At 36.4% G+C, this 144,179-nt stretch overlaps 1 protein-coding gene across 1 annotated transcript; it reads right to left on the bottom strand.

Moving 5' to 3' along the window:
- Positions 1–53,271: 53,271 nt before the first annotated feature.
- LOC144251730 (broad substrate specificity ATP-binding cassette transporter ABCG2-like) lies at positions 53,272–114,853 on the bottom strand. Its single transcript, XM_077794493.1, has 14 exons — positions 114,679–114,853; positions 100,890–101,115; positions 89,340–89,399; positions 88,064–88,178; positions 87,351–87,503; positions 85,960–85,979; positions 85,485–85,499; positions 77,911–78,036; positions 74,657–74,697; positions 73,184–73,285; positions 62,734–62,888; positions 60,779–60,868; positions 59,903–59,988; positions 53,272–53,470 (listed from the first exon to the last, which is right to left on the bottom strand). The coding sequence occupies exons 1-14, from the start codon at positions 114,851–114,853 to the stop codon at positions 53,272–53,274; spliced, it is 1,563 nt and encodes a 520-aa protein (XP_077650619.1).
- Positions 114,854–144,179: the final 29,326 nt, after the last annotated feature.

Raw genomic sequence — 144,179 nt, 5'->3', positions numbered from 1 at the left:
CTTTCACAGTGAAGGGACAATCCCTAGCAAGGAAGTAATCATCCAGTGACAAAACAATCCCTGGGAAGGAGATACCCATCAAGACTAGAATGGCAGTCTCTGGGAGAAAGCCAAAGCATTGATCCTTCCCCAAATAAATCCTTTCCCAGTGACAGTACAATGGGACCCTAAAGGGAAAGAGATAAGCACGGAACACTGACCCCAGACTTTCCATCTTCCCCAAGTAAAAATATTGCCCAGTAAAAACAAATTTCAAATTCTCACAAACCTGTTTTCTGAGTGCTCAAACTGACACATCTGTCAATAATTAAGTCATTCTCATTGTAGCATATGTAAGCACAGACTCACCCTTTGGCCAGTGGATGATTTTCCATCAGGAAAGTGAGTCCACCAGAGGCATGACTCCCCTGCTGATTAAAGGTTGTGCTGATCCATGATCCACTATTAGCACAAAATTACTGATCCTTCAGTAATTTTGTGCTAACAGTATAAGCACTAGTCTAAGGAACCAGCAAAGAGGCCAGAGTGTCTGAAGTGTGAGAGAGGGCAAGAAGACAGGGCATAAGGTCAAAGGAAGGACACCTCAGGCAGATCCTACCATGGACCACAATAAGGAATTTGTTGTGGACTGGGAATGAGACTGAAAGGTACCAGAAAGTTCGGAGTGAAGAAATGACACGATTTAACTATATTTACAAGAACCACCCTGAGTTTTATCAGGGGTGGAGATGGAGCAAGGAGATCACATAAGAGGCTAATGTAACAATCCAAGAGTCAGCATGGGTACACTCTTCTGAACTCTCCTTTGTTGGAAGATCTTGGAAGACTTCTTTATCTCTGTATGTGCTGCCCCTGTGCAACACCACTCAGGTACTCCAAGAACAGAAACAGCACCAGGTTTATCAGACACAACACACCAAGAGCACATCACCTGTAGCACTCTCTCCTGTTCTACAAGAAAATGGGGGTGCAGGTGGGAAAGGCATAGAACTTTAAGAGGAGAACTTCATTTCCTCATCAAGGACATAACCAACAGAGGATTTGTGAGGGTTTTTTATGATCTTAACTTGATCCAAACCATCCCAGTACCCTGCCTCACCCAGCCCATGATCAATTTGGGGAATAAAAAGAGTACATACATAATATGTTTGACTTTTGGTCCCATGGAATCTAGAGAAAGACTCATGTATTCACTCCTTTGAATCCAAACAAGAGAAGTAGGTATTAAGACTTGGGGGAGTGTGTGTCTGAGGGGTAGTCAGGAGGACACCCTGGGAAGTCCTCACCCTTTGTCTCCTCTCATCACCAAATTGACCCCACCCTACTGGCACCCTGTTTAGACCTTCTGTGAGAGGGTAAATAAAGTTGGCACTTCTCAGTCATTTCCTCCTCTTTCTTTCTAAGTCTCTTACCTCCCTTGGCTTCAATGGGAGATCATAAGACACGTTCCTTTCTAGAATCTACTTTTTCATCCTTTGGAAAAATTGAAATGAATTACCAAATGCAAGCTGGGCCTAAGATTTAAATTCCAGCTATATATGTCTTTAACAGCAGCAAGGTTTTTCAGTCAGAAACCTAACAGATGGAACTATGAGCAACAAAGAGCAGGAACTCTGGTTCAGCAGGGTCTCTGACCAAGCCAAGATTGTATTCCCATCTTGTGAAAACAAATTTATTTAGAGTCCAGGATGGAAGCATCAGGTAGAATAGCAATTCTTCTCTGTATTTATCACCTATTCCTGACTTAAACAACTAGTACACTACTAATTTTGAATATTATTCACTGAATATTTTATTTCTGTATGTCAGATAACTGTGTAGCTCAGAATTAGATATCCACTCTTATCAGTCTCCTATCCCTTGTGGAGAATGTTTACTCATCAGTATGGGTTTTTTGGGATCATAATGCATGAATGACTTTGACTATATAATAATATTAATGTTAACATATGTTAATAATCACAGAAGTGTACTTTAAGTAGGAGAGATGGGTGGTACATGAATAAAATCAGACATTACTGAAAAGGAAAATGTTATGAGACCAAAAGCATCTAGATTATCAATCTTCCCATTCTGAGTTGAAGTCAGCATTGATTATTTTCAAGAACAGATGAGGTTTTGTAGGTCTATATAACCCACAGATACAGATAGGGAGGCCATTCAGGCTCTTTAATTTTACTAAAAAATTCAATCCTAACTTCTCATTTTATAGTATGTGGTTTATACTAACACAATGTAAAGCTTCCTCATTGATGCTGTCTTTATCTGCTACCAAATCCATATCAAAAACAGCACAATGTCTGAGTTGACAGATAAAACAATTACCCTCTCCTGATCATTACCCTCTCCTGATCATTACACAGGGCAGATGTGGAAGGAAATGTCACAACATATACTACTATACATATGTTCAATTTCTATGGGTCAATCTTATATTTATACACAAACACACATGTTTTGAAAATTAATGACATTTACAGAGTATTTAAGAAACAGGAAGTTTTATTAGAGGGAATCAAAAACTTGGGACACATTAGTGAAATTTACAAGGTCAAAGGCCAACGAGAAGGCTGTTAACCAATCATAGAATTATAGAACTGTTGTACTAATGTCTGAATATTTGTGTCCCTTGAAAGTTTATATATTGAAATCTAATGCCTAGTGCAAGCATTAAAACATTGTGATTTTTGGAGGTGGTCAGGCCATCAGGTTGCTCTCCTAGTGAATGACAATAGTGCCATCAAAAAACATTCCAAGGGACTTTCTTATCCCTTCCAGTTTGTGAAAAACACATAAGAGGGGCTCTCTGTAAAGAGACCTCAGTGTACATGGAAACTGCTGGCTCTTTTTCTTGGACTTAAAACTTTCTCTCCCCTCACGCTGTACCCCCACATTACTAAAAGCATTTTGTGCTAGAAAAGAAATTTTAAAACTTTTCTAAATGGTGAAAAACATTTTGAAGTAACAAGGTGGTTATCAGAAACAAAGATGGCAAGGATGTTAGAATTATCATAGGGAGTTTTAAAAGTCTGATTAATATGCTAAGATTTCTAATAGATAAATTAAATAGATACACACAAGTACAAAAAGACCAAACTATAAACTGCCCACATGAAATTTACTTTAAATATAAAGATGCACATGGCCATGTGGTGGTGCATGCCTGTATTCACAGAGACTTGGGAGGCTAAGGTAGAAAAAAATCACAATTTCAAGGGCAGTCTCTGAAAGTTAAAATAAAAAGAACTGGAGGTGTAGTTCAATGGCAAAAGTAACCCTGGGTCCATTACTGGCACTAAAAAAAAAAAAAAAAAAAAAACCTGTTTAGAGGTTAAAAGTAAATACATATACATACAGAAAAAAAATATGCCATGCCTACACTAATAATACCAAAGAAGAAATAGCTATATTTAACATAGACAGAGCATACTTCAATGTAAAGTTATCAGGACAAAAAGACTATCACATAAAGACAAATGGTCAGTTTTCAAGAAGATGAAACATCCCTTTACATGAATATGTCTAACAACAGATTATTAAACTATATGCGGCAAAAATTAGTAGAAATGCATGGAGAAAAAGATGAATCCATGGTGGAAGACTTTAATATTCCTTTGTTAGAAATGGACAGATCTAGTGGCATAAAATCAGCACAACCTAGTTCAACTCAGCATTGCACCTGTGTGAACTGAACATAAAAACCACTGACTTGTGTTGCATAAAGACAGTTTGCAATCTATACATGTAGAAAAATGAGAATTCATACCCTATTTGAATCAAATATATTATATGTCAAAATCATTGTATTGTCTTGAGCAACTAATAAAAACAAACAAACAAACAAAAAACAAATTAAAACAGCCAAATAGTAAGGAAAGGTTTGTGATCTTATGAGAACAAAAAATTTAAGAGAACTAGAAAAAGCAGTAGGTCACATCTTTAAATTTCTTTAAAAAGAAATGGAAAACTACTCTTTGTAATCAATTATAACATTATTACATGTATGTTATATATCAGAGTTTTAGTGGTGATAGTTTTGATAAAATTGTAGGTGAGAATAATTTTCCATTGGTTTAGGGACTTAAATACTTTTGATGTAATAAAAAATCCTTTGAAATAGATTAAATAATTAATATTAAATATAAAAAATTGGACTATTGAAGAAAACCCCCATAGTTTTATGTGATCAAAATCAGTGGAATAAATTTTAAAAAATAATAAAGACAGTTTGGTCAAATGGACTGCATCTATAATTATCCCAAAAGATTATAAGTAGCTGAAAAATCCCTGCGCCCAGTGACATGGAAGCTGTCATCTTGTTCTGTCAAATGCACTACTCATATGTTTGGGGTGATATTAGTATAAACAACCTATATTGCTGCTAGTCAAAAAAGTATAGCATATGAAGTTCTGTATAGTACATAACACTCTATAGCAATGGTAAGTGATGATGTTGTTGGTTAGATATTTACTATACTTTTATTATTACAGAGTCTACTCCTACTTAAAAAAATAAAGCAAACAATAAAATATTTTTTAAAAAAATAAAGAGAGAGAGAGATAGAGAGAAAGAAAGAAACAGGAGGCCCACCAATCCCTCTATAAAATCTAGGTTTATCTCCAAATAAGGCCTAGCCATTAAACAGTACCATATGTGACCAGAGTCTTAGTGTCCAAGTGTGTGCTGTTACACTTAGGGTAAGGACAGTTACAATTGCAACAAGCCATCTCACAACGTGCACTTAGAACATGTACTACTGCATGAGTTATAGATAGTACTGAGGGTGTTCTCCATTGCCATTCCCAAGTCCCCTCTACACCCCCATGTGACACACACACACACACACAAAACATTTCCCTAAAAAATAATTGCCATAAAAACAGGCAAATGGAACAATGGTAGAAATAGAAGACACATAGATAAACCCACTCAGATACAGTAACCTGATCCTTTTCGGGGGAAACAAAAAAAAAAAAAACATTCCTGGGAGAAAAGACAGCCTTTAAAACAAACAATGCTAGGGAAAAAAGGTTACCTGCATATAGAAGAATGAAACTAGACTCCTTTCTCTCACCCCATATGGAAATGAACTCAACATGGATCAAAGGTCTAGGAATTAGATCAGAAACTATTCAACTCCTAGGAAAAAATGTTGGTGAACACTCTACCAATATAAATATAATTACTTTCTCAATAGGACTCTTAAAGCTCAGGAAATAATGCCAAGTGTTAAAAAATAGGATGGCATCATTTAAAGATTTTCTGTACAGCAAAGGAAACAAGTATGTGAAGATAGAACCTAGAAAATGGGAGAAATTCTTTGCTAGCTATGCTTCTGACAGAGGAATAATATCCATAAGATGTAAAGAACTTCATAAGCTTAACGCCAACAAAAAGAACAAAAGCAAATAACCTAATCAATAAATGGGCAAATGAACTAAACAGACGCTTCTAGAAAGAAGTCATAGAAATAGACAACAGATATACGAAAAACTGTTCAACATTATTAGCAATTAGAGAAATGAAAATTCAACCTATTCTGAGATTTCATCTGATCCTAGTCAGAATGGTTGTTATTTAGGATACAAACAATAATAAATGTTGAAAAAGAGGATGTAGAGAAAACAGAGCACTTCTACACTATTGATAGGATTGTACAAAAGTACCACCACTATGGAGGCTGCTGAAAAGACTAGAAATGGAACCCTCATATTTCTAAGCTGAACAACTCTTTAGTATTTATCTTAAAGAATTAAAGTCAACATAATACAGTGAAACACACACAATACGTGTTTTTAGCAGCCCAGTTCACAATAGCCAAGATAGAGATTCAGGCTAGGTATCCATCAACAGATGAATGAATAAAGAAAACATGGTATATATACAAAATAGTTTTATTCAACAATAAAATAAAACTCTTTTTTTCTGCCATGTGCAGAAAAAAGGATGAAATTTGAAGGTATTATATTAAACAAAATAGGAAAAAGTTAGAGGGTCACATGTTTTATCTCATCTGTGGAAAGTAAAGAGGAGAATGAAAAAGAAAGGTGATGGGTGGGGTAGTCTTCCGAAAATGGATGGAAGATCAGTAGAGCAGAGGAAAGAGACCAGTGGGAGGGAGGAGGGGAGGGAAAGGGATATACTAGACAACTATGTTGACCAAATTATATTGTTATATTGTATACATGTATGAACATGTAACAGTGAATCCCACCATTATGTCTGAATATAATACACCAAAAATATAGAAAAAAAATTAAATTAGAAAAAAAAGTAAATACCAGGTAAAGCTTCTTTAAAGTGTCAGCCTCAGAGGAAATGAATGATCATTCCCTTTCTATTATGTCCTCCAAGATGCAACTTTTTTAAGTGCTGGGGGCCTTTCAGTTCGCCTGTATCCATTCCAATGTTCAGGGTTAGGACAATGTTCCTCTCTGAGTGGTGTTTTATTTTCCATTTACCTTTCTTACGCTCACTTCAAATGTTTCATGGATGCCTAATGACAATAAATGCAGGAACAGGTTTTGCATATATGTGTGTGTGTGTGTGTGTGTGTGTGTTTTGATACACCTTATGGGAAAAAAAAAGTGTTCCCTAAAGGAACCCCCTGAATAATGTCCAGGGCCCTGGAACAAATACACTCAATTAACATTTGTTGCTATGAAACTCTGTTTATTGAAAAAGAAGTGAACATTTTTTGAAAACGGAGTGAACATTCACAATTCTAATATTATATATATATATATATATAATATAAATATATAATATAAATATATAGTATAAATATGTATTATTATATATAAATATATAAATTATATTATATATATTTATATATATATAATTAATATATATATCATTGTTATACATATGCTTTTTTAAACTGATAGATATAAAATTTAGATTTTTGGTTTGTATTTTTGCAATATTTGAATGTTTTCAGTATTATTTTTAATAAATGTTTTAAATAGTTGGCTAAATTTTAAAATTAGCTACTAAAATTAAAGTAGCCACAGAAAAATTCTGAAACAGAACTCAAGAACTCTGTAGTAAGTTACCTAAACTTGTGAGCAAACTTTATGTCCTAGGGATGAGAAAAAGAGTCGTTTGGACAATTCCTTCAAAACACTAATGCTAACAAGTATTTCTTCCACCAGCAGTAGCTCTCATTTCATTTATCATTATTAACTTTCCTTCTCATCACACATTTGGGGACAATGTTTGTAAAATAAAAGAGTTTTATCTTAACAGACCTGTGCAGGACTCCCCACCAGACCCAGGATCACTTGCATTGCCACATTATTTTCTGAAGAAACATTCTGAACGGGCAATTTTTATTTCCTACTTTCAAATCAAACTGCCAAGGGTACATCTCAGTCATGTCATTTGAGCAGTGTGCTCTTTTCTAACACTCATCCACCTTTCCTGTCACACAAATTTGCTCACTTAATAATAGTCCAACTGACCAAGGACACCAGTCTCAGGACGCCTGCGCTCAGAGGCAGAACATTGAAGCACATGGATATAAAGCAGGGATAGGGAGGTCCAAAGGCTTCAGCTTGATCTTCTAACATGCCCTGAAGCATGTTAGTTTGAAGCATGAAGTTTGCACTTCTCAAGGACACCAAGCATCAGTGCTGCCCTGGGAATCCTCAAGCACTTTCTCCAGGTCTCTGCCTGCTCCTTCCTGATCCTCCCTTTTCACTGGAGGAGCAGAGTCCGCCTGGGAAGGTGCAAGCAGCCCTGCTCAGGATTGTGGGCAGCGAGCTGGACAGCAAGCAGGCATGTGAACCTGACTTCGCACCGTGGTGCTCAGGCTTTGGGCTCCTTGGGTCAGGGATGGGGCAGAAGGCAAAAGGCGTGGTGCAGCCTGACCGACCTTGATAAACTAGCTCTGGGATCACAAGTAGTGGACCTTCACCTTCCTTTGGAATCCATGACGACTGTACCTAACCACACAGGGACAAACCAAAACCCCAGCCTCTGGTACTTTTTCCAAGTGAACAGAAGAAATTCTTTCTGGTATCAGTGGATACTTGCTGGACAGATGATACCACATGTGGCTGGATGGGTTTGGCACTGTTGCTATCCTTGCCCCTGAGCACTGGGGACTCTGACACCTAGGCTTTTCCTCTTGCACTTCACAACAGGCGATTTCTGGTCAATGAGTTAGGGACAAAACAGACAGTTGTGCCCCGGGGCCAAATAAATAAGGAACTGAATCTATGGGGATGGACTGTTTGAGTGAAAGTATTCCTGTGGCCAGTTTAAATGTCTTCACACTGCTGAAATAATTACTTCTCTGAAATATTTTGATCCCATGGAAACCCTAGAAAGTGACAGTGTGGGTTCAGGAGAAGGGGTTGCTTATCAGGCTCTGTGAGTGAGTGCTGCCATCCCAGTATTGAACTTCCTACCTCTACCCTCAGAAAGTAGCACCTGCATTAGAAATTCTTCTATCTGTGGTTTACAAACAAAATTCACAATATCACATTGTTGATCCTGAGAATTATTTATTCTTTGTCTCATTCAGCAAAGTTTCAGGCAAGAAGGGAAGATAACAAATGTCAGAGTACATTCTTCAGAATATTGAAAATACTATATTGTAGACTTTTAAATAAACTTAAGTATATATCCATCATGCACCCAAACATTATCATGAAGTTATTCTTTTGGATTCATTCTGTCAGTTTAAAGATTCTTGAAGACCTATGTAGAAATCCATTTTATTCATGTCCCATTTTAAACCAAAGTTAGGATAAATTGTTCATAGCTGGTTTTAATGACTATTATGGTATCAGATGTCTCTGAAAACAGTTCAAAGAAAGTATCTATTTATTAAAAAAGGAGAAAGGCTATGTAAAATTGAGATAAAGCATAAATAACAGAAACAGGATATTAGATTGTATATAGCTTTAGGAATGATATAAATAAAAGAAATTGGAGTGCTGGGAATGAAGATAAATGATAGAGGGATTGCACCCTAGATTTATCCCCTGTACACAAAGAAGTAAATAATTAAATCCAAACCATATACCAAAAACTTCTGTGTAGAAAGTGGTTGGATGAAAATAATGAAATATTTGTCATAGGTAATAAGATGAATATCTATTTTTCTTCTATTTTAGTGTAATTATTTATAATTGATTTAATGCAAATATGCAACTTTTATAATAAAAAAATCATTATTTTTAAAGGTAAAATCAATTGATAAAATGAACATATAAGGAGACACAATGCTTAGAATCAGACCCTCACCAAAATAGGGCCAAAGCAAGAGAATCAAAAAAGTTTTCATCTTGTTTTTCATCTAATTTATAAAATATTTTTTTTCTCTGTGTGTGTGTTTAATATTTCAGTTCTTAAATAGCCAGATGAAGGGGACTTGGTGAGAGCCAAATGCTCTTACTCTGTGTGTGAAGATCCTGAATGGAAGGACTTCTGTTTCTTGTGCTTCTTCTGGGCACCACCCTATAACCAGCTCTGTGCTGTTCTTGTTTTATGGTATGGATCTTTAGTGTCCTTGGAAAAGCTCATGTATTGATGCAGGAATGTTCAGAAGTGAAATTATTAGATTTTGAGAGCTGTAACCTAGTTAGTAGACTATTCCATTTGAAGGTTTAATAATTTGAATGGGTTACTGGGTGATAACAGTAGACTGATGGGACATGGCTGGAAAAAATAGTTCATTGTTTATGTGCCCTTGGGGATTGTATCTTGCCCTGGCTAGACCCTTCCCTCTCATCCTCTTCTCTTCTCTCTCTTCTGTTTTTTTTTTTTTTTTTTTTTTTTTGTTGTTGTTGTTGTTCCTGCCTGTGGAGTGTGTACAGTGATAGGCTGGCTGGGGTTTAACTTCTGGGCTCCTTGTGGCAAAACAAAAAGGGTCCTACCACACTCAGGCATATGGGCATCCTTAGTGATTATATCAGCTCTTTTGAGAAATAGGCAACTGTCTTCTATTCCCTAAATTTCTTGTTTAGAAATGGCTCAGATGTTTCATCAATATTCAACATAACAAAACTTTAAGACTTAAGTTCCAGGGGACCATTTACAAACATTTATCTCATTTTTATTCACCTAATCTGTCTTTGACAGTTACATGTACATAAGGCATCAGACAAGTATTGCAATCTATTTCTTTGTCAAAGAAAACCCCTATAAATTAAACTGCTGTACCTGACACACAGGATACACAGGAGAGATACATCAAAATTAATTTACCAATTTTTAAAGGACAATTCAATCCAAACTATATTTATGATAGAATGGAAGAAGTTAAGATCACCTGTTTATATGACTAAACTTTAAGATAATCCTTTTCAGTCTTATGAGGGTTGAGGACCAATTTTTTTTAGGGAAAGCAGTTCTCATAGCAGCCTGATTTCTTAAAAAGATTCTTGACATTTTTTTCTTTTATTCCTTTTCCTCCTCCTTCTTTTTCCTTCTTTTCAGTCTTCAGTGAATTTAGGAGTTAACTCTTATATGTTTGCATTCCACATATGACTGGGAAATAAACCTATAAGTGACCTTGAATAATACTTATTCTTAGTATAATAAGAAGAAAAAAATAGAAAGCTACACTTTTACATGTTCATCCTATTATTTCAGTTTAAGATTTATTTTACAGATACTCCACCCACATTTTAAAATATTTATGTCATGCTGATAAAACAAAATATTTAAAGTAGGCATTTAGAACCCAAAGTGAATTCATCAGAAAAAGCCACAAGATATTACTGTTAGTTAATTACATTAAAAAGTGTAGGAGAAGCCCCTACCAAAAGAGAAGAGTGGCCCCAGTAACCCCTGATAAAGCTATTCTTCTGATATGAGGGGACAGGTTAACTTGACAGGTTTAAGTTAAATTCTTCCCAATGCTGACATCAGGGCCCATTTTGAGGCCTTACTCTCCTGAGGATCAGGCACTATTACAAAAGTAATTACATTAATAAATAAGAAAAAAAGAAAGAAAGAAAGAAAGAAAGAAAAAAAGCCCTTTCTTTCTCATGGGTTTATAGCTGCAAGTTATCCAATTTTGGAGAATACCAATGAATGGGCTGCATGTGAATATGTAATTAATATTTTCGATTTTTTAAATTGTGACAAAATAGGTCAACATCATATTTTTCATTACTTGTGCTGCAATTGGAACCAGATCTGAGGACCCTTATAGTGAAGGCCAAACCAAACCAGACCAGGCTTCTACAATCAAATATAAGCCATCCTCAACCAGAACCAAAACAAACCAGAGAGGAAAAAGAGAACTTCTGTGGACAGACAATCTTTAATCCCTCTGTGACCCGAAACCACATTTCCCCCAGTGAAGGTCAAACCAGAGTTTCCTTTCAGATGTCAAATATTATCCATCCCAAATCCAGAACCCTCACAAGAAAAGTAAAACTAGAGGGACAGAAATAAGAATCTGATTGCTTGTACCAAAGTGACTCACAGGGTAGGATGTCTTCACACCCACAGAGCCTTTCTACAGTGGAAAAGTGAACCAGGGGCAAGCCCTGTGAATGGTCCCTGCAACAAGTGGCCTAGACAATTGTTTTAACTTGTGCACAGGTCTCCATAGCAGCAAGTGATGGAGAAACCATGGCAAAGGTCCTTATGGACTTTGTTCTTGGCTGTCTCACCAAGTTGTTACCAAACCAGGCCCATTTTGAACAACACGCAATATGCCATTCACCACAATGACAAGTATAAAAGAGAAAGAGAGGATTTGTGAGTTGACAAAGCATGAAGGGACTGGAGACCACACTAAGGTAAAGTTTATGGGTTTTTCTGGGATAAAGGTACAGGGTAATTTAAGGCACAAGGAAAGGTGACTGGAGGTGAAGTAAGCAGTAGTTTACACGTGTGCAATACAATGCCATGGCTCTTCTCAGGATGCATGTTCAGAAGCTATTGGTGTTAGCAGATATGAGTGAGGAATTTATGGCCCTAAAAAATATCAAAATGTCACCCATTTGACATTTGCTCAGGCCCAAGCAGAGTCATTGGCTTCAACAAAAATGGGCTTCAAATTCCTGCAAAGAAACCTAGGCAAATGATTTCACTATGCCCACACACGAGGACATGGCGAAATCATTTGTCTGGTTTTATCTACAGCAAAGCTACTGGGAGGTTAATAATATATTGCTCAGCTCCATGACTTCCAAATTTAGTCATTTTAAAGTCAACTAAAAGTATGAAAAGAACAACAAGTGAAGCTGGAATTTAAGCTGTGTTTCGATTGAGACTGAATGCCCAAAGTAGAGGAGAGTCTTTGTGCACAGTTATTTACTCCCTTGGTTCTTCTCACTACTACTGTGGACCTTTGAAGAACTTGAGGAAAGTCCTATATAATGGTTCAAGCAATGATGAGTAAGTAAAGGAATGGAAACAGCTGAAACAATTCATCTTCTTGCTTTCACTAGTACTAGATAGAGATAAAGTATGGCTGGAGGCTGTCTTGGGGCTCAGAGAAAATAATAATTTGGAGTGAATGTGTGCATGCCAAGAGGAAAAGCCATAGTGACATCTCCTAGGAAACAGAATCCAAGGGTGAAAGGAAGATCAGTAAAGTAAGGGAAGGAGAAAAGGAGGAAGACCAAGGGAAGGGAAAGTGGGTAGGGAAGGAGGGAACTGGAATTGAAATCAAATTCCAAATATATATGATTTTGTAAAAATGAACCCAACCACTATGTATAACTAATAGTTATGTATAACTATTATGTTCTAATACAAAAAAAAGAAACAGTTTCAAAAAAAGTTGATAGAACCAAAAAGATTGTTTCTTAGTTCAGATCTATTATACAGACCTGATTGCTTTGTTGTTGTTGATATTTTTGTATTTTTCTGGCTTAAGACACATCTTTTCAAAACCCTCTATTGCTTAATATTGGCTAAAATGAGGTATTTTGGCAGTAAATCAAAGTGTCACTTCTCCACTGAATTGAGACCAGTAAGATCAAAGAATGGAACAAAGCTTCTGTGGCATGGGACAAATATGCTTGACTAATAATCCAATGTCCTTAGAGGACATAGTTCAGAGACTGGGGAATATTATATGGAGAAACCTGTCCAACATCACCAAAATAACTAGCTGTCAAGGCATGGATGGAGTGATTACACAAACTAACAGTAAAGCCCTTCCCCTAGCTGAAGCTATTAAACAACTCAGAACTTGCTTCCCTTAGGAAAATGCATCTGAGTCTTTAATATTCAAGTTCTGCACACTGATGCTATGATGGACAGCCAGCCAGAGGACATGAAGCCTCAACACTGAAGGCTGACTAAACAGGAGAATTTGAAACTGACTCTCTCTAAAATTAAGGGAATGTATTTAAAATTAAGGGTAATTAAAACTCCAACTGTTATAACTTCTGAACTTCCTCATGCTGAGAACAGAAACTACCCTTGCACTGGCCAGGCATCACTGACATGATGATCTCTAACACAGACTAGCTAAACCTTCAGATGTATTTTTCCTGTCTCTTGCCCACTTCATCACCTTCTTCTCTTGTAGAAAGCTTTCTTGGCCCTTGAGTTTTCTGAGGATGGAAATTTGAAACAAAAAGGTTTCTTTTATCTTTCTTCAAAGCTGGCTTTGAATAATACCCTTTTTTTCCTGCCCATTTGACTCTGAGTATTTGTAGAGCATTATAAGCACTAAATTCTAGATTCTTACCCCTCCAGAATAATACTTCTTCAGGGTAATAATTTGGTAGTTAAGGTTGAGAAAGTATCCCTTATCCAAAATAACTTATAACCAGGAGTGTTTGTTGAGATATATCTCAACACCTGAAAAAAATCCATATATATATATATATATATATATATATATATATATATATATATATATATATTATTTATATTTATATAAGAAATTTCTTGGGGATGGACCCAAGATATTTGCACATTGTACACATAACCTGAAGGTTATTTTATATGATATTTTTAGCAATTTTGTGCATGATACAAAGTTTCATGGTGTGGAATTTTCCAGTTGTGGTGTCATAGTGACCAATCAAACATTCTCAGATTTTCAAGCAATTTCAGATTTTGGGGTTAAGGGTGCTCAACCTGCATAAAGTTTGATGCACCTATAGTCAAAATATTCAATTCAAACCTCTTTTGTCTACTTTCTCCATCAAAGATTGAGAGAGGTACGGTTAACTTTCCAGTTGCAATGTGATTTTGCTAATTCTCCTCATATTAGTAGTAGGTATTATTCTCTGTGTTAAAGCTCTTCTATTCAATCCATATGATTCATGGTAATCAAATCTTTGAGTATGGTTTCATTTATCGATATTAAATAATCTTTCAACAAGCCCCAGGTTCATCTTATACTATCATTTATCAAATGACACTTTTATCAAAATTTATCAAATAACACATTTTTAAGGCATTTTGTCTTTCATACATCTTTCTTTGTAGATTTATTTTTTAACATTATTTTGAACATGTTTTCAAATTTCTACAGATTTCTTTTTCATTTTGTACCATTTATTGGATCTTGTCATTAATAAGAGCTTAATCCTTTTACATTTCTTGCTTTTGTAAAATATCTACCATCTTATTTTTTCTCTTTTCAACACTCTCCTATTATTTTCTCTATTTCTCTTCTTAGAGATTTTTTATTTGCTCTTATTCTAGTGATAATAATTTATATAATAGATATGATTCTAAATATTTTGTATTTGAATTTAATATTTGTATGCACATCTTCTCAATAATAAGACTAAAAGAATATCATTAACTATTTTTAAATGATAGACCATGTTTTACAGGCAGCATTTGATAGTTTACATACTGTTTGGCTGCTTGTGTTTTGATGTTTTGTTATAGTGTAGTTTACGGAAAATTGGAAATTTAGCATTAGGACATTAGCCAAATGGCAGAATGATTATGTGCTCATAGATACATACATGTTCTTGACCTGATGTATGTTATATTCTCTCCTTTCCAGCACTCATTTCAGATTGTCTGTTTTTTTTTTTTTTTTGATAGCTGTGTTGTTCATAATTTTTTTCATTTAGGGACTGTGGATGCCACCTTCTAAGTGGCGCTTTGAGGAGTGAAAGAAGAAGTGATGGAACCTTCACATTTTCATTACATTTTACAGTGTGCAAATGTCTTCGAATTCCTTTAGTTGGGCTTCAAAAAAGTCCTAAATATTGTCGGAGGCCATCCTAACAGGAGCTATGCACACATCTTTTGAGTCTTGAGTAAAGAGGTACTGAACTGGCATTGCACCCACTGTGATACATGTGGACTTACCTCTGCTCAGCCACGTGAGGTCCAGCTCTGGGATTGGGCATCACCCTATGAGGCTGATTTACACCCACCTGTTTGTTGTAATACTACCCTTTTCCTTTTTTGGATGGAACATTCCATCAAATGCTCCCACCCCCCCCCAATAAATTGGGCTTTAGAACATGCTCCCGCACATTCTCCCACCTGCCTCCCGTGATTTTCTTTGCCTGCCTCGTGGAAGCTTACATCTGAAGTGGAGAAGTCTTCTTGAACGGCCCATGAAAAAGGTACCTTTTGTGTGTGTCACCGAACTGACCCCGGTTCAGTAGCCCGTGCTGGATGGGGGCTACACAGTTGGCACCTGAACAGGGACAGCTCGGTGAGAATTTGGAGGGTTTGGCTTTGGTTAAGCATGCTTAGAATTTCAGAGTAGTGGGTTGGTTTGCAAAAGAAAAAGAGTTTGCAGCCAGAAAGTAAGGGGACAATAATCAGTAACATGGGGAATCCTTTGTCTTTGGAAAAGGCACTCTATTTCTCAATCCTGTAAACCATAATGAGAGGTAGAGGAAAAGAAATTAGAAGAGCTCAGCTCAAAACAAGCTTGGGCTTGCATTTATGTGAAAAAAAGGGCCAAAACAAGGACTTGTTACAGGTAATTTACTCTGAAGCCCATGTTAGAAACCTGTATTAGAAAATGAGATAGGAAAGGAGGAGAGGCTGCCTAAGTTGCCTTTGCAGGCAACCACCTAGATTCCTCCTCTGACCACATGAAGGAAAGCATTCCATAATTTCCTATCTGAAAAATATTGTGCTGGGACATTTCTGCTTGGCCTTATTACTGCTGGTTATGAGTTCTCATGGGATGTTACCCTTGAAATTCCCCAACACATTTGCTTGCAAGTTGGGGACATTAACCACATAGAAACAGGACTAAGAGCAGAAACGTGGAGAGAGGTGTGGTGCAGGGTGGAGAAAGGATGCTGTTGGAATGAGCTCAGCTCAACCACAGCTTCAACCAAAAGTGGACGTGCACAGAGATGTGACACCTACTTCAGCCCACCACTCACACAATGCAGATCCACTTAAGCTCACTTTAAGTCCACTCTGGACAGCTTGAGGGAGAGGCCACTTGTGGTTTCTGGAAAACACAACATGGAGAAGTGTAGAGATTCAGTAGACCTAGCTTGTTCCCATTGTTGATCATGATCACATTTTTCTACATGTGTCTTCCGCCATCCTTTCTAGAACTTCCTCATTCTTGGCCATTTCTTCAGCTGTACTCTAAGCTGCTTTCTGGTAAACTTATCCACACCTTCACTCTGGAAGCCTCAGAGACTTGATTGCAGAGAGAACTGAGTTACTTTTGTGAATTCTCTGCCTATTATATGGCAGTAACCCCAGCCTTCAGGATTACAGGGATGACCAATATTATAACTCCTTTCTCTGCTGCTGTGACAGCACTGTGGAAATCCCAAAGTGCCTAAGTGGCATACACTGTTAGATATCATAGAAAATTTCCTGTATGTCCATGTGCCCCTGTCTACCTACTTTTCAGGATTCAGGACCTCTAATACATCAGGTCCTAAAGGTGCAGAGACTTAAAGCATAAATTCTGCAAATGAGTTCATGAAAATGATGCTGAGAGAGGCTGGTATTTCTTTGTTCATGGACCTAAGTATTCCGACTTTTGGGAACAGTTCCTATAGGTTTAATGGAGGTTTTTGCAAACTTATATAAAGTATCAGTAAATACTTTGGACTTTGCAGGTGACAGTGGTCTTTGTTTCAATGGCTTTGCTCTCAAAGGGCAAAAACAGCCACAGCCAATATAAAAACATCACTCCATGAGGACCTATATCCCAGTGCAGTGGTCCCCAAAGGCATTAGAAATAATCATTCAATTATTGCATGTCCTCATTTTGCCACCAAGTTGCTAGCTGACCCAGTCTCCTGGAAGGACATTACCATACTGAAAGCTCAATATCAGCACCTGCTGCTGCCAGCTCAAGCAAAAGGAGTTGCCCTCAGTAGATCTACCTTGGCACCAATCCCAGGCATTGTAGGATTCATTGACAACCTCCAGCCTCCATTCCTGCCCCCTTGACAATTCTCTTCTAAAGCCCATTGAACATACACTGGAGTCAGCAAAAGACATTTAAAAAATCAGCATTACTACTTTCAAATGTATATAAATGCAATAGATTCTAATAAATTTGAGATCTAAGGTGCATGAGAATGGCTTCAAAGACAGAGAAAGTGGTACATGTACTTCCTCTTTAACATCTCTCCAAATTACCCACTTTTTCTTCCCTTCCTCCCAACATATTGACGAACCTTTCATAGCAGCAGTCTTCTTGCAATCTTAAGCGGTATCCCAAGGAAAATAACTGGAGAATAAATATCAACTGACATTTCATTTATTCCCACATAATAGATTGGTTCCTTCTATTATATATTAGTTCTGACATCCAAGGAAATAAAAATAAATTACATATGTATACATACATGTTATTAAGTAAATTTCTATAAACTAATATTTTATCTTTCAGCTTATGAAAAATAATTCACATTTTGTTAAAGTTCCTTCACTTAGAAGGCAACAAAATTATAATTATATTGTGTGTTTGTTGCCACAATAAAAAGTACGTTAAAAGGCAATTATAGTGCAAAGAATAAATAAAATATGATCTACTTTATTATTAATTTTAAAAGAAGATATTGATAATTTGGGTTGTTTTTAATCTGGCAGGTGTATATTGTGTATAAATATGGATATATATTTCTCTCTGTGTATTGAAATGTGTATGTAGAGAACTGTAACATACAGATACAGAAAAATTCCACCAAAAATTAAAAAAAATTAATTGACTTTAATATCTACATAATAACCTGGTAAAACAGATGTTATAAGATGCATTAGTCAAGTGTTATAAAAAGAAATAATATTATTTAAAGTAAAGATAAACATCAACAGCCATGTCCCTATATTGACATTGCAGCAACGTGGCAAGGTTTCCAGTGATGGCTAAATGATGTTCCAAAACACCACAGTTGCAGGGGTCTACATCTGGCAATTTCTTAGATCCCTTCATTCCTGTATTTCCTTCTGAAAAGGGGAGCTAGACACATTGTGATGTCCTGAATTGGATCCCAGAACAATAAAAGAATATTAATAAAAAATGGTGGAATCTGAAACAATTATGCAGTCTGACCAACAAGGATGTTTCAAGGTTCATTTCTGACCTTTGGTGAAGCTTGGAATATGAAATGTTAACATTATGGGAATCTGGGAAAAGGACACATGTGGAAATTTCCACACTATCTTTGCAGCTTTTCTGCAAATATAAAATTATTTAAATTTTAAAAGCTTATTAAAAGTGGAAGAGAGACTTAAGAATGTACCTGTGCACAAAAAAAGAGTCAAACAAACTAGTAACTCACAAACCTGAGCAGCAGTGATGTTCTGCTAACAAGAGAGGGAACATAGGAAGAGGATGCAGTGATTGGGAAGGTGCATGTGGGGTCTTCTGTGGTGGTCACATTCTAATTCTTGGCCTGAACTAGTGGCTGCCACATGTGCCTTATTTTGATGCTAACTCAATGAACTGTACTTTTTGTTACATTGCCCTTCAATAAAAGAGACGTTTTAAAGACAAACTTACAGTACTGGTAAATAGTTTTCTACTACAGGTAAAGAATTAAGGGAGAATACAGAAATAAATAAGTGCACAAATGTTGGGGGGGGGTCTTGTATAGGCACAGATATCCAAGTTATTAAACCATAAGCGTAACATTTTCAGAACTGAAAGAACATTGGAAAAGGTCACAATCAGCCCTGACAATTCTTCATGGAGGCACCTCTGCAGGTGCTCCTCTAGTGGGAGAGGCAGGACCTGACATCTGTGTCTTAGAAAAGCTCTCAGGAGATTCTGATGCAGCCAGATTATATACCACTGAGACATGCAAGGTGATAAAGAGAATTTTCAGAGCCAGAATGTCCCAGAAATGGCACAAGAGCCTCATCTCCAGACCCTGGCCCTCAATTAGACCTGAAGCCCAAGGGTTCCAGTTAAGATCCCTAAACCTTTACAATTCCACTAGAGAATATCTGTAAGTTCAACACCTTCAATTACCTTATCCAAGAAGTGATTTTTTATAATCATGGATTTTTTTTCATTCCAGAAAAAGCACTGATTTTCTAGAGTAATTCAGGTTTCACACTTCTCATACAACATTTACACATTTTATTTATTTAGTGGTAAATCATATTTAATGGTAGTTTTACAGATTATTAAAACTGGAGGGCTACTAACCTGCCTACTCATTTTGTGCATGGGGAACCTGATGCCAGAGATAATGGAAAGTTGTTATGAGTTTCTAGAGACAAGTTCTCTTTTTTTCAGGTCAAAAAATTAGCCTGAATTCTTCCTAATGCTTATATTCTGGTGAGATAAATTAATACAATATGAAATATCATTAGATTTTGGGCTTTGTTCTTTGATGCATAATTCAGTTTGTTGTGGTTTTTTGATTTTCTGTTGAAAATAATTGTTCCTGATGAACAGCGTGATGGAACTGAACAAAAGACAAAAAAAAATACTTAAAGTAAATTAGGGTGCTTTTTAAATGTGAAAGTAATTCGCAGTAAATGAAAGTGAAATTTAAGAATTTCTTTTAAGGTATAACATTCTTAGGTAGGCAATTATGAGAAAGACAAATATCAGAATATCCAAAGCCGGATGATTCCTCCACAAGCCCCAAGGTGAGAGAACCATGTCCTGCATTCACAAGAATTCTTCACCAGAACATCTGAAATTAAGCAGAAAATATAACTTTATTCCTAGCATCTGTGAAGTTTTGCTCAATTTATTTGCTTTTCCTTAAAGAAAACTATGGGCTAAAAATATCTTCAAAATTATCTCTTCACATACAATAGCTATCAGTCATTGAATTCAGACATGTAACTTGATACTATGCTAAGCAACTTGCATATAATATCTTACTTAATCCTTAAAATGTATAGCTATTATATTCATTTAAGGGGAAGGGAAGTAGGCTTAATGAGCTCAGCCAAGTTTACAGTCACAGCCCAAGGGACTTGCTGAATCTCACTGCAGAAAAAGGAAAATCCTTATGACACTGGATACACACTTACATTACATAGCCAGGACAGTGATTGCCGTTTGTTATATTGAGTGTTGGACAGAAGTTTCTTCCCCAAAACTCATTATGCTGCAAAGCCTATATAACACAAAAAGCAAGGCATGATGGTTTTAAATTTCAAAAACTTTTCGAAGAATTGTCACAATTGAATCCTCAAGTGTAGTCTTTATAGTAATTTTTTATTTGTTCTTTTTAGATATACATGACAGTAGAGTGCATTTTGGCATATTATACATACACAGAGTACAGCTTATTCTAATTAGGAGCCTATTCTTATGGTTGTACATGTTCAGAGTTACCCTGGTCATATATTCAAATACAAAGCTAGGAAAGTTATGTCCAATTAATTCTACTGTCCTTTCTATTACCGTCTTCTGTCTCTTCTCTTCATTTCCATTTGTCTATTCCAATTGACTTCTATTCTTTACCCCTATTGTCCCTAATAGTGGTTTAGTATCTGCATATTGAACAGAACATTTGGCCTCTGCTTTTATGGGGTTAGTTTATTAAACTTACTATGATATTTAAAGACAAACCAAGTTTCATTTTTCAGTCTGTCACAACAAAGTGACTGAAGTTGTTAATCAAGATGTCCAGGGTTGGGATGTTGTTTCCAATTAGCCAAGAAGGAAGAACTCTTGCTAGATAACCTCATAGCCCCTCCCTCCTGCTCTCTCTGTGTCATCCTACAACCTTATAATTCTAATGATAAATTGTTGTTCATTAAACACTGAAGACTTACTATAATGACATTTCCTGTTCTTTTCATTAAAACCACTTATAATGATAAGTAATAGAATCTTGGTTACACTGTATTAAGGCACCATTTTTTTAGTTGATTAACTTGCTAAACAGGGTAGAGTGTTACATAGCCTTTGTTTCTTTTATAATTTCCTTTTCAACATGATCTATGTATTCTAGTCTCCATCTTCTCATATCCTTATTGAATAGAAACAATGTTTTGCATCAGTCAATCTTTCTGCTTTCCTATGAGATTTATCCTCCCCACCCTTTCTCATCCTCAAAAAACAGGATGACAGAAGGAAAACCCCAGATGACTCCCTGACCTTGTGGTAATGAAGGCTATTAGAGATTCCCCATCCATTTCTCTTGAAAAAAAATTCTTGGGTGGGAGATGGTCCTAAGTCAAACCAGGGAAGGTAAAATGTGTAGGTTTTATTTTCTCTGTTCCCATCTTGGAGACACACTCATAAGGGCAGAAAAGGACAGCTTACCATAAAGCCATAATAAGGAATGCTGAAGAAGTGAACCCATGAGAATTGAGTTATCCTTGTTCCAAATTCAATGACAGACCCAAAAGAATCTACACAGAGAAAAAGTATGAATTAGAACAGTCCAAGTATTTCAAGAAGAATTGTAAGAAGATGCTTTCCAAGAACTCTACAATCTTCTAAACATTTCTGCTAGGAACAACTCTTGAAATTTTTGCACTTATTCTACACATTAACCTTCCTTTGCATGTTCAAACCTCTGCATGGCTAAGGCTCTTTATGGTTTTAAGTTAAGGAAAATATACTATAAATATACTATAAACTATACTATAAACAAACTATATAATAGGATTCTTAAGTTTCTTTTTTTCTTTAATTTTTATTGTTGGTTGTTCAAAACATTACATAGTTCTTGACATATCATATTTCACACTTTGATTCAAGTGGGTTATGAACTCCCATTTTTACCCCGTATACAGATTGCAGCATCACATCGGTTACACATCCACTGATTTACATATTGCTATACTAGTGTCTGTTGTATTCTGCTGCCTTTCCTATCCTCTACTATCCCCCCATCCCCTCCCCTCCCATCTTCTCTCTCTACCCCATCTACTGTAATTCATTTCTCCCCCTTATTTTTCCCCCTTTCCCCTCACTTCCTCTTGTATGTAATTTTGTATAACCATGAGGGTCTCCTTCTATTTCCATGCAATTTCCCTTCTCTTTCCTTTTCCCTCCCACCTCTCACCCCTGTTTAATGTTAATCTTCTTTTCATGCTCTTCCTCCCAACTCTGTTCTTAGTTACTCTCCTTATATCAAAGAAAACATTTGGCATTTGTTTTTAGGGATTGGCTAGCTTCACTTAGCATAATCTGTTCTAATGCCATCCATTCCCTGAAAATTCTATGATTTTGTCATTTTTTAATGTAGAGTAATACTCCATTGTGTATAAATGCCACATTTTTTTTATCCATTCGACTATTGAAGGGCATCTAGGTTGGTTCCACAGTCTTGCTATTGTGCACTGTGCTGCTATGAACATTGATGTAGCAGTGTCCCTATAGCATGCTCTTTTTAGGTCTTTAGGGAATAGACCGAGAAGGGGAATAGCTGGGTCAAATGGTGGTTCCATTCCCAGCTTTCCAAGAAATCTCCATACTGCTTTCCAAATTGGCCGAACCAATTTGCAGTCCCACCAGCAATGTACAAGTGTACCCTTTTCCCCACATCCTTGCCAGCACTTGTTGTTGTTTGACTTCATAATGGCTGCCAATCTTACTGTAGTGAGATGGTATCTTAGGGTGGTTTTGATTTGCATTTCTCTGACTGCTAGAGATGGTGAGCATTTTTTCATGTACTTATTGATTGATTTTATGTCCTCCTCTGAGAAGTGTCTGTTCAAGTCCTTGGCCCATTTGTTGATTGGGATATTCATTTTCTTATTGTTTATTTATTTTATTTTTTTTAGTTCTTTGTATACTCTGGATATTAGGGCTCTATCTGAAGTGTGAGGAGTAAAGATTTTGTTCCCATGATGTAGGCTCCCTATTTACCTCTCTTATTGTTTCTTTTGCTGAGAAAAAACTTTTTAGTTTGAGTAAGTCCCATTTGTTGATTCTTGTTATTAACTTTTGTGCTATGGGTATCCTATTGAGGAATTTGGAGCCCGACCCCACAGTATTTGATCCATTTTGAGTTCACTTTTGTGCATGGTGAGAGAAAGGGTTTCAGTTTCATTTTGTTGCATATGGATTTCCAGTTTTCCCAGCACCATTTGTTGAAGATGCTATCCTTCCTCCATTTCATGCTTTTAGTTCCTTTATCAAATATAAGACAGTTGTAGCTTTGTGGGTTGGTTTCTGTGTCCTCTATTCTGTACCATTGGTCCACCCGCCTGTTTTGGTACCAGTACCATGCTGTTTTTGTTACTATTGCTCTGTAGTATAGTTGGAGGTCTGGTATTGCTATACCACCTGATTCACACTTCCTGCTTAGAGTTGTTTTTGCCATTCTGGGTCTTTTATTTTTCCATGTGAATTTCATAATTGCTTTATCTATTTCTACAAGAAATGCTGTTGGGATTTTGATTGGCATTGCATTAAACCTATAGAGAACTTTTGGTAATATCGCCATTTTGATGATGTTAGTTCTGCCTATCCATGAACAGGGTATATTTTTCCATCTTCTAAGATCTTCTTCTATTTCTCTCTTTAGGGTTCTGTAGTTTTCATTGTATAAGTCTTCCACCTCTTTTGTTAGGTTGATTCCCAGGTTTTTTTTTTTTTTTTTTTTTTTTGAGGATATTGTGAATGGAGTGGTTGTCCTCATTTCCATTTCAGAGGATTTGTCGCTGATATACAGGAATGCCTTTGATTTATGCGTGTTGATTTTATATCCTGTCACTTTGCTGAATTCATTTATTAGCTCTAATAGTTTCTTTGTAGACCCTTTTGGGTCTGGGCTATGTATAGAATCATGTCATCTGCAAATAGTGATAATTTAAGTTCTTCTTTTCCTATTTTTATGCCTTTAATTTCTTTCATCTGTCTAATTGCTCTGGCCAGTATTTCAAGAAATAAATTGAATAGAAGTGGTGAGAGAGGGCATCCCTATCTTGTTTCATATTTTAGAGGGAATGCCTTCAATTTTACTCCATTCAGAATGATGCTAGCCTGAGGCTTAGCATAGATTGCTTTTACAATATTGAGGTATGTTCCTGTTATCCCTAGTTTTTCTAGTGTTTTGAACATAAAGGGATGCTGTACTTTGTCGAATGTTTTTTCTGCATCTATCCAGATGATCATATGGTTCTTATCTTTATGTCTATTGATATGGTGAATAACATTTATTGATTTCTGTATATTGAACTAGCCTTGCATCCCAGGGATGAATCCTACTTGATCATGGTGCCCAATTTTTTTGATATGTTTTCGTATCCAAATCGCCAGAATTTTATTGAGGACTTTTGCATCTAGGTTCATTAGAGATATTGGTCTGTAGTTTTCTTTCTTTGAAGTGTCTTTGTCTGGTTTAGGAATCAGGGTGATATTGGCCTCATAGAATAAATTTGGAAGTTCTCCCTCTTTTTCTATTTCCTGAAATAGCTTGAAAAGTATTGGTATTAGTTCCTCTTTAAAGGCTTTGTAAAACTCTGCTGTATACCCATCTGGTCCTGGGCTTTTCTTAGTTGGTAGTCTTTTGATGGTTTCTTCTATTTCCTCAATTGATATTGGTCTGTTTTTTATGCTATGTCAATTCTTTGTCCTCAGCTTCCTCTGCAACTGTATATAATGAAAGATTAAGAAGTATCTAAAGAGCCCAGGTTCAGGACCCATGCACACAGATATCCAAATCTATAAATGCTCAAGTCCCTTTATTTTTAAATAGCATAATGCTTGCACGTAATCTCAAGTAAATTGTTTATACTTTAAATATATGTATCCTTCATATTTTAAATCACCTCCACATTTATCATAATATGTAATAGCATAGAAATGCTATGTGTGTAGATTTTACCTATACATATAGCCATATATACTAAGTAGCTTAGGGATTAATGAGTAAAAAATAGAAAAAATTGTACATATTTAGTACACACACAATTCTTGTTTTGTAAGTTTTCTGTTTGTGGTTGATTGCATCTTAGAATGCAGAATGCATGTACTATGGGCCTTATTGTGCTCACTATTCTAATTATATTCCTACATTGTGTTGCCCCTAGTAATCCTGAAAATCTAGAAACATATACAAGAACATTCCTGAGCATCACATACCCCTCTCTACTCCCATATGTTAATAAGTGTTGTTATTTACAGTGTTTGCATTTTGTATTCATGATGTTAATATTAAATTGGGCTTCAGAATTGCAGGCTTTCAGGTTTCCCAAAGGCTAGAACTGATAAACTAAATAATGCAGTGTAGTGCAACAGAAAAATGTGGTAAATGTCTCCATTTAATGCTAGAAAAAAGAAGTATAACAATGCTGACTCAGGAAGGAATGTTGGAGATGAATGAGAGGAAAGGCTGAGTTCCACCTCACTCTTGTCCTAACTGGTGTGAGGTGTGTGGGGATATGCACACCAATGGGAGTGCTGGTGTGCCTGCAAACATCAGACATGACCTAACAAGTGCCTGATGGTCAATATGGACTCTCTGAATAAAATGCTATTTTATGACTGGCTTTTAAAATTCTACATGGAGACTTTTAAATAAAAAAATCAAAGTATCAATAAATCAAACAAAACATCTTTTTTTTTTTAGATTGAAGTACATATCCTTTACAGTAGATGAAATATAAACAACACTTATCACTTCTTATTAATTATTCATTGGTAGTTCTCAAATTCGGAAACAGAGAACTAAACTTTGGCAAGAGTATGTGCTAAGCCATGCTTGAATGGTTCTGCCAAAATGAACCCTAATATTATGAATAATTATAACTCAATAATAAGAAGTGTTTAATAAAGAGTATGTGCTTTGTGAGTGTCATTGGAAGACATCTCTTCCTACTGTAGTTTGAGCATGTCTCTATAGCTGATGTTGTAATGGATGGAATGTGGACATTTATTCTATTCATCTGTTGATTCATTTATGTTTGTGCTAATTTTGAGAGCATAAATTATAAAGACTTAGTAACCTATATTTTTATAAAAACAAGATGAAAGAAAAATATATTAATGTAAGAGGTCCTCAGGATCCAGGACAATGGGGACCTAAAACTATGGATTTTAGAATTTCCAATAATTTTAAAATATTTTCAAAATGCAAGAAGCATTGGAACTAGACTGTCATTACACTTCTCATGGAGCTTCACTTTCACTTTGGGGGGTAGTGAATCCAACCAAATCTTTGCTGCTTACACAGCCTGCAGTTCTCTAACACCAGCATGAAAGGCAGGCAGAGAGCTGTGTGTTTGTGAGGGAATCAGCTAATTTTTCTGTTTTTTGAAGTTCCAATTTATCAAGATTTCATAATATGTCACCAAAAAGTCTCTATTAAAAGATCATTAGTAAGAACATGGTGCCTAAGTTAAGTAACTAGAAACCAGCAAAAGAGACGAGATAACACTCCTTAGGAAAGTGTTATCTTCTCTAATGTAAACTATACTTCAGTCTGTGGCCTCCTGAAAGAATCCCATCTACCAAATCCCCAAATATGGATTTACATGACAGGAAGGTGAAGAAGAAACAAGGGTGAAAATGCATCCCAGAGAAGCACAGTACACACTCACCATCAGAAATGTAAAATAGGAGTCCATGATACGGTTTGCAGTATTTCCATCAGTGTGTCCTGATACTATGGCCAGGGTCATGGAAATGGATGAAAAAGCCACCGCCAAGAGGGTTAAGAACATGATGAAGAAAGTCTCTACTCCTGGCTTGGATACTTAAAAAAGAAGGGGTTAGTCCAGTGTAGCTCCCTGTGTATTAGGGAATATTTATTGTGCCAATATCAGTATAACATTGAGAAAATATTTATTGTGCCAATATCAGTATAACAGGACAGAAAAGTCACCCACTATTCCAAACAATTTTACTGTTTCTGTCCCATAACTGAGAGGATGTATTTTCAGATTTAAGTCCTTATAGACAAATTGCCACATGGTTCTATGGTTCAGAATAGGAATCTTAAGTTTCTTAAATTACTTTATAATTATCACGAGTTAATGTTCTGTGTCACATGATCTGAGGATTTGGGAACAGCTACAAGAACACTGATGAGGAATCTAGGGCTCTAGATCTTGTGCCTAATTCTTATGCCATAAGTATTATTTGTAAAACGGAAGGTTGTAAACTCCATTATTGGTTCAAATTCTATGATGTGTTGTCAAAAGAAATTTCTGATGTGTGTGAATGTGTGTGTGTGTGGGGGGGCGAGTATTTATCTGTAAAACATATATAAATGATAATTCAATAAGTCTGGGGTGAAGCCAGAGCATAATGCACAAATGATATTGTCTACTTCGTCAAACAAGTAATTTCATTAAATCAATAAACCCCCAAGTTACCATCTTCCTCTCATTTGAAAAGTGAGCAGGGAGAGAATATATGTGTATGAAGATTTTTTTTTGTGCATCTCTATGTGTCTCTATAGAAACTATAGATGTTACTGCCTATTTATATTTCATATCTATATTGAGATACATGTCAAGAGAGAAAAACAATAGAAAAAGACAATAAATATTCCAGCTCCTCTAACACAGTTTCAAATACTTTAAAAAAGTCAGTCTATGTTTGTGTAAGACAAACAGCATCTGTATTGTTTTATAGGTGGCAACAGGTAAATTATAGTTTTATAAGTAGTTTTAAAAAGTTCATTTAGAAAGTCTAGAAAAGCATGTACATTCTAACTCGCTATTTTAGAGAGGATACAGTAGATGTGTACTTTCTCCCTTATAGCTTGCGTTTTTACAGTTTTGGGATCCCAAAACATGTTTGCAAACAGAAGTCAACTTCTCCTCATATCCAAGAGTAAAGACATCCTCTTTGTCTTGTTACTTACCGACTGTGAAGTATAGTGTACAAATACATACAAAACTTGTCAACAACATGTCGAGTAGTAAATCAGACAAAAGACTTCCAAAGAAATAAGATGACACTCTGTAATACACACTGGAGGACTCATGTCTATAGAATATAAATATATACCAACACGCCAGGTTAGTTTACAAAGGAGAGCCCAGAGGAGATGCTGCTGTGCAGACTCTTGCTGCCACCAGGTCTAACCCTGCAGCTGCCCACAGGCCCTGGGCTGATTTCCCAGGCCCTTCCCCCCTCAGGTGCAGCTCCCATGGGGCATCAGCACCTCTCCTGCTGCTGCCCACTCTGGCCCCATATAACCCTTCCAGCAATGCAGAGTCTGCATCTCCTCACTCTCCTCAGAGACTCTGCTTTCCCTCTGAGACTGGCTCTGCCAGAAGAAAGGATTAATCTCAGTGGTACAAGGGACTATCTTTTCCTCACTTTGCAATGTGAAAGTGATGTTGTTACCCTCCAAGCCTCCAATGTAGCTGAAGATCTCTCAAACTCTTTTCAATTCCATTCTCATGTTAAAACATGAAAATGATTTCCTTCTTTAGTGACCATGCTTTCCAACAATACATCCTTATTAGATACCAAATCTTAATCTTTGCTATTCCAAACACTTCTCTTTCCAAATTCCAAACTGTCTCATCCGTGTCTTCATTCCTTTCCTTTCTGATGATTCCTATCCTGGGAATGTGGGCATGGGCAAGTCTTTAAACAGTACAAGGAATAAAACCATCCTGCTCTTTCCTGTAAGGCTGCCCTTTGGCTCTCTCCACTCTGTGACCCACTCAGGGCTGCAGTTGGCCATGTACTTTGTTAACTTCATATCTCATCTCCAATTTGCTGCTAACGCAACACTTAAATGCCTACCAAATCCCCTGAATTTTTCTTGAGAGGATCCTTATGATGTATTACTTTTCAAAAACAAAAGACACATCTTACTCTCATTACTCCTCACTTTCTCTGAAGAATTTGGATTAGTTGACCACACCTCATCCTTGACATTTCTTTTCCACGCCATTGAAGACTGCTTTTCTCAGTTAATATTGGTAATCCTTATATATACTTCAAAAGTTTGTGTTGTTCATGATAAATATATTCAATTTAAATTTCAATTTAAATAATAAGGAATGGAATAGTAATGAAAAGCAAAGAAATTTTTCAGTAATCTCCATTATCAAATCCCTGGCCCAATACAGGATGGAAACAGTTTGGCCACCAGCCAACAGTGCTCTTTCCCTGAATAGAGGCCAACTCACACAAAACGCTTCTTCTGGAGCACAAAGTGCTGCACCGTCCATTTGCTGAAGCCACACTGGTAGGCCATTAGGTAGAAGAGCATCAGTGCTCTGTCAGGAAAGAATGGGAATAAAAGCAGCTCAGTCAAGTCACACTGTTAGGTTGGTTTCTTCCCACAGAACTCCTTCCAGAGTAGAACTCTTCTGGTTTAAACAGACAGGAAAGCATCACCTCATCAGGTCTCTCCCTGTGTGTTCTCGGTGGGGCCCTAGTTATACCACATTATAGCACATATTGAAATTTCTGTGTGGTTTGCTGTGCACTGACTTGTATTCACTAATTTTTGTTTTTATTTATGTTAAAGAAATAACCCCGAAGGCCATGGTACTAGGAAGTATGTCCTTAGGGGAGTATAAGGTTTAGATGAAGTTATGAGGGTGGAGCCCCTGTGATGTGATTGGTGCCCTTGTAAGAGGAAGGAACCCCAGACACTCTGTGCTATGAGAGATGCAGAGGGAAGGAGCCCTCTACAGTTAGGGAGGGGACCCTCACAGAAGCCTGACCAGCTGGAAGAGGGCTCTGACCCCAGAATTACAGACTGTACAATTGAAACAAAATGAAGGTTTCTCATGTAAGTCACTGAGTCTATGATGTTTTGCTATTACAGCCTGAGCTAACATTTAGATCAGAAAAATACTCTCATCTTCAGTTTAACACACAAAAATGCTGAGTATAATTCCTAATATATGAAGAGAAACATTAAGTGAACTAAAGCTCCAATGGGTTAAGGTATTCAATTACCCAATTTGGTTTTAAAGTGAAGTGACAAGAGAATAGGGCATGTGGAGGAAAATGCCAGAGAGTGGAGGGCACACACCCAGGACCATCAGAAAGCCTGGACACCATCCTTGAGGTGGGATAGCCTATGGAGTTTCCAAAGTGATAAAAAGGACATCAAACTGATGTTTATTCATAATGAAAATGAATTCAATCACCTGTATGAAGAGTATTAATATATACATCTCAGTAAAATAATTGAGGGGTAGCAAGCAAAGTGTCCAGTTAATTTAAGCTTCAACAGAAATAAGGATTTCATGGGAACTTGACAACATCCTTGGAATAGGGATGAGGTTCCCTGCCTAAGCAGACAACTAAACTGACAGGGAAGATAATGGTGTAAACATGTAAAGAGAGGATGTGTGCATCATTCAAACGACTTAAAAACAAGGAAACTTTTTTTTTTTTTTTTTTTTTTGGTTACCAGGGGTTGAACTTCTAACTTTCAACATTTTTAGGCTGAAAATGTTTGAAATATGTGCTCACTAATTTTGAATTGTACATTATTATTTGCTGCATTCACCACCCTGCTGAATATATCTCAAAGGAAAGCAAAACCTATTCTTCTTACCTTACTGAGAGTAGTACTTTTGACCTTCATCACATCATTTCCTGCATATTTTAGTCTCTGGAACCCCCCATTCTACTGTTTTAAGAGTACAATAGTGTCAGAATTTACATATAAGAGATAAGATGTGGGTTTTTTTATCTCTTTGGATTATTTTACTTAAGCATAATGTTCTCTCCAATTTCATCCATGTTGTCAAAAATGGTAAAATTTTTTCCTGAGGCTGAACAGCATTCCCTTGGGCATACACCCATTTTCCTTATTCATTCCTCATCTGATGGACACTTGAATTGATTCCTGAATTGACTGTTGTGCACAGGGCTGCAATGAACCCGGTGCAGATTCCTCTTCAACTAACTGAATTAAAACATTTTGTGTAAATACACTGAAGTGGGATTACTAGATTTAAATATTTTTTAAAAATACATCTTTTTATTAATTTGTTTAGCTGTCATCACAACCCATTAAGGCTATGAATTCAAAGGAGCTCACAGTCTACACTGGATTCAAACCCAATTCCTTAGTTACACAGAAGACGTGCTATGACACCACTTGATTCCAAAGAAGAGTACTAAACCACTGGCCTTCACAGCAATTTTAAATGAAGGACTGATAATCATGTTCAGAGGAAGCTCTAACCACTTGGTTCCAGAGAGAAAACGGAGACATCATTTTCTAATCGAAACAATCAATCACTAATCATCTAATCATTAAAGGAGAGTTAGATGAACCACACACAGAGGCCACTTTCACATAGCCCAAAATCTTCTAAAAATGTAGCAAACAACTTTCAAAAATGCAAATTCAAAAAGGTTAGTGTCCAATTTCTCCAGAAAACATTTGAAAAAACAACTATACTCCTGTATGTCTATGGATTTTTCTATCAAAACATGTGATGGTCAGCTTTTCACTTTCTTAACACTGCAGTTGATGACAGATTTCTCACTACTTTTCCCACTGGCTTCCTGCTGCACAGTATACATGGTTCATGGCTTCAAGACCCTGTGATTATGCTTGGCTTGGTTAAGAAATGGCATCTATGCAGGGCATAAATACTAACAGAGTTGTAAAAAAAATCCAGAGATTTCTGACTTTAGAAGGTAAAAAAGTGACTTAACTCTGGAAAACAGATGTAATAATTGTCTCTTCATAGGTAAACACCATATACTTCAATAAATGGAAAATTCACTATACCTGAATACAGAATTGAATTTTATGGTTATTCTTTCATTCAAAAGCAAACAACAATAAGTGTTGGCATGGATGTGGGGAAAGAGAAACACTCATACATTGCTGGTGGGACTGCAAAAAGGTGTCACCAATATGGAAAGTAGTACGATGATTCCTTGGAAAACTGGGAATTAAACCACATTTTTACCCAGCTATCCAACTCCTCAGTCTATACCTAGAGGACTTAAAAACAGCATACTACAGGGACATAGCCACATCAATGTTTATAGTAGCACAATTCACAATAACCAAATTGTGGAACCAACCTAGATGCCCTTCAGTAGATGAATGGATAAAGAAACTGTGGTATATATACACAATGGAATATTACTCAGCAATAAAAGAGAATGAAATCTTGGCATTTGCAGGTAAAGAGATGGAGTTGGAGAATACAATGCTATGTGAAGTTAGTTAACCACCCCCCCAAACCAATTGTTGAATGTTTTTTCTGATATAAGGAAGCTGATTCATAGTGGGGTAGGGAGGGGGAGCATGGGAGGAATATACAAACTCTAGATACAGCAAAGGGGCTGGAGGGGAAGGGAGGAGACATGGGGGTAGAAATGATGATGCAATGAGATGGACATCATTATCCAAAATACCTGTATGAAGATACAAATGTAGTGAATATATTTTGTATAGAAGCAGAGATATGAAGAATTTGCCTATATATGTAATAGGAATTGTACTGCATTCTGCTGTCATATAACAAATCAGAATAAAAAATTAAAAAAAAAAAAAAACAATTGGCCTATATCTGGGGTTCATTTTAGGTTTTCATTATGCATCCTGCTACTCAAAAGCAGAGGGCTTACTTAAAAAATGACATTTTTTTTCTTTTCCTTCTTTCCTTCCTTATCTGTGGGGAATCAAGAATAACATTCTTCCTGTCTCAGGCATGGTTAATTAACAAGAAGAATAAGAAAATCAGTATCATTAAGACGTTCAGACCTGGGAACTGGTACCAACAGTTCTGACAAAAAGCTACCTCAAGCACTATGTGTACATTATGCATATTTTTAAGAGGCACATAATGAGTTTGTCCCAGAATTTTCCTTTAATAGCCCTTTGTTCTCCCTGTACAGAAGACAATAGCTCTGGAAATATTAGTCTACTATTTTCTAATATAATAACAAAATAATAAATTAATATTTTTCTTTTTCTCAAATCCTTCTCAGGAGGTGTAGTGGCCCATGCCAAAATCCCAGTGACTCTAAAGGCTGAGGAAGGAGGATCACAAGTTTGAGACTAGCCTCAGCAACTTAAAAAGGGTCTAAGCAACCTAGTGATCCTCTGTTTCAAAATTTTAAAGAAATAAAAAATGGGAAATGGCTAGGAATGTGACTCAGGGGTTAGGAGTCCCTGGGTTATATCCCCAGGACCGCCCCCCCCCCAAAAAAAAAACCCAACAACGAAACACCATCTCTTCATTATTTGAATTATCATCAGCTCCTCAGGCAAAAACCAAGCTCCACTGTTCTCAACAGTAAAATGGGGATGAGATCATTCACTACTCTGGCCTTTGGGCCTTGGGAGGTAACACAGCCATAATCATGAAGCATGGAGCCCAGTGCCTATCGAGGAATGGTTCTCCATACGTGAAGTATGATGAGAATCCTGAGGTCTGAGATGTTGAGAATTGTTTAGAACATGAGGCAGCTGTTGAAAATGTCATCAGGGGATGAGTTAAGGGCACATTAGGACCGAAATTAGAAAGGATCATAACACTGACTAGAGTGCTTTGCATAGGAGGGTCAGGAACAACTCATTCCCATCCACATATCCTATACTCTCAAGTCACATAAATACAAAAATTGAGGAAACTGCTTCATTACCACCAAAGAAAACATATCAACTGAATTATTTCAAAATTAGTAACATCTTTGCATAAAGGCATTATGAACTCAGTGAAAAGAAACCTACAGAATGGGATAAAATATGTCTAAATTATATATCTGAAAAGGGATAAAAAACTCCTAAATATAAAGAACTTCAATCATCATCAATAACAAAACACCCAAAACCAAACAAAACAATTTCAAAATTGGCAAAGAACTTAAACCAAACATTTCTTCCAAGAGTCTGTGGATCTCCGTTTTTTAAAAAGAAAAAATAGTAAGTATTGGTGAGAATGTAAAAAAATTGGAACTCTGTGTGCTGTTGGTAAGAATGATACATGTAGTACAAGAGATTTTGGCAGGTCTTGAAAAAATTAAAAAACTTACAACATGATCCAGAAATTCTACTGCTGGGTATCTGCTCCAAGATATGGTTGAAAGAAGGATTCAAGCAGGTGTGTGTATACCCATAGCAACATCATTCCAATAGCCAAAGGTGTAAGCAACCCAGATTTTCAGCAGTAGACGAATGGATAAATAAAATATAGTTTATACTTATATACAATTTGGTCTTAAAAGAGAAAGAAATTAAAACATGTTCTACAATTTAGATGAAACTTGAGGACTTTATGCTCAGGAAATAAGGAAGTCATGAAAAGACAAGTATTATATGACTTCACATTGGTGAGATTTCTAGAATGGCCACATTCAGAACAAGAAAGTTACAGATGGTTGCAGAGGTGACAATGAAGGGTGTGTATAGTTATTTTAAGGTGGGTTGAAGATTCCACCTGAGAAGATAAACAAATGGTCAAAGTTGGATGGTGTTGACCAGTGACAAGATGCATGTATTTTATGCCACTAACTGTGCACTCTAAAGTGGTTAGAATGTGCATGTAATGTGTGTAATTTACCACCACACACATATATAAATTTTTGAAACTGAAAATTAACTCTTCCATTCTGTTTTAAGTACACTAACTAATCTTACCCCATAATAAAACAGAAATGTTTACCCTGTAATGTCATAAATTTGAAATCTTAATGGATGTTCATGAGCTTAAACAAAATGATGGCATTTTCACAAAATGGAGATCTAAATTTACTTACCTATTGTAGATTTCAGAACAAATATCCCTCAGCAAAATGAACACCTGTATCCAGTCCCACAATAAATGTAGAAATTATCTATTCAAAAAGAAAAGTGAAAAATGAAAGGAAAGAGTTTCAATTACAAGTAAGGCTTTTTATTACCTAATCAAATCTCTCCACTGAAATATACATGTTAAATGGATTGACCATAGTCACTGAGAAATTATCAAACAGTGATTGTTATTAGACACTTTCTAAGTTAAAATTGAAAATGTAAGGATTCTGTTTTTTGGGTACTGACAGGACAAGGGAGCAGATGACCAGAAAAGCTAAGATTCTTCCCGGTATCCACCAGGCACTGTCCACAAATGTCATATAGGTTAATAGCATGAGAAAGTCATTTGAAGAAGATGTTTTGGGAACAATATAAGACTTTTGACTTGAACTGAATTCTCATGTTTCATGCCAGTGAATGTGCACAATTTTATATTTCAAGGAGTTCAAATTAAAACTGGATGACTTCACTCCAATTGTTAGAAATAAATGAAATTTCGGGGTTGGGTATGTAGCTAAGCTACAGAATGCTTGCCTAGCATTTGCCAGACTTAGGGTTTGCTCTCAATCACTGCAAAATGAAGACATAAGTAAAATTTTAATACCACTCAAAAATTTTATCAATGGAATTTTGAATGATAAGTAAGTAGTGATATACACCTATTCAAACTGTTTGGAATTCCCACCTGCACAGGAAAAAGAGCATTGTCATAGTCACCAAAGCACATTGGCCACCTGGGGGCATCCAAGTGCTTCAGTGACCATCTCCTCTGACATTGTTGTCTTTCAATACCAACCATTGAGGCCTACAGTTAACATGGCACACCTGACTTGCCAATTCTTTGTCTTTATCACCCATCTTCACTTATTTAGTCTGTGTGAATGTCTCCCAGAGAAAATGGACCAATACTACATTTGCTCTTAGAATAAAAATCTTTTAAGGATGCTTCAGTGGGCATAAGGTCAAAAGTTATATTAGAATACATGTGAGGAATTATTCTTATAATTATACACCCGTGTTCTAATAACGTCTTGCCCAGAACTACCATATGTTTCTTGGATAATACACTTAAAAATCAATTTTAGAGACAAGTAAGAAAAGCCTAATGAACAAATCACTCAGAAGAATCAAATTATTACAGTGTCTTCCTGTTGAACAGTGGGCTACCAAAGTTAATGCATATAATTGACCTGACATTGTTCCGAATTACCTCAAGTCTATTATCTAAGAATAAAATATTGCTCTTGAACAACAGGAAACAAAAGTGTTGGAAAGAAATGCTAAAACACAAGGACTAAAGAAGTTCTAAGCAATGAACATCATCCCTGAAATGCGGATGCAGACTCTCATGTACATGTGGAGAGCAACACTTAAATACGAAAACTGTGCTACTCATGCTGAGAAGTCAGTTCACTAAAGCCTGCAATATGTCATATCTTAATACTCCACAGAAATACAATGATTGATCATAAAAATAATAAACCAAAATAACCAGCTAAATTGAATTCTCTAAAAATATTGGACAAATTTACTAAGAGAACCAGTATTTAGTGTGACATAGGGGTTAACACTAACTAAAAAATGGGCTAAAGATGTAGCCCAATGGCAGAGCATTGACCTAGTGTGTGTGAAGTTCTGGGTTCAATCCCCAGTATTGCAAACAAAACAAAACAAAATGCAAACCTTGAGGAATTATGAAAATTACCACAGAGTTGATCAAAAGGAGAATAGAACATCATTGAATCTTATTTAAGGGAGTTAAACCCAATGTGAATATAACTTCAAGTATGGTTACTTTCTGTGCATAAAGTGCACATTCTTGGTTTATGCATTGTTTTGCCAAGATTAGAATCAATTAATGAGGAGGGTCAATTATAATGAAGAGCATTCTGCCCACTGTCTCTCAGACAGTGGACAGAACAAACTACCTTCAGGAAGAAAAAATGACACTAGGTTGCTTCAACACCTGATTTCAATGGCATATCAATTCTCTTCTCCTCACCTCCAGCCCTCTTTGTCCTTCATTTCCACCTTTTCACTCCCTAAACCTTATGCATAGTTCATTCTACCATCTCACATGCTCTGTATTTTCTTTATTAGGCTATCATTTGATTCCTTCATAAGGAAATAAGATTCACACAAGCAGAAATTTAAATTTTTAACCCATTGTTCACTACTGTTGTAGAGTATTCAAATGAAACACATGATATTGGAATGTATCTTTGGAATGAATCAATGAATGATAATGGACAGCTCCTAGTAAATACCACAATTGGTTGAAAATTGTTTGTCAGAACATTTTTTTAGAAATAAAATTTTGACTAATATTATCCATTAGAGTTTTTTTATATATCACCCACTTAAAAGATTTATATGAGTAGGAACTTCATTGTTTAGGAAGCCACTTAAAAGCTTTATATGAGTAGGAACTTCATTGTTTTTATCACTGTGGCAAAATAATTAAGAGAACTAAGAAAGATGATGTTATGATTTGGATATGAGGTAGCCACAAAAGCTCCTATGATAATGCAGAAACATTCAGAGGTGAAATGATTGAATTGTGAGAACTCTAACCTAATTAGTCATTCCTAGCTGGAATGGACTGACTGGGTTTTAGCTGTAGGCAGGTGGGATGTGGCTGGAGGAGATGAGTCACTGGGGGCAATGCAGGGGATGCCCTGAAAGCACTGTTCTTCCTGTGGTCCCTTCTCCCTCTCTTTCTGCTTCTGGACCCCACCATGAGCTGAGCAGCATTTTGTGCTGGACCCATCCTCCACGATGCACTGCATTGTTCCTGGGCCCAGAACAATGCAGTCACTTCTCTATGAAAGGAAATTTCTAAAGCCATGAATCCCAAATAAATAAACATTTCTTCCTCTGAGTTGTTCTTGTCAGGTAAACTGGTCACAACAACATGAAAACCAATTAAAACAAGAGATAAATTTTATTTTGGCTCACAGTTTTAGAGATGTCAGTTTGTAGTCTGCTGGCTAAATTAATTTTGGGAATAAGATGAAGCAGAACATCATGACATATGGAAAAGGAGGAGGAAAGCTGCTCACCTCATGGCAGCCAGGAAACAGAGAGAGCAAGGAAGGGGCAGGGACAAGATACATCCTTCCAAGGCATGCAACAGTGACCTACTTCCTCCCACTAGGCCCTGAGTGGTGCAGTTACATCACCTCCCAATAATGACATCAAATTGTGAATTCATCAATGGATTAATCTTTTGATGATGCCAAATGATACAGCCACTTCCAAAGAGCCCCACCTCTCAACATTGCTCCTTTAGAGACCAGCCTTCAACCATGAGCCTTTGGGGGACAATTCATACTCAAGACAATACACTAGATTGATTGGCTGTTTTCAAATTCTGAGTGGGAATGGCAAATAAATGAAAGTATGGGTAGAAGACAAAAGAATCCCACATAAGTCTGTATTAGAAACAAATTGCTACCACATGGATATTTCACAGCATAACTGGGAGAATATGTCACTTACCAAAGTTGCCCAGTACTGGGGATTAGCCGTAAAATTTTGGAATGAACATCTGATGAGGCCAATGATCTGATGGATGAAGGAGGTGACATAGGGAATCTCCTTCCTGACCAAGCATCTTTTATTCTCATCCCTTGAGCGTTCTTCCAGTTCAGTTTTTGTGTCATGGTAGAAAGTGGACTTGGAAAAATGAATAGCTAGTTCTTTTATCTCTGAATCATCTGTCCTTGAACACATTTCAGTCTTGTAAACTTCGGAATAAAAGTGGATAATAGGCCACAGATTACTGTACAGATTACTAACTCACTATTAACAGATTACTACTGATTTCACAAGTTTTTCTGTGATCTCTTATTTGTATAACTCCCAAATTCTAAAGCTGGAGTAGAAAAAGTAATTCACATGCTCATTCATAAGTTAAATAAAAATACACACAGCACTCACTCACTTTCAACAATATCTATTTGTTCATTGCAATGACATGCAAATTCACAAAGCCATGTTTTATTAAGTCACCACATTGCTAAACCTCAGCCAAATTAATTAGGCAGAATTATGTAAATGTGAAGATTTTACATACCTTCATAGTCTTCTGAATCTCTCTTTATTACACCATCAGTGATATCCAGGAACAATTCTGCAGGATTATTGTAGAATTTGTAGGGAAAACCTACAAAATAAGACACCCAAATAACTCAAGCTGATAGTCTTGGAAAGTATAGAAGATTCACCTCAGAGGATGCAGGATGTGAGGATGCTGGATGTGAGGGTAGGGAAGACAGACTGAAGAACTCTTTCCTCATCTTTTTGCTCTTTTCTGCCCTCACTAACTTATCCTTTCCTCTTTTTTATTCAATCACACAACATTTCAACAACTATCTGTCTCCCAGGCAAAACCCCAACTTATTCCAAACCATTTTTGGACTCTTCAGAACATTTTACATTATTTCTTAACTCTCATAAATCTTCAAACCCCAGGAAGCTATTAGTATGCTCTGGTGCTTATCAGTACTTCTTCAAAAATCTAAATGTAGCTCCAAAAATGATATTGCTCTCTGATTTCACCTAGAGAATGCTGGAATGTCAGTAGGCAGGTCAGCACATTGCTTTGCAACCTACTAAATTCAGAGATCCCAATGGTCACCTCTCAAGCTATCATAATTCCAAATAGACAACAAATTTTCAGAGCAGCGTTATGAAGAGAATGTGACCAGCACAGTACATGTGACATCTTACCTCAACTTCCTGTGGCACAATCATCTAAACTTACTCTGACCTCTGACTTAATTTAATTCCTTCTAGTTAGTTTTACATGACAATACAATGCATATTGGCACATCATACATAAATGGAGTATATCTTCTCCTTCTTCTGTTTGTACACGATGTAGAGTTGCACCAGGCATGTAATCAGATATGTAAATAAGGCTAATGTACAATTCATTCTAATCCTTAATCCAAAGTGCCTCTATTCTTTCCAAGTGCCCACTCCCTTATTGTGAATTAGTATCTTCATATCAGAGAAAATATTTGGCCTTTGGTTCTTTGAGTTTGGCTTATTTTGTTTAGCAGGATATTCTCCAGTTATACCATTTACTGCAAATGCCATAATTTCATTCTTCTCTAAGGCTAAGTAATACCACACTGTGCATATATACCACATTTTCTTTATCCATCAAGCTGTTGAAGGGCATCTAGGTTGGTTCCATAGTTTAGCTATTATGAATAGAGCTGCTACAGACATTGATGTGGCTGTGTCACTGTAACATGCTGATTTTAAGTCCTTTGGGTATAAAACAAGGAGTAGGATAACTGGGTCAAATGGTGGTTTCATTTCAAGTTTTCTAAGGAATCTCCATACTGCTTTCCAGCATGAATCACCAATTTGCAGTCCTACAAGCAATATATGAGTGTGCCTTTTACAGTACATCCTCACCAACATTTATTGTTGCTGTTGTTCTTGAAATTGCCATTTTGATGGATGTGAGATAATATCTTAGAGTAGCTTTGATTTGCATATCTCTAATTGCTAGAGATGTTGAACATTTGATTGCATTTCTTCTTCTGTAAAGTGTCTGTTCAATTCCTATGCCCATTTATTGATTAGGTGATTTGTGTTTGGGGTGTTTAAGATTTTTGAGTTCTTTATATATCCTAGAGCTTAATGCTTTATCTGAATTTCAGGCAGTAAAGGTTTTCTCTCATTCTTTAGGCTCTCTTTTCATATTATTGATTGTTTCCTTGGATGTAAAGAAGGTTTTAGTTTGATTTCATTCCATTTATTGGCTTTTGAATTTACTTACTGTGCTTTAAAAGTCTTGTTAATGAAGTCATTTCCTATGCTGACATGGTGGAGATTTGAGCCTTTTTCTTTAATTTTTAAACACTCTGTTTTAGTGCCTAAGTCCTTGATCCACTTTGAGTTGAGTTTTGTACAGGATGAGAGATAGGGGTTTAATTTCTTTTTGCAACCTATGGGTTTCCAGTTTTCCCAGAACCATTTGTATAGGAGGCTATCTTTTCTCCAGTGTATATTTTTGGTGCCTTTGTCTGCTATGAGATAACTGTATTTATGTGGGTTTGTCTCTGTGTCTTCTAGGCTATACCATTGGTCAACATGTCTGTTTGGTGCCAATATCATTCTATTTTTGTTACTATGGCTCTGAAGTATAACTTAAAGTCTAGTATTGTGATGCCTTCTCTTCACTTCTCTTGCTAAGAATTGCTTTGGCTATTCGGGTTTTCTTTTCTTTTTTTTTCCAAATAAATTTTGTGATTATTTTCTCTACTTCTATGAATAATAATTTTGGGATTTTAATGAAATTTGATCTGAGACTCAGTTATTTTTACTTTTCTATTGAATGGAATGCATTACAATTCTTATTACATGTATACAGCACAATTTTTCCATATCTCTGGTTGTATATAAAGTATGTTGACACCAATTCATGACTTCATACATGTACTTTGGATAATGATATCTTTTAGTTAATTGTCCCTGGACTTCCCAGACTCTCGTGTGTTTGATTTTTTTTTTTTAGTGACAGAGATTTAATAAAAATAAATTAAGAAAAAAAATGATTATTTACAACTATATTTGTGTTCATGGAGAAACATCTATAATCATATTCAAAAAGCTCTAAAATTAAGCAGATAGATAAGCTGTTAAAGAAATAATAGTATTCAATCTTAAATAAAAAGAACAAGGCAACTCAGAAATTTTGGCCCATTAAGTCTGATTCATGACCATCCATTCTATTGAGTAATAGTCACTTACACCACTCAAGACATAATCTTCAACCTAATGTTACTAGAAAATGCAGTAGTATCTCCATGAACCCTCACAAAGGCAGAGCAAGACCATGTATCAGGGGAAGTACTGGAAAAGCACAATGTGTTACATGGTCAAAAAGGCAATATTTTGACAAATAATAAATACATGGACTAAGGAACTGAACAGACACTTCACAGAAGAAATACAGTCAACAAATATATGAAAAAATGTTCAACATCTCTAGAAATTAGAGAAATGCAAATCAAAGCTACTCTGAGATTTTATCTGATTCCAGTCAGAATGGCAATTATCAAGAATACAAGCAATAACTGTTGGCAAGGATATGGGAGCAAAAGTACACTCATATATTGCTGTTTGGACTTCAAATTGATGCAACATGCTGGAAAGCAGTATGGAGATTCCTTAGAAAACTTGGAATGGAACCACAATTTGACCCAGCTAGCACACTCTTTGGTTTACACCCAAAGGACTTAAAATCAGCCTATTACAGTGACACAGCCACATCAATGTTTGTAGCAGCTCAATTCACAATAGCTAAGCTATGGAACCAATATAGTTGCCCTTCAGCAGATTAATGGATATATAAAATGTGATACATATACACAGTGGAGTATTATTCAGCCTTAAAGAATGAAATTATTGTATTTGCCAGTAAATGGATGGAGTTGGAGAATATCAAGCTAAGTGAAACAAGTCATTCCTAAAAAAACAAACTCCAAATATTTTTTTTTTCTGATATCTAGGTGCTGATCTGTAAGGGGTTGGGGCTAGGGAATAATGGAAGAACTTTGGTTTGGGCAGAGGGGAATAAGGGGAGGGGGTGTATGGGAGGGTAGGAAGGATGGTGGAATGAGTCAGATATTATTACCCTAGGTACATGTATGATTGAATGAAGAGTGAGAATCTGCATCATATAAAGCCTGAGAAATGAAAAGTTTTGCTCCATTCATGTACAATGAGTTGAAATGCATTCTTCTGTCAAGTACAACTCATTAGAACAAATTGAAGAAAGGCAGTGTTTTGGGACTTTTCAAAATCTTTAACTGACAGAATAACTAGCTGTGAGTCCAACATACTAATTATTGACCTTTCAGGGAAATGTTATCATACCTGGGAAGGAGAACAGACAAAGGCCCATGAGAAATACACACACACACACACACACACACACACACACGGAAGCACACACATCATGCATAGTCAAATAGGAGATGACAAGGAGAGAGATGTGAACAATAAGCAAGTGCTGCATAATGAAGAAAAATTCTGTCACTGAACTGACCAAAGATGTTTTAGAGTGGAGGCACCCCAGTTAATTCTATGCAAGGTCAAGGAGCATTCCTGTAGCACTCCTGTGGACTCCTCTGCTCTTCCAGAAGTCTGTGAATGAAGGATCTAGTGCATAAAAAGGTTAATCATACTCCAAAGCCTTCTGGGCAGGACCTTGATACATTAGATCCCCTGAGGCCAATATGGTAAGGCTGTCAAAGAGCTTGAAGATGGAATAGCAAGGCTGATGGATGGTGAAGATAATTGTTCTCCCCTGCTGAGAAGTCCTAAGTGAAAAAAGGGAAATAATGAATCATTAAATATCTGAACATTTTACTTCTTGGTAGAATACTTACTCCTGCAAGGAGAGCTTTTTCTCTCAGTTCAACTTGATTTTCTCTTACAAACTTGTCATCTCAACTCTTTACATACTTGGTAGTTGAGGAAAATAAAATTCAATGCTTTTATTAAAAGATTAAAAATTCTATAAAAGGGAAGAATAATCTGTCTTTGCAATAATATAACAACATCACAGCAGACAATTTAAGTTTACAATATTCACCATTAAGTTTGAAAGGATACTAACATTGCCAAAGATTTCATGATCAAAACAAATGTTAGGGGAAAAAATCACAGATGATCAAAATTTTGGAGATAATCTGATAAGAAATTTATATTTGTTATTTGTAATAAATTCAAGAAAATTCAGCATAAGCTAATGGATAAAAAGATGCAAAATGTTAACAGAAAACTGGAATCCATAAAAAATATGAAAACAGACTTCTAATAGAAAAAATACAATAGCTACAATAAAGAAATTAAGAGAAAAGTGATTATGTATCATGTGTCAGTAGAAAACTGGAAGACAGATGAATACCAATTTTCATACTAAATCATACATAGGCTGAGATAATCTAGAAAAGAGAATAACTATATGGAATACATATATGTATCTTCTGAAAAGAGAAGATACATTTTAAGAATTAATAGCCAAACACTTTCTAAAATTGTTAAAAAAAAGAAGAAGCCACATATCCAAACAATTCTAAGCAAAATGACTGTGGAAATAATTACATTTAAGTGTATGTTATACAAACTGGTGACAACTAAAAAGAAATAGAAATTTTAATATTGATGTTAGGCTTTCATAGAAAAATTGGAAGCAAAATGACAAGGGGCTAAACATGTTTAATGTGCTTAAATTTCTAAAAAATTACCCTCTGGATAAGTCAATCATTTTAATCTAGTCAGAGGCTGAGCTGATATGAAACTGGAGTTTAGAAAAGCTTGTCTAAGCTTAATTTGCCTATTGTTTGCTTTTCATCGTGGGTTATGAGGTTTTCAGAAGGAAAGCTGAAGACAATCCCCTGAATTTTCATCCTGAACTTGAACTTGTATCTCTCATTGTAAGACTTTTGAAACCTTATTCAATGCACAAAGAAATACTATTGGATCACATGATGTATTTTTTTTAAAAAATAGAGAGTCAAGTTATTAGAATTCTTATTAACACAAAAATAGCAATAGCAGTAAGTTCTTAATGTGTAAAAGTGTGCTTCAGCTGATAAATGGTTAAGTGAATTGGGATATATTCATACCATGAAACCCTACTCAATAATAAAAAAGGAATGAAATAATGATTTGTGCAATTAAAAAAAGATTAAAAATTCTTAAACTTTGGTGCATCAGCAGTCTAGAATTATCTAGATATTGAGAGAAAATTTACTGTCTACACAGACAGTGAATTCAGGGAAATTGATACACAATCTCTGAGGGAATAGGGAATCTGTATTCTTACCAAGTACCTCAGATAATCTCTTGAGTGCACCCATTTTCAAGAACTAGTTAATGACTAAGAATTAAAAGGATGGTCATATAACCAATTTTCATTGATCATTTAAGTATGCTGGATCTTTGGTAATTGGTTTTCATCCTATCTTGGTAATTCAAGCCCCTTGTAAATCTATTGTATACAAGGTTTTTCTGCCTCATAGAGAAAAAGGTGGTAAGATCTATAATTGCAATCTGATATGGATTTGAAGTAGTTAATGGCTCCTTTTAAACAAAAAAGGAGAGTGATAACCCAGTCTGAAAGTGATATATGTAGAATTTCCAAATTCACAATGATGGTGAGCTAAGAAAAGAGATACAGTGAAAGAATAGGGGAATAAAGTGTGAAGTGAACAAGTCTACTCTCAAACTGTAAGAAGCAGTTCCATGTGTTTGCTTCTGTTGGTGTTGTTTTGGGTGAAGAAGGTAACTAAGAGAGATGGAAAAACAGGTCTATGGTGAACCCTTCCCGAGAAAACTAGAAATCAAGTCAATAGGCAACAGGGAGCTGGGAAAGAACTAGAAGATGGACCTGGGGTTCCTGAGAGCTCTGACACTCAAAAGTGTGCTCTGAGGACTAACAGCATTAGTATCAGTAATTCTTCAAATCTCCTGTGAATAATTTTGAACCCTTCCTGAGACCTACAGAAACAGGATCTGCATTTCAACCAGACCCCAGGTGATGAACTTGCACAGCAGTGTTTGGGAAGGACTGATCAGAGCTCTCTGCATGAGGAAAGATGCCTGTGTGCTAAGCAGAGCAAACCACAAAGAAAATGTCTATGAATTTAAATATCATACATGAGTTCTGTACTGGGGCCTGAACTCCAGACCCTTAAGTTGGCATGTTCACTTATATGTGCAAATGGCATTTTAAACTTGTGATGTCTAACTCATAAATATCTTCCTTTCTTGCTATTTCCTCTCTTCTAGCACAGAGACTTGCTTGTAGGGTTATGAGCATCAGAGGAAGCAAGGTTGTGACAGAGAGGGGAAGCCTTGAAGATAGTGTGATTGACACCTTAAAACAATGAGGCAGAGGAGTTTCTAGAGGTGGTAGATAAAGGGAGAGACTAGAACTACTTGGAGACTTGTTCCAATAAACAAATGAATTACTTCAGTAAGCAAGTAAGTACATATTTTGAGATAATGGCAGCCCAAACTCTCCCTGTATGAAGTCACTTACTAATATGAAAATGGCAAAGAACTATAAGTAATACAGAGGTGTTAGATTGGAGTCAGAAATATTATTATGAATTCATGGGCTTTTCAATGTATATACAATAGAAAATTGCAATAGTTATAAATCTCTGTTTATGAATGTATTTTATAGTAAATATCTATGTATACATATACATGCACCACAATTAGATGATAAAGGCTGACTTTACCTGTGCTGTTTGCATTCTCAGGTGTGTTGCAAAGAGAACTCAGCATCCTTTCATTCCTGACTTTGCTCAAGCAATACTCACCAAGATGGACCCTGCAGGGAGTCACACCATGAATTGCCCCAGATTGGAAGAAGACAGGAAAAGTGTGTTTCTGGAGAGATAATGAACAGACAGGAAACACACAGTAGCCCTGATTGGATCCTAGCAAAGGATTTGAGTAGCCATGATTGGATCCTGGCAAAGAAAAGCTTATTGACTAGAGATTGAAGATGATGGTGTGTCTTCCTAGATTGGAATTTGTGGTAGGAAGTACTTGGGATGAAAGGGCATGATGGCAGAAAAAACTACATGGGAAGCAGCAGAGAGGAAAGGATGGGCTACAGGTACAGTGAAATGTAACAGAGGGAGAAATATGTTTCTATATTTTTAAAGATGATGTCTAAATTTCAACTATTGAAAAATTTCCTATAGAAATCCCTTCACATTTCTCATTCTTTATAAAAGGAAATGCCATTTGCCTAATTTCATTCTTCCATTTCTTGAAGCCCCAAATTTCAGCAGTCATTGTCTCAATCCTCCCATCATAGGTGGAAATCCTGAGCTGATCCTATTAGTTCCCTTGAAAACAGACCCAGAATCCACAGTCTGCTCACCATGACCAAATGTTAGCAAACAATGTTTTCACAAAGGATGTCCAAATTAACCAACTCAGAATAAACTGAGAACTGTCAATTATGGAAGGGAGTTCTGGGAACATTTATGCAAATACATCTTTTATAGGAATGTTGCTACTAATATCAGATTTTTAGCCTCTGTGGAACTGAATAACATAGGATAGGTAATGGGTCTCTATTAAAGCTTTTTTTTTTTTAATGTAAAGGCTACTACTTGGGATTAACCTGAAGTAAGATTCCTAACATTCCAGTCAACCCCTTTTAACTGGGGTGATAGGAAAAATGGAGGCATGATAAATATTAAAACTCAAGTGCTAACTAATAGCCTTAACACTTTTATGATACCTGTTTAGCATAGATTTTGACCAATATCCTAGCATTTTTTCAATATCTGTTTAACATTTTGATCCATTCTCCTACTCAGAAGCTATATCAGACACTACCAAGCACATTCGAGTTGTAATCTGCTATCAGATCATCTATCACCTTGCAGGATGAATTATTATTTTCTTCTCAATTAAATAAATCTGACTCCCTTTACTCTTGCCTTCAGTTATTGTCCTTGGATTTCATTCTTCAAATCTATCAGATAAGAACCTAGAAAGGAATTAGCAAAGAGCTAAATAGGGTCTGCCAATTAAAGCCACAACACACTACTCAGTCATAGTGGAGAAGAATCTGGCTTTGCCAGCTAGACCATCGGAACTGATACCAGAAGGCATTCTCTTGCTATGATTAGCTGCTAACACTGAAATTGGTTTTCTTGGCTGAAGAGGCCTGTGACTTTCACAGACCCCACCCACCAGCAGAAGTGGAGAATCTAGTTTCATCTCAAATTTTGGTTTCTAAATCATTCATAATCAACACAGACTAACAACCAGACTAACAAGCAAAATTATGTAGAACAATTACATTTGAGTAGAATGCATTTTCAGATATGAATTTTCTTCATCTTGCTCATAGATTTATAGGCATAAATAGAACAGACAGCTGAATTTCTCCTAGGGAGCATAGAGACAGAATTGACACTTTCTATTCTTATGTAAATCACCACAGAGTTCACCTCAAACCAAACTGGTTTCTCTTAATATCTTACAGCCCCTCCCTGGTAAGTGTCAACATAAAATTACAGAATCAAGTTTTGATAGTCATTGCAAAAATATGACTGAAGTCAAATTTGTTCAAAAGATACTGAAATGGATCAAAAGAGTGTCAAAAAACAAGGAAAAGGAAAGCAAGCCTTGATGAGCTCTAGTGGGGTGAACTTGGGGCCTGACTTTGGGGCCCTTTAGAGTCCAGAAGTTTGTTTCTCTGCTTCACCAAATGATAATAGAAAGCAGCTGACCTTGTCTCAGAGTGGAAAGCAATGGGACATTCTGAAATGAATGTAATTGTTTTTCAGTAGCATGGGACCCTCCATTTTTGTCCTCTTGATTCAGAATTGGGTACCTGCAAGTTGCTAATGGCCCAAAGGATATGCTTTCTCTTGGTTGGGCCACCATCATTGTAGCTGAATTCCTAGGGAAGACACATGACTTTGAGGATCCAACAAACCAGTTTTAGCCACTCACCCTAAAAATCAAATGGAAAAGATAATAGTGAAAAGCATGAAAATTTCTTTTATCAGTGTATCTACACTGATTGGTGTAGCCTTGTCTTAACCTCGTCTCCAAGGAGATGATAATGACTTTAAGGTTTTATAGAAAGAGAAATTCAGATAAGTGTTGTGATTTTGCATAGGCGGAGGTTTTGATAGCTGCCAAAGCAGGTGATCTTGGTCAGATATATTCTGGTCCATCAACATCTCAGAATTAGGGAGGACCTTGCTGGCAATAAAAAGTATTGTTTCCCAGAGGGTAAGTTTTTCTCGTCACAAGATGTTTATCCATCAGACCTATCATTCTTGGAATCCAAGGTAATTCATAGCAAAGAAGACAGATGCAAAATGGAGGTGATCATTCATCCTGTTTTCACCACCCACGAGACATTTGCAGGCAAAAGCAAAGCGTCTAAACCCTCATTGAAAAATGAGAATTATTTCAGTCAAACTTCCAAACCAACATTCACCTATTGAAGTTTTTCAAAATAAAGTTTAGCCTACCATATTTTAGGAATAATTTAAATGATTGATATTTTGGATGCTTAATAGAAATGCTCTATTCAGACTTGATTTATGGAAGTTTTTTATGCCCTGAATTCAAAATCCAAATAATCCTTTACTATTATCAACTGGGATTTTTTATTTCTTTAGACATATTCTCTAGTGGGTTTCACTTACAGCTCCTGAGTTCAGACAGCAACTGAAAGGGAAGATAATATAAGGATGTTACCAGCTTTTCTATTTAAATTACTGTAAGGCCAGTAATTTAAATAGAAAAGGCAGATTTTAAAAGGCTGCTGATTGAGACTTTATTGAGATGTCACTTCAGGGCAGAACTCTAACAGAGTGACAAGAGTCTACAGGAAGAGGTTCTGAGGAGAAACTGCATGGGAACTCGACCAGACTGGAATTTTATGGGGCTTATGGCAGGAAGGGAAGGGCTTGGGAGAGGAAAAGGGATTTTTACAGTCCCTTGTCCCAATGGAGTTGGTTGGGGGAACTGGCTGAGATCCAGGATTGGCCAGGAGACCCCGCTGATTGTCAGGAGATTCTGTTGGTGCCTGATTGATGTTTCTTTTGCTCATGTGTGGGCTGCTTGGTGCTTTGTTCCTAAGTCACCACCATCAAACTGACATCCCAGCCTTTTTGATGATATTGGGCAGATAATTTCATCTGGCTACTTTCTGCTGGCTTAGGGGCACTGGGGAGAAGGGAATGGCTCAAATGTCGATTAGATGGGAAGGTGACTGTAGGGGTATAGGAGTATCTGGTTGTAGGTCACTTTGGCAATTTCACCCATGTGCTTTCAGGCAAACCTAAATGATGGAGGGTGTTGACATTCTTTTTAACCAATCCAGTTTCATTGATATAGTAGCAACATTCTTCTTTCAGGAATAGACAGGTTCCTCCTTCATCTGCTGTCAGAAGATCTAGGGCTTGTCAGTTCTGTAATAAAACTTGGGCAATAGATGTTATTTGCCTTTGTAGGGAAATGAGAGAGGTGGCAGATGCCTCTACCACTTCCTGAAATTGTTGTTCAAGCTTCTAAGTAGGGGTTACTGCATAACCAAGTCCTCCTGCATGGAGTTCAGATGCAGAAAAGGAGGAGGCCAGAGAGAGTCCAACTACTACTGAGAGAAAGATGGCCCATCTTGTCCTGGAAAGGGAGGTAGTAACAATCCATGTTAATTCAGCCTCACTGTACAGAATTAATTGAGGGAGAAAAGTCTAAGGAACACAAAAAGCAAAGGACATGTTGAGGCTTAGATTTTTTGTAAGGGTACCATTGCACCAGAATAAGAACCCCAGCAGAGCAAAGGTTGGGGAAGAAATTCTAACCATCTGAACACAGGGTGCTGAACCAGAGGCAGTGTAGCACCAAGGGAAATTCACTGATGAGTTACAAAAAAGAGATACTTTCTCAAAGGCTGGAGAGGGGGGTCCTTGGGGTCTAGTTGAGGTATTGAGAGGAAGATAAATGGGAATCTCAGTTAATGGAGTATGATCCAAACCTGCACAGAGGAAACAGTCTGAAATGTTATTAAATTTTGATAAATTGAGAGGTTGAAAACAATGACATATTGGGGCCATCCATGAGGAAGGGTCAGCTTTAGAATGGGCAACTGTATCCAGCTGGTGTTGGAGTTCCTTCTCTTGCTCCTAGATGGTTATGTGAATTTGAGGGAACACTTGAACATAAGTTCTCCATATTCTGATAGAGGCTGAGGGGTGCTTGGCAAAACCCCCAAAATAAAATTTGCCATCAACACCAGAAGCTCATTTCAGATCCCATGGGTCCCAAGTAGTTAATTTGGTGTATGCTTAATTCTCATAACAAGGCTTATCTAGGAAGCGTTTCTGGCATGAATTATAAGGACACCCACTATAGGTATCAGGAAAGTGCTTACAAGTTTTCTCAGTTTGGTCTACTATGAACCATAGCATTGCTGAACATAAGTGGGACAAGGTGGCCTGGTTGAATTCAGTAATATTAAGGCTGACCGCATAATTGCGGCCAGTGGAAGGGCAATCACCTTGACCCATAATCTGAGAGCCGCTGGTGCCATCCTGCTGCCATGATGCTTGGATGTAGAAGCACCATCTGTGAGTTGAGATAGAAGCTTGAGAGAGATTTATTATTAGTAACAGAAGAAGAGGGTTGGTGAGAAATCTTGAGTTTGGTGGGCCCCAGTGTGGTTGAAGTCCAGGACTGGACATTTGGAACAGGTGCTTTCTTAAGGCAGGAGACATGGTACCAGGGAAGTGGCCTAAGAGCTTGGCTACCATTGGGGTAGTAAGTATGATAGTTTGGGGTCCCCTCCATTAAGGTTCCAACAATTGAGGATGCAGCTCTGGAAGTAAGACTGCATCTTCCCATGTGAAGGTAAAGAGGTAATAAGAGTCAGGATGGAGGGGCACTGTAAAGAAGGCATTTTTTTAAGATCCAGGACAGTAAAGTGAGTGGTCAAAGGGGGGATATGAGAAAGAAAAGTGTGAGGGTTAGAAACCACAGGGTGGATGGGAATAACTGCCTCCTTAATTAGGCAGAGTTCTTGGACTAAGTGATAGGTACCTGAGAGTTTGTGTACCAGCAATATGGGAGTGTTGTAGGGGGAGTCAGTAGGAATGAGGAGTCCCTAGGCAAGTAAGTAGTGTATGATGGGTTTAAGTCCCTCCCTGTGGGTTTTGGAGATGAGAAATTGGGGAGATTGCAAAGGAAATTTAGTTTGCGGTTTCAGTTGGATATGGACTGGCTTTTGATGGGAGGCTATGACCAGCATTGAGATGTCCCAGACCTGGGGATCGACTAGATCGGGGGCAGTGGCAAAGTAGGTACTGTGGGGTTATTAAATAGGGTAAGAATTAGAGGCAGAAGAAGATGGGTGATAGTATTCTTGGGGTGTAGTAGGAGGGTTGCTCCTAATAAATGGAGAACATCTCTGCCTAGGAGACCAACAGGACAGGATGGAATTACCAAAAAAGAATATGTGAAAGGGTGTGCCTCCAGGGCACAGGCCAGCTTAGCAGTTCGGTTTGGAGAGGAGGGTTTGCTATCAATCCCAACAACTGAACAGAGGCCTAGAGTGGGCAGGTAAGACAGAATAGATAGCTCGTGTCCACAAGAAAGGCTATGGACTTATCTGCTACCTGGAGCATTACCCTGGGCTTGGAGAATGTGATGGGGGTCCTTGAGTTCGGGTTTCTTCAGTCTTCTACAAAACCCAAAAGTTCAGAAGGGACAACCTGGCTGGTCATACCCCCATGTAGAAGCACCAAGGAAGGGCCAGCCATGGATCAGTCACTCTTCCAATGTCCTGTCTGCTTACAGGTAGGGCATGGCCTAGAAGGAGGCTGTGGGTTTGGGCATTGGCAAGCCCAGTGACCTTCACATCCACATTCGAAGCAAGCCCCTGGTGAAGAGGAATGCTGGGTCCCCTGTGAAGCTCTCACTTGAGCTGTAGGCCTCAGGGCCTCTGCTAAGGCCTGGGTTTGGAGTTACCTTTTTCTGTAATTATGCCTCCTGGCTAGTTTAACTGACTCCTCCCAGGCATTATAAACTTTTTTAATTTTTTTTTTTAAGAGAGAGAGAGAGAGAGAGAGAATTTTTTTAATATTTATTTTTTAGTTTTTGGCGGATACAATATCTTTGTTTGTATGTGGTGCTGAGGATCAAACCCGGGCCGCACGCATGCCAGGCGAGTGTGCTACCGCTTGAGCCACATCCCCAGCCCAGGCATTATAAACTTTAAAGGCCATTTTCATCAGCTCTTGGATAGGGGTCTGAGGGCCTTCCTCAGCTTGTTTGAGCTTTTTTCTAATATCATGGGCCAATTGAGTAATGAAATGGGTTACTAACACTGTAGCCCTGGCAGGAGACTCAGGATCCAGCGTAGTATATTTGGTAAGGGCCTCTATAAGGCGGTTGAGAAATAAGGCTGGATTTTCATCTGGATTCTGTATGACTTCTCTCAGCCTATCAAAGTTAACCACCTTATTGGAAACCACCTGCATGCCTGCTATAAGGTATTGAAGCTTGAGAATGCAGTGATGGTGACCTTGTTGGTCATCTTGATAGTCCCAGTTGGGTTTGGTTAGGGGAATGGCTGCTTCACCTGTGGGGAGAGTCATATCTGTTAAAGGAATTTGATCAGCATGATCTCATGCAGCCTGCTGGATGTGAGCTTGCTCATCAGGGTGTAAGGGTGGAGGACAGAACAACATAGACATCATGCCATGTAAGATCGTAAGCCTGGGAGAGGTATTGGAATTCCTTAATATAAGTAGAAGAGTCATCAGAGAAGGACCCAAGGTACTTTTCAATCTGGGAAAGATCTTGAAGTGGGAATGGAACATGTACTTGGACAATCCCTTTGGCACCAGTCACTTCCCTGAGAGGACAAAAGAACTTTGGGTTATCTGATAAGGGGGCCTAATGGGACTGGGTATGGGCACTGACAGGAGAAGAGAGGGGTGAGTGGGTGAAGGTAATCATAGCTGCAGGAGAAGAGGAAGGAGAGGAGGAGGAGGAGAGGGATGGAGGGGGAGAGGAAAAGTTCATATCAGTAGAAGAGTTGGGCAGAGAAGCCATGGCTGCAGGAGAAGAAGAAGTTGTGGGAAGTTGGGGAGGAGAAGCTGTGATAGCAGGAGGAGGGAGTGGAGGTATGAGAGGGGTCGCAGGAGTGGATTGGTGTGGATAGAGAGGAGGGAGAAGGGAAGGTGGGACTGAGAGCAGCTAGGGTGGTTCTGAGGATGTAAAAGAAGTTGAAGAACAATGGGAGAGAATTTTGGGATTTTTCCTAGCAAGGAATACTTGAGCAGGAGAACAGAACAGAGAGGAGGAAAGGACTGGAGAGCAGAGGGAAGGACAGGAGCATATCTCAGAAACTGAAAGTTTATGCCCACTTCCCAGTCCAGTGACAGAAATTGTCCAATTCAGTGAGGGTTTAAAATCAAAAGTTCCTTCGGGAGGCCATTTTGACCCATTCTCTAAGTCACCACTGGGGCCAGGCCACAGTGAGTAAAAGACCAGGTGGTCACAGTGTAGGTCTTGAGTAAGTCCTTAAGACCTTGGCAACTTGGCAAAACTTGAATATAGACAACCAAAGGACTCTTGGAGTCTAAGGAGATGATTCCCTGTTTCTCATGACCTTCCAGCACCCTTGGGGGTGGGTGGGAGCAGAAAATGCATCCCAAGTTTTGACTGCACTCACCTGAGGAATGGATAAGGGCCAGGCAGGGATTAAGGCATCCCTTTAACCCACTGGGGGCCCACAGAATGGCTCACATAAGAATTGGGGGCCCACGGAATGGCTCACATAAGAACTGGGACATCCCCACGGTTCCTGGGGCTTTGAACAGAATGTGTGGGAGTATATGGCACGTGCGTGACTTACGGGTAGACTGAAGCTGGTTGAGATAGCATTCAGCTTTCTTTCTCACTGATATAAGCATCCGGGGCTTAGTCCACTTTGGATTTAGTAATTTTGAAGGGTTCTATATGTTATGGAGATTTAAGATCAAAACACCTCTAGGACCAGGCAGATCCTGATCTCTGCTTGAAGTCTGGATCTCAGGAGCTTCCCAAGAATTCTACTTATAGGGCAGGGGAGCCAATCTGCAACAGGGCACACTCACTGGGCTGCCACAAATGTGACCTTCATAGGCTTAGTCCCTGAGTGTATTCATACTCACCTGTTCGGTTTCCCAGTCGTCTTCAGCTGGTCATGTGAATATTCACACTTAAAAGGAAAGTAAATTATACTCCCTTCCATATATTTTTTACTTGAATTCCCCAAGTATTATCTTCTCTGTGCCTATTTCAATTATATTCTGCTAGGTTACACCCTAGACCCTTCAGTAGATGCTCGCCAGGACAATATGGCAATTTTTGCTACCATCTACCATGCTCCTGTAGCAGCACACTGAAGCAGAGGCTCATCAAGATGGCTCTCCACTTTCCAGTTGTAAACACAGAGCACTCAAATGTCATTTGGTTGTACAGTTTCTGGATCATCTAAGTTCAGACTATTTTTCTGATCTTGGGATCTTTTCCTTGCCAAATTTTTCTGTTGTGTTTTTGTTTGTATTATACCTCCTCTCTGCAGCGAACCTGCTACACTGCAACTTCTACAATGAGCTTGAATACAATACACTTATTTTTTTTTCAATGCACCCAAATTTCTGAATCTTATGAGACTCTCATTGCACTGATACTGGTCTTGAAAAATGAGCGTCAGGTCCTCATTCCCCTGGTGTTGAAGATTAAATGCTAGAAAAATGGTGAGGCAAGCACAGGAAAAAAGTTTTATTTAGAAGATAGAACAGAAACATAATTCTTCTGGGAAAAGAAGGAGATCCAGAGGTGATATCCATGGGAGGAGGTATATCTTACCCTTTTATGAATTTCAGGTTTCCTTTCTTCTGATGCTCACTCCTCCCATCCTACCTACTGGCCAAAGATGGGAATAACAAAAAGGCAAGAAAGGAGTCACCTAGGTGGTCAATAAGAACTCCTTCCTGGGAGGAACAATTCCCTGGGGGTAGAGGTAAAGTTGGCAAGAGGTTGTGAGAAAGGGGAAGTGTTCTGTATGTATTAGCATTTTGTTTCCTTTTGAATTATCCCATCTTCCCAACCTGATCATCTGTCTACACTGACTGCTCTTTGTTCTTATCTCAGTGTGATACTGTATTTCAGTGAATTCCTTCTTTTGACCCACCTCACTGAGTAATACTCCTGATGTTTGTATCTTACCCAAAGAGTAACTGAAAATACAGCCATCCTATAATGTGCCATCTTAAGAATTTCTCCAGATCTCAAAATATGCATTATTAATCAACTGGAAATCACAAATTCATGGACCATTAAAACTGGAGTGATACTAACTTCCCTATTTATTTAAAGGATGAGAAAACTGATATAAGCAACTTGTCAAGAGTGTCTAGAATTCATTTCTCCTTTTTCAGGTCAATGAGTTAGACTGGATTTCTCCATTCCTGTCTGATAAGATGAACTATAATTCAGTGCATAATATCATAAGTTTTTGTGAAAATTTTCTAATAAAAATAACTATTGATGGCAACTGAAGAGAAAATAATTTAAAAAATTTTATTGGATACTTAAATCAAGGTATACTTTTATTTCCATCCAACTTTTTATATTTGTTCTAATTCTCTATTTGTGACTATAGAATGCATTTTGACATATGATACATAAATGGAGTATAACTTCTCACTCTTCTGGTTGTACATGATTTAGAATTAAACCAATAATGTATTCACATATGCACATAGGGTAATGATGTCTGATTCATTCCTATATTCTTCCACCCCCTTATACCCTTGCCTCCTTTCACTCCCCTATGCCTAAGCCAAAGTACCTCTATTCTTCCCTAGCCACCCCTTATTGTGAATTAGAATCCACATATTAGAGAAAACATTCAGCCTTTGGTTTGGGGGGATTGGCTTATATTGCTTAGCATGGAATTCTCTACCTCCATCCATTTACCAACAAATGCCATAATTTGATTCTTCTTTAAGGCTGAGTAATATTCTAATCTGTACATATACCACAATTTCTTCATCAATTTTTCTCTTGAAGTCACCCAGGTTGATTACATAGTTTAGTTATTGTGAGTTGAGCTGCTGTAAACATCACTATAGTGTACTGATTTTAAGTCCTTTGGGGGGGGGGGAAACAAGGAGTAGGATAGCTGGGTCAAATGGTGATTCCATTCCAAGTTTTCTGAGAAATCTGCATATTGCCTTTCATAGTTGTTGCACCAATTTGCAGCCCACCAACAATGTATGAATGTACTTCCCCCCCCAAAGCCTCACCAACATTTATTGTTGCTTGTATTCTTTATGATTGCTATTCTGACTTGAGTTGAGATGAAATCTCAATGTAGTTTTAATTTGCATTTCTCGATTGATTTTTTTTTTCTTCTTTGAAGTGTCCAGTTCCTTAGCTCATTTATTGATTGGGTCACTTTTTTTTTTGGTTTTAAGTTTTTTGAGTTCTTTATATTTACCTGGAGATTAATGCTCTGTCTGAGGTGCCTGTGGTAAAGATTTATTTTCTGTTCTGTAGACTCTATATTCACATGATTGATTATTTTCTTTGCTGAGAAGAAGCTTTTTAGTTTGAATCCATTCCATTTATTGATTCTTCATTTTATTTCTGGAGCTTTACAAGTCTTGTTAAGGAAGTCAGATCCTAAGCATACATGTGAAGATTTGGGCCTACTTTTTCTTCTACTAGGTGCAGGGACTCTGTTCTAGTGCCTAAGTCCTTGATACATTTTGATTTGAGTTTTGTGCAGGGTGAGAAAGAGGGATTTAATTTTGTTTTGCTGAATATGAATTTCCAATTTTCCCAGCACCATTTGTTGAAGAGAAAAGGCTTTTCTCTAATATATGATTTTGGCACCTTTGTCTAGTATGAGATAACTGTATTAATGAGAGTTTTTCTCTGTGTCTTCTATTCTGTAAAAGGTGCTTTTTCTTGAAATGTGAGAATGGTTCACAGTAAATTAATAGGAATTTAAGAATTTTTTTTTGAGCTGTGACAATCTTTGGTAGGTAATTATGAGGAAGATAATCATCACACAACACAAACTCAGGAGATTCTTCCATAAGCTCCAAGGTGAGAGATCAATGTCTTGGATTGTCAAGAATACTTCACCACTACACCTAAAATTCAACACAAATAAAGATATAATTTCATTCCTAGTATCTATCAAATTTTACTCAGTGTATATACTGTGTATTTATTTTTTTATATTTTATTTTTTAATTAGTTATACATGACAGTAGAATGTATTTTGACATATATACATGGAGATAACTTCTGATTCTTCTGGTTATACATGAAGTAGAATTACATTGTTCATGTAATCATATATGCAGATTCTTATATCCAGCTATAATGTCCCAATGCAAGGACATTATATTATATATCCTACATGGAGTATTAATTAATAATAAGTAAAGTAGGACAGCACATTTCTGAGAAGACATTTTTTCACTTTTCTTATGCTTTCAAAGGAGTCTGTGACCCAAAATTAAGAATTATTTCCTAAATGACACAATCCCTTAGGCCACAAGGTCCAGCTTAATGAAAAAAACAAACAAAAATATGTGTACAAAGACATGAATTGGCGTGAACATCCTTTGTATACAAAGATATGAAATATTGTCCTCTCTATGTGTATTAAGAATTGTAATGCATTATGCTGTTGTGTATTTTAAAAAATAAAATCAATAAAGAATTAATTAAGATGACACAAAAATCAATGTGGTTATCAAATCTTGCCAATCATGGTGATAAGAATACTAACAATGTAGAAAAATGAAAACCAGAGATAATTTCTGCTCTTTACTTTGGAAAACTCTTTTTAAGAGTGACTTGGTTGCATGTGGTGGTGCATGCCCATAATCCCAATGACTCTGGTGGCTGAGGCAGGAGAATCAAAAGTTGTAGGTCAGCCTCATCAAATTAGTGAGGCACTAAGAAACTTAGAAAGACACTGCCTCAAAATAAAAAAATGAAGAAGCCTGCAGTTAATCAGGTATTTTCTCTTCATGTCTAATAATTAACAGTCATTAAATGGTTACAATTTTGTTAGATACTATGCCAAGAAATTTGTACCTAAATACTCAGTTAAACCCTAATTCAATCTAAAGGGGTATTGATATTACTCACATTTAAAAGAGGAGAATTAGAGTTCACAAGCTTGGCCAAATTTGCAATCACACTGTGAACCAAGTTTCCAGCCTCCACAGATGAACTCATTTCCAAATTTGTAATGCTATTCTCTTCAAAGAAAGTATCGATCAGATAGCTTTTCACTTACTTCTGGTAAGGAACCCTCAGCTTTAACTGATGACACCTATGGTCCTTGCATAGTTCTGCTCATCCACAAGACAGCCATTCAAAGAACATAGGCTAAGAATTATAAAACTAGGACCAGGGAGGAGCAAGGGTTGCCAGCCAGAGTTATACTACGAGGCTCTTTCACCAAGACTGTGATGAGCATCACAGATACTCAGCTTCAGAAAGATACCAGCAGGGCCAGGAATCAGCCAAACCTTAGGTAGCTGCTGGTGGAGCAGGATGCAGTGTTCTTGCCACAGGTTAGAAAAGTGGCTGGTACTAAAACAGCTGGTGCAGTCACAATTATTGCTAATGCCATTCTTGTGCTTCTTTTCAAACTTAGAAATTTCAAGAAGATTCATGGCCTCTTTGCTGTAAGAGAAGCTTTCTCCTCCTTCTTTTGAGGATAAGCCTTATTATGTAAGTATGAAGCCTGTGGTGGCTTCTTAACTTGTCCTACTTTTCCCATCCACTTCATCCTGACCACCAAGTGTGGCATAGTCTTTTGTGTTACAAAGATGTCACACCTAAATCAAACCAGGATAAAGAAAACCCTCTTCACAGAGTTTTTTTTTTCTTGTCAGTAATTAAAAATAGAAATTTATTATTACGAATAATTATTTCAAAAATCTATAAGAGATTTCACATACTGGCATTTTCTTTTCTCTTGTTAATTCAAAACTGCAACCAAAACATCAATCTTTAAAAAGCTCAAAACATAATTTCCCACGTTCAATACAATTTTGACTGTAGTAAAACACAAGCACAGCATGTTCCCATGCATTATTAGTGCACAAGGGCTTACTTCAGGGCTGAGAAGACTTAGGTACAGAAAACCTGTTGACCCTAGAAGGACTTGGACTTTTTCTAAGCCCAGGGGACTTTCTATATCACACCACAATAGAAAGTAAGCAAACACAAATGTATCATGATATTGAATACAACTTACATCACGTTGCTGGAACAACCTTTGCTTACTGTTGTATTGTGTCCTGAACAGAAGTTTTGTTCCAAAAATTCATTATACTGCAAAGCCTATAATACAATGGGTAAATTGTTTCAAATTTCAAAGGCCAAGGTGAAAGAATTTCAAGTTCAAGATCAGCCTGGGCAACTCAATCTAGTCAGACTTTGTCCCAAATTAAATAAAAACAGTTAGAGATATATCAAAGTGTTAGAACACATGCTGAGCATGCACAAAGGCCTGGGTACCTAGTACCCCAAAGAGAAAAAATAAAAGGTGACAAAGAAGTATCTCAGTTATATTCTCAAAATTAATCTTCATTATTATTATTATTATTATTATTATTATTATTTTATTGATCTATGGTAATATTTCTTGTTTGTTTCAATCAACACCAGTTGTAATTTTTGGAAATAGCAATTTGATTGTACTGTTTCAAGACACAGCTTTCTTTGGAGCCAATTAACTTGCTAAAGCTACTATGGCTCTGAGTATTACGTGGTCTTTGTTTCTCTTCTAATTTCCCTTTTAATATAAGTTATGTGTTCCAGTCTCCCATTCCTCATTTATTCCCTTATTGAACTGAATATGTTTTTCATTAATTAGTCAATCCTTCCTCTTTATTGAGATTTCTTCCCACCATTCATCTCTCTGAAACAATTAGGTGACAGAGGAAAACCCCAAACAAATCTCTGACTTTGTGATTACCAAGGCTAAACAAATACTCGTGCATTTCTTGTGAAAGACAGTTCCTGGATAAGAGACATTCAAAGGTCATGGCTGGGAAATGAGAGGATGAGGCTTGATTTTGTTTGTTCCCACCTTAGGAACCCCTCACAAAGACAGATGAAGACAACTTACCATATAACCATAATGAGGAATACTGAAGTACTGAAGCCAGGAGAGCTGAGGTGCCATGGTTTCAAAATTCAATGACATACCCAAGAAAACCTATGAAAATCAAAACCAAGTATCAGAACTGGTGCAGCGTTTTTATGAGGAACTCTGAACAAGGTCCTCTATAAGAACTCCATCACCATCTAAACATTTCTGCTAGGATCTACTCTTTCTTGAAATTCTTTCACTTACTCTAAATGTTAATCTTTTTCTTTTGAATATCTATACCTTTGTATAGCTAAGGCAGTTTATGGTATTAAAGGAAGGATAATATACCTATAAACTATATTATATGTTTCACTTATTTGGAAGATTTGGGAAAATATACTTATAATCTGTATAATATGTTTTATTTATTTGGAGAATTCTTAATAATCAGGAATATGTCATTAGCTTTCCCCTGTGACTGCACACAATGGAAGATTAAGAAATACAGCTGTCTCTCAGTATCTAAGGAACTGGTTCTAAGATCCACCCATCTCAACCACAGGTACCAAAACTTGTAGATGCTTAAATCCCTTATTTTAAAAATGGCATAGTTTTGTATGTAACCCATGTACATTTTTATGCTGTAAATATACACATCTTGTATATTTTAAATCATTTCCATGTCTAAGGATACTTAGGAACAGATGCCAGAAAATCCTGATCATCACACATCCCCCTCTACTTCCATACAATATGATTTGTTATTTAGAAGGATCTGCACTATATATCCATAACTTTTGGTGTAATTTTGGGGCTCAAAATGCAGGCTTACCATGACCCAAAGCCTAAAATTGATAAAGAAGATAATGTGATAAAGTATGGCTGAAAAAATGGTCAATACCCTCACCTAAAGCTAACAGAAAGCAGTATCACAATGATGATGATAGGAGGGGATGCTTGAGATGAAAAAGAAACACCTATGTGGTCCACATAACACTTGACTTAACTGGTGTGACATGCCCTGGGATATGCAAAACAATGACAGTGTTGTGCTGTGCAAGCATATTTTTACTCTTGAACACTCCATGAATCTCTAAGCATCTCTAAGTAAAATGTGGTTTTATGGTTTCTAAATTTGCACAGAGAAATCTTTACATGTGAATCAGTCAGAGCACAAAATAAACAAAACACCTTAATTTATTGATGAACACTTCATTTACTGAATGACAGTATAGGAAATATAAATAAGACATCACTTTCTCAATGATATACATCGATAGTTGCCAAATTTAGAAACAGAAGAATTAAACTTTGGCAAGCACTTATGCTAATTCTGCTTCATATTGAAAGGCATCTGCTCCTACTGTAGTAGAAAGGACATATCAATGGCTAGGCACTCCTGTTTAGTTCACATCATAGTAGTAAGTAGTTCCATTCATCTGTTGATTCATCATTGTGAGTACAATCTTTAGAATATGTAACATTAGAACTAAGTAACCACTGGAAACAAAATAAGAGCAGAGAAATATTGACATAAGGGATCATCAGGAAGCCAGAAATAATTAAGCTTTATCAGTGGTTCCTACTTTGGTGTGTTGTCAAAAATAGGTATTTCTGGTGTTTTTATGTGAGATATATATGTATGGAAATATTCATGCAATGAAACTGGGAGGAAACCGGAGCATAATACATATGTTTGGGAATTTTCCACTATTTTAAAACTAAAGTTAGAGTCCCATGCTGCACACTCATGAAGTTTCACTCTGACATTGGAGAGTGGTGAATCCAACCAAACCATCTCTGCTATGGGTAAACAGCTGGCAATTCTCTGATACCAGCATCAAAGGCAGGCAGGTAACCAGTCTTTTTTTATGAGGGAATGGGCCAATGAGAGTTCCTCTGGATTATGAAGTTCTAATCAATGAAGGTGAATGTGCATGAAGAAACAAGGAGAGAAATTCCCTCTCAAAGAAACACAGGTTCCTACTCACCAGCATAAACACAAAATATGAAGTCACCAGAAGTGTTTTTCCAGATGCTGCATTCTTATGTATTCCTATAGCCAAGATCATGGAAGTGGCTGAATAAGTCACCATCAAAGCAGTAATCATTGTGATGAGGAAAGCTGTTATCCCCCGTTTCAGCCCTCAGAAAGAAAAGAAGGGGTCAGTGCAACTGTCTAGGTCACCTTGTATTTCAGAATGTTCAACATGCAAAGAACACTATAATTTTCCAGTCAACTAATATCAAAATGAAAAAAGACAAACATGATCCAACTATCATGGTTCACCGTTTCATTTTTCCCTCTTTGTAACTGCACAAAGCTATCATAGTTTTCTTTCATACATTTACTGATGAAGGACCTTTCCATGTAATACCTACTATCCTTTACATGTAATTATGAACAATATCAGAGTTGCTGAGATGGAGAGATATAGGCAACACAAATGGCTAAGGAGACTCAAGAACATATTCATGTACCCAGACATCACCACATTGTTCATTGTTTGCTGCAACTGCATTAGTGAAGAAACTGGGGTTCGGATTCCACAAGTGGATTTGGTGTCTTGGGAAATGGAGAGTTTCTCCATAATGGAAGACTTCCCTAGACAAAGGATCATATGGCTCTATGATACAGAATGGTTAGGTTAAATAACTACTTTATAAATGATAATAAACTCATGCTCTGGGTCATACGATGTGAAGATTTTGAAACAGCTTCAGGAACACCTAAGAGGAGTCTAGGGGGTCTAGATTTCATGAAAAATTCTTTATGACACAACTCTTATTTGTAAAGTGGAAGATTTTAAGCTCTATCAGTGGTTCTTACTCTCGTGTGTTGTCAAAAAATAGGTATTTCTTGTGTGTTTATATGTGTGTGTGCATGTGTGCACGTGTGTGTGTGTGTGTGTATGTGTATGTGAGACAGATGGAAATATTCATGCAATCAAAGTGGCAGGAAACCTGAGCATAATGCAAAAAAACACATCCATATCCACCAAAAAATAGTTTTATTAAATAGTTTTTTTGAATCAATCTACTTTATTTTTTTTAAGCTTAGCAAATGCCCCCTTTCTTTTCTTTTTTTTTATTTTTTTTTATTGGTCGTTCATAACATTACATAGTTCTTAATACATCATATTACACGGTTGATTCACGTGGATTATGAACTCCCGCTTTTACCCCGTATACAAATTGCTGTATCACATCAGTTTCCCTTCCATTGATTGACTTATTTCAATCTACTTTAAAAGTCACCATCTTTCTTTCACCATAGAAGGAGATGGAGAGAATGTATGTGTATGTTGACTATCTATCTCTCTCAATAAATCTCTATAGATATTAGAGATATTACCTACATATCTATATTTTATCTCCATACAGAGATATATAGAGAGAGATAGGAGAAATGTAGATAGATAGGCAATAAATATCCCAGCTCCTCCAGGATAGTCTTAAGTAGTTTTATAAATTTCCTCAATATTCATGTATGACACACTGCATTTCGTCATAAAATGTAGTTTTAAAACCAGTTTTAATGTTTGGTTGCACTGGTCACAACGGCACAAGGTTGGCTTGGTAAACACAGCTACTTGGGAGACTGAGACAACAGACTCATGGCTAGCCTGGACAATTTATCAAGATTAAAATGTCTCATGTTAAAAATAAAGTGGTATATCCCTTGCCTAACTGGGTTTAAAACCCAGTTACTGCCCTCCCCAAAGTTTGTTTAGGAAAAGACTAAAAAATGCTCACATTTAGCATTAGAGATAATGCTATATTAGAGATAATACAATGTTTAAATAGCTTTTGGCTTAGTTTGTAGTTTGGAGAACTATGAACATCCTTACAAAGAGAAAATAGAAATTAGTATCAGCTCATATCTAAGGCTAAAGACACATCCTCTTTGTCTTGTTACTTACCTAACATCAAGTATACCACAAGAGTAAATATAAAACTTGGAAAAAACCTCTTGAATAGTAAATCAAATACCAGTTTTCCAAGGAAGTAAGATAACACTCGGTAGTATCCACTGATGTATTCAAGTCTTAAAAACAAAAGCACCACACATCCCAGATTAGTCCAAGAGGCACAGCCCAGAGGAGGTGCTGCTGTGGAAACTCCTGCTGTCACCAGGTCTGACACTGTAGCAGCCCAAAGACTCCAGGCTGACCCCCTACACCCTTCTCTACCTTAGGTGCAGCCTCCCTGGGGTATCAGCCCCCAAGGCCCTTGCTGTGACCCTCTCTCATGACAGCACCCCTCCTGCTGCTGCCCACTCTGGCCCGCATCACCCCTCCAGGGACAGAGTCTGCATCTCCTCACTCTCCTCAGAGACTCTGCTTCTCCTCTGTGGCTGGCTCTGCCTGAGGAGCAGTCCTTGAGGGGTTAATCCAAGTGTAACAGAGCCTTTTCTTCTCTCCATACTTCTGAGTATGAAGAAGGTGATATTGATTTTCTCCTAGGCCCCAATGTAGCTACACATCCCTAAACTCCTTTAACTTCTGCTACTCTCATGTTACAAAAGAAAAAAGAAGTCTTCTTCCTTCAATGATCACGTCTCCATAGTGCAGCCCTGTCGGCTACCTAATCCTCATCTTTCCTCTACCTCTTGTCTCTCATAAACTCTTCCACCAGTGTCTTTATTCCTTCACTCTCTGATGATGCCTGTCTTTGGCATGTAAGTATGGGAAAATCTTTTCCATCTTTGAAAACAGAAGAGACAAAACCAGTCTGCTCTTTACTGTAAGGCTCTCCTCTGCCATTTCTACTCCTCCATCCAGTAAGGGAAATTAAATTCTTTGTCAGTTTTACTTTCCACCTCTAATTTGCAGATGATCCCACCCTTTAATCTCTATTGAGCTTCTTAAACTTTTTCCGCAAGTGCCATCATGACCTACTATTTACTAAAAACAAAAAGATAATTTCAGCCCCTTTATTTCTTATTCTCTATGTAACACTGGGATTCACTGACCACATCTAACCATGAAACTCTCTTTTCCCTCAGTAGTAGACCCCACTTCCTCTTGATTTTCTATTCCATCCCTGAATGCTTCTTTTCAATTAATATTAGCAACCCCTATACAGACTTCAAAAGCTAGGTTGCACATTATATGTGTATACAATTTACATTTGTCAATTAAATGAACTAAGAAATAAAAGAAAACAATACTAGTAATCTCCCAGATTACATCCTTGGCTCACTTCTGGATGTTACCAGTTTGACCAGCTGGCTCTGAGGCTACTTCCTAGAGTGGAAACATACTCACATAAAAAGATTCCTCTCTATCAGGAAAATATCCCTGGCTGAGACACTCATGATGCATTGGAACACAATCAGCACATAGAGTGAACAGGCTCTGCAGAAGAGGAAAAAAACACTACAGTTAATTCAATACAATTAGGGAAGTTTTCTATTCACAGAACTTTTTATATCTGTAATGATATAACGTTAAGCAGATTTTTAAAAAATACAGGTTAAAATAGGGAAGTGTGGCCTCGTGAGGTCTCTCCCCAATTCTATGTCTCCACAGTGGTGTCTCTATGACTGTGTATTATAGTACAGTTTTTGAGGTGTGTGACATTTTGCTGAGCTCTTATGTTCAGACACAGCCATTAAAAAGTCTCATCAAGAAATGAGATTTTTAAGGGTACTTATAAAGGTAATTCCACAGGTAACAATCACTGCACTAGCCTAAGTGCTACTCATGTAACAACAAAATTCTAATTCTACCCACCGATCCTACACATCCTTGAAGAAAAAGGGGACAGTAAAACACTAGGCCCTCAATGCCCCTTTTTGTTCCAAAAATCTAGCCAAGTTAGGGGAACAATAAGAACATTCCTGGGACAAAAATTCCAGAAATATATTATCTTGAGGTGCCCTGGCTCTCTCTTCCATATGCCAGGAACTAGGGCAAGTTAGTGTTACCTGTTGAAAGTTACTTTCTTACACTTGTTCCTGGATAGTTATTTCTTAGGATGCTGGTCTTGCAAGTGATAGATGGTAGATAGACATGGGTGGGGGAGAAAAGCAGCTAAGAGGTTAATTCCCTAGGCTGAGCCTGCTGACTCCTCACATGTTTTCTTTAAGAAGAAATTTACCCAAAGCCAGTCAGAGTTATTTCCAGGGCTAAGGAATGGGTATTCAAATTCACCTCCATAGATAAGAGAAACACAAATTACCCTGATCCAGGTCTGGTTGGAAGGAAATGAGACCTCTACACAGAACAGAGATTCCCAGACACAGGAAAGGAGAATTATTAAGACAAGATTCCACCAACCAAAAGTTCTTTAAAACAAGTTCCAAAGAAAACCTGTCAGTAAGGCCAGGATGACTTCAGTTGTTAGCATATCATTATAATATCATCATCATAGCCTCCCTTTCCCCTCAAGTTTCACTTAAATGCCTGTAGATAAAAGCATGCCCTGTAGAGGTTTAGGAATCTAATGTAGTCTCTAAATCAGAGCTGAGAGGTGATACGTGGGTGGGACTTTGTAACAACTTCTCCACTTACCCCCAAGAAACTGAGCTCAATAAATAAACAAGTAAAACCAAATGGTCAATAAAACTCATCATCTTTAAGAAGACTTATCATCTTCCTTGGGGGTGCTTTCTTTTTTAGTAAAATGTGTTAAACTTTTACTGTGGTTTGTATCTTGCTTGAAATTTCCTCTGGTGAGAACATGGAAGCTGAGTACACAAAACAACCCCCAAGGAACAACAGTAAAGGAAAGGAGAAAAGTAAGTTAATGCTGCTAATGTCATTGCTTCACCTATGGAACCTGCCTCCCTGCAGTAACTGATGCAGACCAGAGCACAGTGGAGAGTGAGCTGCTCATCAGGCAGCCATCTCTGAACAGTATGGAGACAGATAAGAGGCATTACTTTCTGGCGAAGTCCCAGCAGCACCGAGTGCAGCAGAGGTACACCAGCCCACTGCCACTGGACCTCCCCCACACGTATTTCTCAATAAACTCTATAACTCCTGTCACATCTGTGAGTGTCTTCCTTGCTCTATAAATATTCTATCCCACTTCCCTAGAACAGATGGGCAGAAATGAGTGCAATTCTCAAGTCCAACAAAACAAAAACATATCAAAGAAACTGGCCCACAAACCACAAAAACAACAAATAGGCTACCTGGGATACCTCAAAATTAAAAACATTTATTCATCAAAGACTCTATAAACACAGTGAAAAGATAGCCCACAGAATGGAAGAAAATACTTGAAAATCATATATCTGATAAATGATTAATATTCCAGGAATAAGAAAAAAACTAAAATAGCAACAATAAGCCCCCAAACAATGCAATTTGAAAATTAGCAAAGGACTTAAACAGACATTTCTCCAAAGATTCAGTGGACATCTATTATTTAAAGAAATGAAAAAATAACATTCCGGTGGGGAGATTTAGAAATTGGAACTCTTGTGAACTGCTGGAGAAAAAACTGTAAAATGGTGCAGCTGCAGTGGAAGGTAGCATAGCAGTTGTTGAAAAAAACTAAAAGAATTACCATTTGATCCAACAAAGCTAGGTACCTACATAAAATACTGGAATCAGGAATTCAAACAAATATTTGTATACCATAGCAGCATTATTCACAACTTAAAGGTGTAAACAACCTGCATTTTGAGAAACAGAAGAATAATAAAGGAAATGTCATATATATTCAATGCACTATTATTCAGCCTTAAGATTGAAAGAAATTCCAACATATTCTGCAACTTGGATGATTATTAAGGACATAATGCTAAAGAAAATAAGGCACCAAAGGAGTAGTAATGTATTAGTCCATGGGTATGAGGATCCTAGACTGGTCAGATTCAGAGATAGAATTATAAGGTGGTTGCCAGGGGTTGGGATTGGTGAATCTGGAGGGTTACTTTTTAATGCATATGGAAATTCCATTTGAGAAGATGAAAAAATGTTCTGGAACTGGATGGTGGTGATAATTTTACGATGTGAATGCGACTGATACCACTGTACTGTATACTTAAAATAGATGAAAGGTCAAAATTTTGTTGAATATTTATCACTACATGCATACCTTTAAAAATATTAACTCTTCAATTCATTTTGTAGTGTGCTTATTTCACCGCCAATAAAAGAATGACATCCATCCCATACTTATTATAAATTCAAATTCATAATGACTCTTTATAAGCTTGAACAAAGTAACAGTATTTAATTTGCTTACCTATGATGGATTTCAGTACAGTCATTTTTTAGCGCAAGGAAAGTGCCACCTATTATGAGTCCCAGTATCAATGCAATGATTATCTTTTCCAAAAGAAAAATGAAAATAAAGTTGTGATTATAGGTTAAAAAATTTCCACATCATTTTTATGATACAATATATGGCTACATAATCAGATCCCTCTGTGGAGATAAACACTTTAAATGACTTGGTCAGGGTCTCTGGGAGAATATAAAGCAGTGTATGTTATTAGATTGCTTTCCAAATTAAATTGAAAATGTTTGGAGAACTCACAGAACAACAGAGCAGACTACTGGACAAGCTAAGATGCCTCCCAGTGTTCACCAGGAACTGCCAGTTCAAGCCCTAGCGCTGATACCAGACAGTATAGCAGAGTGATGCAGGCAACTGACAAAGTCACTTGGGGAATAAATTAATATCTAAGTGGATAAGAGTTCAGAATTGGATAAAACTCTCAACTTTTGTTTCAGAGCACATGCATAGTTTCATATTTCAAGAGGTTCAATTGAAAACAGAAGACTTGACTCATATTGAAAACAAATTAAAAAAAATACATGAACTTTCAGCACTGGGCATGTAGGTCAGCAGTAGAATGCTAGCCTAACAAGTGCAAGACATTGGGTTTGACTCCAGTGCCAAAGAATGGATAAATAATACGTTAAAAGTGTACAAACATAAATTTTGACGATGGTATTTTGCATGATAAAGACTAGTTGTAATTTGGCTCCCACCTATACAACCTCTGGTCAGTTCTGGCCAGCATGGGAAATTGTACTATCATTGTCACCAAAGCACTCAGCCAGTTTTCTCTGGGAACACCCAAGTGCCTCCATTACCATCTCTTATGCTGCTTCTTCAGCCTCAGTCAGTGAGGCCTACGGTCAATGCAGCCACCTGAGCTGACAATTCCTCACCATCCTCACCTACTCAGACTGTGGACAACTCCAAAATCACTTTTGTTTTGAGGATAAAAATTCTCTTAGGGATGCTTCAATCAACAAAAAGTTAAGGGTCATATTATCAAGTTTTACTTGATGAATTGACAAATAATGATTTTGTGGGTTAAAACAAAATACTCTAACATATATGTTGAAAATTTCAAAGTTAAAAAAATAATCAATGTTATAATTGTATCCAGACATGAAGTAATTTGTGAAGAACATTTTAGGCAAGAAGCAAGCCAAAATAGAAAAAAACTAAATCATTATCTGAAAAAAACTGGATGGGGAAGACCACAATCTGCAAATAATACTATTTAAATAGTTTACTTACAAGATGTCCTTAAACATAAGATTGAAATTTAGGAGAAAATTCATTCTGCTGACATATCTTCACTATACTTCATGTCAGCAGATAAAACTTTCAAAATAAATGCTGATGGCTCTGCTAATATGCAGCACACACAGGTACATAGCAGTCTATACTTCATACATGATAATTTATATTCGGTCTTGTTATCTAGAAGTTCTTCATTCATTGTTTCTTTTGCATTCACACTTGATATCTTATACTACCACATCACTAGGATGTCTCCTACAGGCTTAAAGTTCTTTATTTTATGTCAGTTTTCTAATATACTGGCAAATCAGTGAACCCCATGACTATTTCATGTTTTTCAAAGTGTACCTGTGTTATTCTTGCATTAAGAAAGGGAAAGACACAAGGCAAAATAAAATTGCACATTGGAGCAAATGACCAATCTTTGTGCATCTGGCCTCCAGCCTCAGTTTTGAACAGAAGCACTTGGAAAAAATTTTCTCCAAATATTTTATTCTGTTTTTGACCAATTTTATTTAACTAGAATTTCTTAAGGTGTGTTTTGAGAGAAGTTTGTGCAGTCACTAACAAAATAAATACATAGTCAAGTGTTTAATATGCTCATAGAAACAATGACTCTCCAGGAGATTAATGACAAGTCTTCCAAATTGGTGGTTCAGGAAAGGTTTGACATATTAAATGAAATTTTATTCAGATCATCAATTATTTCCAAATAAACCAAATAAAGCCTCTAGTTAGAGATCAATTCTGAGTCATGTAAATAAATAGTAGTTCAAACCAAAGTACAACAATAAGTCAAAAGATACAAGATTTATCATTAGAAAGTCATAAATATTTAACAACTCTATGATCAAAAACTTAGAGAAATAAAAATCATACAAGACTAAAAACCCTATGCAAAGAGTTAGTGGTTAGGATCCAACTACCTTTTTTGTTTTTTAAGTCCATGAGCTTTTCCTGTATTTTCTGCCCCCTTTTTAAAAGTTGTGGAAATGAGATAATATATCTTGCACTTGTAATTTATATGAAATTCAAATTCCAGAGTCATGAATACAATTTTATGTTCATTTGCTTTTATAAGAGCTACGACTATTTTCATGCTAAAATGGCAGGGTTGACCACCTGAGACAAAGACCATATGTGGCCTACAAAGCCTAAAACATTTACCATCTGGTCCTTTATTGAAAAGGGTTTGCCTATTGCTACACTAACACTTCAGTGTTCATAAATTTTAACATGAGTTGTTCTGATAAATTCCAGGAGCTTCAAGGTTCTACCCCTCTTCTAGAGATGGCTACTTCTCTGAACACTACTAAATTTCTCTTGTGAGACTAAGTTTGCTGATGAGGCAAGTAGGCTGAACATGCAACCTGGAGACTCTGGGTCTAGTGTTTTCTCCTTAAGGAAGCTAAGACCCCAAATAGGCACAATTCCTGGTATATTCCAAGGAGCCATATTCTATTCATGCCTATTCATATTCTATTCATAACTACCATATACGTGTCTTGGATGAGATGAAAACCACTTTTAGAGTCAGTAGGAAAAACCTAAGACATAAAACACACTAAAGAATCAATTCATTATATCACCCCACTGTTGAACAATGAGTGACCCAGGTTGATGGATCTGTTACTAGCCACGATTCCAAAATATATCAGATCTATTCTCAAAGAATAAAATATTACCTTTGATTGATAGAGCATGGCCATTTTTGTGTCCTGACAGAATGACAAATTAAAAGTTCAGAAACATTTGGAAAAATTGACCGCATGACTGAAATAGGAATGCAGCCTCTCAATACACCTGGAAGGTGACAATACTTAAATATGAAAACTGTGGTTCTCATGTTAAAAAGTCATTTCAGTAGACAGTAGAGCCTAAAACATGTCATCACTGAAAGTCAATGAAGAAAACCTTTGTATATGTAAAAACACAGTTGTGCTTTATGCACTGCTCCTATATCCCAAATGAAGTAGGGATGACAAATAAATGGAAGGGTGGGTAAAAGACACAGATTATATTGAAGTAGACTATATCAGAACCAAATTGCACCCATGTGAATATTTCACAGTAAGCTTATAAGAATCTCTAAGATTACCTGAAGTATCCAGGGCCACGGATGACCCACCAACTTTCTAAATGAACGCCAGAAAATCCATCTGAACTGATGGCAGAAGGCGGTGACATACTTGATCTCCTTGAAGGACGGGCTTCCATAATTCTGGCCACCTGAAAGTTTCTCTAATTAAGTTTCTGTTTCTCTGAGGAGAGGGGATTTGGTATAAAACTGAGCCAATTCTTCGATCATTTGCAGTTTTCTCATAAACAGCTGTCCAGCCTCATTGACTTTGGAATAAAAGTAGAAAAAGAAGAGAAACTTTATTAAACCAAATAATTTAATCCATTTTTCTGTTACCCAATTCGTGGATAACAAATTTTAAAGCTTACATGTAGAAAAACTACTAGCATTATTATTGCTTTACACATCAAAATAACAGGGAATTAACATGACTTCTTCCTGAATCTTATGGTGACTATAAATGCACAGACCTTTTTATAAATATGGGAACCCTAATCCTTAAAACAGACTCCTTAACATATAAAATTTAAGTCTTAATAAAAATATTTGGTCCTTGTTTTCTATTATTTCCAAAACATGAAGTGCCAATTTCTGTCTCTAAAAATATGACAAAAATTATTATATTTATTTTTTAATGAAAACTCCTTTTACAACTGCGTGTAGCACAAAAGTGGTCATTCATAAATTCAATTAAAAATATCCATAGCACTTATGAATAATAAAGCCTATATGTTAACTGTTATTATAACATTATACTAATAGGAATTCAGAAAGCCATGTTTTAATGAGCCACCACATGGCTGACATTCAGCCAAATCAACCAGGCAAAAATCTATGAATCTAAGATATTCATATACCTTCATAGACCTTCTTTCTGTTTCCTATCACAGGAGAGGAGTCTCCATTGATGACATCCATGAAGAAGTCTGAAGGGTTGTTGTAGAGCTCACAATGATAACCTATCAAAAAAAAAAAAAAAGCAAACAAAGATGATGTTCATGGAAAGTACAAAGGACCCACTTCCAAAGAGTGAGAGAAGTGAGGCTAGGGTAGACAGAATCTAACATTTTTCTCTGCCATATTTGCTTTCTTCTCACATCACTAATTTTATACTTTCTTATTCATTCACACAATATTTCAACAATGCTTTGTTTCCAAATCATGTGTGTGAGTGTAAACACACATATGTATAATACATACATACATATATCACATGTATGGATATGTATGCATATATACATGTATTTATGTATACATGAATGTGTGTGTTTTTTCTGGGAGTTCAATCTTGGACTCATAATATATTGGTCCTTTTTTTCAAAATCAATCAATTCTTATGACTTCTTAAATATAGACACAAGAAAAAAATGTGTGGGTTTATTGTGTTTTCTGAGTTCATTAAGTAATGCTGAAATAGCACTATGCATGTCAACAAGATTGCTTCTACAACTATTAAATTCAAAGGTTGAAATTATCATTTTCGTGTCATGCTTCCATAATTCAAAATAGACAACAAATTGCCAGAACTGAATTCTTGAGAGAACATGTTCAGCACAGCACACTTAAACTCTCACTTCAACTACTTATGGCACAATCATCTGAACTTGGCCTGAGATCTGACTCTTAAGTTTATCTCCTCTGGGCTTTTTAAACACATACATGTTTAATTTTAAATGGCTGAGAATAAATTTAAAAAATTAAGATAGCTAATGAATATTTAAGAACACTATTTTGGGTCGTGAAAAAATATCTATAATTTCCAAATGTCTCTAAAATGAAGCAGTTTGCTTGCACCATTAAAAAGATCACACAACTTAATCTGAAATAGAACCTGGGAGTCCAGAAATGTTTGTCCACACAGGTCAGACTTAGGACCAGCCATTCCAGTGGCTAATAATAACTCACACCCACTCAAGCCAATTTAATGTTATTAGAAAATAAAGTTGCATCTCCATGAGCCCTCATAAAAGTAGAACACGATCACTATCTGTTACATGGTGGGGGAAGATTTGATGAGGAAGAGAATACTGGCATAATAGGCAAACTTCTTATCCAACAAAACACTAATCAATTCTTAAGAGCATAAATAGTAATTTCCCAGCAAAGAATCTCAGCAGGCAAAAATATGATCAGATGATTGGTCTGTGGTGATTGGTCACCTGTGGTCTGTGCTGTTAACATAATTGCAGCAATCTTTCTTTTCCCCAACCTCACTTTATGAATGCTGTTCTTATTCCCAAGAAATAGAAAGTAGCCAATATAAAACCTACCGACCTGGAGACGTGCTAGTCTCTCCTTGTTTTCTCATTGAGAGATAGGAGACAACTAACCGGCCCCTGAGATGGGGATGTACTGGTTTCCCTGTTCTGTCCTGGAGAAGACAAAGGGACATTCTGGTTTCCTTATTCCACCTCTGAGAGATAAGAAAACTGCCTGTCTATGTTCCCACCAAGCAAACTTGCCTTCCACAAGATCAGGGGATGCTTACTATGTCAGTCAAGACTAAACCCGCCCCTAGTGCACAGCCATGATTCTAGTATATAGAAGGTAAATTCAAGGGGGAGTTGCTGTTGCTCTCCTTCTTTGCTGCTGCTGTCCCTCTCTGTGCAGAGCAGCCTTGTTAGGCTCCTGACAATGAACCCACTTTTTCTCCTCTTCTTCTTCTTCTTCTTCTTCTTCTTCTTCTTCTTCTTCTTCTTCTTCTTCTTCTTCTTCTTCTTCTTCTTCTTCCTTCTCTTTCTCCTTCTCCTTCTCCTTCTCCTCCTCCTTCTTCTTCTCCTTTGCATTACAATTCTTATTATACATATAGAGCACAATTTTTTGTATCTCTGTTTGAAACAGAGATACGAAAAATTGTGGTATATATATGAACCGGCTTCTTAACCCAGTGTATATGTGGTTATCCCTGCACTACTTTTCTTTCACATGCCACCCCAAGAGTATCATGCAGAGAAGTACACAGCAGCATTTTATGGTCTGAGTTTGCTTAGGGATGGACCCAACCCGGGGTCACCCCAAGAAATTTACCAAGAATGTCCAGGCATGCCAGACAGAGAAAGAGTCAGAAAATTTCCAAGAATAAAAAAAAAAAATAGTAAGAGCTAGAAAGTACATGTTCTTGCTAACGATCCTGAGGCAGAAAGAAAACAGATAACATGAGAGTTGGTGACATTGGATTAGAATCCTCAGATTGGATAATGATGAAAATGTGATTGTGAGTTCCGCACTGTGAGGTGCTAAGATGGACTGTTCTTGACTCTTGGAGCTCACTCAGAGGGGGTATTGGATATGATGTCAGAAAACAATTATGTAACAGGAGATTAGAGACCCAGAAAGGGGCAGGAAATGAAGTAAAATGCAGGGAATGTAGGTTCAGGGAGTGGGATGTATTTTTTTTCTAGATCTTCAAAACAAATCCAGAACCCAAGCTCTTCTCTTCACCTCACTTTGAATATAGTGGTCCAGACTCTGTCCTGTCTCAGCAGCTCTGCCCTGGTGACATTTCACTTACCCTTTATGGACTGCATAGCCTTTGCTCTGCTCTGACACTCTCAAAATGCTCTCACATTCCTTAGTGACAGGAAATGCCATAATTTTTACAGTGGCCTATGACATCTACACAGTCTGACACCACCCAAACTCTACCTCACATTATAGTCTAACTATGTGGCCTCCCCCAAATGCACAGGTTGAAGTCCTAACCCTCAGTGTCCCAGAATATGCTCTATCTCAGGGTCCCTGGGCTGCTCCTTCCAACTAGAACTCTTTTCTGCAGATAAAGCTGGTCTCACTCACTTATTCCCAGCTCATGTGTCACATGTTGTGGTCTTCCCTGACCTTCCTGCTATTTAAAACAGCTCCCTACCACCACCATGGATATCTTTCCATATGCTCTTTTTTTTTATTGGTTGTTCAAAACATTACAAAGCTCTTGACATATCATATTTCATACATTAGATTCAAGTGGGTTATGAACTCCCATTTTTACCCCAAATACAGATTGAAGAATCACATCGGTTACACATCCACATTTTTACATAATGCCATATTAGTAACTGTTGTATTCTGCTACCTTTCCTATCCTCTACTATCCCCCCTCCCCTTCCCTCCCATCTTCTCTCTCTACCCCATCTACTGTAATTCATTTCTCTCCTTGTTTATTTTCCCATTCCCCTCACAACCTCTTATATGTAATTTTGTATAACAATGAGGGTCTCCCTCCATTTCCATGCAATTTCCCTTTTCTCTCCCTTTCCCTCCCACCTCATGTCTCTGTTTAATGTTAATCTTTTCTTCCTGCTCTTCCTCCCTGCTCTGTTCTTAGTTGCTCTCAAATACCAAAGAAGACATTTGGTATTTGTTTTTTTTAGGGATTGGCTAGCTTCACTAAGCATAATCTGCTCTAGTGCCATCCATTTCCCTGCAAATTCCATAATTTTGTCATTTTTTTAGTGCTGCGTAATACTCCATGAAGGGCATCTGGGTTGGTTCCACAGTCTAGCTATTGTGAATTGTGCTGCTATGAACATCAATGTGGCAGTATCCCTGTAGTATGCTCTTTTAAGGTCTTCAGGGAATAGTCTGAGAAGGGCAATAGCTGGGTCAAATGGTGGTTCCATTCCCAGCTTTCCCAGGAATCTTCATACTGCTTTCCAAATTGGCCGCACCAATTTGCAGTCCCACCAGCAATGTACAAGAGTACCCTTTTCCCTACATCCTTGCCAGCACTTGTTGTTGTTTGACTTCATAATGGCTGCCAATCTTACTGGAGTGATATGGTATCTTAGGGTTTTTTTTTTTTTTTAAAGATAGAGTGAGAGAGGAGAGAGAGAGAGAGAGAATTATTTTAATATTTCTTTTTTAGTTATCGGCGGACACAACATCTTTGTTTGTATGTGGTGCTGAGGATCGAACCCGGGCTGCATGCATGCCAGGCGAGCGCGCTACCGCTTGAGCCACATCCCCAACCCCCATCTTAGGGTTGTTTTGATTTGCATTTCTCTGACTGCTAGAGATGGTGAGCATTTTTTCATGTACTTGTTGATTGATTATATGTCCTCCTCCGAGAAGTGTCTGTTCAGGTCCTTGGCCCATTTGTTGATTGGGTTATTTGTTATCTTATTGTCTAATTTTTTGAGTTCTTTGTATACTCTGGATATTAGGGCTCTATCTGAAGTGTGAGGAGTAAAAATTTGTTCCCATGATGTAGGCTCCCTATTTTCCTCTCTTATTGTTTCTCTTGCTGAGAAAAAACTTTTTAGTTTAAGTAAGTCCCATTTGTTGATTCTTGTTATTAACTCTTGTGCTATGGGTGTCCTATTAAGGAATTGGGAGCCCGACCCCACAATATGTAGATCAGAGCCAACTTTTTCTTCTATCAGACGCAGAGTCTCTGATTTGATATCAAGCTCCTTGATCCATTTTGAGTTAACTTTTGTGCATGGTGAGCATCCTGTTAATTGTTTCCAAGAAACAAGAAAAAAGTTATATTGTTTATTTCTGAATCCCTTAACCAAGAATATATGGTAGGCAGAAGTTACCAGATTTTAAATTAATGAAAGAGCAATATTCCCATAGCACTTACTTTTTCAGGAGCGAAAAGATACCATTTGCTGTGCTCCAGTCTAAACCAGCTGTGGGTTCATTCAGGAACAAGATGGAAGGATCAGTGATCAGCCCCATTGCTATACTGGTCCTTTTTATTTCTTCTCTAGATCCAACCTAAAACACAAATTATTACATTATTAACAAGGAAGAGAATAATCATTATCATTTGGTGAACTAAACTGTGCTACTCTTGCTAGAGAAATTTATTTCACCATCCTAATTATGAAACAGAAAGTAAATGAACCTGGGAGAAGGAGGAAATTTCTCTTTTACCAGATGAGTAAACTGAAGCTCAGGGCAGAGTTGTTCACTGGCTGGACCTGATATGAAGCCAGTACTTTTTACAGTTCTGTATATTCCTCACCAAGACAAATATTTAGTTTTAAGATAGTAAGTTAGAATACTAAAAAGATATGGCCCGAACTGTGAAATTATTGTCTAAAATAGGAGAAAAGATAGGAAGAGAAAAGGAAATGGATCTGTATGTAGTAAATCATTAGTCTTCTAGCAACACACCTGTTTCCACCCAAAGTTCCCAAGTAGACTTACAATAACAGGATGCACTCCAAAGGGAAAGTTCACTTTCTAACATACCATATTAGTACCTTTCCAATCACCATAATGCTTTGACAATGATACAATCTACACCCTGACTCACTGCAAAATTCCAAATTCACCCTTTCAGACATGTCCAGGGATATGGGATATTTATATCCAGAAGATGGAATATTCCACAGGGCAAATGGCTCAATCTTTGTAACAAGAACTAGTAAATGCCTATGTGTCTGATGAGGGAACTAGGAAGGTTTGGGAGGCAGAAAGTAGGAAATGGTATCAAAATTAAAAGTCTCAGAAGAGATAGTATTCAAATGTTACTCACAGTTCTTGATTGAATTTATTGATAACTAAACTCTAAGATGCTTTTGGAGAGGATTAGGGAAATGTGACTGAATAAAGGCTTAACATAACTGATGATATGAAATATTGTTCATTTTGTTAGTTGATAATTATATTGTAGTAAAGTAGGCAAATGTCCTTATTTTTTTGCAGATGCCTATTAAGTACTCAAGGATGAAATATAACATTATGTAAAATACTTAGAAAAACTACCTGTACTAATTATGGGTATAAGATGTTAACACCTGAGAAATCTAGGTGAACAGTATTTGTAATTATATTTTTATAGTAATTATCCAAAAGTCACTTCATTGGTATAATTAGACTGCCTTCTCTACTGTTTTATAATGTTTAGAAAGACATATAAGGTTAAAAAATTTAAAATTATTAGGACTTCAAGATGGAGGGCCAGAAAGAGGCAGCATCCTGTGTAGCTCCGTGACCTAGGTCTTACCTCGTTGTAATACAACATCTCAGAGAGTGTGAGAGGACCTCTATACAGCGGATTTTCACAAAAATCACCAGCACTGTGACCCCCCATGCAGAAATCAGAGCCTCTGCATTAGAGTAGGACTCCAGACTCTGGACCCAAAGCCTGCAGTTCTAGCTCATGCACAGCTCTCAAGCAGCTTAGCAGAATCAGCTATCAGCACCTCTGCAGAACTCCAGACTGTGCTCGGCTCCCATGCAGGTCACTCAGCTGCTATCTATCCAGAGCACAAGGCCATTGCCCAGCTCCCCCCACTTCTTGAGACACCCTGGCTCTGGACGCAGACCAACTCCATCTTGGAAAATCTTTCTCGCCATATTTGGTGGGCATGGTTCTCAGATTGAATCTCCATCTGAGCAGGTACCTGGTTTCCAACTCCCCTGCTGCCCCAGTGGTGATAATTCAGCACAATAACGACCCAATATAAAAGCAGCTCTCAGTTAGGCAGGTGAGCAGTGTGACCAGGGCACTGCCCACCTGGTATGAGCCTAGGGGTGAGAGGTGCTGCTATTGGGATCTGATAAGAAAGAGAGGGGAAGGGACTAAAGTCTTTAGCATAACAGAGAGACCAGGATCTGGAAAATCTTCAGGCAAGAAAGGAAGATGATACTGGGGGCCCAAGTCAGATGAGCTGTCCCAAAAAGAGACCTGTGAGGTACAATTTCCCTGCTGGAAATGGTGGGTGGCACTCCCCATTTACAGATGCTCTACACCAGGTCCAGTCTTCTCACCCAGGTTACCTACACCATTCTGAGGGCAGAGACACCAGCTTAAAACAGACAACCCAATTTACTGGATGAGAAGAGAAGCAGGAAAGAGACAGATCTCTAAAACTAGCAAAACCCATGTTTTTTTCTTTCAAATATGTTTTTTCTTTTTTCTTCTTTCTCTTCTACCCTTCTATCCTTGGGTCCTCACTTCCCAAACATATGTGAAACCAAGAACTTTGCATGAAATAGGACTTTGAGGACTGAGTCACCTGAATAATATAATATAGAGGAGTTGCATAAGCCCCCCCCCCATTTTACCCCCTTTTTTCTCTTTTTTCCTCTTTCTTTCTTTTTTCCCTTTTTTTCCTTCTTCTTTCATCCTCCAAATTTTACTATTTTTGCATTCTGTATTTTTCTAAATACATGTGTGTTTGTTTTATGTACTCTATTATCTTCCCACATACTTGTCTAACCTAAATTACTTCCTATTTATTCCCCTGCTACTAACCCTCCTCATTAGATTTCTCTTTCACATTTACTAAGACATATTAACTCTATACTCTCACATCTTTCCTCCTCAGAATATCATCCTAGGTCTGACCCCAGGTTCATTGTCCACCACCAAAAACTGTAAAGCTTCTTATGAAACTACTGATTATATTGTAAATAATAATTAAATCCAACATTACTGGACATTGAGACTACATCGTAAATGTCTTAATAACACCAAATTGTTCTTAGGTGATGTATTGTTGATATTGGGATCTGTTAACATTGTCCTTCCTCAAAAAGAGGGAATCTTGGAAAACTACAAGAGCACTACAAATCTATTGGGCAAAAGCAATTAGCACACCAGACCCACAGACCTGGAAAGGAAGACACACGAGCGACATGAAATAAACAAGTGTAGAAAGTACAACAAACAAATCAAGACAACACATCATTAGAAGCACTGGCAGCTAAGCCAGAAAAAACTACAGAGAAAGATTTCAGGATATAGATGGTTAAAATGCATTGTAAATTCAAAGAAGAAATAAGAGAACAAATACAAGCAGTGAAAGATCACTTTGACAATGTGCTACAAAAACAAATCCAAGAAGCAAAAGATCACCTAAATAGGGAGATAGAGGTTCTAGATAAATAAATAAATAAGCAAACAAACAAATCAAATGGAAATCCTTGAAATGAAAGAAACAATGGAATTAAAAGCTCAAATGAAAGCATGGCCAATAGAGTAGACCACTTGAAAGATAGGACATTAGACAATGAAGATAAAATATATAATCTTGAAAAGAACATAGACCCCACAGCAATAATGGTAAGAAACCAGGAGCAGAACATTTAAGAAATATGGGATTGTATAAAAACACCAAATTTAAGAGTTATTGGGATAGAGAAAGGCATAGAGGTCCAAACCAAAGGAATGAACATTCTATTCAATGAAATAATATCATAAAACTTTCCAAACATAATGAATGAATTGGAAATCCATATTCAAGAAGTCTACAGGATGCCAAATGTGCAAAATCACAACAGATCCACACCAAGGAACATTATAATGAAAATACCCAACATACAGAATAAGGAGAGAATTTTAAAAGCCTAAAGAGAAAGAAATCAGATTATGTATAGGGGAAAACCAATTAGAATAATGGCAGATTTTCAACACAGACCCTGAAAGCTAGAAGATCTTGGAACAACATATATCAAGTTCTGAAAGATAATGGGTGCCAACCAAGAATCTTGTATCCAGCAAAATTAAGCTTTAGATTTGAAGATGAAATAAAAACCTTCCATGATAAACAAAAGTTAAAAGAATTTATAGCTAGAAAACTGGCACTACAAAACATCTTTGGCAAAATATTCCATAAAGAGAAAATGAAAACAATGATGAAAATCAGAAGAGGGAGATAGTACACTCAAGGAAAAACTAATCAAAGAAGAAAACCAAGTCAAGTTAAATAACAAAAATAAACAAATATGGCTGAAAATACAAACCATGTCTCAATAATAACTCTAAATGTTAATGGCTTAAACTCACCAATCAAAAGACACAGGCTAGCAGACTGAATTTTAAAAAAGACCTAACAATATGCTGCCTCCAGGAGACTCATCTGATAGGAAAAGACATACACAGACTCACTCACAGGGATTGCAGAAGCAAGCAGGGGTCTCCATCTTCATATCAAATAAAGTAGACTTCAAGCCAAAATTAATCAAAAGGGATAAAGATGGACATTACATAGTGCTCAAGGGACCCATACACCAACAAGAGATAACAATTATAAATATATATGCCCCCAAACTATGGTGCAGCTATGTTCATCAAACTAATTCTTCTCAAATTCAAGAGTCAAAATGACCACAATACAACAATCTTGGGTGACTTTAACACACTTCTCTCACCACTGTATAGATCTTTAAAACAAAAGTTAAATAAAAAATAACTATAGAACTTAATAATATAATCAATGACTTAGGCTTTACTGACATATATATATATATAGACTATTTTAACCTGCATCAAGTGGATACACATTCTTCTCAGAAGCACATGGATTCTTCTCTAAAATAGACCATATAATATGTCAAAAAGAAACTCTTAGAAAATTCAAAAAAGTAGAGAAACTACTATGTATTTTATCAGTTCATAATGGAATGAAATTGTAAATCAGTGACAAAATAAAAAATAAAAATTTCTCCATCACCTGGAGACTAAACAACATGCTACTGAATGAAAAATGGGTTGCAGAAGACATCAAGGAGGACATTAAAAAATTCTAGAGGTAAATGAGATCATAGACACAACAAACTGAAATCTCTGGGACACTATGAAAAGAGAACTAAGAGGAAAATTCATTGCATGGAGTTATTCCTTAAAAGAAGAAGAAGTCAACAAATTAATGAACTCACACTACATCTCAAAGCCCTAGAAAAAGAAAAAAAAATAAGCAGCAAAAGCAGAAGGCAAGAAATAATTAAAATTACAGCTGAAATTAATGAACTCAAAACAAAAGAAACAATTGAAAAATTTGACAAAACAAAAAGTTTGTTCTTTGAAAAAATAAATAAAACTGTCTGACCTTTAGCCATGATAATGAAGAGAAGGAGAGACAGAACTCAAATTAACAGCATATGTGATGAAAAAGATAATATCACAACAGACACTTCAGAAATACAGAGGATAATTAGGAATTATTTTGAAAGGTTATACTCGAATAAAATAGAAGACATTGAAGGCATCAACAAATTTCTTAAATGATACAATTTTCCCATATTGAGTTACGAAGATATACACAATTTAAAGAGACCAATATGAAGTGAGGAAATAGAAGATGCCATCGAAGCTAACCAACCAAGGAAAGCTCAGGACTCGATGGATATGCAGCCAAGTTCTACAAGACCTTTAAAGAAGAACTAATACCCATACTCTTCAATTTATCTCAGGAAATAGAAAAAAAGAGGTAGCACTTCCAAACTCATTCTATGGGGCCAATATCACCCTGATTCCCAAACCAGGCAAAGACACATTAAAAAAAGAAAACTTCAGACCAATATTTCTAATGAACATAGATGCAAAAAATCTCAATAAGATTCTGGCAAATCAAATACAAAACATATCAAAAAGATTGCTCACCATGATCATGTGGAATTCATACCAGACATGCAAGGTTGGTTCAACATACTAATATGAATCAATGTAATTCATCACATCAATAGACTTAAAGATAAGAATAATCTCAATAGATCCAGAAAAAGCATTGGACATAACACAGCACCCCTTTATGTTCAAAACACTACAAAAACTAGGGATAATAGGAACATATCTCAACATCTTAAGGCATCTACGTGAAGGCTCAGGCCAACATCATTCTAAATGGGGAAAAATTGAAGGCATTTCCTCTAAAAACTGGAACAAGACAGGGATACCCTCTTTTATCACTTCTATTCAACATCTTTCTTGAAACACTGGCCAGAGCAATTAGACAGACAATAGAAATAAAAGGGATATGTATATGAAAAGAAGAACTTAAATTACCACTATTTGCTGAAAATATGATTCTATATCTAGAAGACCCAAAAACTCCACCAGAAAACTTCTAGAACTAGTAAATAAATTCAGCAAAGTAGCAGGATATAAAATCAACACCCATAAATCAAAGACATTTCTCTATATTAGTGACAATACTCTGAGAAGAAAATGAGGAAAACTACCCCATTCACAATAACTTCAAAAAATAAAATAAGATACTTGGGAATCAACTTAACAAAAGAGGTGAAGAATCTGTACAATGAAAACTACAGAACCCTAAAGAGAGAAATCAAAGAAGACTTTAGAAGATGGAAATATCTACCTTGCTCTTGGACAGGCAGAACTAATATTATGAAAATGACCATACTACCAAATGCACTATACAGATTTAATGCAATGCCAATCAAAACCCCAATGGCATTCCTCATAGAAATAGAAAAAGCAATCATGAAGTTCATACGAAAAAATAAGAGACCCAGAATAGCTAAAACAATCCTTAGAATGAAGAGTGAGGCAGGTGGCATCACTATACTGGACCTTAAACAATATTACAGAGCAATAGTAACAAAAACAGCACGGTATTGGCACCAAAACAGACTAGTAGACCAATGGTACAGAATAGAGGACACAGAGACTAACTAACAAAATTACAATTATCTTATAATAGACAAAGGTGCCAAAAACATGCACTGCAGAAAAGATAGCCTCTTCAACAAACGATTCTGGGAAAACTGGAAATACATATGCAACAAAATGAAATTAAAACCCTATCTCTCACCATGCACAAAACTTAACTCAAAATAGTTCAAAGACCTTGGAATTAAACCAGGGACTCTCTGTCTAATAGAAGAAAAAGTAGGCCCTATTTTTTATCAAGTGAATTCCGTGCCAACTTTCTTAATAAGACCCCTTAGCACAAGAATTAAAAAGAATCAATAAATGGGATGAAATCAAACTAAAAAGTTTCTTCTCAGCAAAAGAAACATTCTGTGAGGTGAAGAGAGAGCACATCTTGGGAGCAGATTTTTACCCCTTACACATCAGATAGAGCACTAATCACTAGGATACATAAAGAACTCAAAATGCAAGCACCAAAAAAAACCAAATGACATAATCAACAAATGGATGGATCAAGGACCTGAACATACACTTCTCAGAAGAGGATATACAATCAATCAACAAATATATAAAAAAATGCTCATCATCTCTAGCAATTAGAGAAATACAAAACTACTCCAAGATATCATCTCATTCCAGTCATAATGTCAGCTATTATGAAGATAAAGAACAACAAGTGTTGATGAGGATGTGGGGAAAAAGGTGTACTTATACATTGCGGGTAGTACTGCAAATTGGTGCAGCCAATATGGAAAGCAGTATGGAGATTCCTTAGAAATCTGGGAATGAAACCACCATTTGACCCAGCTATTCCTCTCCTTGGATTATTATCCAAAGGACTTTAAGAAAAAAAAAAGCATACTACAAAGCATACCACAGGGACACAGCCACATCAATGTTTATGGCAGCACAATTCACAATAGCTGAAATGTGGAGCCAACCTAGATGGCCTTCAGTGGATGAATGAATAAAAAAGTGGCATATATATAGCAATATTACTCAGCAATAAAAGAGAATAAAATCTTGGCATTTGCAGGTAAATGGATGGTGTTAGAGAAGATAATGCTAAGTGAAGTTAGCCAATTCCTAAAAACAAATGCTAAATGTTTTCTCTGATATAAAGAGGCTGACTCATAGTAAGGTGGAGAGGCGTAGCATGGGAGAAATAGATGAACTGTAGATAGGGACAAGGGGTGAGAGGGAAAGGGAGCGGGTAGGGGATTAGCAAGGATAGTGGAATGTGATGGACATCATTATCCAACGTACATGTATGAAGACACAAATTGGGTGTCAATATACTTTATGTATAAACAGAGATATGAAAAATTGTGGTACATGTGTGTAATAAAAATTGTAAATAAAAAACCCCAAAGTATATGTATGAAAGACATGAATTGGCATGAACTTTCTTTATATACAAAGATGAAAAATTATGCTTTTATGTGTAATAAGAATTGTAATGCATTCCACTGTCATGTATTACAAAAATCAATTAAAAACTTTAAAAAAATATTTCAATCAGTTAGAATGTATGAATGATGAGCCAAATGTGCCTCTGTGTATTTTTCCTAGAAATACAAGCAAGCACCTTAGGGCAGTGAATGCTTAAAAGAGAGTAAGAAAAATATGCACCCATATGGAAAAAAATCAAGTAAATAAACAGCCAAAGTAATGACAATTTAATCACTCTTAAACTAAAACAAATAGTGGCTTCACAGGGTTATTCTTCTAAACAAAATACATTTCACATAAGAAAACTATCAGCAAATATAACAGGAAGCAGCAACCAGTGGTACCCCCTTCTTCATTGCCTCTAGGAGGCAGGTCACAGGGGCTTAATCCAGAGTCACCACATTTTATTTGGCTCATTATCATCACAATCTTCAAATGTCTCATCAGCAAAAGTTTTGTACGGAGTGGTCAACTATAAAACTAACTCTTTCATCTCATTTTTCTTTCTTTATCCTGCACAACCCACAATAGGAGGAGTTTGTTTCTCTATTTTTTGTTACTCTTGCTGACAACTGCATTCCTCAAACCTGAAAGAGCCTGGTTTATAAGAGTCTGGAAATAAATATTGGCAGAGAAAAGGGAAGAAGGGAGAGAATGATGGAGGGGATGAGAAACAAAAGTGCCAAAGAAGCCATGGAAAAATAACCTGGTCACTGAAAAAATTCAATGTAAATCTTAATGAGAGTAAGTATAGTTTTCAAGACAAATTACACCAATATGAAACAGCAAGAATTTTTGGATTCTAGTCATTTATGAATTCCAGAAATATAAAAATATCAACTGAACAGAATTCCCCAGAGGAAGAAAGTGAAAAGAGCAGCTGAAATGAGACAGAGAAAAAGAGAAAGAAGAAAAGTCAGTGCAAAGACATCAAAAGAGCTGTGACTTGAACAATTAGGGTGGGAGGACAGTGGAAAAAGCCATGAGGAGCACTCTCCATAGGGACCAAACTCCATCCCCAGGATCACACCACAGTTCAGATTGCTTTTCCACCTTCATTTCCACCTTCATACTATGTAACCAGTCACCTTTCTCATCATTACAGAAAACAGACACTTTTGACCTCACATGCTCTAGGAAACTTCTGATTAAGGTCACATAGTCCACACAGGGAGGTCCTTGTTCCTGTCTGGTTCTGTTGGTTTTTTTCACATTACCTTGGAATCAGCCACTTTATCCAGACCTAACTCATCAATGACCATTTTAATCCGTTTATCTTTTTCATGTTTTTTCATAGTTGTTGGAAGCCGAAGAGCCGCTGAGAATGCTAAGTTTTCTCTCACCATCAAGGTGCCGAGCACGAGATCATCCTGAAGGGGAAGATGGGATTTCAATGGGACACACTGAGTCTTTTCTAAGACCATCACTCTAGAGTATTTAACATAATTCATGAAAACAATATAAGCAAGGTAAAGTTCTATCTAATGGTGAACTTTCAACTCTACAAATTTCAGTGATTCATACACAGACAGCTGCAGAGCTAGAAGGAGGCATTTTCATCCCCCACCTGCAACCCAGGTAGAACACAGGTAATTATGAAGACTTCTAAACACATCCAAACTTCTTTATGTGAAGATTTGACGAAGGCATCTTCATGGGGATGGAAAGAGATGAAAGAAGGACAAAAAGGACAATAGCAGACCCTTTTGGAAATGATACCAAAAGTAGAATTGACACCACTGCCTAGAAGTCCTCTCCACCTTTCCTATTTGTTCCACCCTCAATCTAAGCAGATATTGTGAAAAGCTGGTGTAAAGAAAGTCAATTCCTTAAGCATGTAAATCCAACTGGTAGCACACAAAACCATAAGCCAAAGCACTTCCCATACAGAAGTAGGGGAAACCCAGAAGGCAGACAAGCTAATACTTACTTGAACCACAAAACCTGAATTATATTTGAAATTGGCAGGTCCAGGGGCTCCATTAATCAAAATGTCTCCAGATAATCCACTTGGATCTTTCCTTGCAGCTAAGACATCCAGCAAGCTACAAAAAGACATATATGTTGTGTTTTCCCCCTAACACAGACCATATCTCTCAGCTATCCTGAATCCAAATTTTGCTCCAGGTAGAAAGAGAACTAGTCAAAAAACTCTATGGTTAAACTAAAATTATACAAATATATATGCGCATATATACTTATATTTAAAACATTTTATTAGTGCATAATGGGTATATATAATAGTGTGGTTCATCATGACATATTCATAAGTGCATATAACACAGTTTGTTTCATTCCAGTCCTCAGTACTTCCATTTTCCTCCCTCCCTTCCATTCCCTGATCTCCTTCCTCTACTTATTCATTTTCCTTCTATTTATTTATTTTTAATTGATGCATCATATTTATATACAAATTTGAGATGCATTTTCATATATACATATATACTCATAGCATCATTTGGTCAACCTTATTGCTCCATTCTTCCCCATTATTTTCCCTCTTTTCTATCCCTGTTCCCCCATCTTTACTGATTTCTATTTTTATGACATTGCTTTTTTATTTCTTTTTTCCTCTCTAGCTTCTGCATATGAGAGAATACATTCAACCCTTGATATCCAAAGTCTGGCTTAGTTCACTTAGTATGATGTTCTTTAGGTCCTTCCATTTACTAGCAGATGACATAATTTCATCATTCTGTATGGCTGAGTAGAAGTGTCTCTCTTTTTCTTACTCTCTATGTGCATATATATATATGCATTTACATATATTTACATTTTCACCTTCCTTTACATTCTATGTTAAAAGAAAGCTCCAAAATGTAAAAGCAAGGTAACTGCAGTTTATCCATCAAAGACCTTCCATGTGAGCTTCTTGACTATTTGACTTTGATGGATCTAAACCACTCCTTTCTTTAAACTCATGTCTTCAATTATTCCTTCTGCTCCATCCCCATTTTTAATATCATTCCCTTCTTTTTCCTCCTGATTATCTCATAATATGGTAACAGCTGCATATAAATCACACTTAGCTAGGCTGATGTAATAAGACTTCTTGGTATTTGGAATAAAGCAACAAGCTAGCCCAACTGCATGTTATCTCCAGCACCTAGAAACAGATTGGTACACATACCAAAGGCTTCCACCAAAGTGATGTTTAAAAGCACACTGAAATACAAAGGCTGGCTTATACTTCCTGTTATACTCACAAAGATTTGCTTACACCTGTGCATTCCATAATAGCATTAAGGCCTGGTTTCATGATCCCACTGTAAACACAAAAGCATAATAAATTAAATAAAGTTCTATTAATATAGGGTCTGCATTGAATATAATCAAGGAAGGCTGATGAAATTGCAGATAAAAATAATGAACTGTTGATTAATAAAAGTCTAATATATAAAGGATCACAAGTCAGAATTTATAAGAAAGATGGCTCATGTTCCTTTATATTATTTTCATTTATTCTCTAAACCACTTACTAGTTTTGGAAAATGACACATCCAAGATTAAAGGTTGCTAGAATCTGGGGGTGGAGCTTAATTAATGGAAAAGCCAGCACTTACCATGCTAGAGGTCCTGGGTTCCATTACCAGAAACAATAACAAAAGTTCCTTGATATAAATAACAGTTTCTCATTAAGCTTTTCCATTGCACTTCTTCCTCTTAACATAGTGGAAAGCTCATAATGGTTTCTGAGAAATGTTTGATTATTGTTATGTTTTAGATGTGGTATTCCCCCAAAAGCTCACATGTGAGACAATGCAAGAAGGTTTGAAGGAGAAATTATTTGGTTATAGCCTTAATATAATCAGTGAATCTATCCTTGATGGGATTAATTTAGTGATGACTGGAGACAAATGGGGTGCAGCTGGAGAAAGTGATTCATTGTAGGCGTGGCTATGGGGTATATATTTTGTACCTAGAGAGTAAATTCTCTCCCTCTGCTTCCTGATCATGATGTCAGCTTCTTCCCTCTACCAAAGTTTCACTCCATGATGTTCAGCCTGGAAGAATGGAGCCAGCCTTCTATGGACTAAGACCTCTGAAACCATGAGCCCTGAAAATTTTCTTTCCTTTACAGTTTTCTGGTGAGATCTTTTAGTAATAGCAGTGAAAAAGCTGACTAAAACAATTATAAATACATTGAAATCATCTCACTTTGTACCTAGCAAGTTCTACACAATTAGTCACTAATTTGTATAATATCAGTTGTAGTGTTCTCTCTGCTAAAATCTCCTCAGAGCAAAAATCAACATACCTTAAGTAGAAATAAAAGGCTATAGTGAAGCACTCCATAGATAAAGAAAGCATTACTATGTCTTAACATGGAGACAACATCTTACCAATTAGAAAAAGAAAGAAATAGAGAAAAAGGAAATAGAGAAAGAGAGAGAGAGAGAGAGAGAGAGAGAGAGAGAGAGAGAGAGAGAAAGAGAGAGAGAATGAGAGAAAGAAAGAAAGAAAGAAAGAAAGAAAGAAAGAAAGAAAGAAAGAAAGAAAGAAAGAAAGAAAATATGCACACCTTCAAGATAGGTAATTTCCTTCCTTAAGTGCCCAGTAAGAGGACTGGAAAATGGTCAGTTTAGAATGGGGAGCCATCATTCCAGTATGGAACATCCTTTAATGATGCACATAAAAGTCACCAATATTTTCAAAAAAAAGTTAAGTGGGTATGTGGAGTGCTGAATATTCAGATGGAGTAGGAAGGAGTAAAGCAAATTACAGCAGGGCGACAGCAGGTACTGAAACAGATAAAACAGAGGCCTCACTTAGCCTGTTCAGAACCCTGATGTCTATGCCCAGTTCCTCTTAAGAATTTGGAAGCAGGTCAACATATATGTAACAGAGAAAGCAGTGCCTATTCCAAGGGAAAAGATCAAAGAGACAGCTATTTTTTCTCAGATAATAAATCTACAGAAGTTGGTTGATCCTCTGTCACAGCTCTCATGAGGGATGAACATCCCCGCACAACTGCCCCACAGTGCTCACATCCACAGGGACCTTGTCATTCACTGCCTGTGGCACCTGATCAATCACAATTATACTGTGGCTTCTTGGGACAGAGGAGAAACACACTTTTTATTTTGCTCATTTAACTGAAGACCTTCTCACTGAAAAATCAAAAGAAGGAAATGAGAATTCCATAAACATAGAGCAAGATATAACAAAAAAAAAATCCCTTGTTTTTTTTGAGCTTTCCCCTCCCAAAGTAAAACATATTAATGACTAGGTATGCTTTCAAGGTGCATTTCTATACAACACTTGATGCATCCTCTTTATTAATAGATACCTATTATCTTCTTCTGAAATGACCAGGAAAAGCTTATTATTTACTAAGGCTTCACTACCAGAGAACATTTTTTTTCATATTTTTCAATACCAACTCAAATAAAGACTATGTATCCCAAATTATTCAACCACAAACTGATCATAAATGTGTTAAGACAAAGAATTTTATAGATCCCCAAGTTTGGCTTGCTTTGACACTAAACCTTAGCAACACAGAAGACAACTGTGGGTGCTAACATACAATAAGGAGGAAGAGGGATAGATGTTAATTGAATTAGACAAAGGGAAATGAAGTGAAGGCAGAAGAGATATGAGGAGGAAAGATAATGGTATAAATCTGACATAACTTTTCTATGTTCATATATGAATACATGCCAGTGAATCTCCACATCATGTACAACCACACAATGGGGAGTTATATTCCACTTATGTATAATATGTCAAAATAGACTCTACTGTCATGTATATCTAAAAAGAAAAAAAGAAAAATAAATAAAAAAGAAACACTGCAACAACTTTTCTCATGTATCCCTAAACCATGTATTAATAAGTATTTATTAATACTAATCCTTGATGTCCTTTTAACTGTAAAAATTAGAGGAATTGTAAGATTTCCTTTTTTAAAAAAAGTGGCTGTACTTTTAAAAGTCTTGGGAAACAGAAGATAATGGCCTCCTCTTTGTTGAGATACACACTATTCAGCCATAAACACAATTGGAGATTTGAACAGAAAAACGGTGTATGAAGTCAGTATCCACTAGCTTAAAAAGTCAAGCAAGGTAAATGTACCCTCACATAGTAGGCACTTTGCATCTTATCAGAGATAAGATGCTCTCACAACCAGCCAAGCTGTTGTAGGAAAATCCGAGAAGGGTCCTGCATCTGCTGGTATATATTTAAAGGGTAATGTATTCCATTCTTTCCTATTGCAGCCTCAACTTTCAAAAATTACTTCACTGGTGAAGAAAAAGGTTACTAAAAACATTAGCAGGCCATGTTTGTTGTTCCATTAAGGTACACACTGAGGATTTTCTCCACCAATTGTGGTCATTTTGTGGAATTGGCTATCTTCTGTCTGTGGTAGAGTGAGCCATGTGGAACATAGCTGCTTGAGGCTTAAATGAACATTTGCTTTTTTGGGATACTGATCAGTAAAACACAATTCAGAAGACATAAAAATCTTCCAACAATCTTGAAAGATTGATCAAGTGCTCGTTTGTTCAGTTTTGTTTTGGAAGATGTTTAAAAGCTATTTTGGTGACATGTAAGATAGATTATCTTTCCTATTGGTGAAAGGGGTGAAGGAACACCTAAAAGTAGCAGATTTTGATCACCTAAAACATTTACCAAGGGTAGTCCTTGCTTCAGCCATCAGATAAATCTCTTGTCAAAAAGGGGAATGGACTAAATTAATCAATAATTACTCTATTTGAACTCAGGTTCTCCCTCCCTCAGTGAATTCACTTTATTTTTAATTCTGTGTACTTAAATTATATATATATATATATATAAATTATATGTATACATATAATTTATATTGTGTATATATACATATATATGTGTACATAGATATAAATTATATATGTTTATATATACATATAATATATATTATATATGTTTATTTCTTCTATATGAAGTCTTTATCCCCCTGCCTTTTTGTAATTAATTTATTTAATTTACTTAGGTATATATGACAGCAGAATGCATTCTGATTCATTGTACACATTTTCAGCACAACTTTTCATTTCCGTGGTTCTACACAATGTAGCCTCACTCCATACATGCAGTCATATGTGTACCTAGGGTAATGATGTCCATCTATTTCTACAATCTTTCCTATCCAAATGCACATGCCCCACACTCCCTCCCCTTTGCCCAAGCACTGTTCCTCCATTTTCCCCATGCCTCCTCCATCCCCTTTGTGGATCAACATCCACTTATCAGAGAAAACATTAGGCTTTTGTTTTTTGTGATTGGCTTACTTCGCTTAGCATGATATTCTCCAACTCCATCCATTTACCTGCAAATGCCATAATTGTATTCTCTTTTAATGTTGAGTAATATTCCATTGTGTATATATACCACAGTTTCTTTATCCATTCATCTATTGAGGGCATCTAGTTTGGTTCCACAATTTAGCTATTGTGAATTGTGTTGCTATAAACATTGATGTGGCTCCATCACTGTTGTATGCTGTTTTTATATGCTTTGGATGCAGTTCAAGGAGTGGGATATCTGGTCAAATGGTGGTTCCATTCCAAGTTTTCTGAGGAATCCCCATATTGCTTTCCAGATGGGTTGTACCAATTTGCAGTCCCACCAGCAGTGTATGAGTGTGCCTTTTCCCCCACATTATCACCAACATTTTTATTTTTGTCTGTATTCCTAATAATTGGCATTTTTGACTGTTGTGAGATGAAATCTTAGAGCAGTTTTGATTTGCATTTCTCTAATTACTGGAGATATTGAACATTTTTTAATATATTGTTGATCATTGTATATCTTCTTCTGAGAAATGTCTGTTCACCTCCTTAGCTCATTTATGGATTAGATTGTTTGTTTTCTTGGTATTAAGTTTTTTGAGTTCTTTATATATCCCAGAGAATAGTGCTCTATCTGAAATATGTGCAGCAAAATTTAGTAAAATGTAGAATCTCTTTCCACCTTATTGATTGTTTCTTTTGTTGATAAAAAGCTTTTTAGTTTGAATCCATCCCCTTTATTAATTCTTGATTTTATTTCTTGTGTGATAGGAGTCTTGTTAAGGAAGCTGAGGCCTAATCCAGTGTGATGAAGATTTAGGACTAATTTTTCCTCTGTTAGGCACAGGGTCTCTAGACTAATTCCTAGGTCCTTGATCCAGTTTGAGTTGAGTTTTGTGTATGGAGAGAGATAGGGGTTTATTTTCATTTTGCTGCATATGGGTTTTCAGTTTTCCCAGCACCATTTGTTGAAGAGGTTACCTTTTTTCCAATGTATGTTTTTGATTCCTTTGTCTAGTATGAGAAAATTATGTGGGTTTATCTTTGTCTTCTATTCTGTACCATTGGTCTGCATGTCTATTTTGGTGCCACTACCATGCCATTTTGGTTATATAGCTTTGTAGTATAGTTTAGGGTCTGGTATTGTGTTGCCTCTTGTTTCACTCTTCTTGCTAAGGTTTGCTCTGACTATTCTAGTTCTCTTATTGATTCAAATAAATTTCATGATTGCTTTTTCTATATCTATAAGGAATGATGTTAAAATTTTAATTGGAATCGCATTGAATCTGTATAGAAATTTGGATAGTATGGCCATTTTGACAATATTAATTTTGCCTATCCAAAAGCATGGAAGGTTTTTCCATCTTCTAAGGTCTTCTTCAATTTATTTCTTTAGTATTCTGTAGATTTCTTTGTAGAGGTCTTTTGCTGAGGGCCATTGCCAAGTAGGAATGACGCATTGAAATTTCCTTGCCAGCGTACCCCATGGTGCTTAGAGGACATTCGATGGGACATTGAATGTATGCTTTAGTAAGGTGACCTTGCTCAAAGACCAGGGCGGATCCGGGTTTGGAGCTGATCAGGTTTGAGGAAGTTTCCCGCTCCTTGAGTTTAAGGCGTTCCAGGTTTAAGACAATAGGGGTTTTAGGGAAGTTGGAGGTTGAAGATTATTGCTGCTGGGATTAGGGTGTTCCTGCTGCTTGTTCCCGTTAAGTTCTCCTGAGATTCAAATGGGATTTGGAAAAAAGCCTCATGGAGTAGGAGATTGGAGGAGGCGGCATATTGGAGATTGGAGCAGAACGTGTTTGTAGACGGCCGGTGTGAGTTCGGGAATAAAGATTGCTGTTTGAATCTACAAGGTGTGTGGTGGCTCGTGATTCTGTGCCAAGCCGAGACCTTGGCAGTCTTTCACCTCTTTTGTTAGGTTGATTCTCAATTATTTTATTATTTTGAGGCTATTGTGAAAGGGGTAGTTTTCCTAATTTCTCTTTCAGAGGATTCATCACTGATGTATATAAATGCATTTAATTTATGAATACTGATTTTATATCCTGCTACTTTGCTGAAATCATTGATTAATTCTAGAAGTTTTCTGGTGGAATTTTTTGGATCTTCGAAATATAAAATCATGCCAGCAAATAATGATGGTTTGAATTCTTCTGTTCCTATTTGTATCCCTTTAATTTATTTCATCTAATTGCTCTGGCCTGGGTTTCAAGGACTATGTTAAATAGAAGTGGCAAAAGAGGGCATCCCTCTCTTGTTCTAGTTTTTAGAGGGAATATTTCCAATTTTTCTCCATTTAGAATGATGTTGGCCTTGGGTTTAGCACAGATAGCTTTTACAGTGTAGAGGTACGTTCCTACTATCCCTAGTTTTTCTAGTGTTTTGAACAGAAAAGAGTGCTGCATCTTGTCAAATACTTTCTCTGCATCAATTGATATAATCCTATGATTCTTATCTTTAAGTCTATTGATGTGATGAATTATATTTATTGATTTCTGCATGTTGTACCAACCTTGCATCCCTGGAATGAATCCCACTTGATCATGGTGCACTATTTTATTAATATATTTTTGTATGAAATTTGCCAAAATTTTATTGAGAATTTTTGCATCAATGTTCATCAGGAATTTTGGTCTGAAATTTTCTTTCCTTGATTTGTTTCTGCCTGGTTTTGGCATAAGGATGATACTAGCTACATAGAATGAGTTTGGAAGGGTTCCCTCCTTTTCTATTTCAATGAATAATTTGAGGAGTATTGGCATTAATTCTTCCTTGTAGGTCTTGTAGAACTTAGCTGTGAATCCATCTGGTCCTGGGTTTTTCTTGGTTGGTACAACATTTGTAAATGGCATCTCTTATTTCCTTGCTTAAAATTGATCTGTTTAAATTGTGTATGTCTTCTTTACTCAGCTTGGGTTGATCATATGCCTCTAGAAATTTGTTGGGAATCTTTAAGTTCTCTTATTTTATTGGAATATAAATTTTCAAAATAGTTTCTAATTGCCACTATTGTATTTCAATAGTGTCTGTCATGATATTTCCTTTTTCATTGCAAAATTTTTTGTAATTTGAGTTTTCTCCATCCTTCTTTTTGTTAGAGTGGTTAAGAGTTTGTCAATTTTATTTATGTTTTTGAAGAAGAAGCTTTTTGTTTTGTCAATTTTTTGAATTGTTTCTTTAGTTTAAATTTCATTGATTTCTGCTCTGATTTTAATTATTTCCTGTCTTCTACTACTTTGGGTGTTAGTTTGTTCTTCCTTTTCTAGGGCTTTGAGATATAATGTCAAGTCATTTATTTTTTGACATTTTCTTCTTTTAATGAATGAACTCTGTGCAATGAACTTTACTCTTAGAACAGCCTTCATTGTGTCCCAGAAATTTTGATAAGTTGTGTTGGACTTCTCATTTACCTCTAAGTTTTTTTATCTCCTCCCTAATGTCTCCTGTTATCCATGCATCATTCAATAGCAAATTGTTTACCTCTCTAGGTTTTGGAGTAGCTTCTCTTTTTAATTTTATCATCAATTTCTAATTTCATTCCATTATGTTCAGATATAATGCAGGGTAGTATCTCTATTTTTTATATTTATTTTTTAGTTGTAATTGGACATAATACCTTTTTTTTGTTTACTTATTTTTATGTGGTGCTGAGAGTGGTTTTGCATGTGCTAGGCAAGTGCACTACCGCTGAGCCACAATCCCAGCCCTCTATTTTTTCTCTGTTTGCTAAGACTTGCTTTGTGACATAACATGTGGTCTATTTTGGAGAATGATCCATGTGCTGCTGAGAAGAAAATGTATTTGCTCATTGATGGATAGAATATTCCATATATGTCTGTTAATGAGTAGATTGTGCAACTTCTATTTTAGGAATGATATTTTAAAGTAACTGCAATATGGATCAGCATTTGTGGGAATCAGTTCTACATTGGAACCTTTGGCTCCAGCTTTTTCAACGATTTTTTTCCTCATAAAACTCATCTGAAAACTTTTCTGTAGTATTGCTTTTTGATAGATGCTACTCTTTCAGATTTATCTCCAGTAGTCTGATAGGGCATCATTTGTTTGACACATTCTTAGAAATCCAGTAAGGAGTCTTATCAAGTACAAATGTCTTACTATTGTCCTGTTAATGCACTGAAATACCATCCTAGGGAATGTTCCCCTTTTAATTTCCATTAATGATAGAACAATAAAATTGGGTCCCAAGATGTGAGATAATTGATATGTGCTTCAGTCCATTGTTAGTTGAGGAGATTCTCTTCTTTGTTATTATTCGCTCTTATCCTCAAGAAACCTAACAGAACAAATACAAGTAAAGGAATGACACTGCTAAAGTCAGAGATTCTTTTAATAAAAACAAAGATGAGATCAGTATTTTCTGGAAGGAAACCAAAACTTATTCTATAAGTTCTTAATAATAAAAATATGCAGAACTAGGAGAAAAATATTGCTAATATCCAAATATGTCAGGATATATTTGAAAAAAAAATCAGTGATCAGTTCTCACATGTTGGTGAGGGCAAACTGAGTCTTATTTACTTCTTAAATCATTGTTTATATCAGAGAGTACACCTTCATATAGCCCATCTATGTCTAACAGGGCTTGCTCTATATCAAGGATTAGGTTTTCATCTACTTTTTAAAAAATATTTATTCTTAAGTTTTAGGTAGACACAATATTTTCATTTTAAATTTATGTGGTGCTGAGGATCAAACCCAGTGCCTCGTGCATGCTAGGCGAGCACTCTAACACTGAGTCACAACACCAGCCCTTAAGTCTTTATCTTCTTGTAGTGAAAGTATTGATTACAATATTGATTACAAAGAGACAGCAAGATCTGGTATTGAAGGTTCTTTGGAAGGAGATGCATCTGCTCCAATCTGCTCTGTTTTATCATTTCATTTTTCATAAGGAAATTGTTGTTCTTGTGAAATAGATTGTAATAGCTCTTCAGCTATTCTTATTAACTGGGCTACACAGTCAACAAGTCCACCAGCTATATAGTATAGGAACTGACCCAGACTTCATTTTCTTCTTAACAGATAAAATGTTACTAAAAACTGTAGCAAATGGATTCTTAATGACAATGGATCCTGTGGGGCTAGTAATAGTTCTTTCATTAGTTTAAAGGAGAAATGAGGATCTTGATATGATTGATCTTGATATGATATCTTGATATGATTCTGATGGTGGTCAAGTATAGAATGAAGTCAGTGGTACCACAGGACATTTTGATGATGTTGATGAACATCAAAAAATGAACAACAAAATGTATTTGTTGTACTCTTGTTTGTACTAGTAATGAACTGCTGATAATAGCAATCACCAGACAGATTGTCACAGGCAAGATTAAACAAAACAAAACAAAACAAAAAAAACAGCAAAGCAGATCCTTGAGAAGACAGGAATTCTGAGTTTGTCCACACCAATTTTGCATCTTCTTGTTTTCTTCAGAGAAATGTGTAACAGCCACAGCCAAGGCAAATACTACCCCAGGTAGTACAGACCACTTACAACCTTGATATTCATCTTCAGTTGTGCCATAACTGATAGATACTGTTTCTTTCTAGTCCAGGGTAGAAGAGGACTTATCTTCACCCTTCAATTCTTCTAGTTCTCAAAATGGACTAAAGGAAGAAGGGTTTGTAGATGTTTCCTGCCTGTGTCTTAAAAGGAAACTCACAATTCAAGTTTGATAGTCTAAGTCTTTTAAGATGTAAATTTTCTACCTGGCCTCAGTTTAGAAATGCAAATTTAAGACCTAACAGACTTATTTCAATATCAGGTAAAAAATATAGCTTTTAAAACTATTCTAAATTTAAGTCTATATGTTTATATGCTTATACATAGTCAGTTTGCAAGATACTAAATTGATTTATATTGACAAATGCCTTTCACATGAATTTAGTAAATCTGTGATAAGTAAATTAAACTTGTTTATAAGAATGTCTTTAAAATCTAGTAACTTGTGTTTATGGCTTGCTAACCAATTAGAATGTATGTCTACATATCTGAGGAATATTGTTCATTGTTTTCTATACAACAACCTCTTAGGATCTCTTTGGTGCAGAAATAACTCAAAAATATTAACTATGCTTGCAATCCATGAGTAATTTAAATATAGTTGTTAAAATGAGTATATTAAATGAGAGGTGTTTTGAATTCTTAAAACTGTATCTTTTAAAATAATTTTATTTTTATAAGGGAACATAAATCCAGAACTAAAATCTTAAGCTTTCCACATCTCAGAAATGTTCTGCTTTCTTTCAAAATTATGTAATGCTTACATGTATAGATGACATTCATGGTTTGTCTAAAATGTTAATTGTTTAATAGATCTGAAAATTCATGAGTGAGCCTATACTTATGCTTGTTCAAGGCCTAAGATAAGTCAAGGAAATAACTAATAGTGTAAAAGTCTGTTAACCTGTTCATATTTTCTACTTCTGGTTTCTGGAATGACATAATAAGATATTATGAGCTAAAAATTATAGTTTTGTTGTGGTGGTTCATTAACCACAAATCCTAGTACTATTTTCAAAAAATTAAACATTGGTCTGTCTATACCTTCATTCAGTAACCTAAATGCTATATAAGAATTTCTACATTTTTATCATAAATACTAACTGTACTTTCAAAAATTAAATTTTATGAACAAACTACCCACATAATATTTTTCTTATCACAAGGAACTTCGCTTTCTTTTTAAAAGGTTAAATGGATTTTGTGCTATGTTGATATCGAATATAATAAACTTAAGTTCTAGAGGAATTTAAAGCAACTTTAAAAAGGCATTTACGCTTGGAATCCAACTGCTCTTAACAAAGTTTACAAACGAACTGACTTAAAGAACAAAGATTTTATATTTTATCAAACAATATCTTATATTTTCTGCAGATTTTATTATATTTCTAATTGCTTAGAAGAAAATTAGGTATAAGAAGTTAGGATTTATTCAAATCTTCATTTGTTCTAATCTAAAGACTCCTCTCTCTTTTTTTTTGGTTTGTAACACTAGTTAAATATGTTTTACTGATACAAATGCTCTAAAATTTTAAAAATCTGACAGTTTGAGTATAATGCTGTTAATTATGATAATTGTCTTATATTCTGGAGGTAACTAAGTTGTTTTGCTATGTTGCAAAGTTCTTTAAGTAGTAATGGTAGTGAGTAGCTTCTATAGAAATTCTCCTTTCTCTACTCATTTATTTTCTACTTCAAAAACTAATTGACACAACAATTGCTTAAACATATAATACAATCATTTTTACAATATGCCAGTTGCTTTCGAAGTTAAACTTACACTTGAATGATCCAATCATTTCAGTCCAAGTTTAGTCAAAGGAAATGAAAGAATGAATTAATACATCTTTTCAAAGACTTGAACATAAATGTTTGTGGCAGCTTATTGGTGATAGGTAAAACCTATGAAATTCATTTAATAAAGTAGTATTTTGAAAAGTTAATGCACCTACTTGATATTTGTTAGTATTTCTCTCTGAAATGTTTCTCGGCGGCAAAGTAGAAAGTTGCTCTTCACTTCTTCTTGATGATAGCAGATGTTATGAATACTTAACAGGGTCCCTTGGGTGAATAAATTTGGGTCAACGGATACCATCTTAGGGACGCCACTGGTATTTCTTTGAGACTCTGGGATAAAAATCTGGTAATGGCTGAAAGACCTTTGGAGTTTCTGCCTTTCTGTAGAGGGAAAACGAATAGTAAGTTGATAGTCTAGATAAATGAGTGTATAAGCACTACAAAAAACTACACACTACTACTTTTATGTTTCTTTTGTTTTTGTTACTGGGGATTGAACCCAGAGTTGCTTTACCACTTAACTACATGCCCAGCACTTTAAAATTTATTTTTCAGAATTTTCAGGCAGATCTTGCTAAGTTGTTGAGGCTAAACTTAAACTTGTAAAGTCCCCCCAACCTCACTACCAGGATTTGCATTTACAGGCATGTATCACTGACCTCAGTTAGATAACAGAAGTCCATTTTAAACTGCACTGCAGTGAGTAGATTACTTTCCAATGAATAGCCACATTACCACGATAAGAACAACCATAGAATCTATAATGGGAGAAAGACAACTTTGAATACTTGCACTCCAACTAGATGTGAAATGAATTTCTAATAAGTTAATAGTGAAAATATGAAAATTACTCAAAACTCATGAAACAGGAAAAAGATAAGAGTCTTATATGGCTTGAAAAACCATATAATAATACAACCTAAGTTCTGGAACATCCCACATGATCATACTTATATCTCCTTTTTAAATTGATTGATCATATTTCAGAGTTTATAACATTATTTCTTTATTTACCTGTTTATTATATTTTATAGTTTATAACATTAGTATTACCAAAGGGGTTTACTAAACAGTCAGGGACAGGAGAAACTTCTCTGAATTTATAATTCTAGACTTCATATCTCTAATTGCTATTACATTTAATCAGCTAAGAAGGTATTACAGTTTGGATAGAATATGTCCCATACAGACCATGTGCTAAAGGCTTAATCATCAGTCTATGGTGCCATTGGAGGTAAAAACTTTTGGAGATTGGACCTGATTGGAGAAGGAGGATCACTAGGGATAAATTCTAGATAGATACAAGTTGCCCCTAGTTCCTTCTCTATTCTTTCCTGGATTCCATGAACTAAAAACTTTTCATCCTCCATGCCCTTTCATTGTGATGTTTATGCCTTTTAATATCCCTGGAAGCAACAGAGAGAGCCGACCATGGAATGAAATCTCTGAAACCATGAGCCATAATAAACTTTTCCTCCTTTAAGTTAGTTTTCTCAATTATTTTGTAACAGTGATGGAAAGTTGATTAAAACAAAAAAATTCCAAATTGTTTACAGAAAAATTAATAATTTTCTAGTGGACAAGAATATTAAAGTTTAAGAAGGTTTAAAATTAAGTATTAAAATGATTAAGTAAATCAAACAAATAGTGAAACAGCTCAAGGCTTTAAGGCAGATACTGCACATTAAGTTTATAAATGTTTAAAATGTTTCACTAAACAGTTTATGAAACAACCCTGAAACAATTTTAATTTAATTTAAACAGAGTAAGAACTTAAGGTGAGCTGAGCTTGTAAAAGAGTTTTGAAATGTTAACTGCAATAAACCTAGTTTTCATTTTTAAAAAACAAAGTCATCCATGAAGAGAAAGTTCTTCTTTCTCTCAGCTTATGGTGGACTAGCTGCTCCAAACTAATCATTCTCCTGAGAACAATAGAAAAATAGACCAAACAGGGGCCAGCAGTCAAAGCAGCCAGAGCTTGAGGAACCAAAATCCTGGAAATGAGGAAAAAGCACTGGAGCAAACACAGCACCCACTCTTTCTTCACCAGGCATTTGAACACACATACTATGCATGTGTGAGGCAATATAGGACCATCAGGTAGAAGGAAACTTTCAGAGAGGTCTTCCTGAAACCGCTGCTATTTCAAACATTTTAGCAGACTATCAGCCAGGAAGACAAAATTAAAAGTTGTGAGCCAGCAAAGATAAGGAGCCCTTAAATTCCTAGGTTTTGAGATCCCAGATGTCCTGGGAATATAGGCAAACCAAAATAGACCAGCCTCTGCTCTAAGAAAGTGATCTGCTCAGAATTTACAAAAAGAATGTTAAATATACTCTTAAAGGTGATATCATCAACTTAAATTATCAATAAAAAATTACCAGGCATGCCAGAAAACAAAACCTAAAATTCCAAAAGTGAGAGCATGGAAGTAGACTCATAGGTAATCCAGACTGGAGTTATCAAACATTGACATTGAAACACCTGATGAATATATTTAATAAAATAAACTTAAAAGTAGATAATCACTAAAGAATAATAATCTTTAAAAATAAAATTTAAGAATTAAAGGTGATAAACAATATAGTGATGCACATCAGTAGTACTAGCTACACAAAAGGCCAAAGCACAATGGTAATGAGTTTGAGGCCAGCTTGGAAAAAATAGCAAGACCCATTTCTCATAAGACAAATAAGGAGACTGAGGGTATAACTCTGTAGTTAAAACATATGCTCAAAGCCATAGGTTTATTCACCCTGAGTTTACCTAACTCCATTTGTGTCTCTTTGACTCTATTTCCTCCTTAGCTGTTTTTCTCTGAGCCACTTTTTTTTTCAACTAGATACCTTGGATTCCAGAACAAAAAGCCTGATTGATAAGTATCTTTATCACAAAGGACCAAAATTGCTTCCCTGAAAGCCCATCTAAAAATATTAAGGACCTCTTTAAAAATTTCTAATTTTATGGACCGTGTTATGAGATTCACAGAGCATATCAGCCCATGTAGATGCTGCCCACTACATGGGAACAGTTATTTTGCAACAAAACCAAGTCTGCCCCACAAGAGGAAAAGTCATCTCATAATAGATGCTAAATCACCCCCTACAATCAATGACAGGCCTTCCCAGAGCTTCACAGAATGAGTCTGAGATCATGGCCAATTGCATCATGGCCTGATCAGGATGATTTTACTCTGTGCAACCCCCTCTCCCAGTCATACAAACCCACCAAGACATTGCCTTTGGTCCTCTTTTCTATAAAATCTTCAAGTTGCTGGCAATCCCTTTAAGACAGAGCTTTGGTTACTATACCACTATATGTGTTTGTCCTGGCATGGCCACACTGATTAAAATACCTTTCCTACCCTTCAAACTGCTCTGCTTTTTTGCATATTACAAAGGGTGACCCACATTGGTCTGTCTAGACCTCTGGAGCCAGACCCTGTGTCCTAGGACTCTTGTAACACTGGCTACAGGTCTGGCCTTTGAAGGTACTTTAGCTTTTGTTTTCAGCATGAGATGATTAACTGTAGGATGTTGGGATAGAGAAAATAGCTAAAAACCAAAAATAAAACAAAAACAGGTTACTAGGAAATGCCTAGGGACTGAGGGGGAAAAATTAGGGCCTCTTTAAAAATTTCTAATCTTATGGCCCCTGTCACATCTTTTTGGGGGAGAGGGTCTGTGTACATTATCCTCTCCTCTGCTCTTATTGTATTCTAACAAATGAAACCACACTTTAACTTTATCGAAAATTGAAACATAGGTACACTAAAATGGGTTGGAAATCATAATCTATATCTTATATATATATTATGGTAACTAAAATTAATAAATATTATGATTATATCCTTACTATCATTGTTTGGCTGTATTATATAATTATATGTTATATGCTTACTGACGTTTTTATAGATGTTATACATCTGGGATGATGGGATAAAATGGTTTAAAATATCTATTGATGTTAATGCCAAGTCATTACAATTCTCACAAGGAATTAGAGGACTCAAGTTACTGTTAGATGATTGCTTCATATTAATGAACAGGAAAAAGAGTGTAAAACTTGGATTTTAAATTATGAAAATAAGTCCATTCATTGAGCTGCTGTAGGCTCCCACATCATTTTAGAAGGGCTCTGGAATGTGAGGTAGGCTAGACAGTCATAAGCAGGTGGGCAGGTGAAGGGCAATGAAGAACACCAACAAACCGGAAGAATATTAGACATATGCATTAGAAAAAATCCAGGAGTCATAGGACTAAAACACAGGCAACTTTATCATAGTAGAAAAGACTGGAAAATAGAAACCAGAAGGTCCTCTGTTCCCAAACTATAGATAATTATAAGCCTGAAGGGAACTATCACTTCAAGACCATGCCACAGCTACCTCTTATCACCAGGTCAGCACCAAAACCATTTTGCAGCCACCCCTTTTGACTAGGTCATCATGACCCTCACATAGAGAGTTCACTGAAGGCTACACAAAGGGGTAATAATTTAAGGGGATATGAGATAACAGAACAAGAACAAAGGGATCCAAAATCATTGAAAATTCTTACTCTATAAAGGCTGCATATCATCCTCCCTCAGAGTAGGTTTCTTCAGTGCTTATCCTCAATGTCTGTATTGTCACTTTTTCTGATAAATTCTTGTTACCCTGTGTGATTCATTTGAAATACTTCTTGTGGAATCACAAGATATGGTGGTTGAAGACCCCTGAGGTCACTTTACTTTGTGAGTGGGTCTCTGCTGAAACATGGAGAAAATGACAAGATTTTGGATAGAAAGGAAGGGACTCTATCATGAAAGCTCTGCATGCTCAATGAGAAGCTTGACATCATTTAATCAGGAAAGGTTCAAAAGAACATACTAGTTGCTGTGTGGAGGATATTGGAGAAAGGGGGAGCAAGTCTGAAGGTATGGGCTCATTAGCAGACTACTGGAAAACAGGGCATAAATGCTAGGATTAGAGGGGTGGCCCTTGGTACTGGTAAAAAGGACGTCAAATTCAAGGGCTCAGAGGGATGAACTTTTACTGAAAACAGACAAGAATGAACAAGATTCTCCTGGATGGCAATCCTCCCCGTCTACTTTTGATTTTTGTTATGAAATAATATGTTGCCCTTAGGTTTCCTTAAATTCTATTTTAGGATAGGAAAACTCTTTTTCTCTCTCCCCTTTAAATTCTCCATCTGAAGTCCTGGAAATTAAACTGAGTCTAGGCTGCATGCAGTGTAGTTCAGTGTTAGAGTACAGGCTTAACAGGGCCTGGGCAAAATAAACAAGCAAACAAGGAAATAATAAGAACAAATGTGATAGATTAACAGAAGAAAAAATTTCTCCTGTAAGTATGCACAGGAATTTTGCAGTGATTTGGTAAGTGTCATCTTGTTAGACAAGGAATTCTCTCCTGAGTGAAGAGCTGACTTGGAGAGTTAACCTTAGAAATGGAAACTTCCTTCATATAATGTAAGCATTCTTTGGAAAAGGTTATTTGTACTGTATTTGTAGAAAAAGAGAGGTAAGAGTTCTACCAGTGTCTACAGCTCTTACCTGCCTTACATCAAAAATAATCCAAATACCAAAGAGAGATAGATACTTTGGGGAGGCATTCTTTGGCACTCTTCACTGCAAACTCACTTTTGAGAGAGCATCAAAATGTGAACTATTTTTAGAGCTGCATCAATGAACTTACACTATCACAGTTTTGAAATTTAATATCTTCATGGCTCCACCATTTTCAGAATTGATATAAAAAATCTTTGTCAGTAACCTCCCATTCTTTGAAAGAGATGTTTGGAAATGCTTGTAGTTTATCATGTTGAACTTTAGCTTTCAGATAGAGACAGAAATAAAATTAGGCCAGAGAGATCAGCAAAGGCCATAAAGGCTGAGTATGCCTGTTCAGGAGCAGAACCTTAACCCTGGAAGCCTGGAGGGCTCTGGATCACAAGGTTCCTTCCCCACCCTCTCCTCTCACAATATGGACATCCTGATCCTTCCTGAACTGACAAGGAACTCAGGAGAGCCAGTAGGGGATCTTGGAAATTAATGACTCATTACCAAAGAAGAAAACGTATGCTTTGGTAGAGCGTTCAATCCACACAGTTTAGCCTAATATTTATTGCTGTTGTATAGTAGTCACATATATTAGAAATGTGATAATGGCAAAGAGTAAACAGAAAAATTCCCCCTCTGTCAATGGAACTGTATATTTCAAAATGATAGAAGAAAAGATGTTAAATATTTTTAACCAAACACATTATAAATGTTTGAGGAAACAAATCATGTTTAACCTGATTTAAACATTGTACATGTGGACAAGTATTAAAATGTCATATGGTAACCAACTAGTATAACTTTTAAGTTTGTGTGTATTAATTAAAAATAAAATTAATATGAATTTTAAAAAATAAAAAATAAAATTTCAACTAAAACCAAAGGACAGAAGGAAAGTAAAATAGAAACCCCAGTGCCAACAACAGGCTCAGAGAACCACCAATCTCTTTCCTGTCCCTTTCATTTTTCAAATCAATCTGAATCCTCTCTTTAATGGATGCAAATGAACATAAAATTCCATATGACTAATCTATTTTCTTTCTATATTCTCACAAGACTTTTGCCCACATTAGTTTTAATCTGTGATAGAAAACCAAAACCCAGACTTCAGAAAATATTTAGTCAAATTATAGTTAATGTAACTAACATTAAATAAAAATTACTGTGTGTTTCATCCCTACTGTTTTAATGTTATCTACAACTTGGTCAGCAGTTTTACAGAGCACACTGAAATATTCCTTTCCTAAAGCTGCTTATAAAATGGTCCTAATCTATGGTACATTATATGGAGTTAGAGTTCCTCCTGTCCTTTAAATTTACTAAACATGTAATCTGATGAGAATAGCTTAGCCTCTCCAAACTTGTTTCTTACCAGTAAAGTCAATTCAGTAATTACTAATATTACATTATATTGCATGCACTCGAGATACATTGATGAACACAATATATCCCAGCCATCAATGAGGTTAACTGTGAAAAAATGTCAACCAAGAAAACAGGAAAAGAAGACAGATGGTCAGGGAAGGGCTGTCTGGTGAAGCCATTGAGCAGTCATCTGAGAGTAGCCACCTGGAGCAACAGTGCACGTCCAAGTGTTATATTAAGGAATAATAAAGAGGCCAGACAACCTTGAGAATGAGGAGGAGAAGAGGATAGGAGATGAGGTCAGCAGAAGAATAGCTCAGGCTAAGCCTACCACTGACCACAATAAGGACTTTAGCTTTGACTTCAAATGAGATTGAGAGGCACCAGAAATTTCTGTTTGAAGGAATGTCATATTCTTACCATGTTTAAAGACTCACTCTTACTTTGATCAGGGGTAGGGATGCATCAAGAGACCAAATAAACTAAGTAATAATATGTACTACATGAGAAGCCTTACCATACATTTTACCCCAGTGCAACACCAAACATATAACATTCATGAACTATAAAAGCAAACAAAGAACAAGGTTTCTCAGACACACCCTTAAAACTATAGCACTGTCTCCTGTCCCACAAGATGGAGGTGGATGTGGGGAATGCAGGAAACTCTAGCAGGAGGAGAACCTCATTCCCACAGCAAGAGCCCAACCCAATAAAGGCTTTATATGGGTTCTTCTTTACTGGGGAGGAAGCAGAGGTTGCTGGAGATTATACACATTACAACATGTTTCACATGATGATGTCAAAATTAGTGGATAGAAATTGAAGGACAAACATAATATTTGCATAACCCAAGGTTATCAGGGTATCATTTTAATCTATATTTTTAGTTGTAGCTGGACATAATATCTTTTTTAAAAATTTTTTATGTGGTGCTGAGAATCGAACTCAGTGCCTCACGTGTGCTAAGCAAGTGCTCTACTATTGAGACACAACCCCAGCCCCGTATCAGGGTCTCTCTCTCTCTCTCTCTCTCTCTCTCTCTCTCTCTCTCTCTCTCTCTCTCTTTGTTACTGATGATTGAACTCAGCAGTACTTGATCACTGAGCCACATCCCCAGCCCAATTTTAAATTTTAGTTAGAGACAGGGTCTCACTGAGTTGCTTAGCACCTCACTTTTGCTAAGGCTGGCTTTGAACTCACGATCCTCCTGCCTCAGCTTCCCAAATTGCTGAGATTACAGGTGTGTGCCATGGTGCCTGGCTTGGGTATCTCTCAAAGGAATAATGATAACTCTTTGAGATACTGTCAAACATCAGCTTCACCACGATTAACATCATCAATAATAATATACATCAACATCACACACTCCTGATATGATTCACTATGATTTGCTTCTTTGGTATTAACCCCCAAAACAAAACCTTAATCAAATCATTAGAAACCATCAAACAAATAAAAATGGGATGCATTCTACAAATTAACTGACCACATTAGTGTTAAGGTCATGAGAAAAATAAGGCTGAGGATTTGTCACAAATTGAAGGAAACTAGATATATAGAAGTTAATTGCAATATGAGAACCTGAACTAAAACCTGGACAGAAAAAAGATAGTGAAAAGACAGGGAAAATTTAAATAAATTCTGTACCCTCTAGCATTAAATTCTAATTAATAGTATTGATTTAGTCAGTTAATTAATAGTATTTTAGAATAGGTCAATGTTAATTTACTAGTTTTGAAAATTGTACTATAGTTGCACAGGATGTTACCCTGCACTGATTGTTGCTACATTTCAGTAAGTCAAAAATTACTTCAAATGTCTGAAATATGATATGTCAAGAGCCTTGTAAGGTTTTGAACAACCAATAAAAAAAAAAGAAACCAGGTTGCAGTGAAGGAGGAATGAATGGTAGACAAAGAAGAGAAATCAATAAGCATAAGAATAACGGGTGCCCTTCATTAAATGATCTTTCAAAGAAAAAAAAATTACTTCAAAATAAAATAAAATAAAATAAATACACAAACTTTTTCAATGTTTTTAATAGAAACATAATGTCAGATTTAACATGCTTTTTTTGTTCTTCAATTTTTTATAATCAAAATCTATAAAATCCAATGAAACCTGGATCCCAGAAAGCACATTTTTTTAAAGAATAACATATCAAACATAGCTCTTCCAGGTTACTGTGGTATATTTGTTTAGCTGAAATTAAAATGATATGATGCTCAATAAATTTAAAGGGATTTCTCTGTCACTCTGAGAGAAGAGTAAGTGCAGGAATTTTATAGTCTTGTAAACTTTCAGAAGTGTTTGCTTCTCTTCCATTTTAGGTGGAGAGTGTTTGGAAAGGGCAGCAATTGCTTTTTGTTGAAAAATTCAAGCCACTTGAATTATCTCTGGGCATAAACCAATTATCAATGTTAGGCATATATTGCTAATATGATTAGTAGGGGAGCCTCTGTTTCACAGCTGATATTCTGTGAAGCACATTCTGAAGCACACCTTCCTGGGTGAAGTCTTATCTCTGTGCATGTAATCAACACATAATGACTGAATTGTAGCTCCAGGGGAATAAGATGAGCTTCCACATCTACAAATATGGAACAGACATAATTATCTGGAAAGCCTTCTTGCCTTTCTTATTTTATTTCATTCATTGATTCATTTTGGCAGCTCCTACTTTATTAAAGCTCTGAGTGATTCTGGGAATTCTAATTTCCTCATCTATAAAATAGGACTAAAACACTGACTTAAAAGCTTAGTGTGAGTATGAGAATGGCTGAAAAAATAATTGCACAAAGTAAGAATTCAAATGCATATTAGCCTCTTCAAAGACACTAAAGATTTTTTTTCCAATTAATGGGATGGTTGAGATAAAGTGAAATATTTTATTCTTCTTTCTGTGTATTCTCTTGTCCTTTCTGACTTTTCCATCCCTTTTCCTTTTCACTCTAGGTTACAAGAAAGCAGAAGAAACTGACCTCCTGAATGAGTTAGGTTAAGTTCGTATATTTATTTAGTAGATTTTTTTTGTACTAATGGCAAAGAACCCAGGGCTTCGTGCATACTAGGCAAGCATTCTACCACTGAGCCTCATTTTCTCAGTCTTTTTATATTGAGGCAAGTCTCAATAACTTACCTGAGCTGGCTTTGTCTTGTAATTTTCCTACCTCAGTCTTCTGAGTAGCTGGGATGACAAGTGTGCATCATGACAACCAGCTAATCTTTTTTCTTCCTTTGTAAGTCACTTGCCTCCATTGGCTTCATGGGAGATACAAAGGATTGCAACTTTCTAGATACTTCCCTCTCATCCTTCCCATTATGTAGATTAATTTCCAAATGCAATCTTGGTCTAACAACTCATTTCTTGCCAGTCCCTGCCCTAAGTGCAACAAGATCTTTCCAGTCAGAAATCCAAGCGATTAAGCTAGTGATCAACAAAGTGCAGGAACTCATTAAGCAGGATCTTTGACCTAACAAAATTTCCTTCATTCTTCCTCTGAAAATAAACTTTTTCATTGAGATCAGGATAAGAGCAGAAAGTGGAGTAGAAAATTTGCTCTGTCCATAACCATCACCCCGATTTTAACAGCTGTACACTTCTACCTGCCAAAATGATGCTGTTGATCTCCATAAATTAGACAACTATGTAGCTCAAAATTAGATATTCACCACCCTTCTCAGCCTACCAGTGAATGGGGAATAACTGCTCAAAGTATGGGTCTTAATGAGAGAGGTTGATGGAATGTGCTGCTTGCACAATTCTGAATATATTACTAACCACAGTGTTGTACACTTTAAGTAGATGAACTGTATGATACATGAATGTTACATCAACAAACCATATTGAAAAGAAAATAACCATGAAGCCAAAATCATCTGTCAACCTATGTTTCATATCTTGAAGTGAGCTGGGCATCAATAAAATTTTTAAAGAACAAATTTTAGTTTCTTGTAGGAATATATATATATATATATATATATATATATATATATATATATATATAGTGTTTCCTAAGGGAATTCCTACATAATGGCCAGAACCTGGAACAAGGATGCCTGATAAACATCTGTTAATAAGAATCTGTATGTTTTTGATTTTCACATTTCTACAATTATGTGAGAAAATGCTTAGAGGCAACATTATATATATATATTAATATATATATATATATATATATATATATATATATATATATATGTTAATCTAATTTTTGGCATTATAGTTTTCTGTATTGCTTGAATTTTTTCAATATTTTTTATGTGCATTGTGATAACTCAGATAATTTTTTAAAGTTAATTGTTAAAACTCATCTATCCACAGAAAAATTACAAAAAAGAGCCCAATGCTTCTTTAGCAAACCACCCGATGTTGTAGACAAACATTATGTCCTTGGAATAAGAAAAAGACAATATAGTGGTCAATACATTCAAAATATTAATGTCAACAAACTTCTCTACTTGTAGCAACTCCCATGCTCAGTAAGATTTTATCCATAACATATCAACTGCTTATCTTTACACATTTGGAGACAACTGCCACATTTACCTTAACAAACCCACCCACAAAACGCTACAAGATCTGAAATCAATTGCTTTACCACCTCATTTTATGAAAAACCACTATGAATTGCCAGTTTGTATTTCATACTCATTTTCAAGCGAAACTGCCAGAGGCTTCAGATGTAACAAGGACTTAGACCCTTCACTTGTGCTTGCAAATGTACAATGGACAACTCAAAACAGGATGAAAACTTTCTCTGGACCAGTCCCTAGGATTCTGGGAACAACAGATCTGATCAATAAACCTCTCCTGATGAGAAGAAAGTACCCTAGCAGGCAAGAGCACTTATTCCAGACAAGGACAATCTAACCAATCTTCAATAATGATCAGCCATATGGTTCAAATACTGATCAACCAGACCGCAGTTTGATCAAGACAAGTGAACTATGCATAACTTGTCTATAATCTAGGAGCTCACGTCAGTACTCCTGAAGACAGGACCAGAAATGCTGGTCCCCTTTGTATTCTTATATAGCTATGCTAACTAAAGTTCCTTTCCTGCTTTTCACTATTGCTCTTTCTGTTTGGTTTCTGGAGCATATGGCTATGTTATAAGCAACAAGGCCTGCTTTACATCTGAGGCACCTATGAGGTCCCTTTTCACCCCAATTCTTGCAAATACACCAGAACAATTTCAAACATTTTGCTCAGAGTAACAGGTATGAGTTTATTAGAAGGGGTAGGGAAAGAGAAAAGGAGAGAAAAGGTCCTCTCAGAGATTACAAGGACAATGTGACCCTCCCTGCCCTATTTAACTGGAAGTCTCAGGGAAGTTTCCAAAGAGTCCTGCCCAGGTCCACCTTCTGACTTTTGACTACAGCATAGGAACTGAATGTACTGCCTGGAGGAGAGATTGGCATAGTGCTCATGGAGCTGGAGTTTAAGCAAATTGAGTCCCAGGTTTTTGCATGAATTTTCTGCTTAATAGGCTTATTGCCCTTTACTAGCCATTAAACAAGTTTTCTTTGTGAGGATGTTGGTTGCCACAGCGATTGGGTTGGTAATAGGGAGGATACAGATCAACAGGTAGGGTATAACCTGATCTTTAAAAAAATTAGTTTTCTTTGGGGGAAAATTATGGCTATGGAGGTTTTAACATTTTTCAAGTCCCTATCTTCCAGGTGTTTGCCTGTCAGACAAGGCTCCTCATGGTTTTTATTCATTCTACATTTTATTCTCTCCTTCTCAGGACTCTGGCTTTGGACTTCAGTACCATAAAATCAGTCATCTCTTCTGAGAAGTGTGCTGTTTTCCAACAAAATGTGCACACAATACCCATCTACCTTTTCTGCCACACAAATGTCCTCCTCACTCAGCTTAATGGAGGTTCAGGTGAACAAGGGCTTCAGTATTAAGATGCATGTGCCCAGAGGTAGAGTGTTAATAGTCCTCAATATAAAGGTTGAGAGGAGTCAGCGCAAATAGTCCTGAAGCAGCAGCTTCCACTTAGTAATGACCTCAAACATCTGTGCTGTGGAATGCATGAAGAGCTTTCCAAAAGTATCCCAGGCTCCTTGCCTGGCTGTCACTTTCCCATGTCTCCCTGAGACAATTAAAGACCCCATAAAATCAGAACCTCTTAAGAGTAAGAGAATAGAATCTCTTAAGGGGGAAAATGAGACAGCAATCTCATTTCCTCCCCCCAAAAAAGGTAAATGCACTCCTAGGACCTCATCTCATAGCCTGTCAAGTCATTAAAAGTATGGTATCACTTCTTCACCACCCTCTCACTCTCTCCATCTATGGACATCAAAATCAGATGCATGGCAGGGGTGTAGCTTAGGGTTAGAACACTTGCCTAGCAACAGCAGACCCTGGGTGTCAAGTTCAGAACTGCAGAAACAAAGAAACAAACAAAACCCCATAAAGCCAGGATGGCTTCACCAACGTATCTCCAAAATAAACTGCACAAAAACAAGAAATCTGTTTTGGAATTGCTGCCAAAGGCAAACCAACTCCCAGAGCCTTTAACTTGTTCCTCAGTATGATTTATGCTTTCACACCATCTGTGTTCTCTCATAGCTTCAGGTGCTAGCCCATACCACCAGCTTTATAAAGGCTGTGCGCCCAATAGGAGAAATATAAATGCTCCCAGGCTCTGAACTGACAGCCCATTTCTCCAGTCTGAAGTGTGTGCACAAGAAAAGAACACCCTTTGACACTGCTCAAAACCAGTGAAAATTCCTAGACTCCACGGAACGCATCCCCGAAATCCCTGCACTTGATAAAAACGGGTCCCTGTCCTTCTTCCAAGAGCCAGTCTGACACTCTTGGTCAGAACTGTTTCTCCTTTCTGACCCCAGCAAAAGCCCCAATACAGCCGCCCTGAGTATCAAAGCTCTATTGATCCACTTTCAGTCCTACTGACAGAAGTAACAGACTCCTGTCTCCAGCATCATGCCTTCCTCAGTGGAGAGGGCTTAGTGTCTCTCGGTTTCTTCTTGGGAGGAGACCTGTGTGGACTCTGGACAGAGGCTGCAGCCCAGCAGAGCCCTTCTCTGGGATGACCCCACCGCGCCCATTTGCCTGGGGCCAAGCACTCACCGATGTCCACTCCTGAGCAGGAGCAGGGCTGCTCAGCTCAGAGTTGCTGGTTGCCAGAACCTCAGGGACCAGGCATAGCCCCATGAGGCTCTGGCTTTGGGGCCAGAACGCCAGCGGTGCCTTTCTGGAGGGTCTCCTCCCCAACTATCTCTCCAACCCAGGCAAGAATGGAAGAAAAAAGGCGGAGTGTGTTCTGGCTGATTACAGCAAACACCAGGACTTGAGAACCCTGGTCACCAAGAAGACTGTCACAGAGCATGCAGGGACCAAACCAATAACTCCGTTTTTACAGGAAAAGTGAACAAAAGGTTAATACAGAATAGGATAGCACAGGTGTGTGGTGTCCCTGTATGCGTGTGTGTCAGGAAGCAATGGGATGTTAAAAAGCCCAGATGCTGTGACAGGACCACTTTACTTCATATAATTTGCTTTATACCGCAGACTGGAGTCCAATAAAGAAATAATTCATTTGCTTATAAAGTTAACAGGTTAACCAGCTATAGTGGCACAGCTGTATTCCCAGCTACAAGGAGGCTGAAGCAGGAGGATCACAGATTCCAGTCTAGCCTAGACAATTTAGGCTATTTCAAATTAAAAAAAAATAGAAAAGGGCTGCAGATGTAACTCAGTGGTAGAGCAACCCTGAGTTCAATCCCCAGTATTAACAAAATGAATAAAATCTTAGTTAATTAGCCCTATTATAAATACAGTGGGGAAAACATTGATTAGGCATTAGTAATAATTAACCTGGAGAGTCAGTATAGTAAAGAATGTAACATTGGTCCTTGCATTACAGCTTGAAATATCAATTCTGAGAGTTCACCATGCTCAATTTCTATAGTCATAAGGATCTTTGGTTTAAGTAAACTTCTTATTGAAGTAAATATGTATACAAACAAAAATGTAGAAAATCTTTGCAGACATCTTGATGAATATTTACAATGTGAACACAGCTCTATATATGCCACCCAAAATTTATATTTATAAATTAAATTTTATACATATATATATATAATTAAATTGATATATATATAATTTATATATGAAATTATTTAAATATTTAAATTTTTTATTTAATAGAACTTATATATACAAAATTTAATTTTTTGTGTTTCTTGGGATTGGACCCAGGGTTTCTCTAACACTGAAATATATTCCTAGCCCTTTTTATTTACTTTGAAACAAGGTCTCACTAAATTGCTGACTGGTCTCAAAGTTATTATCTTCTTGACTTGGCCTTCAGAATATCTGAGATTACAGGCATAGGCCACTAAGTCTGTTCCAAGAAAGTTCATGTGTCTCTTTTTGAGAGATCAAACCCTTGAGAATGCTAGGCAATCATTTTACCACTGAGCTACATCCCCAGATCTGCCACCCAGAGTTTTAAAAAGAGCATTACCAGAAATTTTCCCATTATCCTAATTGTTATTCCTTCTAAAGATCACCACTATTCTAATTTTTGTACATTAGTTTTTAATTACATTTATGTCATTATGATTATTGTTATTATTGACATTGCTGGATATGTGACCCAAGGCCTCACCACATGCCTGCACTGGTTCATGCATGGCCCTCACAGGGAGAAGGGGAAGGGTGCTGTCATGCACTTATTTTTGAGAACTTGCCCATTCCTCTTCTCTCTTGCTAAGACTTGTCATTGAGTAATACACAAGCTTTTCCTACAATTTGATGACAATTAAATCAGTTCAAGACTAATAATTCTTTATTTATGGTATTTTGCATCTATGTATAAAGTGTTTATAGTACCTTCAAATATATGTCCTTATTTTATCTCCTCCCCATCCTGGGAGAATATATTCTAATACACAAGTAGAAAAGAAGTTAGTTTTCTTGTGCTAAGAAGTGGCAACTTCACTTTGTGGCATATGGCCTGAAATCTTGGACCACAACCTTTCAGTTCTACTATCTTTATGTCTGGAACTGTTACATTTTTATGGAAGTTTAGATTTACTCTTTGGCTCACAGGTAATTAAGAGGAAATTAAAAAAAAAATCTAAGTGAGGGCTAGGGTTGTGGCTCAGAGGTAGAGCGTTTGCCTAGCATGCATGAGGCACTGGGTTCAATCCTCAGCACTGCATAAAAAATAAAATAAAATAAAGGTATGTGTCCACCTACAACTAAAAAATAAATGTTTAAAAAATGTAAGTGACTTAATTTTATGTGTAATGCTTATTCCTTCGTTGATTTTCAAAATTTATAATTTAAAAAATGCTGCCTGAGCAACAGATTTTGATATATTTGTACAACATATAAATAAGAATTCTTGGAGATGGGACATAAGTAAAACCAAGACATTGATTCATGTCTTACATGCACTTTGTTCACCAGCCTGAACATAATTTCATACAGTATTTTAAATAATTTTGTGCATTAATGTTTCATAGTGTGAAATTTGTCACATCTGGCATTATATTAATGATAAAAAGTTTCTGATTTTAGAAATTTCAGATTTCTATTACTATTAGCAGGTACTGTTTTGTGTATCTTGATGCTCTGCTATTCAGTACCAAAGAATGCATAATAGTTAAATGGTTGCATATGATATCATTTATAATTATTAAATTATCTTTTTATCAGATAGAACATTCACAATATAATCTCCTGAGAAATGATCTTAATACCACTTAAAAACATTTTCTTGCCTTCTTTCTTTTTTCTTCCCCCAGTACTAGAGACTATTTTGGGCCTTGCACATGCTAGGTAAGTGCTCTATGAATGAACTACATCCTTAGCCATTTTTATTTCTTATTTTGGGGCAGGGTCTCACTAAGTTTCATAGGCCTACCTGGAACTTAAAAAAATCTTTCTTTCTTGATCTCCAGAGTAGCTGGAATTACAAGCATGAACTACCATACCCAGCAAATGTAACAACTTTTTCAAAATATTTAGTCCCTTTTTCTTTTTCTTCTGTTGGTGACAGAATCCAGGGTCTCCATCACACTAGGCAACTTCTCTGCCACTGAGCTACATACCAGCCTGCATATTTTTCTAATTGCTTTATTTTTAACTTTCCTTTGAATGGACTTTTTATAAATATTCTATAGATATATTTTTTTAATTTTTAACAAATTATTTAAAACATTGTCATCTATCAAGTGTTTAATTCACTGGAATTTCATGCTGTTGTCCAATTCCTATCATATTATTTTTTTCATCATGTTCTTATTCTTTCCTGTTACTTTTTAATTTTCTTATCCTTTTTTTAGTCTCAATTTTTTTTCCTTTTTATCTTAATATATATAGTAGATTTGCTTCCAGAATACTCAGTATTTGTCTTTAATAGTTAAACCTATGCTTTTCAACAATATCAAGAATAAAATAGTATCCATTAGCTGTTTTGAAATTTAAAACACATTTTGAAGTCAACATTGGTTAGTTAACATTCTAATTTTTGGTTCACTGTGTTTTAAAATACTTTGTTGTGGCTTATTTTATGAAAAAACATGGAAACTCAGGGAATAAGACAAGAGCTAAATAGCAGAATTGTGTTCTAACTGTGAGCTAAATAGCAGAATGCATGTCCTCTATTTGCTATATTTTAATATTCTCTTCTCTTTTCATTGTCTGTTTCATATGGTAGCTGTGTCCTGCACAATTCATTTCAGTTAGAGAGAATGAGTTCCACCTTCCAAGTGGACTGTCTCTATTAGGGACTAAAAGAAAAAGTGTTATAATTGTCATATTTTCATTGCATTCTATAGTGTGCAAGTGTATACACATTTTTTTAAATGGGCTTCACAAAAGTCCTAGATATTATTCTCATTTTCTAGGAATAAAAAAGAATTCAAGCTCAGGAGAGTTAATAGCTGTCCAATATTTCAAGACACCAAGACCTACAATCATGAATCACAGAGGCAAAATTCAGAATAGAGCAAAGCTGAAATTCTGAACCAAATCAACTGACTCTAAATCCAGCAGTCATTTACCTACCAACTACATTGAACCATGTGTAGCTGCTTACAGGAGTGTAAAGAACTGTCGATGAAAAACACCTGGGACAGTCTAGGACTGGTGCAAGAGGGGAAATGAGTTCATGTTTCCTGATGAAAAAATCAGTTATAAAATCATCCCTTAAAGCTGGAAGGCAAATTTCTCTAGCTTTCCAGCAATTGATGCTACATGATCAAGAGGATCTGTCACTTTCCTTTTACTGAAGTTCATCCAACTTCATCCCAATTCTGGGACATTACCTGAAAAAGCATTCCAACATCTATAGCCATTATAAGAATGATCAGAGCTACATATTTCATCACCAAGACCTTAGCTATCAAATGTTGACTTGTTTCCCTAAGTGTTTCCCTCACTCAGATGATTCCCAAGCTATTAGCAATCAAGTGCAATAGTGGATGTGCAATAGTGCAATCAAGTGCATGATGGATGGATACTCAGGTACCAGGTCCATAGTGCCATCTAGGTATGTGCCAAGGCACTATTGTCTGCAGAACTTGCATTTAATAAAAGTGAACTAAATAAATAATAGAAATTTTTAATCAGAGGTACTACTTAAAAACAAAAGAAAGGAAGAAAAATAAAGAGTAAGGCAAATGGGATTGGAGTCCACTTTGGATAACATGTCAACAACACCCAAACACCATACAAAGGGATTACCTGCACATATATTTTCACAAACAATGATATAATCTCTTAACATCTGTATTTTGTCATCATATTTGAGGATAAACTCTCCTGTAATAAGACCATTTGTATGTTCCCAGTCCTTGTATTTAACAACTTTTGCTGCAAAATGATCACATTAAATCATATATTATTAGAAATGAATGGCAATCTATTGCAGTTATTATTGAGCTTTTGCTAATGATTCTGGTAAGGAGCAGGAGAGGATAATGACAGGCAAGCAATTGACATTTAAGAAAATGTCTATGTATAGAATTTCTTTCACTCCTTCCCCAGACTTTTTTAGGATAACCATCATCATGCAGTTATTTCATTTCTCTATACTGATTTATAAGTTTCTGGAAGTGGAAGTAGTTGACAAGTGCAGGGCCAGAATCAGCCAGAGAGAGATAATAATACACAGATGCCACTTCCTTCCCTTGGGCATACACTGTAAGGCTGCCACCAGACTCTGCTTTCATTTTTGCTCTCTTGAAATATTAGTCTTCACATCTGCTCTCTATTATATCAAATTGGAAAAAAAAGGGAAAAATTGACAAAGAAAATAAATCCTCATTGCCTTGGTCCCGGCCTTGACTTGGTCATTGCTGAAACTCTCATGGATCCTAGAAGCTCAGGTTTGGGTGTGGCCTCCCTGCCTGTACCAGAAAAGAAATGATGCATAACAGCTAATCAGGGGCATTTAAAACTCTAATTATAAAGCTATAGATTTTATTTTGATAGGAAGATGGTACAGTGTCAGTGAATAATTTAAATTTATCAATGTGATACCTGTATAATATTTTGTATTTCTTGTGTTGCTTAGAAAAATATTTTGCATCTAATAGAAGTCTTCAACTTATTTGGTGACTAAAGTTCTATATGAAAAAAATCTATACAGCATTTTGAGTAGTATCAATATTAGAAGAGTAAAGGAAGTGTTGTGGAAGAAGGAATTCTTTGGGATGAAGACCTTGGGAAGTCTGGGTCCTTTTACAGAGCAAGATTCTACAGTGACTGTATTGCCCATAATAACACTGATTAGCTCTCGCTGAGTCCTGCACAGTGAGGGAGCAGTTAACCATATGGAGGCTATGAGCCAGCTGAGAAATTAAAGAGCTTAACTTATCTCACTTAACATAATGTCTCATTTCATCCATTTTCCTGAGAATGGTATAATTTTACTTTTCCCTATAGTACAATAAAACCCCATTGTGAATATATACACCACATTTTCTTAATTTATCCCTTGATGGACACCTAGACTGGTTCCAGTTTGGCTATTGTGAATTATGTTGCTATAAACATAGTATGTATGTATTACTGTAATAAGATGACTTTAATTCTTCAGGATAAATACTGAGAAATGGTAACTGGTTCATATGGTGGTTTCATGCCTAGTCTTTTGAGGAACCTCCATACTGATTTCCATAGTGGTTGTATTAATTTACAATCAACATGGTAAAAGTGTCCCTTTTTCTCCAAATTTCCTCTAACATTTATTATTATTTGTATTCTTGATGACTATTATTCTGTTGGTGTGATCTTAATTATTTCCTACTTTCTAGTGGCTTTGGAATTGATGTATTCTTTTTTAAGGGCCTTAAGATGAATTATAAGGTTGTTCATTTTGAATTTTTCTGATCTCTTTTGTAGGCCTTCATAGCTATAAAATTTCCTCTTAGAACTTCCTTCATCATGTCCCATATATTCTGGTATGTCGTATCACTATTCTTATTTGAGTGTAAGAATTTTTAAAAATTTCCCTTGTTTTCTGCTATTGAAGCCAGATTTAAAGTTAGGTAGTCAGTGTAGTTAGGTAAATCGGGTCTAATACCGAGTGAAATCTAAAATGGAGGCCATGCTGGGAATGACTCAGGGAAAACAGGACAACTCATGGAATGTTAATGAAGTCCTGAAGAGGCCCTAGGCCAAAGTCCACCTGGAAGAAGTATTAATGAATAGCCCCCAGCAGATTTGGAGATAGCCCATCACCAAGAAGTGATAATGAAGTCCTTCCTTCCCAGACCACTTCTTTGGCCCACCTGTGTCCCACCCCTCAGGCCTTCCAACCTACATTCCATCACTGAAAGAACTATAAAAAGGGGAGACAACTGCACTTCCACGGATTCCACCTTCTGGGTCCCCTTCTTCCTCCGGGAGAAGTCTTTTCTTCTGTCCTTTAATGAATTTCTAATCTCTACTCTGACCTTGCCTCGGCTTGCTTCTTTGGTGTTATTCTTCAACATCGGGGAGCAAGAACTCGTCACCGGTCAACAGCGGTAACACTATCATTCATTCATCATTCTAAAGTGTATTGTTTAATCTCTATATACTTATATAGTTTCTGTTGAGTTTAGTCATGTTGATTTCTAATTTAAGTCCATTATGATATAATAAGATATTAAGAATTATATCAGATTTTGATATTTGATAAGATTTGCTTTGTGGCCTAAAATATGGTCTACTTTGGAGTATGTTTCATGAGCCACCAAGAAAAATGTGTGTTCAGCTGTTGGTGAATGAAATATTCTGTAGATGATCTTTTAGATACATTTGATTTATAATATTTTTCACTTCTATAGATACTATCAAATTTACTTCTGGATGACATATCTAATAGTGAGGGGTGGTATTGAAATTGCCCAGTATTATCATACCAGGATTTATTTTGAATAATGTCTCCGTTACACAATTAGTTGCATTCACATTCAGGGCATAAATATTTATTATCATTGTATCTTCTTGTTGGGTTGTTCTCTTACCAATATGAATTGACTTTCCTTGAATCTTCTGATTAATTTTGGTGTAAAACCAAAGTACTTTGTCAAATGTAAAAGTAGCTATTTCCCCTTGGTTTTGGACTAAATTCACATGGTATTTCCCTCTTTTCACTTTCAGCCTATGCCTTTCTTTTCCTGTAAGATGCATCACTGGCAAGCAACTTATAATTGGATCTTGTTTTTAAATTCATTTTGCCAACATATGTCTTTTACTTAGAGAATTGAGACCATTTATATTCAATGTTATTTTAGACATGTTTATAATTTCTGTCATTTCAATTTATTTATCAGGTTTAGTCTGGTCCTGTTTCTCATTTGCTTAGCTACTCTTCAAATGAAATGTGTTCTTTTATGAGTCCTGATGTTTGCTTTTTATGTCTTCTGTGAACTGTATTTTCTTCAGCAAGTTCTGTAGAGCTGGTTTAGTAGTCATGAATTCCTTTAGTTTCTGTTTACCTTGGAAGTTTATATTTTATCTTTGACTTTAAAGAAAGCTCTTCAGGATGGAGCAGTCTTGTTTGACAGAGATTTTCTTTCAGGACTTGGAACTCAAGCACTCCTGGATTTTGGACTGAGAAATCGGAAGTGAGTTTGATGGGATGTTCCCTAAATATGACCTAACATTTTTTCTCTTAAAGCTCTTAAAATTCAGTTTTTTTCTGTATTTGAGGCATTTTAATTATTATGTGTAATGGAGAGCTTCTTTTCTGATTTTGTTTATTAGGTTTTCCAAATACTTCCAGTATCTTCATGTCCATTTTTTTCTTAAGTTTGGAAATTTTTGTCTGTTATTATTTCCATTAAGAGGTTATCCATTCCATTAGCTTGCATTTCACAGCACTCCTCAATTGCAGTGATTCCTAAATTTCTCTTAATGTTGTCCCATAATTTTTGTAGACTGTGACCATAGGTATTTATTTCCTTTTATATAATGTTATCTGAATGTTCAAGGCTGGCCACTTTTTCTTCCAGCTCTGAGATTCTATCTTCAGCATGGTCTACTTTATTAGGGAGACTCAACTACACATTTTAGTTGATTTACTGTGTCTTTCATTTCCAAGATTTCTGTTTGGTTATTTTTCAATATTTCTATCTTCTTATTGAATTTCTCATTTATATCCTGTATTGACTTCTTTATTTCATTCAATTGTTTTTCTGTGTTCTCTTGGAAGTAATTGATAATTTTTATAATGATTCTCTTGAATTTCTCATCTGATATTTCATGCACATCGATAAATTTGGGGTCACTTGCTGGTGAATTATGAACTTTAGCAGGTGTTGTTTAGATTGGTTTTTGTATTTTTTGTATCCCTGGGGTTGTGGCTCAGCAGTAGAGTGCTTGTCTAGCACATGCTAATGTGTGTTGGGTTTTATGCATATGTTGAGAGGGACTTCTCTCCCTTTCTTCTCTGTAGGCCTTTGTAAGACAGTCTTCACTTGCCAAAGTTTTCTAGAGTGACCTAGATTGAACCTCCCTTATAAGTGTAGCACCCATAGCATTTGTGTTAATTCTTTCTGTTTTGTTTTTACACTGGATGTCCATAGATGAGATCTGGGACTCCAGGGCTCACCATTTCTACTTGGGGTCTGGTCACTAATTGGTTGTGTTTTTTCCATTCTTTGCATTAAAGTATAGCTGAAGATTGAGTATCATTAATTTGTTTGTGAAGCAAGGTAATCTATCTTTTGTTTGAATTCACTTCAGCAGCAGAGTTTTTTCACTGTAAATCTGTAGCATCCCTGTAAGTTACCAGCACCCCACAGAATAGGGGGAAACAAACAATAGCAATGACCAATGCAAAAAATATATAGCATTAAAATAAATTCCTGGTTCTTACTATTACATACACAATATTAATTGCCACTCACAAAAAAACCCACAGAAATGGTGAGTTCAGAAATTGCCAACAAAAACAATAAGTAATCATGAACTATATCTGGAATTAAAGCAAACAACATGTGGATAAAAACTATGGTGGGGAGCACGAGTTATATAAACCAATTAGTTCTCAAGATGGTAACAATATTGTTAATTAAGAGAAAATAAAAACATTCCATGATAAACAAAAAAGGATTTATAGCTAGAAAACCAGCACTACAAAATATCTTCAGGAAAATATGCCATGAAGAGGAAACAAAAATTAATAATGAAAATCAGCAGAGGAAGAAGTCAAGTTAAATAACAAAAATAAACAAACATGGCTGGATATGCAAACTATGTCTCAATAATAACCCTGAATATTAATGGCTTAAACTCACCAATCAAAAGACACAGGCTAGCAGATTGAATTTTACAAAAAGACCCAGCTATATGCTGCCTACTAGAGACTCATCTGATAGGAAAAGACATACAGAGAGTGGAGGTAAAAGGTTGGAAATAATCATACCACTCACATGGACTGTGGAAACAAGCAGAGGTCTCCATCCTTATATCAAATAAAGTAGACTTCAAGCCAAAGTTAATCAAAAGGGATAAAGATGGACATTACCTACTGCTCAAGGGAACCATACACCAACAAGACATAACAATCATAAATATATATGCCCCCAAACAATGGTGCAGCTATGTTCATCAAACAAATTCTTCTCAAGTTCAAGAGTCAAATGGACCACAATACAATAATCTTGGGTGAATTTAACACACCTCTCTCACCACTGCATAGATCTTTGAAATAAAAGTTGAATAAAGAAACTTTAGAATTCAATAATACAATCAATAACTTAGACTTAACTGACATATATAGAATATTTCAACCTGCATCAAGCAAATACACTTTCTTCTCAGCAGCACATGTATCCTTCTCTAAAATAGACCATATAATATGTCAAAAAGCGACTCTTAGCAAATACAAAAAAAGTAGAGATACTATCATGCATTTTATCAGTTCATAATGGAATGAAATTGTAAATAAACGACAAAATAAAAAAATAAAAATTTCTCCATCACCTGAAGACTAAACAACATGCTACTAAATAAAAATGGATTGCAAAAGACATCAAGGAGGTGATTAAAAAAATTCTAGAGGTAAATGAGATCATAGACACAACAAATTGAAATCTTGGGGACACTATAAAAATACTACTAAGAGGAAAATTCATTGCATGGAGTTATTCCTTAAAAGAAGAAAAAGTCAACAAATAAATGACCTCACACTAAATCTCAAAGCCCTAGAAAAAGAAGAAAAAATCAGCAGCAAAAGCAGAAGGTAAGAAATAATTTAAATTAGAGCTGAAATTAATGAAATAAAACAACAGAAACTATTGAAAAATTTGACAAAACAAAAAGTTGGTTCTTTGAAAAAAGAAATAAAACTGGTCAACCCTTAGCCACAATAATGAAGATAAGTAGAGAGAGAACTCAAATAACAGCATATGTGATGAAAAAGATAATATCACAACAAACACTTCAGAAATACAAAGGATAATTAGAAATTATTTTGAAACCTTATACTCAAATAAAATAGAAGACATTGAAGGCATCAACAAATTTCTTAAGTCATACAATTTTCCTAGATTTTGTTAGGAAGATATACACAATTTACACAGACCAATATCAAGTGAGGAAATAAAAGATGCCATCGAAGCTAACCAACCAAGGAAAGATCAGGACCCAAGGGATATGCAGCCAAGTTCTACAAGACCTTTAAAGAAGAACTAATACCCATACTCTTCAATTTATCTCAGGAAATAGAAAAAGAGGTAGCACTTCCAAACTCATTCTATGGGGCCAATATCACCCTGATTCCAAAACCAGGCAAAGACTCATAAAGAAAGAAAACTTCAGACCAATATCTCTAATGAAAATAGATGCAAAAATTTTCAATAAAATTCTGGTAAATCAAATACAAAGACATATCAAAAAGATTGCTCACCATGATCATGTGGAATTCATACCAGACATGCAAGGTTGGTTCAACATACTAATATGAATCAATGTAATTCATCACATCAATAGACTTAAAGATAAAAATAATCTCAATAGATCCAGAAAAAGAATTGGACATAACACAGCACCCATTTATGTTCAAAACACTACAAAAACTAGGGATAATAGGAACATATCTCAACATCTTAAGGCATCTACATGAAGGCTCAGGCCAACATCATTCTAAATGGGGAAAAATTGAAGGCATTTCCTCTAAAAACTGAAACAATACAGGGATGCCATCTTATATCAGTTCTATTCAACACAGTTCTTGAAACACTGGCCAGAGCAATTAGGCAGACAAAAGAAATTAAAGGGATATGTATATGAAAAGAAGAACTTAAATTACCACTATTTGCTGAAAATATGATTCTATATCTAGAAGTCCCAAAAATCTCCACCAGAAAATTTCTAGAACTAGTAAATAAATTCAGCAAAGTAGCAGGATATAAAATCAACACCCATAAATTAAAGGCATTTCTCTATATTAGTGACAAATACTCTGAGAAGAAAATGAGGAAAACTACCCCATTCACAATAACTTCAAAAAATAAAATAAGATACTTGGGAATCAACTTAACAAAAGAGGTGAAGAATCTGTACAATGAAAACTACAAAACCCTAAAGAGACAAATCAAAGAAGACTTTAGAAGATGGAAATATCTACCTTGCTCTTGGACAGGCAGAACTAATATTATGAAAATGACCATACTACCAAATGCACTATACAGATTTAATGCAATGCCAATCAAAACCCCAATGGCATTCCTCATAGAAATAGAAAAAGCAATCATGAAGTTCATATGAAAAAATAAGAGACCCAGAATAGCTAAAACAATCCTTAGAATGAAGAGTGAAGCAGGTGGCATCACTATTCTGGACCTTAAACAATATTACAGAGCAATAGTAACAAAAACAGCACGGTATTGGCACCAAAACAGACTAGTAGACCAATGGTACAGAATAGAGGACACAGAGACTAACTAACAAAATTACAATTATCTTATAATAGACAAAGGTGCCAAAAACATGCACTGCAGAAAAGATAGCCTCTTCAACAAACGATTCTGGGAAAACTGGAAATCCATATGCAACAAAATGAAATTAAAACCCTATCTCTCACCATGCACAAAACTTAACTCAAAATGGTTCAAGGACCTAGGAATTAAACCAGGGACTCTGTGTCTAATAGAAGAAAAAGTAGGCCCTAATCTTTATCAAGTGAGTTTTGGCGCCAAATTTCTTAATAAGACTTCTACAGCACAAGAATTAAAGCCAAGAATCAATAAATCAATAAATCAAACTAAAAAGTTTCTTCTTAGCAAAAGAAACAATCTGTGACTTGAACAGAGAGCCTACATCTTGGGAGCAGATTTTTACCCCTTACACATCAGATAGAGCGCTAATCACTAGGATATATAAAGAACTCAAAAAGCTGAGCACCAAAAAAACAAATAACCTAATCAACAAATGGGTCAAGGACCTGAACCTACACTTCTCAGAAGAGGATACACAATCAGTCAACAAATATATGAAAAAATGCTCATCATCTCTAGCAATTAGAGAAATACAAATCAAAACTACTCTAAGATATCATCTCATTCCAGTTGGAATGGCAGCTATTATGAAGACAAAGAACAATAAGTGTTGGTGAGGATGTGGGATAAAATGTATATGCATACATTTCTGGTAGTACTGCAAATTGGTGCAGCCAATATGGAAAGCAGTATGGAGATTCCTTGGAAATCTGGGAATGGAACCACCATTTGACCCAGCTATCCCTCTTCTCAGATTATTACCCAAAGGACTTAAAAACAGCATACCACAGGGACACAGCCACATCAATGTTTATAGCAACACAATTCACAATAGCTAAAATGTGGAGCCAACCTAGATGCCCTTCAGTGGATGAATGGATAAAAAATATGGCATATATACAGCAATATTATTAAGCAATAAAAGAGAATAAAATCATGGCAATTTGCAGTTAAATGGGTGGTGTTGGAGAAGATAATTCTAAGTGAAGTTAGCCAATCCCAAAAAACAAATGCCAAATGTTTTCTCTGATATAAGGAGGCTGACTCATAGTGGGGTAGGCAGGGGTAGCATGGGAGGAATAGATGAGTTTTAGATAAGTCAGAGTGGTGGGAGGAAATGGGAGGGGCAAGGGGATTAGCAAGGATGGTGGATTGTGATAGATATCATCATCCAAAGCACATGTATGAAGACATGAATTGGTGTCAACATACTTTATATACAACCAAAGATAAGAAAATTTGTGCTGTATGCATGTAATAAAAATTATAATGCATTTATTTTTTAAAAAATCAATAAAAAAGAACACTCTGAATTATCAGTTTGTATTTTATACTCATTTCAAAAAGCCACCAGGGCCATAAAGGTTTAGAGGAGCCAGCTAGACCTTCCAAATATCCCCCAAACAGTAGTTTCCATTCAATAATTACCTCAAAGTTCTGTGATGTGGAATGTATAAAAACATACTATCACCATAATATCTCCATGAATAAACTATATAATGAATGAAAATGTAATGGTGGTTCACTTTGTGCTTTGAGTGCAAATAGGTGGCTTATTTTAAAACTGACATTTTTTTCTTTCTCTTTTTTCCTCCTCCTCTCTTCTTCTTTAACAGCAGTAGAAAATAAGAATAACTTTTTTTTCATTTCCCAGGCTATCATGTACTTCATTCCCCCCTAAAATATCACTTGCCCACATGAATAAAAAAACGTAAACCTAGGAAATGGAGTGATGACTCTGTTGAAGACACCTTATAGACACTAATTAATTCCATCTACAGATAACATGTAGATCTCAGTTTCTGAGTTCCTCTTTTAAAAGTGCTGTGTTTCCACTAAATCACAAACACAGGGGGAATCATAGTTTCTGGGATAGTAGTCCCATTTCCCCTTGGTGAGAAAGTCAATATAAGTTTTTACTTTTTTTTCTCAGAACTTTGTCTTCATTAATGGATTGTCAGTGGAGAAAAAGGACCAAGATTTTGATATCAAATTGGTGTCCAAAGTGAGCCCAAGTGTAGTTCACCACTCTAGCCTTCCTGGGCAGATCTGGCACTCCAAAAAATACCCCTTCCATGGTGAAGATGTAGGGTTGCTGATAAGAGTCAACCACTGGAAGCATTGGAGATGGGGTGAGTTTGCCTCAAGTTAGACCATTTTGAGAGAGGTGTTACTCTGCAAAAAGGAGAAAAGACTGAGGGGCATTTCTGCTGAGGCTGCTTTTGTTTCATGGAACTCCTGCTGTCTCTCGCCAAGTGTGTATGATTCATACCACTATTTGGTCTAATTTGAGAAAAAGGAAGCTAAATTTAGTAAAGTCAATAACTTGGCCAAGTTTCCCAATGTGCATGCTGAGACCCTCAATTCTACACAGCTGGTTCTCCTCCATGGGAACTCATGCTTTACCTTCATGAGAACATCTGGTTCTTCCTTATGGAAATATTTGTGGCACCACTGGTATAGAAATCATGGTTAAGTGGAACTAGAAAGCCTAGGGGATTTTCCCCCACCTGGTCTATCTGTTCCATCTGTCAGTCAGTCTTGGATTGGGGAATTTCCTCTAGCTCTGTGTGTATGTGCACATGCCCATGCTTTTGTGTTTGTGTGTGTGTGTGTGTGTGTGTGTGTGTGTTTTGCTTTGTTTTTATCTGTTGCTGGCTCTTCAAAACATGGGCTATTCCACATCAACCCTTGCTGGTAGATTTTGGCCAAATGGGTCCTGCATAACTGTAATCATATGATTAAGAAAAAGATGGTGATTCACTGTAGTATACTCTAACCATTGGACAGTATTCTGAATTATACAATCTCATAATTGGAGTTGACATATCAGAGGATAGATAAATAGAAGAAATTTGTATGTGCTAGCATTTATGCAGTTATAGGATAAGAAGTCTGAACATCCAGAAATTAATTAATGATGTAAAAAAAGTCACCCCCTCTGGTGTGTTAAGCCAGCAGGACACCAGAATTAAAAGTTGAGAAGGATTTAAATCATTTTTCTTTTATATTTAATCCTGTGCTCCCTGGTCTGGCATCACTTCCAAATTGTACATTCCTTCTTTGCACACAGGGAAGTGTCCATTGGCTGAAAAGCACTCAGAAAGTCCCCTCTTCTTGACACTGTCATATTATAACCCAGGGACAAAAGTGACCTTCCTTTAAAATCTGATAGGACATCGCATTTGGCCATGGGACACCCATTACTGAGGTGAAGCAATTCATGCAATGTTAGCACCCATTGGTATGAGTGCACAGGATGTGCATCTGCAACAAGAGGAGAATAAAATGGAGGACAGAGCTCAAAAACTCTAGTCTCCTTCATCAGGCTTTGCAATTCCTGGGCAAGGGTGACAAACTACCCTTGGAGGTGAGCCTGGGCACTGAGGAGGCTGGCATATGCCAGACTGCAAAAGGCAGTGCCTATGAGATGAGCCAAATGTCCCCAAAGGAGCCCAACATACAATTGACAGTAGGGATTCAATTGAAGTACATCACTAAGGTCATGATAGGAGTGACAAATCAGGCTCAGTAGCATCCACAGCTCCAACCCTTTGAATGCAAGCTGGGGGAACAAAATTTGAGGCATAAGTTTTGCTTATACAAAGTTGTCCAATCCCTCTCCTGGGATGAAATTTATTGTGGAAATCAAATGCTCAAAAACCTTCTCACCCCAAAAGCAGCGACTCCATTTGCAAGTGACACTGGATAACACACCCCAGTTCCAGCTTTCACTTGCCAATCAGAAAAAGAAACTGAGCCCACTTTGCTGAAGGTTTGTTAAAAACAAACAAAAAAAAAACAATTAAGGCCATGTGGGCTAACAGGACCCAAGGAAGGCAGATCAACACTGTCCCAATCAAGATGGAGGGAATAACCTGCCATGTCAAGAAACTACCCCTCTTAAGAGGATCCAGCCTCTTCTAAGACAAATTTTTTAAACAAGAAATCAGCTTTGTCAGATCCCCTATGATACTCCAATCCTGGTTGTTAATAAACCTCACACTGATGAGTATTGAAATGTATAAGACTTGGGAGCTATAAAAAATAATGTCCAGGATATTCACCTCACAATGCCAAATGCCTATACCCTGCTGACAGTAATTCCAGGTGACTATGATTGGTTCAGTGCTGGACTTATAGGGAGGCACTCTTCTCCATTCCACTTGAAAGCAAGTCCCAATTACCATTTGCTTTTGAGTGGTAGAACCCCCAAACCAAAGTACCCACATAGTGTCTCTGGAGTATCCTACCTCAGAGATTTAAAAACTCTCACAATTTGTTTAATGACAGACTAGCCAAAGACCTGTGAGGGTTATGGCTAGATCAAGAAGTACTTTCACAATATGTGGGTGACCTGTTTATAGCCAATCCTGACTGTGAACACTGCCCTTCTAATGCTATGATTTTACTAAACCAGCTTTCCTTGTGTGAATATAAGATGTCCACTGAATAAAGTCAGATTTATAAGAAGTCTTGTATTGCAGATTAGCCAAGGAATCCAAAGTTTGATGTCAGATCAGAAGCAGGCTATCTGAGAGAACCTAAGAACTGGAGGAATTGGTTCTTGGGAATGGCAGGATTTTTATGAATTTGGAGCTCTAATTTTGAATTAATGGTGAAATCCCTGAATGAATCTTAGAAGAAACTGACATAGATTAAATGCCTTTAATTTATCTTTGAAAAGTTAAAACAAAGCCTTATGACAGCCTCTGCCCTGAACATGCCCAAATTACAAAAGGACTTTTGCCTATATGTGCATAGGAAACAAGGGATAGCCCTGGAATTCTCTTACATTCATTAGGAGACATGACCAGCAACTCATTTGGCAAAATAGCTTAATCAAACAGCAAAAAGATGGCTGCTTATCAGTGGTGATTGCCACTTATGATTTACTACAAAACTGATAAGTTCATTCTAGGAAAATCCATTACTATATTAGCTCCTCACCAAGTCTTAGTGACTAGCCTACCAAAAGCTGGACTGGGACCTTTTCACTGACAGGAGCAACTTTGTGGATAATGGCCAGCGGATAATTGGATACAGGGTGGTAATAAAACAAAAGGTATGGGAATCCAAGACTGCCACTGGAAACATCAGCCCATAAAGCCAAACTGCTCTAATAAGAGCTCTCAGATTTACCAAAGGAAAAAAGGTAAATGTTTATGTTAACTCAAAATATTTTCATGATAGTACATGCAGCTCTTTGAAAAGAAAGGGGGGGGGGCTCCTCCCCTTTGAAAACAAGTACATTAAACATGCCTCTAGAATATCAACATTGATTCAGGTTGTGGCCAAACCACAAACTTCTCTAGTTGACAATCATATGCTGTCTCACTCATAAGAAGATGAACACTTAGGTGGCCAGGGAAAATAAGGCTGCTAATAGGTAGTCAAAAGGACCATATAAAAAATGTTTACAGGGGCTCTAATATCTCAGCTTGAATTTGACCAATACAAACCTCCTTGTACTGATGAAGATGAGAAATAGGCCACAGAGTAGAATTCTGACTTCTAGGATAACAGTACCAAGTGAAGGCAAAATTTCCATGGGCTGATCCTTTTGCCTGATGCACTGGTCTTGCCTTTGGTAAAACACTTACAACCAACAAGAAAGAATACTATGGGAGAGATTCCTTGGTAAATTTCATCAACTCCCACATGCAAAGACCATGTCTCCAACAGAGTATTCATAGATGATTCAAAACTATGTCCTATTTGGTGAGCCTCCTCAAAAGGAAGGTTATACTACATGTATATATGTGGTATGCCAAAATTCATTCTATTGTTATGTGGAACTAAAAAAGAATAAAATAAAAAGAGTAAATTAAAAAAAAATTTAAAAACTGTGTCATATTTCCTATGCACACAAAACAATCTAAAGGCATCCTACCATTAAAAAAAAAAAAAAAAAAAAAAAAAAAAAAAAAAAAAAAAACAGAATGTTGTAGAAATGCAATGCAGACTTTCGATGATTGGTAAAGAGATTTAACCCACATGTTCCATGCCATGGGAAACTTCAAATTTTTGCTTATACTGGTAGACAACTTCTATCAGTGGGTTGAGGCTTATGCCATTAGAAAAGAAAAAGCCACAGAAATAAATAAAGCCGTCTTAAAAGAGCTAAAGACACAGACTCCCCTCCAAGGACAAACTGACAAAAAAATCTGTCATTTCAAAAGTAACCCAATAAGTAAGCAAAACATAGGATAGCCAATAGAAGCTTCTTCCATCCTAAACTATAGGAAAAAATGGAAAAGATGGATGGCTTTAAAAAATGATGGCTACATGACATCAAAGACTCATTTGCAGTGAGATAAGGTGTTATAAATTGTTCTCCATCAAATACAGGTGGTCCGAGAAGCAGGCTTAAAATAGCTCCTATAAAACAGTGAATGGGAGGCCTTTTCTGGTACTTCAAGGTGAGAATGGCAAATATGGCCATCACAGAAAAAAATTAGATTAAAACAGTATATGCAACAAACCAGACAAATATTAACTGCTCTACATGAGTGTGCTTCCTTTAGGTCCCCAACAAGGGTGGAAACAGGGCTCCTTCCCTACTGGTAGAAGCCCAGGAGGAAAAATAACAATAGCAGGCAAAACCTTCCATTATAAGGACCCTTCATCATCCATTTTCAGGAGGATGCAGCCAGGAGATGCTGTCACCCATATTTCCATAGAAATGGAGGTTAGAAATTGACAGTGGGGAAATGTAACAGGAGTCCTTTTTATGCTTTGAGAACAAATTTTACAGGTCATCCTCAGGTGGTTTGTTTTAAAACAGACATGTCTGTCTTTCTTTCCTCTTTCTTCCCCATTTTCCCGTCCCTAACAACAGAGAAAAGAAGATATGAATGTTCCAATCACCTAATAATAAGCTATCCTGTCCTTCTCCACCTGAAAAAATAATATAACTTCCCACATGAATACACTGTAAAAATGAGACGTGGAACAAAGGCTCTCTCAAGGACTGCACTGAACACTCATTTTATCTGCTAGTAATATTTGTATCTCAGCCCTTGTTCTTCTTTTAAAAGTTCCCTTTTACCCCTGGCAGGGAGAATCCCAGCAGTCCCAGGTTTCTCCTTTGCTAAAAAAATCAGTAAACCTTTTCCTTTTTCCTCATTATTGGAGTGGCAACAGAGACAAGGACTGAGCTTTCAGTATTAAAACTGTTGGGACATCCCACAAATGGCTAAAGGCGAATGTCTAGGACCTTTAACTTGGTACTGTTGAGATTTAGGCTTTCTTCCACCTGCACCTGTCTTGTCTGCACTGCAGCAGCTCACTCTTACCAGGGGCAAGGATGTTTATACAGGATGCGAGTCCAGCAAGAGGACTGCAAATGCTCCTTCCCCGAGGCCTAAGTGTGTGCAAATGAAAACATCTTTTGAAAATGTGCCAAAAATAAGCGAGAATTTTTAGATTCTATAAAGCCCACTCCTGCAACCCTGACACAGGTATAAAAACTTGACCATTTTTTGTTGTTGCTGCTGATCCAAGAGCCAGCCTAGCATGTTGGTCAGAGCTGTCTCCCTTTTGGCTCTAGCAGAGGCCTCAATACAGCTTCCCTGTGTATCAGCGCTGGCTATATTTACTTTCGGTCTCTGGGGAGAGGATTGAATGTTTCCCCCTTTCTCCTGTGCTCTGGGGATGGGGTCTGCAGATCCAGGACCCCACTGCAGCCAAAGGCAGAGCTTTCCTGGGACCAGGACCACGCCACAGTGCCTGCCGCCCTGGCCCCTCCGTCGCCACCCCTGCACTCACTGCAGGCAGCACCTGTGCACGTGCAAGGTGGCTCGTTCAGGGCCTCGAGGCTGTGGTGTTCAGGCACTGGTGGCATCTTCCCCTACCGGTATGCTCTGCAAAGGTCTACCCAGCCTGGGTGGGCTGAAGGAAGAAGACAGATGCAGCTGGTACAATTAAAATAAAGACAGGAGCCTGAGAACCCGGGTCACAGAGAAGACTCGCAGAGCATACAGAGACAAACCAATAACACTGTTTTTTACAGATGGGAAAAGTGAACAGGACCTATTGATCTGTGATTCACACAGAAGCAGATGTGTGTGTGTGTGTGTGTGTGTGTGTGTGTGTGTGTGTGCGCGCGCGCGCGCGCGCGCGCGGACTGAATGAAGAAGAGACATAACTGTAACTGTCACATTTCCATGGCATTTTACAGTGTGCCACTGCCTTAACATAATTTCTATTGCCAGGCTTCACAAAAGCCATATATATTATTATGCTCATTTTCTAAAAAAACAGAATTTAATCTTAGGAGAGTTAATAGCTGTCCAAGATCCCAAGACACCAAGAACCACATTCATGAACTCAGAGGCAGATATTCAGCATGGGGTAAACAAACTCTGAACCAAATCATCTGATTCTAAATCCAGGGGTCATTGAGGGATCCTTGAATTGCCACCCCTATGGATTCAGGGTGCAGCTGACTCCTAGAGTGTATAGAACTCTTGCTCAAAACCATCTGGGATAGCCCAGACATGGTGAAAGAGAGGCTGAGCTGGTGTTTGCTGGTAAAAGGTCTGTTCTTCAAAGCTGGAAGAATGCTAGAGAAACTGCTGCACACCAAGGGAATCGATTGCTTCCCTTTCACTGAAGCAAAAAGCCAGTTTCTGAGAATTTCAAAATCAAAAGTCAGTATATTACTGTTTAAGCTCAACAGGAAAATAAGAAAGATTCATTTTCAAATCAGTGCCCAAAGAACTCGTGTTTACATATTTATCTGTAACTATATAATATTTATAAGTCAAATTTTTAAAATAATTTATCAAAAAATTTTTCTTAAAAACAACAGGTGAAAATCCTCAGAATAGTGTATAGTAATTAATCCACCAAAAGTATATTCTAATTTCATATTAATTGAGAGTAATCAACTGAATTTTATTTAATTGGGAGCCTCAACCTTACACTTTCATGTCAACTTTGTTCCACTCAATTGGCTCTGGATCCACAGAAGGACTCTGCATTCTATCTCTGTCCACCCCATTGTGGGAGTTGGGCAGGCAGCATGCTCTCTGGGAACACTATGAGTTTCTCTGTTGAAGGCAGAGGTCCATCTTATGCAGCTTCATGTCTAGTACCTGACCATGAATGTGAATGGGTTAGAATTTTTAATTTTTACTCAAGTCAAATATAGTTTGAGATGTGGCAGATCCTGTAAGGCATGAAGACTATTCTTATCCTAACTACTTTGGTTCAAGAATGACAGGTGAGGAAGCTTAACTAGAGGAAATGGAAAGTCATTCTTACCTCTCCTGATGTAATACACGTGTAGTGTGTATTGTATATATTAATTATCTAATTCTTGGCTTAAGATGAACTGCTAAACACGTACAAGTACAGATGACTATTACCAATTCATATGCTTTAGTACTCTTAATAATCCACATATTTTAAAGGGGAAAGAGGGCTTAGTGATAGAGATTTATCAAATTGCATTTAATCCCCAAACAATTTGATATAGGGTTTTGCCGCATCCAGCTGGGCTGGGCAAAATAGCTGGGGGTGAGTGAGGAGCAACTTGTGAAGGTTGATACAGTGGGAGCCGCTTTATTCAGAGCAGCAGAGGTATTTATACCTAACTAAATACACACAGCTTATCTCAATTAACATCATACAGTTACAGCAATCAGTCATCATCTTAACAATTATACACAGCTGAATTCAATTAACATCATCTTAATGACTCACTGGCGCTGGCATTACCCCCCAAAACATTCCTCCTGGCAAAGTGCCAGGCACCATCTTGATTTGATTGTGGTTCTCTACAGGGTTTAGTATTATTTTATGATTCCTGAATCTATTATAGAATCAGGTAATTAATAACCTGCTGGGTTTTAAGCAGTGTGGTCAAAAGAAATGTAAGACATATTCATTCCCCTTGAAACTTTTTATCAGCTAATTATAGGAATTACAGTGAATCAAACCTATGATCATTAGATTCCAGCATAAGATAGTACATGTTCAAGTGCTGATGTTTTTAATGAGTATGCTGTAGCAGATGAGGAAAAAAGAAGTACTGCTATTAGAATTTTAGTTATTATTTACACACCAAAAATACTGTAATTTAGTTAAGTATCCCATCTTACAGAGACGGAAATTGAAGATTATACTTTTAAGCCATCTGCTCAGGTGACAGACAGTAAGGAGCATCAGTTGATGGGCACTGGTCGATTCTATACCTTAGCTGCCATGAATAGTGCTGCAGTAACCACAAGACTGCAGAGGTCTCTTTAATGTTCCAGTTTATATATTCCTAGTAGAGAGAATGCTGAACCATCAAGGGGTTGTTCTTTAGAGGATCTCCATATAATTATTTAAAGTTTATCATCTGGTTTAAAGCCCATCCTTCTCAAATGTTATATTTATGATTTCTAAGTTTATATTAATACCTGTGTGTATTTTCATGGATTTTTGTATACTTTAGAATCTGTACCTCCAACAACTTGGATATAAAGGAAGAACTTTCCAAGGCCTCCTATGCCACAGAATTTATTGTCCCTCATGCTTCCCTGTAGTCTTCTGGTATATACATGACTTAAAATTCTGTATAATTTTTAATGGAATATTAATCATCCAACAAGTCTAAGATGTTTATTAAATTCACATAATTTTACTAGGCAACATGAAAAGCATAAGGAAATACAAACCATGCACTGGAAACACATATAATCTGGTTGAGAAGGAGAACATATATTTTGTAATACATAGAGACTGTAGCTCTTGCTCATTCATTCATTCATTCATTCATTCTGTAAAATCTACTTATCCTTGAATAATATGCCTCAGTTCTTTTCTTCCCTTTCCCAGAGTCTCTGGTTCATAGGTGTTCAACAAAGGTCTACTGTCTGAAGCAATAACATATATGATATCTTTCCCTGGCTCCTTCCCTCTCGCCCCCCTTTTCAGCTGTCATGAGCTAAGTGACTTTCCTCTGCCATGCACGTCTGTCATTTCTGTAGTAATCAGCCAATCATGGTCTAAGACATCTGAAACCATGAACTACAATAAATCTTTTCTCCTCTGTTTTTCTTGTCAGCTATATTAGTGATGAAAAACTGACTAAACACAGCATTGTGATGTATTTACATCATCACAACCAAATCACTCACTATTGTTAGTTAAGAAAATACAGGGCTTGGGATGTGGCTCAAGCGGTAGCGCGCTCGCCTGGCATGCGTGCAGCCCGGGTTCGATCCTCAGCACCACATACCAACAAAGATGTTGTGTCTGCTGAGAACTAAAAAATAAATATTAAAAAAAATTCTCTCTCTCTCTCTCCTCTCTCACTCTCTCTTTAAAAAAAAAAAAAGAAAATACAGAAAGTGTTATTCATGTGGAGGTGAAAGAATGCTTAGGTATAAAAAAAGAACTACATAAACATTTTGAATGGCAATATCAATAGCAACAGTATTCAAAATTTTTCTGTATAAGGGCTTACACTTTAGAATCTACTGTGTATTAGATCTTGTTCCAAGGGTGTTTCATTTAATTTTATTAAATTTAATCTTTACACTAACCCTCTAATCCTCTCTGTTCTTGCCTCTCAAGTCACCTACATGTACACTTCAGAAAGAGTGTTCATGTAAAATAAAAATCCTACAAAATACATATGGCATGAAACCCACTGGCCCCTGTTGCTGTAGGAACTGCATCCCATATTCATGATGGGTATGTGACATCACACAGTTCATACAAATCAAGGTAACTCCTTGTGGATCCCCACATCCCCAGAGTATTAATAATGAGCAAAGTTATGAAAGAATTTCAGTATTTAAGGAAGTAGGGGGCAACAACTCTAAAACTAATTTTTCAAGTATCCTACACTAAGTAATGGCAGAGTGCAGACCATTCACAATAAAAGTTATTGAGCATTTAATCATTTGAGTTGTCAAAAATAATTTTTAACACTTATGGGTTTTTTTGTTTGTTTTTTACCAGAGAGAGAATCTACAGAGCTCTCATGTCACCATTTAAGAAGTGGTCTCCAATTCAAATTTTATATGCTTATTAAAGCACTTATATGCTTTTATTTTATTCAAAATAATGGATAATAAGATAGTGCAGTGTTTTCTAGCTGTTTTATTTACTTAATATATTATGAACATAATTCTATTTTATTAAATATTCTGTCACAAATGGTCAGCATCACCCCAGGAGCTCCTGCTCTTTTTCCTCTCAGTTCACAGAGGGTGGGAAAGGTGTGGAAAGTGGAGGAAGTTAGAACACTATTAACAAATGATGCTCCTGTTTGTGACCCATTGTTAATCTTCTGCATATTATCTATTTTATATAAACTTTGCCTGTGGATCCAAGTATTTTTTTTTTCTTTTTCTCATATGGAAATCTAGATGTGATCATTGAGTTTAGGAAAAAACAAAACAAAACACCTTGAAAAGTATACTGAATGATATGCCCAGTTTCCACCCCCTGTCTGACCCCACCCCACCCCGCCCCGGCCTGTATCTTCTCAGTTGATCAGGAAGTAGCCTTTAAAAGCTAGCCAAGAACTGCCAAAAGGCTTCTGAGTTTCACTTCCAACCACAAAATCAGTATTGCCATTTTCCAATTTGTGAAGTAACTAGAATTTTTCTTTCCACTCAGGAGTAACTCATGAACTCAATACATGGTTTTCCTTTACAAAAGGATTATTTTTATTTCAACTGCTTTCCTAGTGTGATTGTTTTTCAAAAATCAAATAGAAGAGAACTCCAAACCACACAATGTGTATGTAGTCATTATTTTAGATTTTATATGAATTATTCAGATTAGTGTTAAGTACTATATTTCTTCGTTAGTCTCTCATGACTAATGTTTGACCAACTGTACCCTAATTATTATATTAATTTAATACTTGCTTGAAATGAGATGAGAAAGCAATGAAAGCTCAGAATGGTGTTTCCAACCAAAATGAGAAAATTGGAAGAATTCTTATATTGTTGTTTTTCAGTAACTTGCTTAGTAGAAAAACTTCTCCATTTTTTCTTTCCCATGTATCTCATTACATATGCATCTAAATTTAATGTTACAACTTATTTAATAGGACCCACCAACTACTTTTTTAACTCAGAAAATATGTTTATGTTAAGCAAGATATTAAGAAAGTTTTAAAATTAATGAAGCATTATAAATCTAAAAAGTTTTGGTTTTACACCACCTGAATAATATAGTTTTCAAAAATCAAATGTTCTAGTTACTTTCACTTCATTACTAGACTTTGTAATTCAAATGAAGTTCAATTTAATAAAAAAGGGGGTTTGGTATTAAAAGTTCACCCATTCTCAAAAAATTGTAGTCAGATTTTAATTGTTATCACTGGTGAATGATAAATTTCTGAGGAAAATCTACTTCTCAATAAAAATAAGAATGTTATTTTTCAAACTGTCATTAAAGTGACATTCTAGGTGTTAATGGGACAAGCAAGAGAACATTCAATGTTGGTGAATAACCAATAGAAGAAAGCTTCCTTTTTTTCCAATACTGTGCTTAAATTCACAAGTGATTCCTTTAATTAGTAACATATGTCAACAACAATCTGTACTGGAAAGAGGAGCCCATAGCCTTTCCAGCTTAGCTTATCTATACAAGTGAAACATACTGTTTCTTTAATATTGTTCCCCATGGCTTCATCTCTGTTTTTAGTTTCTTTTGAACATGTTACACAAAGTTCTTGACTCCTACTCACTGAATATATATATATATATATATATATATATATATATATATATATATATTATGTATTATATATATTATATGTAATATATATATTATAATAGATATATATTTAATATGTATTTATATCTATATTTTTGTATGTATTTAGTATGCATAGTATGCTGTTACATGTAAACAAATTTCAATTTAAAGTGGAGCCTTTTTGTGGCATCTATGTATATTGACTATGTGCCATATGATGATTTTGGTCACAACAAAGACTTTATGATATTTACTATGCTGGGTTTTTTTTCACTTACAAAATGTTGCCAGATTATTTCTTTTTACCCATAATTTCAGTACACTTTTCTTCTTGAGTCATGGAGAAGTTAGTCTCCATCTAATCCCTATAATCTTTCCATCTGTATGAGAGAAATAATTAAGATATTACATTTGTGAGTCTCCATAAACAATCAAGAATTTCATAATTGTGTATAACTGAGCACTTTACTTCTTAATATAGATGACAGAACAGTAGATGTATGAATTGTCTGTTTTCTAAGTAGAAACTGTTGAATCATTTATCTTTTATCAGGAGACTTTCAGTAAAGACTTAGACTTTGAAAATGATATCTTTCTATATGCAAAATCAACACAATTGACACATTTCCATGTTTATTAAAACCATATAAATATCTTCCGTAGCAATTTAATCTTTATGCATGGGGCTGTCATGAATTGTTTCTTATGTTTATTTCCCTCAGAAGTACAGTGAGACAAGGATTCCAGGCAGGGCATGTGGCTTATGTGGGAGGTGGCAGCAATGGTACCAGTAGAGTGGGGAGGACAGGAACATTTAGGTTTCAGTAAAGGACATACTATCAAGCTGGCTGAGGTGTAGACTGCTGAAGCTGTAAATATTTGGTGAAACTGACAAACCGTGTAGAACACATAATTAAGGCTTAACCCACCTAAAGAACAGGACTTTGTGTAGGAAGCTAGTCTGGATGAATGGTAGAAATTTCCTAGCCCTTCAACAGAACATCTCTTGCTGGCTTCTGAGCAAGAAAAGAGCCACAGGCACAGGTGGTTGAAACTTGGTGGGGATATACTGAAGAGCTGTGTCACAAAGGATTTGGGAAAGAGGTCTACAGTATTTAGTGTAATCACACAAATTTTAACTCCAAGGGATTCTATTCTTATATAATACAAGGGAAATGATGCCATATAGAGATGTTACAAAAGACTTCCTTTACAGATCACCCATAACACAAAGAGAAGCTGAAAATATAGGGAAAATAGCACTAGGCTATTTTCTGGTCTTTCAGCTGAGATTCTGGTCTTCACTCTCCACACCATTTAAGCACACCAAGATGCCTGGTACATGAGCCCACTTTTCTTTTTTTATTTATTGTATTCTAATTTGTTATATATATATATATATATATATATATATATATATATATATATATATATATATATACATACACACACACATACATACACACACACACACACACACACACACACACATACATACATATATGGAAGCTCTCTATTCACCTCACAGATTGTTTCTTTTGTTGCAAAGAAACTTTTGAGTCCATCCCATTTATTGATTCGTGGTTTTAATTTTTGTGCCAAAGGTGTCTTATTAAGGAAGTTGGAGCCCAATTCAACATTATGGAGATTAGGGTCTACTTTTTCTTCTATTAGACGCAGGGTTTCTGGTTTTATTCCCAGGTCCTTGATCCATTTTGAGTTTATTTTTGTGTATAGTGAGAGATATTTTCCTATCCATATTTCTTTACTTTCTTTTGTCTGTCTAATTGCCCTGGCCGGTTTTTCAAGAACGATGTTAAATGGACATGGTGAAAGAGGTCATCCCTCTCTTGTTACAGTATTTAGATGAATGCCTTAAATTTTTCTCCATTTAGAATTATGTTGGTCTGGGGCTTAGCATACTCTTTATTATGTAGAGATATCTTCCTGTTATCGCTATTTTTTCTAGTGTTTTGAACATGACGGGATGCTGTATTTCGTCAAATGCTTTTTCTGCATCTATTGAGATGATCATATGATTCTTATCTTTAAGCCTATTGATGTGATGAATTACATTTATTGATTTCCATGTGTTGAACCAAACTTGTACCCCTGAGATGAATCCCAGTTGATCATGCTGCGTGATCTTTTTGGTATGTTTTTGTATTCAATTTGCCAGAATTTTAATGATAATTTTTGCATCGATTTTCATTACAGATATTAGTCTAAAGTTTTCTTTCTTTGATGTGTCTTTGCCTGGTTTTGGAATCAGTGTGATATTGGCCTCATAGAATGAGTTTGGAAGTGCTACCTCTTTTTATATTTACTGAAATAAGTTGAAGAATATTGGTATTAGTTCTTCATTAAAGTTTTGTAGAACTTGGCTGTGTTTACATCCATTCCTGGGCTTTTCTTGGTTGGTAGGCTTCCGATGGCGTTTTCCATTTCATCACTTGATATTGGTCTGTTTAAATTGTGTATATCATCTTGCTTCAATTTGAGCAAACCCTATGACTCAAAAATTTTGTCAATGCCTTTGATATATTCTATTTTATGGGAGTACAAGCTTTCAAAATAATTTCTAATTATCTTCTGTATTTCTGTAGTGTCTGTTGTGATATTCTCTTTTTCATCACCTATGTTAGTAATTTGAGTTTTCTCTCTTTATCTTCATGAGTGTATCTAAGAGTTTATCAATTTCATTTATTTTTTTAAAGAACCAACTTTTTGTTTTGGCAATTTTTGAATTGTTTCTTTTGTTTCAAAAACAATAATTTCAACTCTGATTTTAATTTTTTTCTTTCTTCTACTTTATGTGTTGTTTTGTTCTTTTTTCTAGTTTTTTGAGATATGAGGTAGGTCATTTATTTGTTGATTTTTTCTAATTTTAAGGAATGAACTCCTTCCAATGAACTTGCCTCTTAGTATTGCCTTCATAGTGACCCAGAGATTATGGTATGTTGTGTCACTGTTCTCATTTACCTCTAAGAATTTTTAAATCTCCTCCTTGATTTTTTTTTGCAACACATTGTTTATTCAGTATCATATTATTTACTCTCCAGATGTTGGAGTAATTTTTATTTTTTATTTTGTCATTGATTTCCAATTTCATTCCATTAAGATCTGATAAAATGCAGCATAGTTATCTCTACATTTTATATTTGCTAAAAGTTGCTTTATGGCATAATATATGGTCTGTTTTAGAGAAAGATCCATGTGCTGCTTAGAAGAAAGTGTATTTGCTTATTGAAGGATGAAATATTCTCTAAATGACAGTTAAGTCTAAGTTATTGATTGTATTTTTGAATTCTATA

Source organism: Urocitellus parryii, unplaced genomic scaffold, assembly GCF_045843805.1.
Source record: "Urocitellus parryii isolate mUroPar1 unplaced genomic scaffold, mUroPar1.hap1 Scaffold_173, whole genome shotgun sequence".
Classification (NCBI taxonomy): Eukaryota; Metazoa; Chordata; class Mammalia; order Rodentia; family Sciuridae; genus Urocitellus; species Urocitellus parryii.
Note: the sequence above shows the minus strand (reverse complement) of the source record. Positions and strands in the feature narration are given on the sequence as shown.

Excerpts from the sequence above, each read along its gene's own strand:
- LOC144251730 (XM_077794493.1), bottom strand. The coding sequence starts at position 114,853 with ATGGGGCTATGCCTGGTCCCTGAGGTTCTGGCAACCAGCAACTCTGAG. Across the intron at positions 60,869-62,733 it reads CATATTTTGTGTTTATGCTG|GTTTTCTTGGGTATGTCATT; the intron begins GTGAGTAGGAAC and ends TGATTTTCATAG. Across the intron at positions 53,471-59,902 it reads GGTTGTTCCAGCAACGTGAT|GGAAGTGACTGGTGCCAAAG; the intron begins GTAAGTTGTATT and ends TTGTCCTCTCAG.